Here is a 144,179-nt window from a genome sequence, read left to right as displayed (position 1 = left end):
TTGTTTTTTCAACGGCGAGAACATTCTGCAATACAAGCAATTCCAGAAGGAGAGGCTTGGTCTCAACATGATACCACATTGGGGGTTGCATTGTAGGTGGTGCTTTATCCCCAAGTTCAGTCTTCCTCTGTAGTGAGGTGATGGACCCTGGACTCTGGGGGATGGTGTGCTGCTAGTTGTATTATTGGTGGAGTAAATAGGTTTGGACCTTAGACATGGTTGGTGAGTGGGTTTCCTGAGAACACATGGGCAGGGTCCTTGAATGGGTGGGATGAAGAAAGGCTCTAGAGATCAGCACTTGAATCAGGCTGGATGGAGGGGCACTACCAAATGGCGGGCACAGCTGAGATTTGTAATGTCTGAGGATATGGACACTGTTGACCCCGACTGTTCCAGACTCTGAAAGTAGAGTCCCCTGGCCCTGGGAACTGGTGTCCTAATGAAGGACAGTGCACAAAGAATGGGCCGGGATAGCTAGGACAGGTGACAGGAGCTCAGGGGGAAGTTGAAGCTAAGGATGGTCACTGGGGGGGCCCCTGAGGAAATCTGGGCACGAGTGGCACTGACCAGGTGGGTGGCCTGCAAGGAGCATGCCCTGCCCATTTTGGAGCTGAAGGGGGGTCACTGTGGCTGGTTTGAACAACAAGGATCAGAAAGTGAGGTCATGGCTGGGCTGTTGACACTATGGGAGGACTTGACCTTCTCCTCAGGAGGCCTCACAGTTTACCTCGAGCTCCAAGCTGCCTTTAGAAGGGCTGCTGGGCTGTACCTTCAGCAAAATCAATGCCCAGAGGGAAATTAACAGTACTGACTGCAAATAAAAAGTCCAGTGGTTTTAATATTTTTGTTTATTTATGATTAAAAGTGTATCTGTAAGGTACTTTAGTATACTCACAAGGATAGTTCTCCAGAGAAAAATGACAAATAGAGCAACTTATTAGCAGACAGTAATGATGATAAACTTCCACAGAATTTGAAAAACAATCTGGCCACAGGTCACCATAATGGGGCAGGATATGCAATAGGTGAAATAATATTTGAGATAATGAGGAGCCTTAGACATTTACAATACATCTTTCTCAAGAAGGAATCTGTAGAAACTGGCCATCAGCCTCCATGTGTCCTCTAGGGGAATCTCTGCTTTACGAAACACTGAAAGTTGGCTGACTCCTGCTTTCTGTGGTGCTGGCAGTGTTTTTAGGCATCAGAAACTTGGATGCCTCTTTGTAAAGAACAGTTTCTAGTTCACCCTTGGCTGTACCCTCTTGCATATCTAAAGCTATGTTGTAATCCTTCAGAATAACCTTGTCCCATGGGTAAGTTAATTTTTATCACTCAAAGACTAAACTAAGTTTAAAAAATAAAGAGATGACTTTATTCAGATACCCATCGGATTTAATGCTTAAATGGAAGCAAGGTTGGGATCATGACAATGACACTAATAGTGTGGTATTTGTCTGAAATTCATGATATTATTTCTTTCAGTCTCTTAGGTGATAGAAGACAGACTTCCACTGAGTTCAGATGATTCTGTTACTGCTCTAGAAAGATTGTTCTAAATTGAATGATATGTTTTGAAAAGTCAACAATTTAATTATTTTTCAATTATTTTTTATCCTCAACCAATGATATGTTTATTGATATTAGAGAAAGAGAATGGAGAGAGGGGGGGGGAAAAAAGAAATATCGATGTGGGAGGAAATATCAGTCGGTTGCCTCCTGTACATGCCTTGAGCAGGGTTGGAATAATCCACAACCTAGGTATGTGCCCTTACCAGGAATCTAACCCACAATATATTTGGGGTGGAAGGGAGCTATCAGATCATGTTCCTATCAACTGAGCCACCGGCCTCGGGCAGCTCCTTAATTTTTTTTTCAACTTGTTGTTCTATTTATTTATGTATTCATTGGTTGATTTTTTTTATCTTTAATTTCTTTATTGGTTAAGGTATTACAAGTGTGTCCTCATCCCCCAGCTCCTTAATTTTTAACGTTTCCATCAAGACAGTGAATTAGAATGACTCAGCATTTGGGGGAGTCTTTTATTTGCATGTGTGTGTGTTGGTTGTATGTTTGAATTTGCTAATCCTTTGTATGTACCTAATTGTATCTGTGTCTGTCTGTGTCCTCTTTATGTCTGTGTTCTGTGTCCATACATGTCTGTTTGGTGAGGGCATGTGTGTGTTCATTGTGTGTGTGTGGATTTGCCCCGTGGTTCACACTGGGTGACCCTGTTTCCTTATTTGTGCTTCTGTGCATGTATGCATTTCCATCAAGGTGTTGCCCGCGTCTACGGTGTGGGTCTCTATGAGCCTGGCCATAAGGCCTGCACCTGAGTGCCCAACATAAGCTGTGAGTGCTCAGTACCTGAGTGTTTCCCTGCCTCTGTTGTCTGTATATTTCCCTGTGAGTTTGAGATCTCTGCATCCCGGCAACAGGCAGCTGCATTGGCAATCTCCCAAGTGGTGATGGGAGTAAAATATGTTCTTTTCCAACCCCCAAGGCTGGGCCTATTTTGGCCCTGCTCTTCTAAGCCTCTGGTGTTTCCCTGTGAGTCTCATCGAAAGCCCCAAGGATGGATGAAGATATGGGTGAGTTCATAGATCCCCAGGATGGTGGAAAGTAAAGAATTGGGAAGGCTCTGCTGTCAGAACAGACTTATAGAGTGTGGAGGGGCATGTTTGGGAAGGACTCTGGGACTTATGGGAGGAGCAGGAGGATCCTGGATTCCTAGAAATGAATGAGTGGATGGGTGCATATGGGGCAAAGCTGAAGGAGAAGATTCATAGACCCCTAATTCCCCACTAGGAATGAGGAACTGGATAACCTTGGAGAGGGCTGGGGAATTCCTATGAATTCCTGTTCCCTGGAGAGCAGATAACTGCCCTGTCCATGTGAAAGCAAAGCTGAAACCTAATATAGGAAGGTGCCTGGGGCTGCTCCGAGCATCTGCTCAGACCTCTGGGCTCTGGTCACGTATTGGCATGCATGTCCCCCCCCTGACCCCGAACACTGGGGTCAGGAGGGATAATTAGGCCCCGTTCTCTCCAATGGGGATAAGGAGAAATATGAGGGACCACATTTTGCACAGATTCATGCACAGAATGAATGGAAACCACAGGATCACCATTGATGTTAATGTCAGCATTTTTACCTTCAGCCCCACCTGATGGAGCCCTCACCTGAGCTATGCAAATGATATAGAGACTTGGAGACAGGATAGTGACTGATACTAGCTTAATATAGATGCTGGAATGCTTGCAGTCCTGTACCCTTTCCAATCAACTCCTTTAACATGTGCATTCCACAGTGGGAGAACCAAAACAGGAGGGATTTACCCAAGATTACACTCAGAAGTGGGTTCTGAGTTTGCTGACAATGACATCTAACCAAACTACATTTATTGAAGTTCACACCTTTAATTTTGCCAGTGATGGTTTGGGGCAGCTCAGGGACCAAGTCCACCTGGATGAGGAGAAAGAGAACCATCCTGACTGACTTCCACTGTCATTCCCTACCAAATGCCACTCCATCCCTTGGCCCCTGCACAGCCCCAAAAGAGGCTGACACCACATGGTCTCCTTACTGGGGCTCACCAAGTATGTCAGCTTCTGCTGCTGAACCCTGATGTTGGCTGCAGCCTGTGATATGCTTTGACCAATGCAATGTGGTGGGAGTGAAGCCTATTAAATGTAACAGAAGAGTCTGGAAACACTGAGACGGGCCATGATCTCTCTCCATCTTGGATAATACCTAGCAGGAACCTACACAGTGGCTGCTCCTTTATCCTGGTCCCAGGAGAACAAAGAGTGGACATGTGACATGAACAAGCAAGACACCTTCTTTAGTATAAGCCATTAAAGCTCTGGGCCTGATTGTTACCCATCATAACATCTAGCCCATTCTAATGGGTACTCATTAGCAATTTTATTGTCTAGGAGGCAGCAGAGCCTAACATTAGAAGTCACAGCACTGTAACTATAAACAGATAGATTTGCCTTCCAGCCCTGACTTTATTAACTCTACAATCGGGCAATTTATGTTGAGTCTCTTGAGCCTGAATTTTCTCTCCATAAAATGGATGGGGAAACCATCTCAGATCGAGGAGAAGATTAAATGAAATAATAATTCATGTAAAGCATTGAATCCAGGCCTAGCACGTGTTGTAAACATCCAGTAACTGTTAGCTCTATAGCTTCACAATGTGTACAGACCACAAACATTTAGACAAAGTAGGAAATGTCAACATTTTGGCATATGTATCCATTCAAATATTGCTTTTAAACGATTAGGGTAGGATTACATATATTCTCTCATAGCCTAATTTTTCTCTTAATAATGTGATATTTTTATATTAAAAGTAAAAAATATGACAGATGTAGTTGCTCAGTTGGTTGAGCGCCCTCCCATGCATGGAAGGGTTGCCAGTTTCATTCCTGGTGAGGCACAAACCAGGTTTTCTGTTTGGATGTCCGGTGCGGCAGTGGGCACGCAGGAGGCAGCTGATCAGTGTTTCTCTCTCTTCATCTCATTTCTTCTTTCTCTAAAATTCAAACAAAAATCTTAAATATATAAATATATATGGACATTTAGGTTTTTAGTCTTCAATAATCATTGAAATAATACTTTTCACCTCAGGGAGTTTTCTGAGCTTCACAGAATTTGAAATAATATTTCCAAACAAGATATCAGTAACAGACAACCTGTAACCAGCCACCATAACCTAAAGTTGTCATTTTATTTTTGGGGACCACTCAGGTCCCCAAAGCCAATATTGCAATGGTCAGTGAGTGACTGGGATCCTAATGCCACCTGTTGGGCCTGGAACAGTACATTACCCAAAGGGCAATGCACCTAATGATGGCTGGGTTTAGCCAATGAAAGCCCAGGAGAGGCAAATGATTCAGGTGCTCATTGGTTTGGGTGTGACTTCTGGCATTGTTCTCCTGGTGGTCATTCTGACCTCTTTATTCTGTTACCATAGTCAGAAGCTCCAGCATTCTGGGTTAAAACTACACCAAGTCATCAGAGAATGTGTCCCAGCTGTGCAGAGTGTGTCTGAAGCTTGTTGAGCAACAAGTGGTGAGATTGAAGTCTCCTTGCTTCCCAGAATCCTCTCTGCTTACAGAGTTCAACTCATACTCACCCAATTTTCTTTCCAGCCTAGGGTTCTGGTGCCTTTTAGGTACTGCATCCCAGGTCACAGCATCCAGAACAGTGAGTCTGTGGTGGGTAACACATGGTGTGACATGGTGAAAGAGAGTGACAGGTGGCAATGCCACCCAGCAAGGACATGGTGGTGTGACTGACCTTGGAGGATTCAGGAAACTCAGGTCTGTTTTATTTCTAAAGGCAACAAAAAAGATGAGGCAAAGTTTTGCATGAGAAGCTTTTCTTTCATTTTCAGGAAGCTGCTGCCAATGATTACTTGTGAACAAAAGAGAGACAGTGTCTGAGTTAGGGTTCTCACCTTTTCCCAAAACTCCCAAGAGGAAGAACGGACTAGAAGCGAGATGATAGCTGTTTGGGACAGGAAGGAGACGTCCTTTGAAAGATAAGTGGCAAGAGTGTGTACCCTGGTCTAAGGCCCTGAGGTAATGCAGTAATCGCAAGGTCACCTGGCCCTGGGGCTGGGCAAGGGTACAGAGCATCCTGAGTCCATGGGTCCTGGCAGTGGTTGCCAAACTCTCAACAGACCTTTGTATTTCCACATATACCTGCAAACACAGAATCACTCACACTTCAGGGCTTCACACTCTTGTGGCCTCTGAAAGTGTTGTCCTGGAACTGTCCAGCCACTCTTCCATCCATTGTACCTGGGGGACCTTGAAGAGATACCAATTTCAGAATTCTAAGTCCAGTTCTAGGGTAATATGAGTGATCCCTGTTTTTGGCAACCAGCGGAATGGATGTGAGAGGTCCTTCCAGGCATAGGTTACTATATGTGCAAAGGCTTGGAGTGAAGACTGAGCTCATTCAGGAACCATCAGGTGTCTATTTTTTAAAATTTGGAACTGGTAACAATGAGACAGGAGTGAAGTCTAGAGGAGCTTTGTGATAACTTGGGAGTCTGTTCTGCAAGTGATGGGAGTAGTGGGAGAGTTTGAGCAGCTGCAGCAGGTGATCTGACTGAGGTCTCATTATACTTCCTGTGGCTAAAGCAAAGTGAACAATATGGGACAATTGTGAGGGAGGTGGTAGAAAGACTAGGATGGAAGCTGCTGTGATAGTTTTGGTGAGTGTGACAGTAAGTGGCCCATGATGGTAGCTGTGGAGTTGAAATAAGCAGTTGGATTCTGGCTTAGTGTTTTAGGTGTGGTCACCAGAATTTTCTAATTTTGAGGTTGAGAGTCATTGGGCATGGGGGAGAGGGCCATAGGAAATGGGACTTGGGTACTGAAGGCTGTGACAGAAGAAGGTATATCAAGTGCAGCACTAGTAGAGATGCTGAGATCTGAGATCTGATGTGGTTCTCAATAAATGAGGCTGAAGGAAAGCAGTTTGGGAGGGAGGTCTTCATAGGACTGCACGCTGCTTCTATGAGTATAGACCAGTGATTCCCAAAGTGGGCGCTACCGCCCCCTGGTGGGCACTGCAGCGATCCAGGGGGGCGGTGATGGCCACAGGTGCATTTGTTTTAACTTTTTTTGTATTACCTTTCTATTCTGAGTTCAATAAATAGTTTCATAATTTCAAACTTCAATGTTTCTAATTTACACCTTTCTTTACTGTATTTTACAAAAAAGGTAGAAACATTAATACATATATCTTTCTGTTTAATTGCTATTAAAATTTTTAAAAAAAATTAATTTCCAGGGGGCGCTGAGTAATATTTTTTCTGGAAAGGGGGCGGTAGGCCAAATAAGTTTGGGAACCACTGGTATAGACTATCAGAGTCAGTTTAGTACGTCATCCAGTTTGAATTTCTCAGGCATTCTGTTGACCACAAATGCTGAGTAATAAGTAGGAGGCCAATAAGAGGAGTGTATAGGATGTGGCTGTGGGAGTGTAGGTTAAAGAGAGGTTTGGTAGAAGGAGTGATGTGCACTTGGAGAGGTCATGTTCATTCATGGCCACAGGGCCCTGATATTGACATAACAGTAAGTGAAGGGTGAGTACATTTATGGTGATGACTGGGTGATATGATATGGGGAATTTTAGGGTAATTGTATGAAAATAGGGATGTTGTGGTGCTATATGCCAGGTCCAGAGTTTAGGTGTCATATATGTGCGCATCTGCCAGTTGTTGTTGAGAGCTTATACAGTGATCAATAGGAATTAGATAGCAGACATCAGTGTTACCTGGGCTTGAAAATATCCACTGGCATGGGAAAGGGAGAAGGGTAAGTGAGATACACATCACAGAGATGGTGATTTAGAATTTTGAAAAGAAGGTAATTAAAAAACAACCCATCTTCTTAATGGCATAGTTTTGTTATCTTTGAGGTAGTGACTCTGGGAATGAAGCTGTATGAGAGAAGTGTGATACAAAAAATTATGTGCATCAGGCAGTGCCAAGTGATGGCCTCAGCACCCTCGGATTGGGTTTGGAATGGTGTAGGGTGATGCCATGCGTTTCTGGGTCTATGAGGGAGGATCTGTGGGACAACAATGATATTGCCTAACACACAAATCATCCGCACTCTCTTTATGGTCAACATGTATCCATATCCTATGATGGTGACACCGGCTGCATTAACAAGAGGTAGTATGGCCGATATGTGATGCCCAGAGCTCAGGTATAGGCAATCTGCACATTGCCATTATTGTTGTGGGAGATACAGTATAAGTAGGAATATAAGAAGAGAGTGACTTTGATGAGACCAGGCCCTGTTATCTTTTTTGACGTGGGAGTAGAGGGAGCAAATGGATGTGGAGGTTGGGGAGCATGACAAACATAAAATCCTAGGAGAGAAGCTGATAATAGGCTGAACTGTCTCAAATATGACAGAATATGAACTTTGAAGATGTGGCCATTGGCTTCTCTCAAGAGGAGTAGGGGATCCTTGATGAGTCTCAGAGATTTCTGTACTGCAATGTGATGCTGGATGTTTTTGCACTTGTATCATCTGTAGGTGAGACCTTCACATCTCTCCTAATTTCCTGAAGTGATGTCCTCTCTTCCTATGTTCTCCACCTGCAGCTTTCTCTTTCCCACATCCAGTCCATGGTCTCTGCTAATTTTCCCACTTTCTTGTCAAATGTGCTTGGGCTACCAGAGCTGAGCTGTGTGGAGAGCCCTGAGCAATGAAATCCCCAAGCATCCCTAACACCCATTGTCTCACAAAGTGCTGAAAGTGTCTGAAAGTCACGAGATTCATAGAAAACTTATGGGTCCCCTTTCTCTCCCTCTTCCTTGGAGGTTTACTAATTTCAAATCAATGGCTTGCACCTCTGCCTTTTTCCTCTAGGTAATATTTCTTTGTGCCTGCCTGTGCCAGGTTATGTTCTTTACTTACATGAACCATAGGCTGTTCTTGAAAGAAATTCCTTCAATTGCTATTTAGGATATTCTTTCACTGAATACTATTGCATGCCAAGTTGCTTTGGGCTACTGCCTGATGCTCACCTCTGTTGTCCTTCATAAATACTCAAAATATTTAGAGTTTAAGTATTTGTACAGTAGAAGGTAAAATGAGAACCCTGTTTTTCCACATGGTGAATATGCAGGATGGTCTCAGAGGAGTGGCAACTGAAGAAAGGTATGACATAAGTTCTGTGTTCAGATCAAACCATGAGTCTGCTCATCACCAACAGTGTTTAGGTGCAGCTGCTACTGGCCACAAGTCATTTGTACATTTTCTTTCCCATACTTAATACTTTGCTGACATGTGATTTGATCTGGCTGCTGGCTACCTTCACCTTTGTGGCCTTTTAACATCGCTCATTCCTCTCCACTACAATCTCTGCAGCATTCTCCAACAGCGTCCTGTTCATGTGTTATGAGGTGCACATACATGCATAAGTATTCCTTGAGCACAAGATATTCATTTGTTGAATTTTACTTGGAATAAGACCTAATGAACCTTCTGCACAGCTTGCCCACGTCACCAGCAGAGAAGCACTGCTGGACGCTCATAGCAGGAGAATGAGCTGGAGATCCTGCTTGTCATCCATGTGCTACTTGCCATCGTTTTGTCATATTCTGGTGAGGTCTTTTCTGGTTTCTTATCTTCAGAGGCCCTGAATTTGACAGCAACTTCATATTAATACTTCCTGCAGATCTCTTCTTTTCATACAATTGCATGGAAACAGTGTATTATGTGGAATACACTTTTGTATTAGATTTTCCACCTGATACCAGAGTCAACATCCATGTCCTTATGATTCTCTATTTTTAGGTTGTTTATAAAATGGAAGATAAGGTGGAAGCTACTGAGCAGAGTATATCTGTGGAAGGAGATTCACCAGTCAGAGCTTCTAAGACAGCTCCAGCAACCCAGAAGACCTTTCTGTGTAAGAGGTGTTTCTCAGTGTTAAAGGTATTTTGCACCTGAGTTACAAGAGGCATACTTTGTGGAGAAAGCATTCTTCAGTGATGCATGTGTGAGAGGCTTCTCTTTGAGTGAAAATACTCACCAGAAAAAGAGGGATCCTAGTGAAGAGAAACCATGGACAGAATATGTGTACAGGGCTTCGTTTGAGTCCAAGATTAGCTTCTACTTATATCTTGGTTGCCTTCAGCCAATAGAGAAGTTGGGGAAGACCTCCCAGCCATCTCATGTCATCGCCAGCACCAGGCAACTCTAAATAGTGAGATTCCACACAGTGGCAGTGTGATTTCAGAGAGATTTATTGGTGTAAAAAGTTTTCACCAGAGAGATGAATATGAAAATACTGCCAGACACAACCAGCAAGTTGTTTAACACCAGGGTGGCTGCTCTGGAGAAGTGAGTCATGAGTGTAACAAAAGTGGGAATGTTTTTAGATAAATTTTTAATCTCATTCGACATAAGAGAATTTGCACTGGAAAAAAGCCCTATGAGTGGACCAATTGTGGAAATTCCTTTAGTGAGAGTGCTGCTCTCATTAATCACCAGAGAATTCACACTGGAGAAAAGCCATTTGAATATAGTGATTGGGGGAAGGCCTTCAGTCAAAGTTCTACCTTCATTCAATACCACAGATTTTACACTGGAGAAACACCCTATGAGTTTATTGAATGTGGAAAGTCCTTCAGTCGAAGATATGACTTCAAAACTCTACCATGTTCACACTGGACAAAAATCATATGAGTATACAAATTGTAGGAAATCCTTCAGTCATAACTGTAACTGGATTCAACATCCGAAAGTTCACACTGGAGAAAAGCCAATTGAGTGTACAGATTGTGGGAAGCTTTCGGTCATAGCTCTAACCTAATTCAAAATCAGAGATATCACACTGGAGAAAAGCCATATGAGTATAAAGAATGTAGGATGTCCTTTCATCAAAGGTCTCACCTCACTAGACATCATAGAGTTCACACTGGAGAAAAGCCGAATGAGTGTAGTGAATGTGGGAAGTCCTTCAGTCAAAGATCTGACTTCAATAAACATCCCATGTTCACACTGGAGAAAAGCCATATGAGTGTACAGATTGTGTGAAGTCCTTCAGTCATAGCTCTAACCTGACTCAACATCAGAGAGTTTATAATGGAGAAAATTCGTATGAGTGTAGAGAATGTGGGATGTCCTTTTGGCAAAGGTCCCACCTCACTAAACACCTCAGAGTTCACACTGGAGAGAAACCATGAGTTCACACTGAAGTATGAGAGTACTTATGGTTGAAGTCCTTTAGACAAATATGTAGCCTCACTCAACACAGGAGACTAAACACTGGAGAGAAACCAGATGAGAGTGTACTAAATATGGGAAGTCATCCAGTCTTAGGTCTCAACTCACTCACCACCTGAGTTCACACTGGTGAAAAACCCTTTAAATAGTGTATGTGAGAAATCTTTTAGGTGCAATCACCCCCTTAACAAAAAGAGACTTCACAGTAGAGAAAACATGTGTGAGTGTCCTGATTGTGGGAAGTCCTTCAGCCCATAGAACACCATTGAGGTCACACTGGGAAAGATCTCATGAGAATAATGAATGTGGGAAATCTTTTAGTTGCAAATCTAGCCTGGTTACACACTAAGACAGTGGTTCTCAACCTTGGCTGCACATTAGAATCACCTGGGAATCTTTTTAAAATCCTGATTTCTGGGCCTCATCCTCCGGAAATTCTGTTTCTTTGTTACTAATGTTGTGGCCCCACCCCATAACAAAGAAACAGAATTTCCAGAGAATAAGGCCCAGAAACCAGGATTTTAAAAAGATTCCCAGGTGATTCTAATGTGCAGCCAAGGTTGAGAACCACTGCACTAAGAGTTCCACTGGAGAAAAGCCTTAGAGGTGAAGGGAAAGTTTTATTTTTCTCATAATAACACAGAAGGAGACTCTTTGGGACCCATTTACATGAATCTAAACCCCTTTTAATGGAACATACACTCTGCTAGATTCCTCGTAGGTGACAGGTACAAGTAAGACTTAAAGGAGTTGCATTGCACTTGCTAACATGTCCAGACCTATACCTGATTGATGGCACACTGAGTATTAGTGGCTGAAGAGTTTTCACCTCTAAGACCTGGATCACCTGAACACTGTTGCATGCCAAATTGAATTTGCCAGGGATTCAGCATCAGCCACAATCTCTGCATGCTCAGGGGAAATGTATTCTGTGTTCTCACTTGTACTTGAGAAAATTATGATCACTCCAAGCTCTTGATAGGATCTTCATTCCTTTATCTCTGACTAGGGAATGCACCTGACCTAGAGTTCCTGAAGAGCACCTATCCCCGGCTAGGAAGTGGCACCTCTTTCAGGAAAATTGTGGTTCTCACATTATGCTTTGATTATTTTAGGTTCTAATTCACCAACATGCAAACTGCTTGCTGTCCTCTGTTCTAGTTTATGATCTTTTAGTAAAGTTTTTTTTTCTTCTGTACCTTTAATTTTTTTTTTTGTTATAGTCACTGCCTGGGTTGATTTGAAAGAACGTTGTGATCTGACAGCATAGAGAGGTGAACAAATATTTTGGGGTCCCAAACTTTCTGTGGTTTGAAAGACACATAGTAATGGAAGAAAATCACTCTTTGTCCAATATTGACTTATTTAGTATTGCTGACCAAAGCCTTTAAAGAAATCCTGAATGACTTTGTGCATCTAATTTGCAGCCTGGTGGCTCTATTATTGGTGAGGTCATTGGTCACCCTGAAGAGGAGTCCTTTGTTGTGCTTCTGTGAACAATATGCATTATATTCAGTGTTCACACTAAGCATTACATAATCCTCAGCAATGTTTAGGGCAGCAGTTCTCAACCTGTGGGTCGCGACCCCTTTGGGGGTCGAACGACCCTTTCACAGGGGTCGCCTAAGACCTTCAGAAAACACATATATAATTACATATTGTTTTTGTGATTAATCACGATGCTTTAATTATGTTCAATTTGTAACAATGAAAATACATCCTGCATATCAGATATTTACATTACGATTCATAACAGTAGCAAAATTGCAGTTATGAAGTAGCAACGAAAATAATTTTATGGTTGGGGGTCACCACAACATGAGGAACTGTATTAAAGGGTCACAGCATTAGGAAGGTTGAGAACCACTGGTTTAGGGTATTCTTCCCCACATACTGTAAAGGAGCCATGTGCCATGATGTACGATATTTCATATGCAGGTACCATTTGTTGTAAGACTCTAAGGTTTAAATGGAACCACTATTAGGAAAGAAACACTGTATTCATAGTGAGTGGGAAAGACTACAGCTTATTACATGAAAATTGCCTCTTCTGAATGTTTTCCACAAACAAAGGTCTGCGGCTTATGTGATGTTTGTATACAGGCATTCTCAGGACCTCTCTGTTTCCTGTGGCTGACGTCATTTGCAGAAAAAATAATCTAACAGTTTTGGGGATTCCCCTGGCCTCTCTACAGTGTTCACCTCAAGGTTGCCTCAACACGCAAGACCACGTAGAGGAAGTATAATCCTGTAATCATTCCAAAATGTGTCTTTTGTAAGCAGTCAGCATTCCTATTGACTCTATTGGTAATAATCTTCACTGCTTGCCAATATTTGCTGCCACTGAGGCAATGCTGTTCCTCTCAAGAAATGAGAAATGATGCGCAAGAAATTGCACTTTTCTAATGAGTATTAACTGGTGTGCTTTGACATAGAGATAAAGCTGTGAAACTGTCACACATGAAATAATCCCATCTGTCACTCATATACAAAATGTGGCAAAAGTAGACTTTCAGTTCTGAGTGCACAAATCACAGAGTTTGTTCTTCTTAAAAAATATATTTTTAATTTTTTTTATTTTTAATTTAATTTTTTTTTGGAAGAGAGGAAGGCACATTAAACATCCATCAGCTCCCTCCTGCACACCCCCTACTGGGCAACCAGGTGTGACTGTGCATTGACCTGGAATTCAACCAGGGGCCTTTTAGTGCACTGGATGACACCCACCCAGCTGAGGCATATTAGTGGGAGCAGAGTTTATTCCTGTATTATTATTAATTATTATTATTTTTCATATCAACAACTCTAAACCTACATTTCCCACACTCTACATTTTCCTCCTGCCCTTTTATAATCCCTCTTTCTGGCTTTCCCAGTCTTCCATGCAATCATTCATTTTCCGTCCTTTACATTAGATTAGTTCATATTTTTCATAATTTTATAGGCACTATAAGGTGTGTACTTTTAAACAAATACTGGTTTCCTTAATGCTACAGATATTTTGAGATTCAATACAAATGCTTATGTGAATATTGAATTGTTTTTATTGCTGAGTAGTATTGTATTCTATGGATAATCACTTTATCTATTGATCTGTCCATAAAATTGATTATTTCCAGGTTTGGTGTATTATAAATAAACTAGAGGCCCAGTGCACAATTAAATCGTGCATGGTTAGGGTCCCTAGGCCTAGCTGCAATCAGGGCCATGTCCACCGCCCAGCGCCCCTCCTCCACCTCCGTGGCCCCTGTCCCGTGAACCTCCACGCTCACAGCCCCCGCCCCGTGGGGCTTCTCAGCCGCTGCTGCTCACGCCTGACAACACTCTTCCGCCTCATCAGACCCATAAAGCTCCATGCTCACCGTCCCCGCGACGCTCCACGCTCTCCACTCCGCCCCACCACGCTCCTCCACCTCAGCCACCCCGCAAAGCTCCACACTGACAGCCCCTGCCCCAGTCCTTCCGTTGTTTGGGCCCACAGCTCCCTCCTCCTGCCGCACGCTGCGGGCAGCCGGGGGCCGCAGCTCCCACTCCCTCGGCTCACTAGCCTGCTGTTTGGTCATCCATCCTATCGTTTAGGTCATGACGGCACCTGGATTTTTATATATTAGGATCTGTTTGGAATATTTGTGTTCAGTTTTCTTTGGTGCTATATCATTTACTAATCAGTATAGGTGAATGTTTCACATTTTAACATATGCAGAACTGTGATTTACAATGGTAATTCACTTTGCCTTCCCACACGTGCATAGTATATAAATTCTTGTTTTTTCTTCAACCCTGCCAGCACATGCAATGGTTAGTCTTTCTAAATAGTCGCCCTGGAATTGCATATAGTGTTAACTGGCTTTTATTTTCATTCCATTTCCCTAAGAATTTTTTATGGTGAACATTTTTTCATACTTTTATTTAAACTGTCTTTATCTCCTTTGTTAAAATGTTGGCTCAAAAATTTTCTATATTTAAATAAATTTATTATTTTAACCAATACGAGGACGATTCCAAATGTAAGACAGATATCTGAATTTCACTCATTTTGCAATAACTCAAGTGACTTCTTTGCTATAAGGAACTATGGGTTTAGAATACTGGAAGGAAAAATTTTTCTCAATTTTTATCCTATGTACACTTACAGATTTTATCTGCATTGTTAACATTCTCCACCACTCTTTTATGTCTAAGCATTCAATAATGGACTAAGTGAAGCCAGGTTTGTAATCTTTGTTAATTTCCCAGGAGGAAATACCTCACTGTGGTTAGTTTCAAACTGCCAAATGAAGGCACTGAATATGTATATAATAAGGTATTTCAGTAGCAAATCATTACATTTTACTTCCAACATACTGACACAGTAGCAATAAATATCCTCAATAACATACTGTTAAGATGGAACAACTGGTCAACCGGTTGCTATGACATGCACTGACCACCAAGGGGCAGACGCTCAATGCAGGAGCTGCCCCTTGGTGGTCAGTGCACTCCCACAGAGGGAGCACTGCTCGGCCAGAAGCTGGGCTCACGGCTGGCGAGCACAGCTGCGGAGGCTGGAGCGTCTCCCACCTCCTCAGCAACTCTTCTGGGTGGCAGCAGGCACAGCGGGGCCGGGATGAGCGGGATGAGCGGCAGTGAAGGTGTGCCCAGACCTAGCTGGGGCTCCTCCCAGCCGCCTGCTACTTCTACATTGCTACATCCCCCAGAGGGTCCCGGATTGTGAGAGGGTGCAGGCCTGGCTGAGGGACCCCACCCATGCATGAATCCATGCACCAGGCCTCTAGTTCATAATAAAATAGTAAAATAATTGGGAAATGGTTTTAAACATTTCTTTAAACTTTGGTTTACATATAAGTGATTTTTTAAAAATATATTTTATTGATTTTTTACAGAGAGGAAGGGAGAGGGATAGTCAGAAACATCGATGAGCGAGAAACATTGACCAGCCGCCTCCTGCACACCCCCTCCCCCCGCCGCCACACACCACACACACACACACACACACACACACACTGGGGATGTGCCCGCAGCCAAGGTACATGCCCTTGACCGGAATCGAACCTGGGATCCTTCAGTCCACAGGCTGACGCTCTATCCACTTAGCCAAACCGGCTAGGGCTACATATAATTGATTTTAAAAATACATTAAAAAATATTTTTTCTTGATTTCAGAGAGGTTAGGGAGAGGGAAAGATAGAAATATCAATGATGAGAGAGAATCATTGATAAGCTGCCTCTTGAATGCCCCCTACTGGGATTGAGCCCACAACCCAGGCATGTTCTTTGACCTGGAAGCTGAAGATAGTCATTCTAGCTGCTTTGGTCAACCAGGATCAGAAAGTGGGGTCAGACTGTGCTGTGGGTCCTGTGGACGGACTTGACCTTCTCCTCAGGAGGCCTCACAGTTTGCCTTGAGTCCCAGGCTGGCCCTTTATCAAAATCTGTGCCCAGAGGGAAATTTACAGTACAGAATGTAAATAAAAAGTCCAGTGGCTTACACTTTTGCTTAAAAGTGTATCTGTAAGGTTCTTTAGTATACTCACCACAGGATAGTTCTCCAGAGAAAAATGACAGAGAAATTTACATAGAATTTCAAAACAAACTGGCCAAAGTTCACAATAATGGGGAAGGATATGGAGTAGAAGAAATAATATTTAAGATAATGAGGAGCCTTAGACATTTACAATAAATGTCTCTCAATAAATCATCTTTAGAAACCCAAAGTCAGGGTCCAAGGGGTATACAGGGGATTCCTCTGTTTTAAGAAAGACTACAAGAACTGGCCAGTTAACTTAGTGGTTAGAGATTTGACTCCAGGAGCAAATAGTCTCTGGTTCCATTACGGTCAAGGGAACAGACCTCTGTTGGGGGTTTAATCCTAAACCCAGATTTGGGTACATGAGGGAGGCAACCACTTGATGTGTATCTCTCTTGTAGATGTTTCTCTCTCTCTCTCTCTCTTTCTCCACCTCCTCCCACCATTCCACTCTTTCTAGAAGGTGACAAAAAAAAAAAAGAAACCCACAAAAACATCATAGTGTGAGACAAAAAAAAGAAAGAAAGCCTGCTAGTTGCCGACTCATGCTTCCTGCTTAGTGGTTTTAGACATTAGAAACATGGGTGTCTCTAGGGAAAGCATAGTTTCTAGTTCACCCTGGGGTCTACTCACGCCAGTGTCCAAATCTATGTTGGAATCCCTCAGAATCACCTTCTCTCATGGGAAAGTTAATTTTTATTACTCAAAGACTAGCCAAAGTTAAAAAAAATAAACATTACTTTATTCAGAAAACATAGGTGATTTTTGTGCTTAATAAAAGCAATGAGGGGATCATGACTATGACACTAATTATGTGGGATTATTCTGAGATTTGTGGTGTTGATTCTATTAGCCTCTTATGTGAAAGAAGACAGACTTCCACTGAGATCAGATGGTTCTGATAACTGTTCTTTATATAGATGTATGTTTTACTTATAAAACTGTTGAAGTATAGGTGAATGTTTACTTTTTCATATATGCAGAACTGTGCTCAGAGGAAATATGCCCCATATGCTCCCAGCCTGGACCCTGACACCCCTTCCCAGAATTTCTCAGGGAGGCCCCAGTGACCACCCTGGCTTCACGTTTCTGGCTGAGCTCTTGTCACCTGTCATTGCCCATTTGTTTTGGGATGTCCTCCTTTAGAACGCCAGCTCCTAAGGACAGGGGACTTGATACTTCCAGGGTCTGGAACAGTCATCAGTGTCCATAATCTCAGTCCTTACAGGTCACATCTATACCTTCCCTTGACTAATGGCCTCCATCCAGCCTGACTCAAGTTTTTGAGTGTATGTGGGTGCATATGGAGCAACACTTAGGGGGACAATTCCTAGGCCTATAAGTCCCCTCTAGGGATAAGGAACTGGACATCCCTGGAGAGGGCTAGGAGAGTCCTGTGAGACTCTTGGTCCCTAGATAACAGGTCCCACCTTTGCCCATGTGAAATCTATGTTGACATCTAATAGAGGAAGGTGCCTGGGGCTGCTGGGAGCATCACTCCCAAACTCCTGTATCCTGGTAATCTCCTGGGTGTGCATGGCCATCCGGGAGCACTGAGGAAGAAGCAGACCCAGTGCTCTCTCCGATTGGGAGGGGGAGACCTATGGAGGGAACACATTAGCACAGGTTCATGCACGGAATTAATGAAGACCATAGAATAATCATTGATGTAAATGTCACCATTTTTCAGAGGAGTAATACAAATGATAGAGACTTGGATGGAGGGTATTGACTAATGTTAATGTAAAAGAACATGGATGCTGGAATGCTTGCAGTCCTGTACATCTGGGTCTTCACCTCCACTCTAGTGGGGGAATTGAGGCAGCCCAGGATTTACCCAGGGTCACCCTCAGAAGAAGGTTTGGAATTTGCTGCCAGTGACATCTGACCAAACTCTTTTTCTGAGTTTCACTACTTTGAAATTTGCCAATGACAGTTTTGGGCAGCTCAAGGACAAATTCCACGTGAATGAGGAGAAAAGGAATCATCCTGACAGACTACTACTGTTATTCCTACCAACCCCCACTCCTTTCCTCAGTCCCTGCACAGTCCCCTAAACAGGCTGACACCATGTGGTTGCCTTAATGTCAGGTTTTGCTGTTGAAACCCCAATGTTAGCTGAAGCCCAGTATGTGCTTTGACCAATGAAATGTGCTGGGAGTGAATCACCTCTAACACAGGAGTCTGGAATCACTGAGATGGGCCACCCTCCCTGTCCATCTCTGATAACACCTAGCAGGTACCCACATGGCGCTTCTGATTATCCTGGTCTCTGGAGCATCAGTGTGGACATGTGGCATTAATTAGAAATACATCTGCTTTAGTATACTAAAGCTTTGGAGCTATTTTGTTACTCAATATAACATCTAGCCTGTCCTAATGGGTATGTTTTAACAATTCTACTCTCAAGGAAGCAGCAGATCATAACATTAGAAGTCAGAGCTCTGTTATTACAAACACATGGGTTTGCCTTCCAGCCCTGCCTTTATTTAACTCTACAATCAGGCAATTTACTTTTTAGCCTCTGAGCCTTGATATCCTCTTCATAAAATAGATGGTCAAACCATCTCAGATTGTGGAGAAGATTAAAAGAAATAATAATTCTTGTAAGTCATTGAATCCAGAGTCTGATAGCTGTAGTAAACATTCAGTAACTCTTAGCTCCATAGCTTCACAATGTGCATTGACTGCAAACATTCTAGTAATGTACAGAATGTCAACTTTTTTTTTTTTTTACCTTTGTAGCCTTTCAAATTTTGTTTTTAAACAAATAAAATTGGATTATACATATTCTCTCATAGCCTGATTTGCCTCTTAATAATGTGACATTTTATATTTTAAAAAGACCTGACAGAGCTGCCTCAAACAGATTGTCAAACTGCAGCAGGAAGGACGGGGAGGGTTGGGGGGCAGGAGGTAGGGGGGTAAGAGATCAACTAAAGGACTTGTATGCATGCATATAAGCATAACCAGTGGACATAAGACATTGGGGGATAGGGGAGGCTAGGGGACTGTCTAGGGCGGGGGGATAAAATGGACACATATGTAATACCCTTTGTAATACTTTAAGCAATAAAAAAAAATAAAATAAAAAAAAAATAAAAAGACCTGACAGCTGGAATGGCTCAGATATTTGAGCATCCTCCCATGCACAGAAAGATTGCTGGTTCGATCCTGGTAAGGCACAAGCCAAGTATTCTGGCTGGATGCCCAGTGGGTAGGTGAGGGGTTGGCATGAGGCAGCCAATCTATGTTTCTCTCTTTCCTGTCCCATCCTCTCTCTCAAAAATAAAATAAAACACACACACACACACACACACACACACACACACACACACACACTAGTGGCCAAATGCACAAAATCGTGCACATTGAAAGAAAATTAATTAGAAAAAATATTTTAATATCACTATTCACCCTTTATAATAGAAGTGTCAACCAAATTCATGATTGACAATGACAGATGGAAACACACATGTGCGATTGGCACCAGAGAGAGCTTTATATGTATCACACATGTGCAAGTCAACTTAGCCTTTCATAGATATAGAATAAATTTTCTTAGTTAGACCTGCTTTCTGATTTAGTTAAACTTTTTCCAGCCCAGTGAAGCAACCCAACTTCTCTTTCAGGTAATTGTCAGCAACACAGCAGGAAATATCAACACAAAGCAGATTATTATTGTAGATCACCCAAGGAGAACAAAGGGTAAAACATTTAACTACAGCAGTGTTTGACTATATTCCTTGCAATGAGAAAACCTGAAGTCATTTTCAAGGTCCACCATTTCTTACTTCGTTTCAGTCGGGTTAAGTTTCTAAGCTTTCTAAATCTCTGTTTTCCAGCTAATGAAAAGAAAATAGGATCCCACCAAGTCTTCTATCTACCTACTCCAGGACTTACTTCTGTGAGGATCAAATGAGATGAGGCACAGGAAAATGCTTCACAGACATTTGGTTAAGGAGTAAAATGTTTCCACCTGTGTTCCTGGAATTCCAAGGAGGCTAGTCACTAGGGAGAGGAAGCCGGACGTTGCTACGTGACGTCATTACCCGGCGCCCACAGCAACTGTTTCGGGCTGGGCTGGGATATGGGCTGCATTTTGTGCCATGGGGTCTTGGCAGCATCAGCTGCAATGTGGTGGGCTGTTGCTCCGGGTTGGCGGCGGAGCCTGTGTCCCACTTGGGGGAAGCTGAGTGTTGCTTTCTGGGCACCAGGTCCGCGATGCTGTTTCTCTGTGTGTGTCACGGCATTAGTGTCTGCCCCGTGGTGGTCAGTGTGCGTCATAGCGACTGGTTGGAAGGTGGGAAGGACACTTAGCATATTAGCCTTTTATATAGATAGATATAGATAGACTTCAGGAATCATAGAAATAATATTTTCACCTCAAGGAGCATTCTGAGTTTCCTGGAATCTGAAATAATATCTCCAAACAAAAAATTAGTTGGAGACAACAATCCCCAGAAACTTGCCACCAGCCCCACAAACCTAATGTCATTTCCAAGCACCACTCAGGCTTCCAAACACCAATCTTTGCAATGGTCAGTGAGTGACTGGGATCCTAGTTACACCTGGGAGGCCTGGAAAAGTATATTACCCAGAGGGCAGTGCACCTAACAATGACTGGGTTCAGCCAATGAAAGCCCAGGACAGGCATATTATCCAGGTGTACGTGGGTGAGGGTGGGACTTCCTGCATTTAGATGATGCTCCTGTTGACCTCTTTGGTCTTTTCACAGAGTCTAAGGCTTCCCAGCGCCAGGTCTCCAGTAGGAAAATCGTCAGAGGCAGCATCCCCCTGTGCAGTGATGTGTCTGAGGTTTGTTGAGCCCCAACAGGCCAGAACTGGGGCGTTTGTGACTCCCAGACTCCTCACTGCTTACAGAGTTCAACTCAACCTCACTAGATTTAACCCTCCAGCCTCTCAGGTCCTACAGTCCAGGTCGCAGTGCCCAGCACAGTGAGTCGCTCCTGTGTGACAAAAGGTGTGATGGGGAAAAGAGGTTAACAGGCTGCAATACCTCCATGCGAGGACGTGACGGTGTGACCAAACCGGGAGAATTTGGGAAACCCAGTGCTTGTTTTGTGTCTAAAGGAACAAAGAAGATGAGGCAGAGTTTTGCACGAGGAGTTTTACTTTCATTCTCAGGAAACTGGGGACATGAATGGTCCTGACCAAAAGAGGGACATTGTCTGAGGTAGGGTTCTAAACTTTTCCCAAAGCATTTCAGAAGAACAGACTAGAAGAGAAAGGATAGTAGTTAGGGACAGGAAGTAGAAGTCCTATAAATGATAAGGTAACTGGCAAGAGTGTACACTGAGGACTTAGCCTTGAAGTAACGCAGTCATCTCCAAGACACGTGGCCCCATTGGCTGGGCAAAGATACTGAGCAGTCTAAGCCCATGGATCCTTGTGGTGGTGGCGGCCAGGGTCTCAACTGACCTTTCTCTTAACGCAGATTCCTTCAAATGCATAATTGCCTTGGAGTACTGATTTGTGGAGCTGATTTAAGTGCCTCACACTCTTATGACCTCTGAGATATGGTGTGCTTGGATGGTCCTACCACTCTTCTAGTCCTTGGACCTGGGACACTAAGCCTAGAACCCTAAGTCCAGGTCTAGGATCATGTGAGTGGTCCCTGTGTTTTGGAGGTTCTCTCAGGCATAGGATCCAGAATGTGCAAATGAAGACTGAATTGGTTCAGGGACCGGCAAGTATCTGTTATTTTTTACAATAGGGACCGTTAACTCTGGGACAGATCAGGTGTAGAGGCGCTTTGTGATAGCTCAAATGTGTGCTCTGCTCTGGCTGAAGCCTAATGAATAATATGGGTGTGCTGGAAGTGGTAGAAAGAATAGGAACAATATATATATATATATATATATATATATATATATATATATATATATATATATATATATATATATATATTGGATTTGAGAGAGAGGGAGAGGGAGAGAGAAACATCAATGATGAGAATCATTGATAGGCTGCCTCCTGCATATCCCATGCTGGGGATCAAGCCTGCAACCCAGGCATGTGCCCTGCAACCCAGGCATGTGCCCTTGACCGGAATCGAACCAGAGACTTGTCAGTCCAAAGGCCGGCACTCTATCCACTGTGCCAAACTGGCTAGGGCATCTGTGATAGTCTTGATGAGTGTGATGGTAAGTGGCCCATGAAGTTGGCTGTGGAAGTGCTACGTGCAGTTGGATTCTGCATGTTCTTTAATATTTGCCACCAGCATTTTCTAATTATAAGGTTTAGGGAGTGAAAGGGAGGTGAGAGTTAAAGATGATGTGAAGGTTTGGATTTAGCAGCTGAAGGTATAAAAGCACCATTTATTGCCATGGAGAAATTCATACTAAAAGAAGAATGTTCCTTGCAGATGCAAAGTCTTTTATATTAGGCCTGTTTGGGGTATGAGATAATTCATAGAGCAATTCAAGATTTGTCTGGAACTCTGAGGAAAGCTCAGGATTAAGACATTGAGAAAAGTTAGTTGAGAGTGTATGAACTTAGATAACCTTTAGTAGGGGCATGCATGATTCGGCTGATAGTGATTCTCTCTCATCATTGATCTTTCTAGCTCTCACCTCTCCCTTTCTCTCTGAAATCAATAAAAAATTTGTTTTTAAAAATATATATTTTATTGATTTTTTACAGAGAGGAAGGGAGAGGGATAGAGAGTTAGAAACATCGATGGGAGAGAAACATCGATCAGCTGCCTCCTGCACACTCCCCACTGGGGATGTGCCCGCAACCAAGGTACATGCCCTTGACCAGAATCGAACCCGGGACCCTTGAGTCCACAGGCCAATGCTCTATCCACTGAGCCAAACCGGTTAGGGCTATTTTTTTTTTAAGAGAGTAAATTAGTATGACAGCATTCATGGGGTCCCAAACTTTTTGGGTTTTAGAAGGCACATTAATAATGGCAGAAAATCACTCTTTGTCCAATATTGGGTTATTTTACATAGCTGACCAAGGCCTTGAAAGAAAGTCTGCATGATTTTGTGGTTCTAATTTGCAGCCTGGTGCCTCTATCATTGGTGAGTTCAATGGTCACCCAGAATAGGAGTCCATTGTTGTGCCTGTGTGAACAATATGAATTATACTCTCTGTTCACAATAAGTATTACATAATTCTCAGCAATTTTTAGGGGAACTCCTCCCCACACACTGTAAAGGTGCCATGTGCCATGATGTATGAAATGTCATAGGCTGGTGTAATTTGTTGTAAGACTCTGAGGCTTAAATGGAACCGCTATTAGGACAGAAACACTATTCATAGTGAGTGGGAAAGACTGCAGTCAATTGGAGGAAAAGTGCCTCTTCTGAACGTTTTCCACAAATAATCACAGGTCTGTGGCTGGTGTGATCTTTGTGTACAGACATTCTCAGGGCCGCCATAACTGTTTTCTGTGGCTGAAGTCATTGGCAGAGAAAATAAACACTCAGTTATTTGGATTCTCCTGGCCCATCCAGGGTGTTCACCTCAAGGTTTCCTCAACTGGCAACACCTCAGAGCTGAGGAAGGATAATCCTATAATCAGTCCCAGGTTGTATTTTTTGTAACCAGTCAGCATTCCTGTGGATTCCGATGGCAGTTTCCACTGCTGCCAATATTTGCTGAACCTGAGGCAAGGCTGGTCCTCCCAGGAAATTAGGAGAGAGATGGTAGAGCCCATATAGGGTTATCATTTTATTTTTCTAACAAGTCAGGGATATCTAGGTCTTTATTTGGAAGTGCTTCTTAAGGATTTATTAAGTGTATTTATAACTGAAATGCAACAAAATGCACTCTTCTACTATGTACTATGTGGTGAGCTTGGACATATGGATAAAGCTCTAAAAACATCACATGTGAAATAAACGTATCTCTCACCTATATACAGGTTAGAGCAAAGTAGGCTTACAGATATGAGTATGCAACACACAGAGTTTATTCTTTTTTATATGTCTTTTATATATTTAAAAATATTTTATTGACCTTTTAGGAAAACAGGAAGGGAGAGAGAGAGAAATGGTGATATGAGAAAGAAACATTGAGCTGCTGCCTCCTGCACGTCACCTACAGGGCATCCAGGCAGGCGTGTGCCCTGACCTGGGCTGGAACCAGTGACCTTTCAGGGTAAGGGATGGTGCCCAAACAACTGAAGTACAATGACCAGGGAAGAGATTGTACTAGTATTATTATTTATTAACTATTGTATTAACTTCCATACCAACAACCCTAAACCTACTTTACCACACCTTATATTTATCTCCTGCCCTTTTATACTCTCTCTGCCTTCCCCAGTTCTAAATGCAGTCATTGATTTTCCTTCCAAAATTAGTTCATATTTTTCATGTTATAAACATTGTAATGTGTGTATTATTTTAAAAATATGGGACTCTTTCAAGCTACAGAGTTATTTTCAGGTTCAACACTAATGCTTATGTGAAAAGTTAATTGTCTTTTTATTTCTGAGTAGTATTGTGTTCTGTAAATAAGCACTCTATTGATCAGTTTATGGTTTTGGCTATTTTTAGGTTTGTGATATTATAAATACATTTTCTGGGGATATTGGGTTCAGTTCTTTATATAAATGTGTTTTTCTTGTCTAACTGTTGCAGTATAGGTGAGTGTTTTATTTTTAAGATATGCAGAGCTGTGATCTAAAATGGTCCTTCCTTTGCCTTCCCAGGACATGTGCTGTTTAATATTTTTAAATTGTAGGCCTGAAACTCAGTAGTGTTAACTTGTTTTGTTTTAAAATCCATTCCCCTAAAAAAAATTTTTGGTGACCATTTCTTTATGCATTTATTTGCACTGTCTTTATATTTTTGTTGAAAAGTCTGGTCAGAAACTTTTGCCAATTTTTAAAAGGAATTTATGATTTAACCAATAGGAGGACAGTTCAGCATCTAAGACATCTGTATTCACTTCACTCATTCCTTAAAGACCCAACTGATTTCTTTGCCATTTGGAACTATATGTTTTGAATACTGAAAGAAAATTGTTTTTCTAAAATTGTATCCTATGTACAATTTAAAGGCCACTTGCATGATACACTTATAAGGTTAACCTACGTTGCTAACATTCTCCACCATTCAGTTTAAGTTGAAGTATTCAATAGTATATTAAGAGAAGTCAAGGTCTGTAGTATTTGTCATTTTTTCTGGTGTAAATACTATCATCACCATCACTTTCAAACTTCCAAAGTCATAGCACTGAACATGAGCCTGATAGGATACTTCAGTAGCAAATCATTATATTTTATTTCCAAGTTATTGATACAGTAGGTACAAACATGCTCAAGAACATTCATAATAAAATTGTAAAATAATTGGGAAGTGGCAAGTTTTAATCATTTTTCAAAAAATTTTGATGTTAAGTATAATTGATTTAAAACATACATTCAAAACTGTATTTTTATTGATTTCAGAGAGGAAGGGAGGATAGAAACATCAATGATGACAGAGAATCACTGATAGCCTGCCTCCTACATACCTCACAATGGGGATCCAGCCCACCCGAGTATGTGTCCTGACTGGGAATGCAACTGTGACCTCTATTTCATAGGTCAATCAATGCTCAACCATTGAACCACACTGGCCAGGCTCTCCTAAGCTTTTAAAGGATCCCAGTTAACCTGAAAGGGGGGCAGCAATGAGCAGGGACAGCTCAGCCCGGACTAACCCCCTGAACTGCGCTCAAGGCCTCCCTTTCTCTGATTCTCCGGTGAGCTCACAGCAGCCCTCCCTGGCTCATTTATTTCCCACAATGTTTCAAGGAGCCCCTCCTAGTCTCTCTGCTGTTCCTTGTTCTATCCTAAGCCCTAGTTTCTTTCTTTCTTTTTCTTTTTTCATTATCCCCAGCTTTAATAAATGTCCCCTCAAAATCTCTGAACTCATGCGACAGCTTTTCTGCATGAAGTCAAGAACGCAAACACTACAGGCCAAGCTGAGGAAGACCAGCTCCAGGCTGGGTCCTGTTCCCTAAAAGTTATGCCTGGGACATCCGCCTATATAATAAAAGACTAATATGCAAATCAGCCAAAGGGCTTAAGGACTGGTCACTACGATGCACACTGAACACCAGGGGGCAACGATCAATGCATCAGCCGCCCCCTAGGGGTCAGGGTCTCCCACAAGGGGAGCCTGCTCAGCCAGATGGGCTCAGGATGGCAAGCGCAGTGGCGTCCCTGGCAGGAGCCTCTCCCACCTCAGCGGCAGCGCTAGGAGGTGGGACTGCGGGCTCAGGCCTGTTCTTGGGGCCGTCAGTCAGACATCCCCCAGGGCTCCTGGTGTGGAAGAGGCAGGCGGGCTGGGGAACCCCCTCCCTCCCACTGCACCTTTTCCTGCACCGGGGCCTCCAGTCCTCTACAAAGACAGCAAGGCGGGCTCCGCTGCCTCCGCGCCAAATCTGTCGGCTCCCTGGAACCTGGGGCTGCCGAGGGAACCCGGGGCTCAGCAGCCGCCGCTGGGCCGCAGTGTGCGGGGCGCACGGTGTTCCCAGGGGCGCACGGTGTCCCTGAGGGGCCCACAGGTGTGTGGGGAGCACAGGTGACATTGGGGGGCGTAGCCTGAGCGGTCCCCTCGGCGGTCCCCCTTCCGGCCCCGCTCACCCGGCTGTGCGCGGCCTCCCTGCACTCGGCGCCGCGCTCCGGAGCGAACCCACAGCCGCGGGCGGCGAAGGCGCGGCCGAGAGGACGGAGCGGGCATTCCCAAGGACCCCCCGGGCTGCCAGCGCCACTGCCGGGCTCCCGCGGCGCACGGCAGAGTCGCGACGGCGCGTGGGGCTGCTTTACGGCAGGTCGCGGGTCACAGGTCTCGGGGCGCGCGGGCCCAACGTACGCTTTCCCCCCACGGGCCTGGCGGCAGCGGCGCGGCGGCCTTTTACGGCTGCTGCGCGCGGTGGCTGACGGCGGGCGGCGTGGGCCGCGGCGGGCACCGGAGGGCGTTCTCCCGGGGACCGCGGCGGGCGGCCGGGGCGGGGCTGCGGGACCTGACGCCGGCGGGAGCCGAGGAGTCGCTGGCGTTGGCGGCGGGGCGCGCGATGGCGCGGGCGGCACAGGTGAGCGCGGCGGGCCTCCCACCCCCAGGCGCGGACCCGGGCGGCCCTGCCCCGGCCCCCGGATCCAACGCGGCCGGGCGGGCCGGGCCGGCACCCCTCCGGCTCTCCCCGGCTCACTAACCCCCCGGCCCGGTCGAGGCGCCTCCTCCCCCCACGGCCGTGGCGAGGTCAGGCCGGCGGGCGCGTCGGGGGCCCGGCGACAAGCCCGGAGCGGTCGCTGCGGCCAGTAGCTGCCGCCGTCACCGCCGCCGCCGGAGCCTTCACCGGCCGCCCCGCTCGGACCCAGCCGGGAGGGTGCGAGGGATGCCGCCGGGGGCCCAGCTCCGGTGCCGCACCCCGTGAAGGGCTGACCTCCTACCTGGCCACTCACCTCCGGGAAGCCAAGCCCAACCCGCGTAGGCCTCCCCTGGGTACCGTGCCCGGAGGGAAGGGAGCCGGGGGACGAAGCCCCCGGTTACTGGCTCGGACCCACCGGGGATCAGTTCCTGTCGATGTTCCATCCGCCAGCGGAGCTGTTTGAGAGACCCGGGAGCTGAAAACGTGCCTTCAGCCGCTCTGGGGCCCAGCGGGAGGCTGGTGAATGGGGAGCTCATTGTTACCGCATTGGCGGGCGGGGATCGGCATGATGGGGCCCGGGCGCCACCGGCCTCCGGAGCCCGAGGTGTGCCCTTCGCATGGCCCGGCCGCTCTCCTTTCCTGTGGGGCTCCATTCCTCCAGGGAAGGGGTGCGGGTTCTGGGAGAGTGGAGGAAGGGAGCCCTCTGGGGTGCCTGGGGACGCCTGGGGGTGTTTGTTTCTCTTAGAGCCGTGGTCGGCAAACTGCGGCTCGCGAGCCACATGCGGCTCTTTGGCCCCTTGAGTGTGGCTTTTCCTAAGCCTTAGATGTAGGCAGGTCCATCACAGAGGGGTACCCTAATGAAGTTAACAACAATGTACCTACCTATATAGTTGAAGTTTAAAAAATTTGGCTCTCAAAAGAAATTTCCGTCGTCGTACTGTTGATATTTGGCTCTGCTGACGAATGAGGACCACTGTAAGAGGTAGTTTTTCCGGAAACTCAGCCTAGATCGCCTTGGGCCGCGGTGCTTAGGTAGTCCTGTTGCCCGGAGACCCAGCTGCTGGGCTGCATTCCTGCAAGGGCCGTCTGGTGCCAACAGCAGCTGCCAGTGTGAGGCCTGAGGAACCGGTGCCCTTTCCATGCCAGAGCTCAGACAGCTGCGTGCCACACTGACAGGACGCGTCTGCTCCCTGGACAGCCGGAGGAGCCTGCCATCCTGGCCCAGCGCCCAGGAGAGAGAGAGACATGGATTTGTTGTTCCCCTTATTTGTGCGCTCATTGGTTGATTCTTGCATGTGCCCTTGTTATATTGTAAATCGGCGAGCTAAAACAGAGGACGCCTTAATCAATACGCCAAATTAATTTGGAGTCTTATGCTAGTGGGCTCAGAGGAAATACTGCTTTTCAAATTCTGGGCCCAACATGGAGGAAGCCTTCCCTTTTAATACTTTTTCCAGCTCTTTGCCTTCCAAATTTGGAATGAGACTTCGGACCTTCTGAGAAAGAAGTCCTGTGTGCTGGGAAGGGGCCGTGAGACCATATCCCAAGGCCTGGCCTGGCGCCAGCACTGACAGACAGCTCTGTCTGGAGCATAGTTTCTGGCCTCTCTGGAATGGGAGTAGTCTTATTTTCCCTATTATTTAAGAAAGCAAATGTTTACAGAATCCAAAATAGCAGGGTTAAAATTTCAAACAGCAGTTTTTATATGAGATGGAGGTTACTATGCTTCACGCGGATCAGGAATCAAACCGGGACTTTCTGGTTCATAGGCCGCTCAACCACTGAACCATGCCAGCTAGATGACTTCTTTCTTTCATATACATATTGATTACAGAGAGGACGGGAAAGGGAGAGAGAGGAAAAAAAAAAGACAGAGCAAGGCATGAGTTTGCTTACAAGACTTGGAGGAAAACGTGACAGCCCACACTCACTTTATTATTGTTGAGTCAAATCAGTCTTAACATTGTTCATTTTTTAAATGTGTTCATTGATTTTTTAGAGAGAAAGGAAGAGGAAGAAACATCAATGATGAGAGAGAATCATTGACCAGCTGCCTCCTGCATTCCCCCTACTGGGATAGAGCCCCTAACCTAGGCATGTGCCTTGACCTGGAATCAAACCAGGGATATCTTGGTTCATGGGTACACACCCAACCACTGAGCCACGCCAGCTGTGCACACTATTCTTTTTTTCATTGCTGACTCTATTACAGATGTTCCCAATTTCCCCCCATACTCCTGCCCCTTTTTCTCCCTCTACCCTGCCCCCACTGCTTCTAGTCCTCACCACAATATTGTATATGTCCATGGCCTATGCATATATGTATGTACTTTGTTTAAAATGTTTTATATTGAATTTAGAGAGTAGAAGGGAGAGGGAGGGTAGAAACATCAATGATGAGAGAAAATCACTGATTAGCTGTCTCCTGCACCTCCCCACCCCCACTCTGGAATTTAAGCCTGCAACCCATGTATGTGCCCTCACCAGGAAAAGAGCCAGTATCACATGACCTCATCATTTGTGGAATATAATGAACAGCATAAATTGATGAACAAAAATAGATTCAGAGACATAGAAGCATTAAACAGACCATCAAACTTCAGAAGGAAGGTGGGGGTGGGGGTGTTAAGAGATCAACCAAAGGACTTGTATGCAAGCATATAAGCTTAACCAATGGACACAGACAGTAGGGGGTTGAGTGCATGTGCTGGGGGGTGAGGGTGGGAGTGGCCGGGGAAAGGTCAGTGGAGGAAAAAGGAGACATGTAATAATATATGTAATACTTTAAACAATAAAGAATTAAAAAGAATAAAAATAAATAAAAACCAAAGAAAAAAAGAACCATGACCTCCTGGTTCATAGGTCAAGGCTCAACAAATAAGCTGCACCAGCTGGGCTACATTATTTTAAAATTTAAAAAAACTCATGTATTTTTTATTGTTGACTCGAGGCCTGGTGCGCCAGTGGGGTCCCTCAGCATGGCCTGCAGGGATGGGGTCAAAACTGGCAGTCCAAAACCCCTTGCTGCTCCTGCCTGCCACTCCTGCTCATCCCGGCCCTGCTGCGCCTGCCAGTGCCACCGCCCCTGCTCAGTAGGTTTGCTGTCACTTTACTGCGGTCTTTGGGCTGCTGGGCTGTGACAGCCAGCTGCACCCGTAGGTCAGCTGAGTGGTGCTCCCACTGTGAGAATGAACACATTGAACAGGGGGCAGCTCCTGCATTGAGTGGCTGCTACCTGGTGGTCAGTGCACATCATAGCAACCAGTCGACTGGTCTTTTGGTTGCTTAGGCTTTTATATATATAGACTAGGCCCAGTGCACGAATTTGTGCACCTTGAAAGGAGCTGTGGGCCATGAGGCTGAGGTGGGCACGGGGTGGGTCTCAGTCAATCCTCCACACCCCTGCCCGGCCCCTCCCACCACAGCCCCACTCCTGCCACTGCCTTTCCCGTGCACTCATGGCGCTGCCCCGCTTGCATTCTTTGACAGCACAGAGCAATTGGGCCCAGCGCCATCAGGGGCAATTGGGGCCGGCAGCTGCCACTTGCACCCATTGAAGGCGCTGAGTGATTCGGAATGGCGTCGGGCACAGGCAGTGAGTGCCGGCTGCAGTTGTGAGCATGGCTGGAGCCAGCAGTGGCTGTGAGCGGTGGCTCCGGCTCTAGCAGCGGGTGCGACAGGCAACTGCTAGCCCCGATCACCCCTCAGGAGCAGGGGGAGGTGGAGAAGCCCTGAGGGGCAATCGGGGGGGCAGCCACTGCTCACATGCTGACGGCGCCGGGGATCAGGGCCGGTGCTGGGTGCTGGCAGCGGGTGCAAGCAGCAGCTCCAGTGCCGGGAGCAGGTGCGTGTGGGGCTGGCGCTGGCAGCAGGTGCAAGCACTAGGCAGGAGCAAAGAATTTTCAGTAACCACCAGAGACTCGTCCTGATGACAGCAACCGGTGCCCTGCCTTGGTCTGGTGCATCCGTTCACCTGCTCCACCATCCTGCCACATCAATGCCCGCCATGTTCCACACTCTGCTGCCCGCTGCCGACACCTACTGTGTTCCATGCGCGTACCTGGTGGTCAGCATCCGTCATAATGACAGGTTGTTTGATTGTCCCGCCCTTCGGTCTATTTGGATATTAGAGTTTTTATAGATAGACTATATAGATAGTATTACAGATGTCTCCCATTTCACCCCTGTGTATATATTTTGTGGATCTCTTGTATTTCTCCCCACCCTCTTCACCTTGGAGAAGTGTCAGTCTGTTCCAGTTAGCCAGGCCTCTAGTCTGATCTTGTCCCTCCCCAGGCGTCACTTGCTGTGCCACAACACCTTTATTCCCCAAGTCTTTGGCTGGGATGCAGGTAGTCCCCTGGGCTGTGGAGAAAACTACATTACCCAGAAGGAAATGCACCCAAGTGGACGGAGCAAAAGGGCATTTGGTGTCTGTGCATCCAGTTAGGGCAGGATTTCCACCTTCCTCTTGGTGGGCATTTTGACCTCTTTGGTCTTCACAGATTCACAGGCTTAAGTTAGTGCTCCTGAGTAGGAGGAGGTTTGAGAGGCACAGTCCCTGCTGTGCAGGGTGCGTCTGAGTCTGGTTGAGCCCTAACAGACGGAGATTGATGTCTCCGAGCCTTCCAGACTGTCCTCTGCTCACGCAGCCGGACCCCATTTCACCCTCCAGCCTTGGGGACTGGCACCTCCCAGGTCCTGCCGCCCAGGTCGCAGCGTTCAGAACGTTAAGTCCCTCGTGGGTGAGACATGGTGTGATGGGGGGAAGAGTAGGCTGCAGTGCCACCTTGTAAGGGCCTATGGTGGGACTGAACTGGGAGGATTCGGGATACCCGGGCCTGTGTGGGTGTAAAGGCAACAAAGAAGATGAGGGGTAGTTTTGCGTGAGGTTTTTACTTTCATTCTCAGAACACTGGGGCCATAGATGTTAGGGTCGCCGAAAGAGGAACACACGAGGCCAACAGGGGTGAAGAATTATGAATTTATTAGGCCATCTGGAAGGCTCTAAAACAGTCTTATTGGGGGACTTGGGAGGCAGAAGCTGGTCCCGAGGCTGCCACAGCATCACTTGTCTGGTTTTGCTGCTTTTCTGGGCCTGGAGCTGAAATACAACTGAGGCCTACATGTTATCTGTAGGGAGGAAAAGATCAGGGGTCTTAGTTGCCTGACTAGTTATTTGCTAGGGGAGGGTAGGTTACCCTGGGGAAGAGGGTCTTGTTTTCCAGTTTTGCCCCTTGCTAGCATCCAGAGCTTTCTTGTAGGTCTTGAGACAGGATTTCAAAATAGGATAGAGCAGTGGTTAGGCCCCCATGCCAGTTATGTCCTCTGCTGTGATGCCCAGGGTTATGAGAAGGATTATCTAAACTGCCCTTTTGTGTCAGATATGGTGGGTTACCGGGACAGGTAAAGACTGATTATTGGGGTCTACGTCTACATTAGGTGAGCAATACATGAGAGAAAGGCAGAATCTGACGGGTCTAATCTGGTGGCTGTAATAGGGGACTCCAGCTCATGTGATGGAGGTGTTCCGGGGATGGGTTTTAATCTGGAAAGGTGGAACCATGGGGTTTGCTCTGATAGTTTAGCTGCAGTGGGGTGGTTAGGAGTACCTGATAAGAGCTTTGCAATTTGGGCTGTAAATTATTTGATGGGTGGATTTCCTTTAGGAGGACACAGTCCCCTGGCTGTAGAGGAGTAGGAAGATGTCTCCCATAGAAGGTGGAGGCAGGACTTGGTCAGCATGTTCTCTCAGTAATAACTGGATAAGATTTAAAATGGGGACATAGTCTCTGAGGGGGGTCTCTGTGGAAGGGATGTTTCCTAATAAGATGGGTCTTCCATACATGAGTTCAGAGGGACTAAGACAGGAGGGTGCATGGGGGGGATGTGCATAGAGGTAGGAGAGTAGTTTAAGGTTCTTTAGTTTCAAGAGTTAATTTGGTTAGGTGGGACTTAATGAAGGAATTTGCCTTTTTTAAAAAATTAAATCTTTATTCAGATTATTATAGTTGTTCCTCTTTTTACTCCCCAAAGCTCCCCTCCACCTGGTTCCCACCCCACCCTCTGCCCTTACCACTCCCCAATGGCCTCATCCATTGGTGTACGATTTTTGTCCAGTCTCTTCAGGCACTCCCCTCACGCTTTTCCCCCCAGAGAATAGTCAGTCCATTCCCTTTCTATGCCCCTGATTCTATTATATTCACCAGATTATTCTGTTCATCAGATTATTTATGCACTTGATTTTTAGATTCACTTGTTGATAGATGGGTATTTGTTGTTCATAATTTGTATCTTTACCTTTTTCTTCTTCTTCCTCTTCTTAAAGGATACCTTTCAGCATTTCATATAATACTGGTTTGGTGGTGATGAACTCCTTTAGCTTCTTCTTATCTGTGAAGCTCTTTATCTGACCTTCAATTCTGAATGATAGCTTTGTTGGATAAAGTAAGCTTGGTTGTAGGTTCTTGGCATTCATCACTTTGAATATTTCTTGCCACTCCCTTCTGGCCTGCATAGTTTCTGTTGAGAAATGAGCTGACAGTCGTATGGGTACTCCCTTGTAGGTAACTGACTCTTTCTCTTGCTGCTTTTAGGATTCTCTCTTTGTCTTTTGCTCTTGGCATTTTAATTATGATGTATCTTGGTGTGGTCCTCTTTGGATTCCTTTTGTTTGGGGTTCTCTGCGCTTCCTGGACTTGTAAGTCTATTTCTTTCACCAGGTAGGGGAAGTTTTCTGTCATTATTTCTTCCAATAGGTTTTCAATATCTTGCCTGCTCTCTTCTGACACCCCCATAATTCGGATGTTGGTACGTTTGAAGTTGTCCCAGAGGCTCCTTACACTATCTTCATATTTTTGGATTCTTTTTTCTTTTTGTTTTTCCGGTTGGGTGTTTTTTGCTTCTTCCTATTTCAAATCTTTGACTTGATTCTTGCGATCCTCTAGTCTGCTGTTGGGAGTCTGTATAATATTCTTTATTTCAGTCAGTGTATGCTTAATTTCTAGTTGGTCCTTTTTCATATCCTCAAGGGTCTCACTAAATTTATCGGCGGTCTAACTAGATTTATTGAGGGTCTTACTAAATTTATCGGCAATTTCTAGAAAATTCTTGAAAAACCTTAATAGTGTGGTTTTGAACTCTATATCCAGTAGTTTGCTTTCCTCCATTTCTGTCATTTGTGACCTGTTTCTTTGTCTCCACATCTTTTATCTTTCCCTGTGTTGATAGAGTGGCTTTGTGTGCTAGGTGTCCTATAGGGCCCAGTGGCTCAGCCTCCCCAGTTACCTGAGGTGGACACTCCTGGTGCTCCCCTTTGTGGGCTCCCCAGTGGGGGCAAGTTCCACTGGATGTTCAGAGTGGAGGAGACCTGTTGAGTTGTTTGAGATAAGAAAGCAGGTCCATTATCTGATTGTAATGAGGTGGGGAGGCCGGATCTGGGAATGATATGCAGAATGGGAGCTTGTGTGATCTTGATGGAATTTTCAGACGCAGTGGGGAATGCTTTTACCCAGCCTGAGAAAATATCTACAAAGGTTAAGAGGTATTTGGCATGTTGTTTTTATTATTTTTATTATTATTATTATTATTATTTTTACTTTTTTGTGTGAAAATTTATGGTTTCCACATTAAAAGATTTTTTGGAGGGGAAGTACTTTCTCTTTTTTTTTTTTTTTAACCACATGATGATTCTACACAGTTGCCCAGAGTAGGACACCATCATAAATCATTAACATGCCATATGAGTTCTGAATAAATAAAAGCTACAAAACCCAAGTTATTTACAAATATCTTGGGCAATAATATTTACAAACCTATGTACAAAAAAACAAATGTAAACAGTAAATGCAGCGTGAGCGTAATCAAAGGATGCACAGGGACAACCACTTGTGGTCAGTCTACCCCCCAGTAGCTGGCACCAGCCGGCCCCCAGAATCAGGCCACTCAATCCTTCCTAACACAACTGGAGAGGCCCACAGAACAAACCAAAAAGCTGTGGGGAAAAAGACCAAGATGGCGGCATAGGTAAACACTGGAGATTGCTGCCTCGCACAACCACTTCAAAAATACAACTCCGCCCGCCTGTTGATCCCCTGGGACCCGACCCCGCCCAAGCCCTGCACTGAGACTTTTGCATATGAAAGGCCCGGCCCTTTGTAATCTGAAAATTACTTAAAAAACTGCAGCTGCCCAAGGTCCCAGGGCAACTTGCATTGCTTTTCAGCTGGCTGCTGCAGGGTAGCCTCAGGCAGAGGCTAGATTAGCACCTCCTTAGATCCAAGAGCCAGTGTACCCAGTGGTCAGAGTGGGACCATCCAATTATAACTCCACAGATCCAAGGGACACACTCAGGGGGCAGACTCAGTGAGCACCAAAGCCCCACTGAAGCAAGTCTTGCCCCATAAGGGTGTCTTCAGCACAGAAGTTCTCCCACCGTAGACACAGCTGATTCTCACAGCCAATTGGCCTGGAGGTCAAATCCTCCCAGTGTTATCTACAACGATCAAGGCTTAACTACAACAAGACTGTGCACAAAGCCCACAAGGGGTGCACCAAGAGTGTCTACCTCAGGTAATTGGGGAGGCTGAGCCACCAGGCCCTATAGGACACATAGCACAGAAAGCCACTCTATCGACACAGCAAAGCATAAAAAATGATGAGACAAAGAAACAGGACACAAATGACAGAAATGGAGGAAAACAAACTACTGGATATAGAGTTCAAAACCACACTTTTAAGGTTTTTCAAGAACTTTCTAGAAACCGCCGATAAATGTAGTGAGATCCTCTAGAAATCTAGTGAGACCCTCGTTGTTGTGATAAAGGACCAACTAGAAATTAAGCATACACTGACTGAAATAAAGAACATTATACAGACTCCCAACAGCAGACCAGAGGATCGCAAGAATCAAGTCAAAGATTTGAAATGCAAAGAAGCAAAAAACACCCAACCGGAAAAACAAAGAGAAAAAAGAATCCAAAAATATGAACGTAGTGTAAGGAGCCTCTGGGACAGCTTCAAGCGTACCAACATCCGAATTATAGGGGTGCCAGAAGATGAGAGAGAGCAAGATATTGAAAACCTATTTGAAGAAATAATGACAGAAAACTTCCCCTACCTGGTGAAAGAAATAGACTTACAAGTCCAGGAAGCGCAGAGAACCCCAAACAAAAGGAATCCAAAGAGGACCACACCAAGACACATAATTAAAATGCCAAGAGCAAAAGACAAAGAGAGAATCCTAAAAGCAGCAAGAGAAAGACAGTCAGTTACCTACAAGGGAGTACCCATATGACTGTCAGCTCATTTCTCAACAGAAACTTTGTAGGCCAGAAGGGAGTGGCAAGAAATATTCAAAGTGATGAATACCAAGAACCTACAACCAAGATTACTTTATCCAGCAAAGCTATCATTCAGAATTGAAGGTCAGATAAAGAGCTTCACAGATAAGGAAAAGCTAAAGGAGTTCATCACCACCAAACCAGTATTATATGAAATGCTGAAAGGTATCCTTTAAGAAGAGGAAGAAGAAGAAAAAGGTACAGATACAAATTATGAACATCAAATACACATCTATCAACAAGTGAATCTAAAAATCAAGTGAATAAATAATCTGATGAACCGAATGAACTGGTGATTATAATAGAATCAGGGACATAGAAAGGGAATGGACTGACTATTCTTGGGGGGGAAAGGGGTGTGGGGGATGCGGGAAGAAACTGGACAAAAATCGTGCACCTATGGATGAGGACAGTGGGTGGGGAGTGAGGACGGAGGGTTGGGTGGGAACTGGGAGGAGGGGAGTTATGGGGGGGAAAAAGATGAACAACTAATAATCTGAACAATAAAGATTTAATTTTTTTAAAAAAGTAGTTCTAGAAACAAACAAACAAGAAAAGAGCCAAAAAGCTGTGAAGCTGTCATTTAATTGAAGGACCAGAAAGCTGGTAGGAGGCTGCCACAATCTCCACCCCTCGTCTGAGGCACACGGAGGAGAAGACAGCACAGAGGCCCAGCTGTTTGTCCCAGGACTCACAGGCTCCTGCTCTGGGAGGCCAAGCTATGGAATGCTAACTGCTGAAGTAAAATCAGAAGGCGCAGTAATGAGACTGGAGAACTCAGTGGTCCTAGGGTGATGAGACTGTGTTCCCTAATTCAGTGACCTTCCTGACTGTCTGCCAGCAACAGGCCCAGGCTGTGTGGGGTGGAGTTGGAGACAAACACATGATCATGAGCACAAAGGTGCTTGGGTGGGAGCTCAGGAGGGCACACGTTGACCTGATTTGGAAGAGAACGTCTAAAAGATTTGCAATGTCCTAAATACAACTAAATCCTATCAGTACAGCAGGGTGGGACTATGAGACAGGTATGATGAATGGGTACTTCTGCATCCAGTGACCAAGTAATACATGTACGTTTCACTTTGTGACCCACAAAAGTGCAATCGTGAAACCAACGGCACTACGGCGAGAAGAGAAAATAGCCAGTATTGATATTGCGCAGTCCTGGGGCTGGGCAGGGCCCAGTAGCCACCACTACATGCAGCCTGCCCTCTCTCTGCCAGCCCTAGGGAGGCAGACAGAGACACGGGCTGGGCCCAGGCACCAAAGGGTGAGGTGTGGGTGTCCTGGGTTGTTGGAGGAGAGCAGGAGCCCCCATTTGGAAGCTGGGCACTCACACACTGAGAGGCAGCATACCTGGTGCCGACAAGGGGCGCGAGGAGCCCAGAACAGGAGGAGGAGGAGCTGGGTCAAAGCCGTTTACTCCCCCTTTGTCGAAAAAAGACGTATGCCCTGATCTAGAGAACTTTGTGCCGTTGCTATTCATCACCCCGCAGTTAACATTCCTTGAAATACAGGATTTTCATGATGCTTGGTCCTTTGCAAAATTCCTGCAAGCTGCTAATTTGGATTCTAAAGCCCCTACTTTCCGTAAGAGATCCCCCACAATGTTTAGTCCTGATATCCTAGCTGAAGGAGTCGGTGGACTGGTACCAAAACCATTTGGTATAACTTTTGGTGAAGGAAAACTGTTCTCTGTTCCTTTGCCAACAGGAGTTACTGGCAAAGAAAGTGACGCCTGGACAGCAGAGTCCATCTTTTCACAATCTAGAGTTAGAGAACTGGGAGCCGACTTTCTGGTTACTTCCTGTTGTCTTTCCCGAACTGCTTGTTCTTGTCTTAAATCTCTTGCTTTATCCTTTAACCTCGGAACAGAGACCAATAAAGATTTCATCAAGTTCACTTTCTAAAAATGCATTCCATTCAATGGCCTGATGTAGCCTTTATTCAAAGTCTTCCAGTGAAACTATTGTTGCCCTTTTTGCTCGCTAGGTCGTCATTGGCCTGCTCCAGCTCTCACATACTTATGCAACTGCTTCTTAATGGCTCGAGTCTGACTTAAATCATCTTCTAATACTGAGACCTGCTTGTAGCTCTGTGCATATTGATGTTCTAGTTTCTCCTTTAATGCTTCCACTTCATATTTCAGTCTTTGGTTATCAGCTTGCAAGTCTATTTCTTTGTTCAGCCTGTACTAATTGTGCCTCCAACTCTGCTTCTAATTCTCTGCTTCCTTCCTGAAATTCAACTAGTTCACTCCGAGCTTCCTGGAAGCTTTGTTTATACTTTAAGGACAGTTCCTTCCAATAAGCAATTTCCTCCTTTAAACTTGAAAAATCTGGTATGTCTTCACCATCCATGATCAAGAAAGCCTCCGACATATCAAAAGCGCATATTCGCCGCCACCCGACCAGCGTCTCCGCTCCGCTGGCCTCCCCAGGCCTGCCAGCCACTCAGCTCCACTCCCCTCCGCAGCCTGAGCTCCACTGCGTGAACCCCACCGCCCGGCTCCTCCCCACATGTCAGGAGCCGCCTGGGGCCTGAGGCCATTCTGTGACGCACCCATGTTGTTTTTAATAGGAGGCTTATGTGTGAAGTCAATTTGCCAGTCTTGTCCAGGGATTTGGCCCCTAGTCTGATGAGTGGGGAAAGAAGGAAGTCTAACCTGTCCTTGGGGAGATACTGAGTGACAAGTAGAACAGGTTTTGGTGACATCCTGCAGTAGGAAGGCTAGGCTAGGACATGTGCTGAGGGGTTTTAGGAGTTGTAAATGTATCCTATACGTAGGGAACTGTGAATAGCCTGTAAGATATCACAGGGCCTGTCCTTTGAGGAAGGATATATTTTCCCTGAAATTTTAACCATGGATCTTCCTGCATAGCCCCAAGAGCTACTAGGGACTGAAGTTCCTCTGGAGTGTATTAGGGTGTTATATGGGGTATAGCTAAGAGTTGGGGAGACATAGGCTTCCTTTGAGCCACATCTTGGTCTCCTGTCTACTCTTTTATTTCCCTATATTATGGGATCATTCCTGACTCAGTCCTTTGCAGTGTATGACTTTTAAGAAGGTTATAAAAGGGGAGAGACATTCCTAAATAACAAGCAGGAAGACCTGTGAGGCTTTCAATGATTGTGTCAAGAACTGTGAATGAGAGCTGGAAATAAAGAAAGGATGGACCAATTTAAGGATGTAAGTAATAGAAGAGAGTCTGGGCTGCTTTAGCTTACTACGAGAGAAGGGGTTCCTTTGGGACATCAGGGGTGATCAGGTCTTGACTCACCAGTCAACACAATCCTTCCACCCATTCACAAATAATCAGCTTAGCCAAAAAGTAAACAATGAGCATTTACATTTATGAACACACTTTAAACACAGTCTTACTTTCAAGAAAATATACAAGAGACCATGGGTAATAACTAAGAGCAGGCAAATTAAAACATGTCTAGCAATCAAAATTCAGTATTCTATCCTATATGATAAAAGAGAAACATGCAAATTAACTGTCCCTCTGCTACGCTCAACCCAGGCCCACAAGCCAATCACGAGTGCATATGCAAATTAACCCAACTAAGATGGCGGCAGCCACGGAGCTGGAGTGAGCAGGAGGCTTTGGTTGCCCCCAACGATGGAGGAAGCCAAGCTTCCCGCCTGCCCTGGCTGGCCCTGGGCTCCACTCAAGGCTACAAAGTTTTAATTATAGAAGATAAATCCCGGGAAAGAAAAGGAGAGGCTGGGAGTTTGGGTTACCGGGGGGCATGGCCAGCCTGAAAATGGCCATCAGCCCTCACCCAGGCTGGCCAGGCACCCCAGCAGGACTCCCCCACCTTGAAGGGGCTATGGACAGCCTGAAAATGGCCATCAGCCCCTCACCCAGGCTGGTCACACCCCCGTGGGGTGAGGGACCCCACTGGGGGGCTTGACCAGCCTGCAAACAGCCATCAGCCCCTCACCCAAGCTAGCCAGGCACCCCAGTGGTGACCCCTACCCTGAAGGGGGTGTGGCCAGCCTGAAAATGGCCTTAAGCCCCCCACCCAGGCTGGCCAGGCACCCCAGCGGGGACCTCCACCCTAAAGGATGTGTGGCCAGTTTGAAAACAGCCCTCAACCCCTCACCCAGTCTGGCCAGGCATCCCAGTGGGGAACCCCAACCTGAAGGGGGTGTGGCCAGCCTATAAACAGCCCTCAGCCCCTCACCCAGGCTGGCCAGGCACCCCAGCAGGACCCCCACCCTAATCCAGGACAACTTCAGGGCAGACCAGCCAGCCCCCACACATGTACCAGACCTCTATCCTATATAATAGAAGGGTAATACGCAAATTGACCCTTACAGCAGAAATACTGGGAATGACTGGTCACTATGACACACACTGACCACCAGGGGGCAGATGCTCAATGCAGGAGCTGCCCCCTGGTGGTCAGTGTGCTCTCACAGTGGGAGCTCTGCTCAGCCACAAGCCAGGCTGATGGCTGCCAGCACAGCGGTGGTGGCGGGAGCCTCTCCCGCCTCCTCAGCAGCACTAAGGATGTCCGACTGCAGCTTAGGCCTGCTCCCTACTGGCAAGTGGACATCCCCTGAGGGCTCCCGGGCTGCCAGAGGGATGTCTGACCGCCAGCTTAGGCCTGATCCCCCCAGGGAGTCAGCCTAAGCCAGCAGGTGGACATCCCCCAAGGGGTCCCAGACTGTGAGAGGGCACAGGCCGGGCTGAGGGCCCCCCCCCCCCCATGAGTGCACAAATTTTTGTGCACCGGGCCTCTAGTTTTAAAATATTTAGATGTTTATCATTTAACCCAGCAGTGGTACAAAGCCTTTAAGTTACCAAAGACTTTGCAAAATTATTTGTAGGCACATGAGGCTGGAGAAAAAGCAGGTGGAAGAGAGAACAGGCTCAGCAGCCTGTTTTCAGGCCTCTAGCCACTTGGATTTAAAACCATCACATTTTTCCTTAGAGACAACATGCTAACGTTTGGGTGATAATGAGTTCAGCTTCTGATAGTAGCCAGACTGTTAAGTAAGCATTCCTAGTTTTGCAGGAAAGAAAGTTGTGTTCTTTGGGAAGGCAGTGGGGGGAGGTGAGAAGACTCCCAGGTAGGAGTAGTTTTCAGAGCATTAAAGGATCTAAAGGCTCAATTTAGGCCATTGAGACTTATCATTGTCTTCATGTCATATCATAGAGAAGACAGAAGTTGGGAACTCAGAGGTGAGAGTACCCAGCGATTCTGAGAGCGTATTTCTTTTTCAGGGGAGGGGACAATCATGGAGGAGATAAGGCATTTACAGTCTAAGGAATGGCACATCTTTGTGGGGAGATAGTGAAACTGAGGTAGGTGACTGATGTTTGGGACACCTGGGTTTTATGAGGGTATGCGCTGTAGCCCAGATCAGGCACCGAGGTAGAATGAGAAAAGAGTTTAGGCGGGTATTTAGTAAGATGCAGTGTGGAGGTGAGGTGGCTAATGACTGTGAGAGTAATCTGTCAACCCCATAATAGAGAATGAGGAGGGGAGAAGGCTCTTAGCGAATTCAGGCACAGCAGAATAAGTGGTCCCAGTGTCAATTAAAAAGGAGATTGGCTTACCTACCACCAGATTGTTACCTGAGGCTCCGTCCTGGTGATGTAAGTCTGTGGGGCCTTGTCAGAGCCTGGGCAGCTTCAGTCTTTGGTGGCCAGTCCCAGGAAGTCTGGGATCCCCAAAGCAGATCCAGAGGGTGGTCTTGCTGGACTGGTTGAAGTCTGACATGGAGGGGCCAGACTGCAGTCTGATTTCTAGTGGCCTTCCCTTCTGCACCATGGGTAAGGTCCAGGCCAGGGTCTCGGGTTTGAGCAGGACTTGGTCCAGTGTCCTTCCTTGTTGCATTGGAAGCATGGGCCCAGAGAGGCTTACCCCCTGGCTCACCCTCGGTTGGAGGACCGGCACTTCATTTGGGGTTTGTGAGAGCGGTGGCTAGGGGCTAAAAGGCCTTCATGTGGGCCTCAGCCTTGGCCTGATCTCACCTTTGTTTTTGGATATTGGTCGCCTCATCTCTATTATTAAAGGCCTTAAGGGCCAGGTTAAGAAGGTCTTTTTGAGAGGTTTGTGGACCTGTGTCTACTTTTTGAAGTTTATGGTGTATGTTGGGAGATGATTGAAATATAAAATGGGTGTTCAGAAGAAGGGCTCCCTCTGGCAAGGTGGGTTCTAAGGTAATAAGTTTGTGTAAGGCCTCTGTGAAGCAGGAGGAGGAGAGCTGGGTTTTTGTCGGGGCCTTGAGTGATTTCATTAAGTTTGTCATAATTGACCGCCTTATGGGCAGCCTTTTTGAGGCCGACAATGAGACAGGCTACAGAGCCAGCGCCCTGGAGAACTGACTGCTAGTCCCATCCTGGGCCAGTTTGGGGGACCACATTAGCGCCACCTAGGTGGCCACCGAGTGCTATCTATGGAGGGCACAGCATGCTTCTGAGCTGCTCGTCAGACATGCTCCTTCTCTGGGGTTAGAGAGGATGACAGGATGACTTAGATGTCATGCCAGGTCAAGTCATAGGACTGGGTCAGGTACTTAAATTCCTTAGTAAAGGTGGTCGGGTCGGTGGAAAATATCTGATATGCCTCTCAATTTGTGTGAGGTCGGACATGGAAAATGGAATGTGTACCCAGATAATACCCTCAGTTCCTGCTCCCTCCCTCGGGTACAATGGGTGATGGAATAGAAGGAGCTGTTGAGGAAGGCAGTCATAGGGTAGCCTGAGAGCAAGTGTTAGGTGGGAAAAGGTTGTATTGGAGCTCGAGTTTTGGGATTTGGATTCTCAAGGGCTGGAGGAGAAGGTGGTTGCTAGTTAGGAGGGTCTGGGTTTTGGCAATCTACTGCACTTGAGGGAAGGGATGTGTAAGGGGATGGAGGTTGTTGGTCTGCTGGGTTGAAAGTAGATTCAGAATTAGAAGTATTAGGGGAATGATGTTTTGTGTGAAGGAGAACAGTCTGACGGGCAGAGTAGGCCTGGACATAGGGAACCTCTGATCATTTTCCATTGCAGTGACAGCAATTATCTATCAGTGGTTCTCAACCTTCCTAATGCCGTGACCCTTTAGTACAGTTCTTCATGTTGTGGTGACCCCCAACCATAAAATTATTTTCATTGCTACTTCATAACTGTAATTTTGCTACTGTTATGAATCATAATGTAAATATCTGATATGCAGGATGTATTTTCATTGTTCGCGACCCACAGGTTGAGAACCGCTGATTAATGCGTTAAAATTAAAAGTGCCATTTTTAGGCCATTGAGACTTCTCATCTAGTTTATATTGTGGCCAAACAGTGTTACAAAGGAAAATGATATAGTTGGGCATGATCTCTCCCGTGAGTGTGTAGAGGGAGCGTGACGTGGCCCACGAGAGAGGAAGAGTGAGTGACAGACCAGAAGCCCAAAGGTGACTGTTTAGGGCAGGCATCCCCGCAGCTAAACAAATACCATGGGAAGTGAGAGGTGACCCTCTGGACCCCAATCCAGAAGGGCCCAAAGCCAAATGGCTGAGGATTCTTCTGGCCTAGCGCTAGGACTTTTGAGGCGAGAGAACGCAATGAGAAAGAGTGGGCAGAAGACTGGAGATGAAGGAAATTGTGGAATGTCACTCACCTAGAGAAGATTGGCTGGTGTGGGATGGAGGGTCAGCAAAGGAGAAGTAGAGATTCCTGATCCATTGTCTTCCTTGGCTGGTTCGGGAGGGTCTATAAGGGAGGGAGGCCCAATCAAGGCCAGCAATGAAGTCACCCAAGTAGGATTCGGAGGTAAGCCCAGGATGAGCTGCTATTTTCTACTCTCCGTGTAGCAAACTCGGAGTGACCAAAGCTGGGGCGATGTCTCCCCATCCCCATGGAACCCTCTCAGGTTTCGGCACCAAATGTTAGGATTGCTGAAGGAGGAAAGCATGAGGCCAAAAAGGGTGAAGAATTATGAATTTATTAGGTCATCTTGATACCCAGATGAGCTGAGCCCCAAAATGGCACCACCCCCCAAAGACAGAAGTTTTTAAAGGACTCTAGGCAGGCTTTTTCTGGATGGAGAATTCTCTGTGCAGGTCTGAATTCTGGGAAACTCCAGAGGGTAGAGAGGATGGTCTTAGCAAGTGAAATGTGGTCTAAGCAAGTGGAATGTCCATTGTGAAGTAACCTAAAGGTCAGTTCCCATGGGAGGGGATATCGATTCAATTATTTGATCAGACCCAACAGTAAATGGTTGTAAAAAAGAGGGACATTTTCTGAGGTAGGCTTCTACCTTTTCCTAACATTACTCAGAGGAAGAACAGACTAGAAGACAGAGGACAGCAGGTGTGGACAGGAAGAAGTTCTGTGAATGACAAGGTAACCTGCAAGAGTGTACACTGAGGACTGAGCCCTGAGATAATACAGGCATTTCGAGGTCAATTGGCCTCTGTGCTGGGCAAGGATACTCAGCAGCCTGAGCCCATACCTGGCAGTGGTTGCCAGGATCTCAACAGACCATTTTCTTTCCACAAATTCCTGCCAATGCTGAATCGATTAGGTGTACAGTATTCTGGAGCTTATTTTAGGGCCTCACACACTTGTGGCCTCTGAGAGAGTGGTGTGCTGGGACTGTCTACTGCTGTTGTGACTTGGGTACTTTGAATGGACACAAAGCTTAGATTCCTAAGGCCAGGACTAGGGCTTCATGCAGTGGATCTTGTTTTTGGCAACCAGTGTAATGAGGGCGAGGTCCTCTAGGTTCCAGAATGTGCAAAGGCTTGGAGTGAAGAGCGAGCTGAGTCAGGAACCGGCAGGTGTATTTTTAAAATATATATATACATATATTTTTAGTTGTAGAAAGGAAGGGGGAGGAAGAGAGACAAAGAAACAGTGATGAGCAAGAAACAAGGATTGGTTGATGCCTGCACAACCCCTACTGTGGATCCAGCCCACAACCCAGACATGTGACCTCACCAGTAAATGGGTCAATGCTCAACCAACTGAGACACATCAGCCAGGACTGTGGATCACTTTAAATATTTTTTTAAAATATATTTTATTGATTTTTCACAGAGAGGAAGGGAGAGAGATAGAGAGTCAGAAACATTGATGAGAGAGAAACATCGATCAGCTGCCTCCTGCACACTCCCCACTGGGGATGTGCCTGCAACCCAGGCACATGCCCTTGACCGGAATCGAACCTGGGACCTTTCAGTCCACAGGCCGACGCTCTATCCACTGAGCCAAACCGGTTTTGGCGATCACTTTAATATAAGGAATCCTTGTCGGGATGGTAATGGTGGTAGTAGCTCAGAAGGGACAGTGTGAGCCTGAGGACTGGCTTTTTGCTGGGGCCACTGTTAGTGGGAGGTGGGTGTCACAACACAGCATAGGGACAAAAGTTGTCATGTAGAGTGTGGGGGAGAGGTAATCATTTTGCAGTGGCCAAGGCCTTTAAAAGATGAGAGGACCTGAAATTAATTGGAGGTCGAAGAGTAATTCAACAAGATGAGATTGGATTGGTACATATTAACTTCTCTAAACACTTAGCAGGATATTGGTGTGACCCTTGGTATGGCCTGGCTGTGGGGGTAACAGGCTTATGGGTTAGCTTAGAACAGCGGTTCTCAACCTGTGGGTCGCAGTCCCTTTGGGGGTCGAACGACCCTTTCACAGGGGTCGCCTAAGACCATCGGAAAACACATATGATTACATATTGTTTTTGTGATTAATCACTATGCTTTAATTATGTTTAATTTGTAACAATGAAAATACATCCTGCATATCAGATATTTACATGACGATTCATAACAGTAGCAAAATTACAGTTATTAAGTAGCAACAAAAATAATTTTATGGTTGGGGGTCACCACAACATGAGGAACTGTATTAAAGGGTCGCGGCATTAGGAAGGTTGAGAACCACTGGCTTAGAGGCTTGAGTGGTCATCTGTGAGACTCACTAAGCATGCTAGAGAGGGCCAGCGCGGCTGGGACTTGATTAACGGTTAAGAGGAGAGATGTTGGCTGTGACTTGGAATGGACATCAAATGCAGCAGCAGGGGAGGTGGGCTCTGGGTATCTGAGATCTGATTGTGGTTCTTCATAGGTTAGATTGAAGGAAAAAACAGCCATGGAGAGAAGCCCTCATAGAAGAACTCAAGGCTGCCTCTATGAGTGTGGACTATCAGAGTCTGGACAGTACTTGATCCTGATAGAATTTGGCAAGCATTCTCTAGAGCAGTGGTTCTCAACATTCTGGCCCTCATGTTGTGACCCAACCATAAAATTATTTTCGTTGCTACTTCATAACTGTAATGTTGCTACTATTATGAATCGTAATGTAAATATCTGATATGCAGGATGGTCTTAGGTGATCCCTGTGAAAGGGTCGTTCGACCACCAAAGGGGTCGCGACCCACAGGTTGAGAACCACTGCTCTAGACCATACATGCTGAGTAATAAGTAACAGGACAAGGATGTGATGACTACGGGGGCCAGAACTGTAGGAGTGCAGGTGAGAGAGGTATGGTAGAAAGAGTGATGTGCACTTGGAGAGAGAGTGTGAGTTCATGGCCAGAGCACCCTGACATTGACATAAGAGTGAATGAAGGGCAAGTCTACATCTGGAGGTGTCTCAATGATAAAATAAGGGGAATTTTAGGGTTATTGCCTGAAAAGAGGGGTGTTTTGGTGCTACCAGCCAGGTACAGAGCTTAGATGACATTTTTCAGCCCACCTGCCTGTTGTTGTTGGGGGCTGACACACTAATTGTTAGGAATACATCAGTGTTACCCAGGCTTGAAACTCTCCACTGGTATGGGTAAGGGAGAAGGGTGAGAGAGAAATGCATTATAGAGGTGGTAATCTATAATATTGGAAAATAAGATAATTAGGAAACAAACTGTCCTCACTAGGGCAGATTTGCATTACCTTTGAAGTTGTGCCTCTGGGAATGAAGCTGTGTGAGAGGAGTGTTGTTCAAAGAACTATGTGCAGCAAGTGGTACAAAGTGATGGCCTCAGCACCTTGGGATTAGAGTCAAGAGGGTGAAGTGTGATGCCATGTACTTGGTGTCTTTGAGGAACAATCTGAGGGACTACAAGAATATTGCCTGACAAGACCAGGATCAAATCACTCACACTCTCTTCATGGCCACCATCTCTTTCTATCCTATATTCTTGACACCCACTCTGTTAACAAGAGGCAGTGTGGCATTCATGGGAGGCCCAGAGCTCAGGTATCTTCTGTCTGCTCAGCTGCCTTTATTGTTGTGGGAAGAAAAATATCAGTCGGAATATTAGATGACAGTGGCTTTCATGGGATGAAGGCCTGGTATATTCTATGCTGTATGGAGTGCAGAGAGCTGATGGGTATGGAGGGTGGGGAGTATGATAGACTTGGAATGTTAGAGTGAATCTGATCATGGGCTGAACTGTCCCCATTATGACAGGATGTGAACTTTGAGGACGTGGCCATTGTCTTCTCTCAGGAGGAGTGGGGGCTCCTTGATGAGCCTCAGAGACTTCTCTACTGTGATGTGATGCTGGAAGTTTTTGCACTTATATCATCTGTAGGTAAGTTCTTCACATTCTCCCCGTGTCCTGAGATGATGTCCTCTCTTCCTTTATTCCTCAGATGTAGCTTTTTCTCTCCTACAGCAGACCATGAGCTCTGCTAATTTCCCCCACTGTCATGTCAAATGTGCTGTGGCTTCCGTGGGTGAGATCTGGTCAAGAGCCCTGAGTGATAGACTCCACAAACATCCCTAACACCAATTGCCTCAGAAAGGGCAGGATGTGTCTGGGAGTCAGGAGTTTTGCAGACAGCTTCCTGGGTCCCACCTGCTGTTCCTCTCTCTGAGAGGGTGAGTATGTCCAGATCCATGGCTTCCATTTCTACCTCCTTCCTCTTGCCTTGCTGACTGCCTGTGCCAGGTTATGGCCTTTACTTACATGTACCTTGAGCTGTTCTTACAATTTCCCACTTAAATTGTTGTTTGTACTATTATCTTCTATAAATACTATTGTAAGCCAAATTGCTCTAGGCCAGTGCTGGATGCCCATCTCTGTGGTCTTTCATTAATACTTGGAATTTTTAGGTTGTACATATTTGTAGAGAAAAACGTGCAGGGAGAACCCTGGTTTTTTCACAGGGTGAACATGCAGGATGGTTTCAGAAGAGGCCTGACCCTGTTGAGTTGCAACTGTGGGCTAGATATGATATAAGGGTGGTGTTTAGATGATACCAAGCCCCTGCTCATTTCCATCAGTGTTTAGGTGCAAGTACCATGGGCAATAGCACATTTCTACCTTTTCTTTCCCAAACTTGATACTGTGCTGACTTGTCATTTTACCTGTGACTTCCTGGGTTTTGTGTACCTTCAATTGTGTGGCCTTTTTGCCTCACTCTTCATCCGCATTGCTCCATCTACAGCATTCTACAACATTGGCATGCACATCTGCTATGAGATGCACATACTTGCTCAAGTAGACCTCAAGCGCTAGCTATTCATTTATTGAATTATACTTGGAATAAGATGTAACCATATTTCAGCACAGCTTTCCCCTGTCACCAGCAGACAAGCCATGCTGAACACTATTAGCAGAAGAATGAGCTGATGATCCTGCTTCTCTTCCACGTGGTGCTTACTGCCGTGTGTCATATTTTGTTTGAGGTCTTCCTTGTTTTGTGATCTTCAGTAGGCCAGACCTTCATGGCAGCATCTTATAAATCCTTCCTACAGATCTTTTATTGTCAGACAAGCTGCATGGAACCAACATGTTATGTGCAATACAGTTTTCTAAAAAGACTTCCATCTGTCACCACAGAATTCATTTCCTCACCATTTTACTATTTTCAGGTTGTTGGCATAAAAGAGATGATGAGGAGGCCAGTTGTGAGCAGAGTGTATATGTACAAGGAGAGTCACAGGTCGGGGCTTTTAAGACAGCTCCAGCAACCCAGAAGACCCATCTTTGTAAATGGTGTTTCTCAGATTTAAAAGATATTTTGCACCTGACTGAGTTACAAGCAGCATACTTTAATAAGAAAACCTTCTGCACTGACACATGTTTGAGCGACAACTGTTTCAGTGCAAACCCTCACCAGCAACAGAGAGATGCCAGTGGACAGAAGCCCTGGAAAGAAGATATGGACAGGGCCTCACTTGTGTCCCAGTGCAGCTTTTACTTAATATGGGTGCCTTCAACCACTAGGGAGATTGGGAAAGACTTTCCAGCCATCTCAGACATTCTCCAGCACCAGGATACTTTTAACACTGCGGAGCCACACAATGGTAATGAGATTCCACAGGAATTTCTCAGTGGAAGAAGTCATGACGAGTTGAGTGCATGTGAAAAAGCTGCCAGCCACAACCAGAAAGTTATTCAACATCAGGGTGTCTGCTCTAGAAAAGTGAATTATGAGTGTAACAAATGTGGGAAAGCTTTTAGAGAATTATTTAATCCCATTCATCATAGAAGAGTTTACACTGTAGAAAAGCCATACAGGTGTAGTGATTGTGGGAAGTCCATCATCCTGAGGTCCAAACTCATTCAACAACACAAAGTCCACACTGGAGAAAAGCTGTATGAGTGTCATGATTGCAGGAAGTCCTTCAATCAAAACAGTACCATCACTCAACACCAGAGAGGTCACACTGGTGAAAAACCTTATGAATATAATGAGTTTGGGAAATCTTTTACCCGCAACAATCACCTCCTTATCCACAAGAGAGTTCACACTGGAGAAAAGCCATATGAGTGTATTTACTGTGGGAAGTCGTTTACACACAGGTCTGCCCTCACTCAACACCACAGAGTTCACAGTGGAGAAAAGCCGTATGAGTGTAGTGACTGTGGGAAGTCATTTTCACACAGTTCTACCCTCACTCAACACCAGAGAGTTCACAGTGGAGAAAAGCCATATGAGTGTAGTGACTGTGGGAAGTCATTTACACACAGTTATACTCTCATTCAACACCAGAGAGTTCATAGTGGAGAAAAGCCATATGAGTGTAGTGACTGTGGGAAGTCATTTACACACAGTTATACCCTCATTCAACACCACAGAGTTCACAGTGGAGAAAAGCCTTATGATTGTAGTGATTGTGGGAAGTCCTTCCGCAAAAGGTCTACCCTCAATGAACACAACAGAGTCCATACTGGAGAAAAGCCATATGTGTGTAGTGATTGTGGGAAGTCCTTTAGGCAACGCAGTAACTTCACTCAACACTGGAGAGTTCACACTGGTGCAAAACCTTATGAGAGAAGTGAATATGGGAAATCTTTTACCTGCAATAATCACCTCCTTATCCACAAGAGAGTTCACACTGGAGAAAAGCCATATTAGTGTAGTGACTGGGAAGTCATTTATGCACAAGTATACTCTCATTCAACATCACAGAGTTCACAGTGGAGAAAAGCCATATTAGTGTAGTGATTATGGGAAATCATTTTGCAAATCTCTACCCTAGTTCAACATCAGAGAGTTCACCCAGGACCGTGGTCAGCAAACTGAGGCTCGTGAGCCACATGTGGCCCTTTGGCCCCTTGAGTGTGGCTCTTCCTAAGCCTTAGGAGTACCCTAATTAAGTTAATAACAGTGTACCTACCTATATAGTTTAAGTTTAAAAAACTTGGCTCTCAAAAGAAATTTCAATCATTATACTGTTGATATTTGGCTCTGTTGACTAATTAGTTTGCCAACCACTGACCCAGGAGGAAAGCCCTATGAGTGTTCTGATTGTGGGAAGTCCTTCAGTAATAGCAGTAACCTCAGTCGACACGGGAGAGTTCACAGTGGTATAAAACCTTATGAGTGTAGTGACTATGAGAAATGTTTTAGTCGGAAACATAGCTAAACACTTAATACTTCACATTACAGAAAAGCTTTAAATATACAGGGAATTTTTTTTCCCCACTCAGAATTATAACACTGAAGGAGACTCCTACAGACCCATTTTGCTGATTTTAAACCCTTTTTATCAGAACATACACTGTGCTAGATTCCTCATAAGTTTCAGGAATAAGTGAGCCTTTAAAGTGTTACATTGCACTTGCTGTCATGCACAGGCCTCCTACCCCATGGATGTCACAGTGAGTATATGTGGCTGCAGTGAATCCACCTCTACCACCTGGTTCACCTGAACTGTGTGCCTCTGGGGGTAAGTCATTTATGCAGTTCTCAATCCTCATTCAACATCAGAGTTTAGACTGGGGAAAAGCTATATGTATGTAATGACTGTGGGAAGTCTTGCATGCTCAGAAAAAATGAAATCTGCGTTCTTCTGTTTGAGGAAATGATGAGTACTCCGAGCTCTTAGGATCTTCACTCCTATGTCTCTGACTAAGGAATGGACCTAACCATTGTTTCCCCCAGACCACAATCGTAAGATGTGCTACACCTTTCAGGGACATTGTGCTTCTCACATTGTGCTGTGATGAATTTTTTCAGGTAGTTATTCACCAACATGCAAAGCACTTGCTGTGTATGGCAATGGTTTATGATCTTTTTGTAAAGGTGTTTTGGTTTTTTTTGCAATTTGTACCTTTAATTTATTGGTTCTATTCTCTGCCTGGGATGAATTGAAAGCACAATTGTGATCTGTCAGCAGGTAGAGGTGAAGAGATATTGTGGGGATCCCAAACTTTCAGTGCTTCTGAAGGGACATCATGATGGCAGAAAATCACTCTTTGGCCATTATTTGCTTATTTTGCATTTCTGCCAAAAGCCTTGAAAGCAAGTCTGCAGGACTTTATGGTTCTAATTTGCAGCCTGGTACCTCTATTATTGGTGAAGTCAAAGGTCACCCTGAAGAGGAGGTCTTTGTTGTGCTTCTGTGAACACTATGAATCATACTCTCTGTTCACAGGGTGTATGACAGAAGTCTCAGCTAATAACCGATATGCTGCGATGCACTCAATTTCATAGGCTGGTGTCGTTTGTTGGAATCTGAGGACTAGGTACAACCTCAGTTAGGACAGAAGCACTGTTTCCATAGTGAGTGGGAGAGACTGCAGTAAATTTGAAAAATGTCCCAGGGCCTTGCATGATGTTTGTGTACAGATGTTCTCAGGACCTCCATACCTGTTTACTATGACTGAAGTCATTGGCAGAGAAAATAATCTTATAATTTTGCTATTCTGCTGGCCCCCCTAGGGTGTTCACCTCAAGGTTGATGCTCAACATACAAGAATTCAAAGGTAGAGGAAGAATAATCCTGTAATCAATCCCTGGATGTGTTTTGTAACTGGTCAACATTTCTGTTTATTCTGATGGCAATAGTGTGAATTGCTTACTAACATTACCTGCCACTGAGGCAAGGCTGTTCCTCCCAGGATATAAGAACTGACATGCTGCCGGGCCAGTGTGGCTTAGTGGTTGACCTATGAACCAAGAGATCAAGGTTCGATTCTCATTCAGGCACATGTCCAGGTTGCAGATTCTATCCCCAGTGTGGGGTGTGCAGGAGGCAACCAATCAATGATTTTCTCTCATAACTGATTTTTCTGTCTCTCCCTCTCCCTTCCTCTCAGATCAATAACAATATTTTCTGAAAAAGAAGAACTGACATACAACAAACTGCACTTTTCTAATGTGTACTATTTGGTGAGCTTTGATGTACATTTAAAGTTATGAAAGTGTCATATATGAAACAAACATGTGTTTCAATATATATGGTGGAGCAAAAATAGGTTTACAGTTGTGAGCACCCAAAACACAGTTTATTCTTTTTAAAAAATACTTAATACATTACTTTCATTATTTTAGGGAAATGGAAGGGAGGGTAATTGAGAGAGAAACGTCTATATGAGAGACATACATTAATCAGCAGGCCCCCTACTGTGGTTTAAGGAGGACATGTCTCCCTACCAGATCTGGTGATCTTTAAGTGTAGGGGATGATGCCCAACCAATTGAACAACACTGGCCAGGGCAGAGTAAATTATTTTTATTTGTTAAATATCGTACTAATTTCCATACCAAAAAGTTGAAACTTTCTTTTGGCACACCCTATATTTACCTCCTGCCCTTTTATAATCTCTCCCTCTGCCTTCCCCAGTCCTCTTACAGGCATTGATTTTCCTTCCATTACAACACATTAGTTCATAAATTTAATTTTATAGGCACTATAATGTCTGTACTCTAACAAATATTGGTTTCCTTCATGCTGCAGTTATTTTCAGATTCCACACAAACGCTTATGTGAATAGTTTTTTACTGCTGAGTAGTATTGTGATCTGTGAATTAACACTTTATCTATTGATCTGTCTAAGATTCTGGTCATTTACAGGGTTGGGGTATTATAAATAAATCTGCTGGGAATATTTGCATTAACTTCTCTATGGAGATATATGTTTTACTGATCAAAATGTTATTGTGTGGGTGAATGTTTTACATTTTAAGATATGTGGAACTGTGATCTAAAATGGTATTCCCTTTGCCCTCCCACCCCACCGACAGTAATGAATATTCCAATTTTTCTGCAACCCTACCAGCACATGCAATGGTTAATCTTTTTAAATACTAACATGATAAATGAGTCTAGTATTAACTCACTTCCTTTTTAATTCTATGTACTTAAGAATTTTTGATGGTGAGCATTTTTTCATACATTTATTTACACTGTATTTATCACATTTGTTTTAAAATGAATTTATTACCTGGAGAGGATTATGTTGAGCAAAATAAAGCAGTAAGAGAATGATAAGTATCACATGATCTTACTCATTTGTGGAATGTAATAAACAACATAAATTCATGAACAGAAGTAGATCAGGAAACATAGAGTCATCAAAGAGACCTTCATATCTCAGAGTGAAGGTAGGAGAGGGTGGGCGGGGGAGAAAGGGACTAGCTTAAGAACTTGTATGCATATAAGCATAATCATTGAACACAGACAAGAGGGGGTGAAGGCCTGGACTGAAGAGGCCAATGGGGGGAAAAAACCACGACATATGCAATGCTTTCAACAATAAAGAATTTTAAAAAGTGAAATGAATGTATTAATTTAACCAATAGGAGGACAGTGCACAATTTAAGACATGTTTGAAGTTCACTCATTTCTCAGTGACTACAATTACTTCTTTGCTATATGGAACCAGAGGTTTAAATATCGGAACGGAAATTTTTTTTCTCAATTTTTAACCTATGTAGAATTTAAATGCACTTGTACCATACACTTTTAGATGTGCTTTGCATTGGTAACATTCTCCACCAAACTTAATAAGTCTAAGCATTCAATAATGCATTAAGTCAGCAGTTCTCAACCTGTGGGTTGCGACCCCTTTGGCAGTCGAACGACCCTTTCACAGGGATTGCCTAAGACCATCCTCCATATCAGATATTTACATTATGATTCATAACAGTAGCAACATCACAGTTATGAAGTAGCAACGAAAATAATTTTATGGTTGAATCACAACATGAGGAACTGTATTTAAAGGGCCAGAAGGTTGAGAACCACTGCATTAAGTGCAGTCTACATTTGTAATCTTTGTTAATATCCCTGATGTAAATACTCTCATTGTTGTGCACTTCAAACTACCAAAATGATGTCACTGAACATGGACATGGTAAGATATTTCAGTAGCACATCATTATACTTTATTGCCAACATGCTGATACAGCAATACCAAATATGCTCAAGAACTTTCATAAGCCCTGACCGGTGTGGCTCAGTGGATAGAGCGTCGGCCTGCGGACTGAGGGGTCCCAGGTTCGATTCCGGTCAGGGGCGTGTGCCTTGGTTGCGGGCACATCCCTGGTGGGGGGTGTGCAAGAAGCAGCTGATCGATGTTTCTTTCTCATCGATGTTTCTGACTCTCTGTCCCTCTCCCTTCCTCTCTGTAAAAAATCAATAAAATATATTTAAAAAGATGGAATTTGCGTTTTTTAAAAAAAATTTCATAAAACAGTAAAATTATTGTGAAGCATCAAGTTTAAATCTTTTTTAAAGTTTGATTGAAGTAGAATTGATTTAAAATGAACATTAAGAAAAAAACATATGCTTTTGATGTTTTCATACTTCCCTGCATCGCTGAAACCAAGTTCCTCTGGCCCTTATCCGTGCTTCATTCTTGGTATATAAAATAACTGATGCAATAATACAACCTGCCTTTGAAACAGCTTATTTGAAATATCCTATTCTAGCCTTCCACCACTATGTCTTCATGATGGTTTTTTTGTATCTATATATTATCAGGTACATTATTGGATTATTTTATTTAAAATTACACATATGTGTGATCTCACAGTGGTTCAGAGAATCATCTCAATAATGCCAAGATTGCAAGTTTTATCCCCAGTCAATTAAAAAAATGTATAAAAATAGTCGAACAAAAAATGGGTCTTTTCTCTATCCCTCTCTCTCTCATATTTGTTTGAATCACCCAGTCACTACACACACACACACACACACACACACACACACACACACACACACAAAGCAGCACAGCCCATGGACGCTGTGGTTACAAGTAGCCCTGAGGGCAGAGCATGCAATGACCCAGAGAACAGTATGGGATGTGCCGTTGCTGTCATTGTATCAGGTGGGGAACCTGAGCGGAGCTGCACAATCACAGGGAATGATGACAGTGTGATCCCTGAGACTAAAATCAAAGCAACCAGGAGATGCCCTTGATGTTGACACTGGGCTTTTTAGTATTCAGGTGGTTGAGAAATCCAGATTCCTCTCAGGTGTCAAGGCTGGGAGCAGCAGTGGCAGCTAGACAGGTGGGTGTGGGCAGGAAAAACCCAGGGCTGTTACCAGGAAGAGTTGGTGCTGGGCCATGTGTGTGGCTCTGAGGCCCTCTCTACTCCCAGTCCAGGCTAGTGGCTCTGTTCTCTGGGGCCATGGTTAGTGGAAATGGAGCAACCTCTGCTACAGGAGTTCCTGGGGGGTCATGACCTGGGAGCCAGCTTGTGCTCCAAGAAAACATGTGTCCCAGGCAGGGCCAGCCTCGTCCACTGTAATGAGGTGCTCCAGCCATTGCCCTGCCCAGGGAGGGAGAGGAGCTGTCTCTGCAGGGGCTGATTCCCTATCTGCCCAGCAGGAGGGGTTATAGGTTGCTGAGCCAGGTGATCCTGTCCTGGGTTACCAGTGTCTTGAAGTTTAGCCACTAAAGGAGGTTCTAGATATTTATCAATCTAGAGAGAGAGAGTGTCCCTGCTCTTTCCTTCATGAGTAAGCACCCACCCTGACACTGAGACTGGTCTACTGCCTGCAGAGCCCACCCTCTACACTCTTTCCTGGCTGTGCCTGGGATGTTCCCACTGAAGGTGAGACATGCTCCCAAGTGAGTTGATGAACCCTGACCTCTGGGCATAGTGTGTTGCTAGGGTGTGTGGTTGAAGGAGCAGAGAGATTGGGGTCTGGGACAGGGCTGGGTAGAGGGCAGGGTCCTTGAGAGGGTGGGCTAAGGGAAGGCTCTAGGAATGAGAATTGGAATCTGACTGCATGTAGAGGCAGCAGCCAAGGGCAGGCACAGCTGAGACTTGTAAGGACCCAGGGCATGGACACTGTTGTCCCAACTGTCCCAGACTCCGGAGATAAAGAGTCCCCTTCCCTTAGGAGCTGGAGTCCTAGTGGAGGACAGCCCACAGTCAGTGAACTGGACAGCTGTGACAGGTGACAGGAGCTCAGGCACAAGGTGAAGCCAGTGGTGGTCAGTGGGGGCCTCCCTGAGAAAATATGTGAAGGAGTGGCAGAATCCAGTTGGAAGGCCTGCTGGGAGTGTGGATTTCCCCCCCTTCCCCATTTGGGAGATGAAAGGAGGGCACTATAGCTGCTTTGGACAACTGAAATTAGAAAGGGGGTCCTGGCTGGCGTGTGGGCGCTGTGGCAGGACTTGACCTTCTCCTCAGGAGGCCTCACAGTTTGCCTCCAGCCCCAGGCTGCCTTCAGAAGGGCTGATGGGCAGCCCCTTCAGAAAAATCATTGCCAGAGGGGAATTCACAGTCCTGAATGCAAATGAAGAATCCAGGGGCTTAATCATGTTTGCTTATTTATGAGTAAAAGTGTATCTATAAAGTACTTTAGTTTACTCACCACAAGGGTAGTTCTTTAGAGGAAAATGACAAATACAGAAATTTATAAGGGGACAGTAATGATGGTATGTTTCCACAGAATTTCAAAAAATTGGCTGGAGGACACAATAATGGATGAGGATATGCAATAAATAAAATACTATTTGAGATCATGAGGAGCCTTAGACATTTACAATACATCTGTCTCAAGAAATCATCTTTAGAATCCCAACACCAGTCTCCATGTGATCTCCAGAGGATTCTCTGCTTTACGAAAGATTGCAGGTGCCCTAGCTTGTTTGCTCAGTGGATAGAACATTGGCCTGCAGATTGAAGGATCCAGAGTTCGATTTCTATCCAGGGCACATGCTTAGGTTGCAGGATCGGTCCCCAGTAGGGGCTGTGCAGGAGGCAGCCAATCAGTGATTATCTCTCATCATTGATTTTTCTATCTCCCTCTCCCTTCCTCTCTGAAATCAATAAAAATAAATCTTTTTTTAAAAAAATATATCTTATTGATTTTTTACAGAGAGGAAGGGAGAGAGATAGAGAGTTAGAAACATCGACGAGAGAGAAACATCGATCAGCTGCCTCCTGCATATCTCCCACTGGGGATGTGCCCGCAACCAAGGTACATGCCCCTGACCGGAATCGAACCCGGGACCTTCCAGTCCGCAGGCTGACGCTCTATCCACTGAGCCAAACCGGTTTCGGCAAATCTTTTTTTAAAAAGTCTGCAGGTGACATCACAGGAATGGTGGTGTAAGGGCGTGTCTATCCTCTCCCCCTAACTTTTCAAAAAAAAAAGAACCACCTATAACAACTAAGAAGTTCCTGCTCAACACAGATACACGCCCAAGAGACCTGCACACTGGGACAACTAAAGTGGGCTCCTTGGAATAAGTGGGGAGACAAAAAGGGAGGGAAGCCGAACGAGGCTATTGTGCAGAAACCAGAATGTAGCAAACAGAACCAAGAAGCAAACAGAACACCTCGTTACCTCAATCCAAAGAGGCCCTCTCCAAGGCAATTGGTAATGAAGCTGTCAGAAATTAGTGACAAAGAAAAAATCCTCAAAGCATCCAGGGAATAGAAGGAAGTGACCTACAAAGGAAAACTCATCAGAATTTCACCTAACTTCTCAGCAGAAACTCTACAAGCCAGAAGAGAGTGGAACCAAATATTCAAATGTCTGAAAGAGAGAAATTTCCAGCCACACACATTATATCCAGGAAAATTACCCTTCAAATATGAAGGGGAAATAACATTCCCAGACACACAGAAGCTGAGGGATTTTATCACTAGAAAATCTCCATTGCAGGAAATACTCAGAGAGCTATTCTACCTAAAATGAAGAACATAAGGGCATAACACTACCAGTAAACTTGCAGCATAAATAGGAATAATTTGTGACAATAAAAACATTCAAAAGGAAGAGAGACAGGTATGAAAAGGCAAAGAAAGATGAAGATCAGATGCACACAAAAGGGGAAAAAACTATACTAATAAAAGAGTAATATGTTAATTAGACCAAATGTCTTCCGGACATCCATCTGGATGTCAATCCGGATAAAGCCACAGTGGCTGCTAGGGCCTAGGGCCTGTGGCATGGGAGAGGCTCCACTGCGGGAGCCGGAGCGGAGGCAGTGCCAGCTTCGTGGCCACAAGAGAGGCAGCGGTGCGGGCCCTTCTGCAGAGGTAGCGCAGGAGAGAGGGCTGCATGGTCCCGGTCCCAGTGCTGCCCCTTCCACAGAGGCAGCCACAGAGGCAGTGGCATGGGCCCTGTCCCAGTGCCATGCCTCCACAGAGGCTGGACAGGGTGCAACCTGCTGTGCCTCAACCTCCCCCAGCCCGTCCCCCAGCCAGCCTGGCCTCAGATCGCCTGCCACCCACTTAGCCAGTGCGAAGAAGTGAGACCTGAGGGCCAGCATCCACAGCAGCCAGCAGTGGCAGCAGCAGCGGGATGATAGGGTCGGCGCCTTCCCATGATCGGCCCATTTGCCTCCCACAGAGGGAGGCCAGACTGCGGCTCCCTACAGGGAGCGGGCCTACACTGTCCATAGGACATCCCCTGAGGGCTCCCAGACTGTAAGAGGGGTCAGGCACTCTGAGGTGCTGAGGGACACCCCTTCCCCTTCCCCAGTGCACAAATTTTCATGCGCTGGGCCTCTAGTACAGTGGTTCTCAACCTTCCTAATGCCACAACCCTTTTATACAGTTCCTCATGTTGTGGTGACCCCCAACCATAAAATTATTTTTGTTGCTACTTCATAACTGTAATTTTGCTATTGTTATGAATCATAATGTAAATATCTGATATGCAGGATGTATTTTCATTGTTACAAATTGAACATAATTAAAGCATAGTGATTAATCACAAAAACAATATGTAATTATACATGTGTTTTCCGATGGTCTTAGGCAACCCCTGTGAAAGGGTCGTTCGACCCCCAAAGGGATCATGACCCACAGGTTGAGAACTGTAGCTCTAGTAGTATATATGCAACTTCACTTTTTATAAAATGAATGGCAACCACACACAGAAATTCCCCAAACAAGACATATAGCTTAAAAAAAAAAAAGAGGAAAGATGTATGGAATATCACCAAACAAAAACAACAGACAGAAGTGTAAAGGAAAAGAACCAATGGAGTCACAGAGTTACCAGAAAACAAAAGATAAATGGCTATAAGAAATCCTCATACATCAATGGTAACCTTAAATGTAAATGGTCTAAATTCACCATTAAAGAGGTACAGAGTAGCAGAGTGTATCAAAAAAACAAACACCAACTATATGCCGCCTACAAGAGACACATCTAAACAGCAGAGACAAAGGTGGATTCAAAGTAAAAGGGTGGAAAGTGGTTCTCCAAGCAAATAACATCCCCAAAAAAACAGGTGTAGCCATACTTATATCTGACAAAATATATTTCAAGATAACAAGAGACAAAGATGGACACTTTATAATGATAAAAGAAATACTACATCAAGAAAACATTACACTTCTTTATATATATGCGCCCAACCAGGGATCACCAAAATATATTAAACAGCTACCCACAGAACTAAAGGGAGAAACGGATAAAAACACAATTACAGTTGGAGACCTTAATACTCCATTGACAGCTCTAGATAGATCAACCAAACAAAATAAAAATCAATAAAGAAATATTAGCCTTAAATGAAACACTAGACCAAATGCATATAATCGACATTTACAGAACATTTCATCCCAGAACATCAGACTACATTCCTCTCCAGGGCACAAGGAACATTTTCAAGGATAGATCATATGTTGGGTCATAGAACAAGCATCAACAAATTCAAAAAGATTAAAATATTCCAAGTATATTTTCTGACCACGATGCCATGAAATTAGAAATCAACTGCAAAAAGGAGGTAAATAAAAACTACAAATATGTGGAGATTAAACAACATACTACTGAAAAATGACTGGGTCAAAGAAGAAATAAAAGATGAGATCAAAAGATATATATAGATCACCATAGCTAAGATTTGAAAACAGCCTAAGTGCCCATCAATAGATGAGTGGATTAAAAACTGTGGTACATCTACACAATGGAATACTACGCGGCGGTAAAAAAGAAGGAGTTCTTACCATTTGCAACAGCATGGATAGAACTGGAGAGCATTATGCTAAGTGAAATAAGCCAGTCAGAAAAAGATAAATATCACATAATCTCACTCATTTGTGGACTATAATGAACAACATAAACTGATGAACAAAAACAGATCCAGAGACAGAGAAGCATCAATCAGACCGTCAAACCTCAGAGGGAAGGTAGGGGAGGGTGGGGGTAAGAGAGAGAGATCAACCAAAGGACTTATATGCAAGCATATAGGCCTAACCAATGGACACAGAAAACGGGGGTGAGGGCATGAGTGGGGGGAACAGGGGGGGGGGATGTGGGGATAAGGACACATATGTAATAACTTAATCCATAAAAAATTTTTAAAAAGATATATAGAGACAAACGAGAATGATAACAACATATCTAAACCTCTGGGATGCAGCGAAAGCTGTCTGTCCTAAGAGGGAAGTTTATATCACTACAGACCTATCTCAAGAAACAAGAGAAATTCCAAGTAAACAACCTAACATCACACCTTAAAAGACTAGAAAAAGAAGACCAAAATCAACCCAAAGTTAGCAAAATAAATGAAATAAAAATCAGAGCAAAATTAAATGAAATAAAGAACAAAAAGACTATACAAAAAAATCAATAAAACAAAGAGCTGGTTCTTTTTTTAAAATATATTTTTATTGATTTCAGAGAGGAAGAAAGAAGGAGAGATAGAAACATCAATGATGAGAGAGAATCATTGACTGGCTGCCTCCTGCACGCCCTCTACTGGGGATTGAGCCCGCAACACAGGCATGTGCCCTTGACGGGTATCCTACTCTTAAAATGGATACAAGAGAGCATTTGGGGTTTTTCTTTTTAATGCCTGCTTTTAAAAAATAAAAAAGGGGGAATTTGCCGGGAGCCGGTCCATCCTAGCTGTTTCAAGGGACCTGGCATATAAGGCATACTGTTCTTAATATGTTTGCTCACCTTCTTGGCACTATGTGTTTTAACCAAGATCACCTCTCTGAGAAAGGTTGTTTCCCCAGGTAGGGATTTCCCCCTGAAGTTAGGAAGGGAATAAAACCCCTTAACTAAGTGCCAGGTGGGTAATTAATCACTTTACGAACAATGATGCTTAAGCTACATAGTCTTTACTCCCTGGAATGGAGATAAGAAACGTCCTAACCTTTGGAATAGAGATTGATAGGATCGGAATCAACTGGTATAAATACAGATGTAACAAGACAACAGGACACAGAACCTAGAGACAGAACATGGCAAAAGATCCTGGACAGAAACTGGCAACAGAACCTAGAGACAGAACCTAGAGAGAACATGGCTGGCAAAAGATCCTGGACAGAACCTGGCTACAGAACTTGGCTGGAGAAACTAGACAGAACCTGGCTGAAGAACCTGGCCACAGAACCTGGATAGAAATTGGCAAGAGAACCTGACTAGAACCTGGTGACTGAACCTGGCTGGAGAACCTGGACAGAACCTGGCTGGAGAACCTAGCGAGGGAACATGGCTACAGAACCTGGCTGGAGAACCTGGAGAACCTGGCTGGAGAACCTAGCAAGAGAACATGGACACAGAACCTGGCTGGAGATCCTAACCAGAACTTCGCTGGAGATCCTGACCAGAACTTGGCTGGAGATCCTGGCTAGAGATTCTGGCTAGGCTGCTGATCAACTGAACGCTGTCTCCGTGTCATTCCTTCTTCGCCGACTCCGTCCACACCTTTGGGGACCCCTGGACCTGCTGGGGTTGGACCCCAGCAGCCTCCGGCACGCCCTCTACTGGGGATTGAGCCCACAACACAGGCATGTGCCCTTGAGGGGTATCGAACTCGGGACCCTTCAGTCCGCAGGCCGCTGCTCTATCCACGGAGCCAAACCGGCTAGGGCAAGAGCTGGTTCTTTGAAAAGATTAATAAAATTGACAAACCCCTGGCTAGACTCACTAAGGAAAAAAGTAAAAAGACTCATATAAACAAAATCATAAATGAGAGGAGAAATCACAGACATCACAGATATACAAAGGCTTTCATAATACTAAAATATTATGAAAGCCTTTATGCCACCAAATTCAATAACCTGGAAGAAATGGATAAGTTCCTAGAAATATATAACCTTCCTAGACTAAATCATGAAGAACTGGAAAATCTAAATAGACTGATCAGCAGTGAGGACATTGAAACAATCTCAAAAACCTACCAAAAAACAAAAGCCCAGGACCAGATGTCTTCACCAGTGAATTCTACCAAACATTCAAGGAAGAATTAAAATCTATTCTTTGCAAACAGTTCCAAAAAATTAAGGAAGAGGCAATATTTCATAATACATTCTATGAGGCCGATATAACCCTGATACCAAAATCTGGTATCTTTATAACACAAAAAAAGAAAACTACAAACCAATATCCCTGATGAAGACAGATGCAGAAATCCTAAATAAAATACTAGATAATTGAATAGAACAGTACCCCCAAAATAATACATGATCAAATGGGATTCATTCCAGGGGCACAGGACGGTTCATTCACAAATCAATCAATGTAATACACCATATTAACAAAAGAAAGGATAAAAATCATATGATCTTATCAATAGATACAGAAAAAGCATTTGACAAGATACAATATCCAATTCAATGAAATAGTAATAGAAGGAAAGTACCTCAACATTACAAAGGCCATCTATATATATAAAGAGCCAGGGTCTGTAACATCCGCAATGACCAAAGGCTCGACCAAACACCAGGGAGTGCCTGGAGCACCTCTAGGTCCCTACCCCCCCTCACCCCCAGGCTCCCATCGCTGGGTGGCCAATGGGGAACCAAGAGGAACTGGGCTGGGTGACAGCGGATTGGGACTGGGGACTGGCGAGCAGGCACAAAGCAGACCTCCTGGTCCCTCCCCCCAGCTGGCAGGCTCCAGTCGATCCTCAGTTTCTTCTGAAAGGAACCTAGCAGCCCTGACCAGTGTGGTTCAGTGGATAGAGCGTCAGCCTGCGGACTGAAGGGCCCCAGGTTCAATTCCGGTCAAGGGCATGTACCTTAGCTGCGTCCCCAGTAGGGGGCGTGCAGGAGCCAGCTGATCGATGTTTCTAACTCCCTATCCCTCCCCCTTCCTCTCTGTAAAAAAAATCAATAAAACATATTTTTTAAAAAAATGAAAGGAACCTGGCATCTCCACTGCACAGCCTCCTGGGGTGCAGACTCACCGCTGAGAGGCTCTGGAGGGGAGACTTCAACAAGGACTTCAGCACCTGGCCTGCAGCGGCCCTCAGCTTTCACTGCTGGGAGGTGGACGGAGAGCATCAGCTTTAAAGCACAAACGCCCTCAAAGGTGGGGGGGGGGGGGGGACTGCGACCTCCTTACTCCACAGCTGCTTCCGTGTCTGCAAGAAACTGCGCATGCTCCTCCCTGCAGGATGGGTGGGGCCAAAGCCTGAGTTGAGTGGCTCCATGATGGGGCAGGGGCCGATCCAGGCTGCTGGGCCAGTGCCGGGATGGAGGGAGGGAGGGCGGGGCAGGAGAAAGGGGGCAGCCCTGCTTCCCTGCACCTCCCACTGGTATAGCCATTCCTGGTGTAATGATCAAAGGAGTTGTGTTTTTCTAACGGTGTCCGGGTAAAGGAAACGAGTGTCTGTTGACTTTCGATCTTACTCTCAGAGCTGCCAGTTAATCCCGCTGGATGCGTCATATCCAACCTCCAAAGGATCAGAGGAGCAGGTTCAACCTTCCTTCCGTAGTTGAGGAAACTGACCAATAAACACGTGTCTCATGCCTCAGGGTCAACTCTCGCGGAAATCTCCGGTAATAACTCAGACTGTATATTTAAGGGTATATTTTCTTCTGTTTTTTGTGTTTAATTCAGCTCCAGGAATCAAATAATACAATAAAGAATACAGTGAGTTCAGAGTGCTCAGCATTGTATTCCCAGGGCCCTTGATCCCACACAAACTGCAGAGCTCAGTTATCCTGAGATGAAAGAAAAGGAAAGAGAAATGTGAAAGGTTTCCCAGCTCAGTCACAGAGACATCTCATAGCCACATACTAAGGACACAACATTAACTTAGGGGTGGAACGGACACAAAAGGAATAGAAGATGGAGTCACTTCCATTCAGATTCAAACCAAGTTAATGAGGCAAGAGAAATACTGGACATCATGGAAGAATAAGATGAAACGGTGTGGTAGGGAGTGTCACACACCTCGCAGGGACAGCACCTGGGGCTCTGGACAGGACGGGAAGAGGGATGGGGCTGGGTGAGAGGAAGTGCATGGAAAGGCCTGGAAGTAGGAACAAGAGGGTGATATGCGAAACGTGGACCCCACCAGGTGATGACAGGGGGCAAGCCTGCGGGAGGTGGCCAGGTGCCCCCACCTCTGCTAAACGGCGCATGCGTCTGTCCTGGGAGCTGCAGCTGATGGAGAGGGAGGCTATGGCTCTATGTGGATGAGTTGCCAATGAGAACCTCCCTGCAGCCACAGTACTCGGTGTTCTCAACAGGACGGGAGCACAGGATCATGTACACAACGTCACGAAAGAAAAAGCATCCTATTCCCAACTTATTCACACACTTCTATTTCTGGTATCTGTATTCCCAATGTGTCCACAAGTACATTTGGAAAAAGAAAAACGATCTGTACGTGACATGACTGCATCTTATAAAACCAAGTGATCGCAATTAGAGCACTTTTAACACCTAATGAGGCAAATTCACTGATGAACAAAAATAGAGCCAGAGACACAGAGCCATGAACAGACTGTGGAACCTCAGTGAAAGATGGGGGAGGGTGGGTGGGTGGGAAGAGATCAACCAATGGCCTTATGTGCATATATGCATCACCCCTGGACACAGACAATGGGATGGTGAGGGCCTGGGGGGGGGGGGGGTAATTGGCTGGAAAAGGTTAATGGGGGGAAAGGGGACCTATGTAAACCTTTCAACAAGAAATATGTAAGAAGAGTAAAAAATAAAATAAAAAAGTAAAACAAAATAAAATAAAAGCCAAGAATAACTGCTCTGGCTGGGTGGCTTGCTTGGTTGGAGCTTCGTCCTGTACATTGAAAGGTTGCGGGTTTGAACCCGGGTTGGGGTGTGTGCGGGAGGACACTGAGCAAGTGGTGCCTGGAGGAGGGAGGCTCCTCAGACCTAAACATAGTCCAGGCCTCGCCCATGATCCAAGGCCCATCCTCTGCTGAGTGAGACCAGACCTCCCAGCTTCCTGTGGATTCCCTGGTCTCTGAGTCATAGGGCCACTTCCCCATGTTCCCCAGAACGCACTGCTCAGTAAGCATCTATACCAGTGGTCGGCAAACTGCAGCTCGGCAAACTGCGGCTCGCGAGCCACATGCGGCTCTTTGGCCCCTTGAGTGTGGCTCTTCCACAAAATACTGACTTCTATGCATGGGCCATGAAGTTTTAATCGCACTGTACATGCACGCCTGCACGTGGTATTTTGTGGAAGAGCCACACTCAAGGGACCAAAGAGCCTCATGTGGCTAATGAGCTGCAGTTTGCCGACCACGGATCTATACTAATAAAAGGGTAATATGCTAATTAGACCGGACGTCCCTCCAGACAAAGCCATGGTGGTGAGGGCTGAGGCAGTGGTGGTTAGGGGTGACCAGGCCGGCAGGTGAGGGTGGTTAGGGGCGATCAAGCAGACAGGCAGAGGTGGCTAGGGGCTATCAGGCTGGCAGGCAAAGGCAGTTAGGGGTGATCAGGCAGGCAGGCAGGTGAGCAGTTAGGAGTCAGCAGTCCCGGATTGCAAGAGGGATATCTGGCAGTCGGACATCCCCTGAGGGGTTCCAGATTGGAGAAGGTGCAGGCTGGGCTGAGGGACCCCCTCCCCCCCACACACACACAAATTTTGTGCATGGGGCTTCTAGTATATGATAAACCCACAGCCAATATCATACTCAATGGTGAAAAACCAAAAGCCTTTCCCCTAAGATCAGGAACAAGACAAGGATGTCCATTCTCACCAATCTTATTTAACATAGTGCCAGAAATACTAGCCAGAGCAATAAGGCAAGATAAAGAAATAAACAGTATCCAAATAGGAAAGGAAGAAGTCAAACTGTCACTTTTTGTGGATGACATGATGCTGTATATAGACTACTGTATATAGAAGCTATATATAAAGACTACCAGAAATACTACCGGAAACAATAAACAAGTATAGTCAAGTTTCAGGATACAAAATCAATGTGCAAAAATCCATTACCTTCCTGTATTTCAACAACAAAACTTCAGAAAAAGAAATGGAGAAAACGATTTCTTTTGCAATTGCAACCAAAAGAATAAAATACCTAAGAGGGAAACCAAGATGGCGGCATAGGTAAACACCAGAGTTTGCTGCCTCGAACAACCACTTCAAAAATACAACTAAAAGACGGAACGGACCTCATCCAGAACCACAGGAAGGCTGGCTGAGTGGAAATTCTACAACTAGAAGGAAAGAGAAAAGCATTTCGAGACTCAGAGGAGGCGCAGTACGGAAGTAAAATACTAAGGTGCGGAGGTGCATGCGGAGCAGGCTGGCGGCTGAGGGCTCGGTTGTCGTTTTCAATCGGGAGGGAGTCTCAGGCTCTGAGCTCCAGATACAGGCGAGTCTCTAGGGACCCAGACTCATCTGGGAGAAACGGGACTGTCTGGCAGCGGTTGGAACTCGAGGGCAGCTTTCTCTCGGGGGTGCTTGCAGCGATTACCAGGACACTGAGAAGCAGAGCCTCTGAGGGCAGGACTGAGAGCAGCCATAACTGCTAGCCCCGCCCCGTTGTCCCGTGAGACCCGCCCTGCCTAAGCCCTGCAGGGAGGCTTTTGCTGGATAGCCTCGGGGCAAAGGCTAGATTAGCACCTCCCTAGAGATCCAGGAGCCAGGAAACCCAGAGGTCAGAGAGGGACCATCCAGTTTGCAGCTCCGTGGAACCATAAAGGACACACTCATGGGGCAGACTCAGTGAGCACCAAAGCCCCATTGAAGCAAGTCTTGCCCCAGAGGGGTGTCTCCAGGACAGAAGTTCTCCCACTGCAGACACAGCTGATTCTCACACCCAACTGGCCTGGAGGTCAATTCCTCCTGGTGATAAGTACAACAATCAAGGCTTAACTACAACAAGCTTTGCTGGATAAAGTAATCTTGGTTGTAGGTTCTTGGTATTCATCACTTTGACTATTTCTTGCCACTCCCTTCTGGCCTGCATAGTTTCTGTTGAGAAATCAGCTGGCAGTGGTATGGGTACTCCCTTGTGGGTAACTTACTGTCTTTCTCTTGCTGCTGTTAGGATTCTCTCTTTGTCTTTTGCTCTTGGCATTTTAATTATGATGTGTCTTGGTGTGGTCCTCTTTGGATTCCTTTTGTTTGGGGTTCCCTGCGCTTCCTGGACTTGTAAGTCTATTTCTTTCACCAGGTAGGGGACGTTTTTTGTCATTATTTCTTCAAATAGGTTTTCAATATCTTGCTCTCTCTCTTCTTCTGGCACCCCTATAATTCGGATGTTGGTATGCTTGAAGCTGTCCCAGAGGCTCCTTACACTATCTTTGTATTTTTGGATTCTTTTTTCATTTGGCTTTTCTGGTTGGGTGTTTTTTGCTTCTTTGTATTTCAAATCATTGACTTGATTCTAGCAATCCTCTAGTCTGCTGTTGGAACTCTGTATAATATCCTACATTTCAGTCAGTGTATGTTTAATTTCTAGTTGGTCCTTTTTCATAACCTCGAGGGTCTTACTAAATTTCTTGAGGGTCTTACTACATTTATTGGCAGTCTCACCAGTCTTTTTGAGGGTCTTACTAAATTTATCGGTGGTTTCTAGAAAGTTCTTGAAAAACCTTAAAAGTGTGGTTTTGAACTCTACTCTATATCCAGTCATTTGCTTTCCTCCATTTCTGTCATTTGTGTCCTATTTCTTTGTCTTCACATTTTTTATGCTTCCCTGTGTTGGTAGAGTGGCTTTCTGTGCTATGTGTCCTATAGGGCCCAGTGGCTCAGCCTCCCCAATTACCTGAGATGGACACTCTTGGTGAACCCCCTTTGTGAGCTTTGTGCACAGTCATGTTGTAGTTAAGCCTTGATTGTTGTAGGTATCACTGGGAGGAATTGACCTCCAGGCCAATTGGGTGTGAGAATCAGCTTTGTCTAAGGTGGGAGAACTTCTGTGCTGAAGACACTCTTTTGGGGCAAGACTTGCTTCAGTGGGGTTTTGGTGCTCACTGAGTCTGCCCCCTGAGTTGTCCCTTATGGATCTGAGGAGTTGTAATCTGGATGGTTCCACTCTGACCACTGGGTACACTGGCTCTTGGATCTAAGGAGGTGCTAATTTAGCCTCTCCCTGAGGCTACCCAGCAGGAGCTACGAAGAGATCTGCAGATTCCTCTTCCTTGTTTGGGGTTTGGAGTTGCCCAAATGAGGCCCAGCTGTGAAGCAGTGCAAGCTGCTGTGGGGCCTTGGGCCTTCTCTTGGAAGTTCTCGGTCTGTCTGGCCCAGCTGCAGTTTATTAGGTAATTTTCAGATTGCAAAGGGTCAGGGCATTCATAGGCAAAAGCCTCTGCCGCAACTTGGGTGGGGCTGGGTCTCAGGAGATCAACAGGGCGGAGCAAGCAGCTATGGATGATCCTCAGCCCTGCCCTAAGGGGCCCCCGTGTCTCAGTGTCCTGGTAATTGCTGCAAGCACCTCCTAGAGAAAGCTGCCCTCAAGTTCCAAGTTCTGCCCGCTGCCAGACCATCCAGTCTCTCCCTGCACAAGTCCAGGTCCCCAGAGTCTTCCCGGAACCGGAGTTCAGAGCAGTCGGGGGCTTGTGACTCCCTCCCGACTCAAAAAGACAGTCGAGTCCTCAGTCGCCAGCCCTTTCCGCGTGTGGATCCAAAGCTCTACACTTTACTTCCACACCTCCTCTGAGTCCCAGTTTGCTTTTCTCTTTCCTTCTAGTTGTAGAATTTCCACTCAGCCAGCCTTCCTGTAGTTCTGAATGATGTCTGTTTTGTCTTTTAGTTGTATTTTTGAATTTGTTGTGGGAGGCAGCAATTTCCGGTGTTTATCTATGCTGCCATCTAGGTTTCTTCTAATACATGTATTTTTTATTGTTGATAGTATTATCAATGTCTCCCGTCCCCGCCCCCCCCCCCCCGGGTATATATTCTTTGGTGGATCTCTTTGCATTCTTTTCCACCCTCTTCACCTTGGAGGTTGTTATGGGTTGGCTCAGCGAGATAGACCACCGACTCAGAATTTAAATTTAAGAGCCTTTATTAAGCTGGCCAGCTGACCACAGCGCCTATCTCCCCCTCTGGGAGCTTCGGAGCATGTGGCAGAGATCAAGGTGCAGTATGATCCTTTATAGCACAACAGTGTTACCTTAGAAGTTCATAGAAAGTTCATAAGCACAAAGGGGGGGTAAACAGAGTCACACCTGACTGGAGCGTATCATAACACATTGTTTTTCTAAGACAATCTAGCAATTTTTCTTCCATGGTTCCTAACCCTGACACAGTCCACCATACGTCAGTCCCCCCTCCCAGCACATTCAATTTCTCATGTCCCATTTCCTCCCCTTAGCACATTCTGTAACATTCTGTAACCCTTCCATGCCGCAGTCCCTCACCCTAGCACAGAGGTGTCAGTCTTTTCGAGTTAGCCAGGCGTTTGGTCTCATCTTGTCCCTCCCCAGGCGTCACTTGCTGTGCTACAACACTTTTATTTTTATTTTTTTGGTGCTACAACACTTTTATTCACCAAGTCATTGGCTCGGATGCTAGTATTCACCTGCGGAGTGCAGTGGAGAAAACTACATTACCCAGAAGGAAATGCGCTCAAGTGGGCGGAGCTAAAGGGCATTTGGTGTTTGTGCATCCAGTTAGGGCGGGACTTCCTGCTTCCTCCTAGTAGTCACTTTGACATCTTAGGTCTTTGTTCACAGATTCACAGGCTTCAGGGCGCTGGTTGTGAGGAGGAGGAGGAGTCCTGGGAGGCAGCGCGCCTGCCGTGCGGGGTGTGTCTGAGGGTCCTTGAGCCCCAACAGCCCGAGATTGGGGTCCCCGTGCCCCCCGGACTCCTCTCTGCTCACAGCGTCCCCGCAGCCGGACCCCATTTCACCCTCCAGCCTTGGGGACCGGCCTCTCAGGTCCCGCCGCCCAGGTCCCAGCGCTCAGAATGGTGAGTCCCTCGTGGGTGACACAGGGCTGATGGGGGAAGAGGGTGAAAGGCTGCAGGGCCGCCTTGTAAGGACGTGATGGTGCGACTGCGCAGGAGAATTCGGAAACCCGGGCTGTTTTGGGTCTAAACGCAACAGAGAGACGAGGTGAGGTTTTGCGAGAGGATTTTTACTTTCACTCTCAGGACGCTGGGGCCATAGATGTTAGGGTCGCGAAAGGAGGAACACGCGGGGCCAAAAGGGAGAAGAATCATGGATTTATTAGGCCACCTGGAAGGCTCGAAAACGGTCCTGTTGGGGGACTTGGGAGGCAGAAGCTGGTCCCGAGGCTGCCACAGCGTCACTTGTCTGCTTTTGCTGCTTTTCTGGGCCTGGAGCTGAAATGTAACTGAGGCCTAGATGCGATCCTTAGGGAGGAAAAGGTCAGGGGTCTTAGTTGCCTGACTAGTTATTTGCTAGGGGAGGGGAGGGATCCTGGGGGCGAGGTTCTTGTTTTCCCAGTTTTTGCCGTTGCTGGCATCTGGAGCTTTCTTGTAGGTCCTGAGACAGGATTTCCAAATAGGACACAGCACTGCTGAGGTCCCCTATATGATGCAAAGGGTCATTAGGAGAGGGATTATCTGAACTGCCCTTTTGTGTCGGATATGGTCGGTAAAGACTGATTTTGGGGGCTACATCTACATTGGGTGAGCAATAGATGAGGGTAAGGCGGAGTCTGGTGGCTGTAATAGGGGACTCCAGCTCACGTGATGGAGGTGTTCCGGGGATGGGTTTTAATCTGGAAAGGTGGAACCATGGGGTTTGCTCTGATAGTTTAGCTGCAGTGGGGTGGTTAGGAGTACCTGATAAGGGCCTTGCATTGAGGCCGTAAATTATTTGATGGGTGGATTTCCTTTAGGAGGACTCAGTCCCCTGGCTATAGAGGAGTAGGGGGATGTCTCCCCTAGAAGATGGAGGCAGGACTTGATCAGCATGTTCTCTCAGTTATTGTTGGGTGAGATTTTCAAATGGGGACATAGTCTCTGAGAGGGGTCTCTGTGGAAGGGAAGTTTTCTAATAAGAAGGGTCTTCCATACATGAAGTCAAAGGGACTAAGAAAGGAGTGTGCATGGGGGAGGGGGATTGCCCTGATGTGCATAAAGGGTAGTGGTAGGAGAGTAGTTTAAGGATCTTTAGTTTCGAGAGTTAATTTAGTTAGGTAGGACTTCATTAAGGAATTTGCCTTTTCTACCTAGCCTGAAGATTGGGGCTGGTGCGGGGGGGAGGGTGTATATTCCATAGGATGTTCAGAGTGGCGGAGACCTGTTGAGTTATTTGAGATATGAAAGCAGGTCCAGTATCTCATTGTAATGAAGTGGGTGGGCCGAATTTGGAATGATGTGCTGAATGGGAGCTTGTGTGACCTTGAGGACTTTTCAGATGCAGTGGGGAATGCTTCTACCCAGCCTGAGAAGGTATCCATGAGGTTAAGAGCCATATAAATATATATGTATATATATATTTCCCAAAATTCACGTGAGAAGTAATTTTGATAGAAAACACGGGGTTATAATTAAAAATTGTAAATTTTTTATTGATTCATAAAGTATACAGTATAGGGTTATGTATGGAATAGCACATCAGGTAAATGGTCTCCACGGCTTTGCTGGCATATACGCAAAGCCATGGTCTTCATTCATCTTAATTGTCCCTGCTCCTGGGTCATAATTGGCACTTGGTAATGCTTATCAAATTGAAGGGATTGAAATCAAAGGGCAACAGGTATTAGAATCTGATTCAATAAACCAAGTAAAATTAGGCTTTTATTTTTTGTTGTTGCTGTTGTTAATGCTCACGCAAAATTTAAATCTTGCATGAATTTTGCAACACCTTTTACATATATGTGTGTGTGTGTGTGTGTGTATTAGTGGCCTGGTGCACGAAATTTGTGCATGGGATGGGGAGGGGTGTCCCTCAGCCCGGCCTGCACCCTCTCCAATCTGGGACCCCTCAAAGGATGTCTTACTGCCAGTTTACAAGGATCGGGCCTAAACCAGCAGTCAGACATCTCTCTCACAATCCGAGACTGCTGGCTCCTAACCACTCACCTGCCTGCCTGCCGGCCTGCTCGCCCCCAACTGCCCCCCCCTGCTAGCCTGCTCACCCCCACTTTCCCTCGCCACTGGCCTGCTTCCCCCTAACTGCCCCCCTGCTGGCCTGCTCACTCCAAATTGACCCCCCCTGCTGTCCTGATCACTTCCAACTGACCCCCACTGATGGCCTGCTTGCCCCCAACTGGCCCCCCTGCTGGTCTACTTACCCCCAATGGCCCCACCCCCCACCAGGCTGATCACCCACAACTGCCCTCCCCTCTTGGCCTCTAACCGCCTCTACCTCGGCCCCGCCACCATGGCTTTGTCCAGAAGGACGTCTGGAAGGTCTCCTGGAAGGTCTCCCAGTCTACTTAGCATATTATCCTTTTATTAGTATAGATAGAGGCCTGGTGCACGGGTGGGGGCCAGCTGATTTGCCCTGAAGGGTGTCCAGAATCAGGGTGGGGGTCCCGCTGGGGTGCCTGGCCAGCTTGGATAAGGGGCTGAGGGCCGTTTTCAGGCTGGCCACACCCCCTTCAGGCTAGGGGTCCCCGCTGGGGTGCCTGGCCAGCCTGGGTGAGGGGCTGATGGCTGTTTGCAGGCTGGCCAAGCCCCCCAGCGGGAACCCTCACCCCATGTGGGTGTGGCCAGCCTGGGTGAGGGGCTTCGGGCCATTTTCAGGCTGGCCACATCCCCTGGCGACCCAAGCTCCCAGCCTCTCCTTTTTTTCTTTTTTTAAAAGTGCCTCCTTGAGCAGAGGCCAGGGCAGGCTGGAAGCAGGTATCTGGGATTTATTTATCTTCTGTAATTGAAACTTTGTAGCCTTGAGTGGAGCCTATGGTCAGCTAAGGTAGGTGGGAAGCTTGGATTCCTCCATCGCCGGGGGCAACCCAAGCCTCCTGCTCGCTCCAGCTCCGTGGCCACCATCTTAGTTGGGTTAATTTGCATACTCGCTCCTGACTGACTGGTGGATGTGGCTTGTGGGTGTAGCAGAGTGGTGGAGTGATGGTTAATTTGCATGTTTCTCTTTTATTAGTGTAGAGATATATTTAAAATATATCTAAAATATATTTTAAGCCAAAACCGGTTTAGCTCGGTGGATAGAGTGTCAGCCTGCGGACTGAAGGGCCCCAGGTTCGATTCCGGTCAAGGGCATGTACCTTGGTTGCGGGCACATCCCCAGTAGGGGGTGTGCAGGAGGCAGCTGATCGATGTTTCTAACTCTCTATCTCTCTCCCTTCCTCTCTGTAAAAAATCAATAAAAATATATTAAAAAAATTTTTTTTTTTAAAAAAAAAATAAATAAATAAAATAAAATATATTTTAAATAGGAAACATGTGAGTGAAGTCAATTTGCCAGTCTTGTCCAGGGATTTGGCCCTTGCCTGATGAGTGGGCAAAGAAGGAGGTCTAATCTAACCTGGCCTTGGGGAGATACTGAGTGACAAGTAGAACAGGTTCTGGAGATGTCTTGCAGTAGGAAGGCTAGGCTAGGACATGTGATGAGGGGTTGTAGGAGTTGTAAATGTATCCTATACGCAGGGAATTATGAATAGTCCGTAAGATATCATAATCATGGGCCTGTCCCTGGGGAAGGATATATTTTCCCTGAAATTTTAACCATGGATCTTCCTGCATAGCCCCAAGAGCTACTAGGGACTGAAGTTCCTCTGGGGTATATTTGGGTGTTATATGGGGTGTAGCTAAGAGTTGGGGAGAAGGAGGCTCCCTCTGAGCTGCTGCTTGGCCTCCTGGTCTACTTTGTTATTTCCTTTTATTGTGGGATCATTCCTGACTCAGTGCCTTTTGCAGTGTATGACTTTTAAGAAGACTAGAAACGGGGAGAGGCTCCTAAATACCAAGCAGGAAGACCTGTTGAGGCTTTCAATGATAGTGTCAAGGACTGGGAGTGAGCAGTGAAAATGAAGAAAGTCTAGGCTCTGCCCTGACTGGTTTGGCTCAGTGGATAGAGCATTGGCCTGCAGACTGAAGGGTCCCAGGTTTGATTCCAGTCAAGGGCATGTACCTTGGTTGTGGGCACATCCCCAGTAGGGGGTGTGCAGGAAGCAGCAGATGGTGTTTCTAACTCTCTATCTCTCTCTCTTTTTCTCTATAAAAAAATCAATAAAATATATTTTAAAAAAATAAAGTCTAGGCTCAAATATAAGGACTTAAGCCACAGGAGAGCCTGGGTGGGCCCACTTTAGCTTACTAGGAGAGAAGGGGTCCATTTGGACGTCAGGGGTGATCAGGTCCTGACTCACTGGACAAGACAAACCTTTTACCCCTTCACAAATAACACATTTTAAACACACTCTTACTTTCAAGAAAATATACATTCAACAAAGTACAAGAGACCTTCTGTAATAAAAACTAAGAGCAAGTGAATTAAAATGTGTCAAGCAGTCAGTGTTTCAGTATTTTATGCTACTTTAAAATATTTAGTATTTATCATTTAACCAAACAATGCTCTAAAGCCTTTAAGTTACCAAAGACTTTGGAAAATTATGTGTAGGCGCATGAGGCTGGAGAAAAGGCGGGGGGGGGGGGGGGGGGAGGATGGAGGGAACACTGCAGCCTGTTCCCAGGCTTGCAGCTACTTGGATTTGAAACTGCCACATTTTGCCCTAATCAGTTTGGCTGAGTGGGTATAGCTTTGGCCTGCGGACAGAATGGTCCCTGGTTTGATTCTGGCCAAGGACAAATGCCCGGGTTGCAGTCTCGACTCCCAGTAGGGGATGTGCAGGAGACAGATGGTCAATGATTGTCTCTCATCATTGATGTTTCTATCTCTCTTCCTCTCCCTTCCTCTCTGAAATCAATAACGGAATATGTGTGTGTGTGTGTGTGTGTGTGTGTGTGTTTAATTTAAGAACTCTTAAAGACAAAAACAAACAAACAAAATGCCACATTTTTCCTTAGAGATAACATGTAAGGTTTGGGTTATAATGAGTTCAATTTCTGATAGTAGCTGGACTGTGAAGTAGGGTTCCTAGTTTTGCAGTAAAGAAAGTTGTTCTTTGGGAATGGTGGGATGGGGTGGATGAAAAGGCACTGAGGTGAGAGCAGTTTTCAGAGCATTAAAGGGATGAGAATGCTGGCCTTGGGATCTAAAGGCTCAGTCAGGGGATCTCTTCACCACTTTATGTCATAGAGGAGTTTTGTGAGAAGACTGAAATTGGCAACTCAGAGGTGAGAATACCCAGCAAGTCTGTGAAAGGAGAATATTTCTTGTTCAGAGGAAGGAACAGTCATGGAGGAGATAAGGCATTTACAGTCTAAGGAATGTCATGGCTTTGTGGGCTGACAGGGAAACTGAGGTAGGTTGACTGTCATTTGGGACAACTGGGTTTTATGAGGGGATGCGCTGTAGCCCTGGTTGGGCACCGAGGTAGAATGAGAAAAGAGTTGATGGGGGTATTTAGTAAGATGCATTGTAGAGGTGAGGTGGCTAATGGCTGTGAGGCTAATCCGCCAATCCCCATAATAGAGACTGAGGAGGAGACAGGGTCCCCAGAAATTCCGGGAAGGCAGAATAAGCGGCCCCATTGTCAGTTAAAATGGAGATGGGCTTACCTGCCACCACATCATTACCCGAGACTCTGTCCTGGTGATGTAAGTCCATGGAGCCCTGTTAGGGCCTGGGCAGCTTCAGCCTTTGGTGGCCAGTCCAGAGGAGGTATGGGAGATCCAAAGTGGATCCAGACGGTGGACTTGCTGGGCTGGCTGATGTCCGACCTGGAGGGGCCAGACTACAGTCTGAATTCCATTGGCCTTCCCTTCCACACTGTGGGCAGGGCCCAGGTGGGGGTCTCAGGTTTGAGCAGGACTTGGTCCAGTGTCCTTCCTTGTTGCATTGGAAGCATGGGCGCAGAGGAGGCTTTGCCCCTGGCTCACCCTCGGTTGGAGGACCGGCACTTCGTTTGGGGTTTGTGAGAGCGGTGGCTGGGAGCTGGAAGGCCTTCATGTGGGCCTCAGCCTTGGCCTGATCTCACCTAGTTTTTGGATTTGGGTCTCCTTGTCTCTATTGTTAAAGACCTTCATGATCAGGTTAGTGAGGTCTTTTGAGGGGTTTGTGGACCTGTGTCTGCTTTTTGAAGGCTACGGTGTATGTTGGGGGCTGATCTTATCTAATAAAAGAGTAATATTCACATTGACCATCACTCCAGCACACAAGATGGCTGCCCGCATGTGGACACAAGATGACCTGCAGGGGTGGGCAGTTGGGGGGACCCAGCCCTGCAGGGGAGGGCAGTTGGGGGGACCCAGCCCTGCAGGGGAGGGCAGTTGGGGATGACCCAGGTCTGCAGGGGAGGGCAGTTGGGGGGACCCAGCCCTGCAGGTGAGGGCAGTTGGGGATGACCAGGCCTGCAGGGGAGGACAGTTGGGGGCACCCAGGCCTGCAGGGGAGGGCAGTTGGGGGGACCCAGCCCTGCAGGGGAGGGCAGTTGGGGATGACCCAGGTCTGCAGGGGAGGGCAGTTGGGGGGACCCAGGCCTGCAGGGGAGGATAGTTATGGGGACCCAGGTCTGCAGGGGAGGGCAGTTGGGGGGACCCAGGCCTGCAGGGGAGGATAGTTATGGGGACCCAGGTCTGCAGGGGAGGGCAGTTGGGAGGGACCCAGGCCTACAGGAGAGGGCAGTTGGGGGGACCTAGGGCTGCAAGGGAGGGCAGTTAGGGGCAATCAGGCCGGCAGGGGAGAGTTAGGTGTCGATCAGGCTGGCAGGTGAGTGGTTAGGGGGTGCTCAGGCTGGCAGGCAGAAGCAGAAGCAGTTAGGAGCAATCAGGCAGGCAGGCAGGCAGGCAAGCAGTTGGGAGCTAGCAGCCCTGGATTGTGAGAAGGATGTCTGACTGCCCGTTTAGGCCTGATCCCTAGTAATAGGATCTGACTTAAAAAGGCAGTTGGACATTCCTCGAGGGGTCCCAGATTGGAGAGGGTGAAGGCTGGGCTGAGGGACACACACCCCCGTGCACGAATTTCGTGCACCGGGTCCCTAGTTGGGATATAAAATGGGTGTTCAGAAGAAGGGCTCCCCCTGGGGAGGTGGGCTCTAAGGTGGTAAATTTGTGTAAGGCTTCCGTGAGGCAGGAGAAGAGGAGAGCTGGGTTTTCATCAGGGCCCTGAGTGATTTCAATAAGTTCGTCATCATTGACTGCTTTATGGGCAGCCTTTTTGAGTCTGACAGTGAGACAGGCTACATAGCTTGCACCCTGGAGAATTGACCTGCTAGTCCCATCTTGGGTCAGTTTGGAGGATTGCATTAGTGCCAACCTGGTTTGCCACCTAGTCCTGTATATGGAGGGCACACCATGGTCCTGAGCTACTAGTCAGATGTGCTCCTTCTCCTCTGGGGTTAGAGAGGACGACAGGATGACTTAGATCTCATGCCAGGTCAGGTCATAGGACTGGGCCATGTACTTAAATTCCTTAGTACAGGTGGTCAGGTCAGTGGGAAAAGACCTGAGGTGCCTCTCAATCTGTGCGAGGTCGGACATGGAAAATGGGATGTGTACCCAGACAATACTCTCAGTTCCTGCTCCCTCCCTCAGGAGTAGAATGGGTGTAGGAATAGAAGCAGCTGTTGAGAAAGGCAGTCTTAGGGTGGCCTGAGAGCAAATGTTAGGTGGGAAAAGGCTGTATTGGAGCTTGAGTTCTTGGGATTTGGGCTCTCAGGGGCTGGGGGAGAAGGTGGTTGCTAGTTAGGAGGGTCTGGGTTTTAGGAATCTACTCAGGTGAGGGGAGTGATGTGTAAGGAGATGGAGGTCAGTGGTTTGCTGGTTCAAAAGTAGCTTCAGAATCAAGTGTTAGGGGTATGATGTTTTGTGTGAAGGAGAAAGGTCTGATGGGTAGAGCAGAACTGAGAGAGGATTGGGACTGGACGTAGGGAATTTCTGACCATTTTCCATTGCAGTGACAGCAATTATCTGAATTGTGCAATGCGTTAAAATTAAGTGTCGTTTTTAGGCCATTGAGACTTCTCATCTAGTTTATATTGTGGGCAAACAGTGTTACAAAATAAAATGAGCTAGTTGGGCATGGTCTCCCCCGTGAGTGTGCAAAGGGAGTGTGGCGTGGCCCACAAGAGAAAAGATGAGTGACACCACAAATCCAAAGGTGATTGTTTAGGGCAGGCGCCGCCTTGGTTAAACCATGAATCATGAGAGGTGATCCTCTGGACTAGGCGCCCCCAATCTGAAAGGACCCAAAGCGAAATGGCTGAGGAGTCTTCTGGCCTAGCTCTAGGACTTTTGAGACTAGAGACTTTCAAGAAGTTAGTGAGAGAGAGTGGGCAGAAGACTCCAGATGAGGGAAATTGTGGGTTGTCACGCACCTAGAGAAGATTGGCTGGTGTGGAATGGAGGGTCAGCAGTGGAGAAGAAGAGGGTTTGATTCTTTGTCCTCCTTGGCTGGCTCGGGAGGGTCCATAAGGGAGAGAGGACTAATCGAGGCAAGCAATCGAGTCATCTGAATAGTATTTGGAGGTAAGCCCAGGTTGAGCTGCCACTGCCTGTTGCTTTCCGAATAGCAAACTTAGGGTGACCGAAGCTGGGGCAATGGCTCCCCATCCCCATAGAGCTCTCTTGCATTTTGGCACCAGATGTTAGGGTCTCCGAAGGAGGAATGTATGAGGCCAAAAAGCGTGAAGAATTATGAATTTACTAGATTTGCGATGCATGAAATTCGTGCAAAAGTAGGCCTCCCTACCCCTGGCTGCCAGCATTCGGGCTTCCCTCTTAATGGCCGCCGGCAGGCACCCTGCACCCAAGCTTCCCTCACAAACCTGGCTTCGTCCAGAAGGACGTCCGGTCTAATTAGCATGTTACACTTTTATTATTATAGATTAGGTCATCTGTATAACCAGAAAGGCTGAACCCCAAAATGGCACCAGCATCCAAAGACGGGGAGTCAGAGATTTTTAAAGGACTCTAGGCAGGCTTTTTCTGGGTGGAGAATTCTCTGTGCAGGTCTGGATTCTGGGAATCTCCAGAGGGGAGAGAGAATGGTCTTAGCAAGTAGAATGTGGTCTAAGCAAGTGGAATGTCCATTGTGAAGTGGCCAAAGGGTCAGTTCCCAGGGGAGAGGGTATCAATTCAATTATTTGATCAGACCTAACAATAGATGGTTGTGAAAAAAGGAGGGACATTTTCTGAGGTAGGGTTCTAACTTTTCCTAACATTGCTCAGAGGAAGGACAGACTAGAAGACAGAGGACAGCAGTTGCCACCAGGAAGAGTGAGCACTGAGGACTGAGCCCTGAGATAATATAGGCATCTCGAGGTCACCTGGCCTCAGGGCTGGGCAAGGGCATTCAACAGTCTGAGCCCATAGATCCTGGTGCCGGTTGCCAGGCTCTCAACAGACCATTTTCTTTCCACAAATTCCTGCAAATGCATAATCAATTAGGTGTATCGGTTTGTGGAGTTTATTTCAGGGCTTCACACACTGTGGCCTCTGAGAGAGTGGTGTCCTAGAACTGTCTAGCCGCTCTTGTAGCCCTTTGACTTGGGAGCTTTGAACAGACACTAAGCCCAGATTCCTAAGGCCACGGCTAGGGGTTCATGGAGTGGACGTTGATTTTGGCAACCAGTGTAATGAGTGGGAGGTCCTCCAGAGCATAGGTTCCAGAATGTGCAAAGGCTTGGAGTGAAGAGTGTGCTAATTCACGAACCGGCAGGTATGATATGTGTGTGTGTGTGTGTATGTGTGTGTGTGTGTGTGTGTATGTTGATTTTAGATGTAGAAAGGAAGGGAGAGGAAAAGAGATAGAGAAACAGTGACGTGCAAGAAACAAGGATCAGTTGATGCCTACACAACTCCTACTCTGGATCCAGCCCTCAACCAAACATTGACCTCACCAGTGAGTGCATGGGTCTATACTCAACCAACTGAGACACATCAGCCAGGACTGTAGATCACTTTAATATAGGAAATCATGGTCAGGTTGGTAACAGTAGTAGTAGCTCAGAAGGGACAGTGTGAGCCTGAGGTCTAGCTTTCCTGCTGGGGCCACTGTGGAAGGTGGGTATCACAACACAGCAGAGAGATAGAAGTTGTCATGTAGAGTGTCAGGGAGAGGTAATCATTTTGCAGTGGCCAAGGCCTTTAAAAGATGAGTGGACCTGATATCATTTAGAGGCTGAAGAGTTATTCCAACAAAGTGAGACTAGGGCTGGTACATATTAACTTCTCTAAATATTCACCAGGATTTTGATGTGACCCGTGGTGTGGCCTATACGTGGGAAGTTACAGTCAATCTTGTGGATTAGTTTAGAGGCTTGAGTGGTTACTTGTGAGACTCACTGGGTTGGTGCAGAGGGCCACTGGGGTTGGGAATTGGGTGATGGTTAAGTGAGAGATGTTGGCAAGCATTCTCTGGACAACACATGCTGAGTAATAAGTAAGAGGCCAAAGAGAGGACTGGGGGCTGGGGCTGTGGGAGTGCAGTGTGAGAGAGGTGTGGTGAAGAGTGATGTGCACTTGGAGAGGGAGTGTGAATTCATGGCCACGGCACCCTGACATAGACATAGGAGTGAATGACAGCAGAATCCATCTCTGGTGGAGTCTGGATGATCCATGAGGTGACTTTTATAATTGCCGATAAAGAGGGGTGTTTTGGTGCTACATTCTAGGTACAGAGCTTCGTTGCCATTTAAATAACCACCTGCCTTTTGTTGTTGGGGTGACACACAGATTGATAGGAATGAGATAGCCTACACCAGTATTACCCAGGCTTCAAAATCTCCACTGGAATGGGTAAGGGAGAAGGGTAAGGAGTAAGAGATTATGGATGTGGTGAACTATAATTTTGGTAAAAAAGATGATTAGGAAACAATTTGTCCTCGCCACAGCAAATTTGCATTACATTTGAAGTTGTGCCTCTGGGAATGAAGCTGTGTGAGAGGAGTGTTGTTCAAGAAACTATGTACAGCAGGTAGTGCAAAGCGATGGCCTCAGCACCTTGGGATTGGGGTCAAGAGAGTGAAGTGTGATGCCATGTGTTTGGTGTCTTTAAGAAACAATCTGAGGGACTAAGAGGGTATTGCCTGACAAGACCAGCATCAAATCACTTACTCGCTCTTTATGGCCAGCATCTCTCTAACCTATGATTTTGACACCCACTCTATTGATAAGAGTCAGTGTGGCGTACATGGGAGCCTCCCGAGCTCTGGTGTGCTCTACCTCCTCAGCTGCCTTTATTTTTGTGGGAAGACAAAATGTCAGTAGGAATATAAGAAGACAGTGGCTTTCATGGGATCGAGGCCTGGTATTTTCTCTGATGTGTAGTGGAGAGAGCAGATGGGTGTGGAGGGTGGGGAGTATGACAGACTTACAATCGTAGGAGTGAATCTGATCATGGGCTGTACTGTCCCCATTTTGACAGGATATGAACTTTGAGGATGTGGCCATTGCCTTTTCTCAGGAGGAATGGGACCTACTTGATGAGGCTCAGAGACTTCTGTACTGCGATGCGATGCTGGAAGTGTTTGCACTTGTGACATCTGTGGGTAAGACCTTCACGTTCTCCCAATGTCCTGAGGTGATGACCTCTCTTCCTTTATTCCTCAGCCGTAGCTTGCTCTCTCCCACAGCCAGAACATGGCCTCTGCTCACTTCCCACACTGCCCTGTCAAATGTGCTGTGGCTGCCAGAGATGAGCTGGATGGAGAGTCCAGAGCAAAGGACTCCATGAACATCCCTAACACCCATTACCTCAAAAAGTACAGGAAGGCCAAACTGGTTTGGCTCGGTGGATAGAGCGTCGGCCTGTGGACTGGGAGGTCCTGGGTTCGATTCTGGTCAGGAGCATGTGCCTTGGTTGTGGGCGCATCCCCAGTGGGGGGGGGGGGGGTGCAGGAGGCAGCTGGTCGATGTTTCTGGCTTTCTGTTCTTCTCCCTTCCTCTCTCTGTAAAAAATCAATAAAATATATTTAAAAAAAAAAAGTACAGGAAGTGTCACAGAATCAGGAGTCTTGCAGTGAGCTTAATGGGTCCCAGCTTGCACTTTCTCCTCATGGGAGGCTGACAGTGTCCACATGCATGGCTTTAACTTCTGCACTCTTTCTCTGGGTAACGGTTCTTTGTGGCAACCTGGGTCATGTTATGGTCTTCACTTACATGAACTATGGGCTGTTCTTTTAAGGCTTTCATTCAATTGTTTGTAATATTCTCTTCCCTGAATACTATAGCAAGCTGTGTAGCTCTGGCCCAGTGATGACTGCTCACCTCTTCATCACCTGTTCCTCTGCACTGGTGCCTCTGCAATCATCTGCAACATTGACATGCACGTGTTATGTGGTGCACATACGTACTTAGCAGTCCTCGAAACCAGCTATTCCTTTATTGAATTTTACTTGCAGTAAGACCTAACCAACCTCTTAGACAGCTCGCCCCCATATCCAGCAGACAAACCATGCTGAACGCTATTAGTTGAAGGATTTGCTGGAGATCCATATTCTAATCCATTTGGTGCTTGCGGTGTTTGTGTCATATTTCTGTTGTTGCTCCCTATTTTGTGATCCTCCTTACCTCAGAAAGTCAAGAGAGCCTCTTATTAACCCTTCCTGCACATCTCTTATTTTCAGACAATTGCAGTGAGCCAATGTGTGATATGTTACACACTTTTGCAATGGGATTTCCCCTTGTCAGCACATTCAACCTTCATTTCCTCACCATTTCTCACTTTTCAGGTTGTTGGCATAAAATGGATGATGAGGAGTGTATTTGTACAAAAAGAATCACAGGTTAGGTCTTCTAGGAGAGCTCCAGCCACCTAGAGACACTTCTGTGTAACCTGTGTTTCTCTGTGTTAAAAGATATTTTGCATCTGACTGAGTCACATGCAGCATACTTTGAACAGAAAGCCTCCTATAGTGATGCATGTGTTGGAGACTTCTGTTTCAGTGCAAACCATCACCAGCAACAGAGGTGTGAATGCGGAGAGAAGTCCTGGAAACAAGCTATTTACAGGGTCTCCTTTGTGAGTAGGTACAGCTTTTACGCATCTTTGGTGCCTTCAACCACCAGGGAGGTTGGGGAAGACTGGCAATACAACTCAGAGCTTCTCCAGCACCAGGCCACTCTCAACATTAAAGAATTACACCGTGCCAATGATATTTCACAAGAATTTTTTTTTTTAAGAAATACAGTTTTTAAAATTGATTTTGGAGAGGAAGGGAGAGGGAGATAGAAACATAAATGATGAGAGGGAATCATTGATTGGCCGCCTCCTGCAAGCTCCGTACTGGGGTTCGAGCCCACAACCCAGGCATGTGCCCTTGACTGGAATCGAACCTGGGATTCTTCAGTCTGCAGACTGACGATCTATCCACTGAGCCAAATCAGCTAGGGCTCACAGGAATTTCTTGATGGAAAAAGTCATCACCAGTGGGTGAATGTGAAAATGCTTCCAGCCACAACCTGAAAGTTGTTCAGTGTCAGGGTGTCTGTTCTGGAGAACTGATTTATGCGTGCAACCAATTTAGTATAGTTTTTAAATGGATCTTTAACCTCATTTGACAGAAGAGAGTTCACACGGGAGAAAAGCTCTATGAGTGTAGAAAATGTGGGATGTCCTTTTGTTGAAGGGCTTACCTCACTAGACATCATATAGTTCACAGTGGAGAAAAGCCGTATGAGTGTACTGAATGTGGGAAGTTCTTCAGAGAAAGAGCTATATTCATTGACAACTACAGAGTTCACATTGGAGAAAAGCCGTATTTGTGTAGAGAATGTGGGATGTTCTTTCATTGAAGGTTTCACCTCACCACCTCAGAGTTCACACTGGAGAGAAGCCCTATGAGTGTATTGAATGTGGGAAGTTTTCAGTATAAGAACTATACTCATTAAACACCACAGAGTTCACACTGGGGAAAAGCCCTATGAATGTACCGATTGTGGAAAGTTCTTCAGCGCAAAAACTAAACTCGTTAAACACCAGAGAGTTTATACTGGAGAAAAGCCCTCTAAGTGTACCGATTATGGGAAGTTCTTCAATGAAAAAACTAAACTCATTGAACACCATAGAGTTCACACTGGAGAAAAGCCATCTGAGTGTACACAATGTGGGATGTCCTTTTGTCGAAGTAATCACCTCACTTTCCACCTCAAGAGGTCACAGTGGAGAGAAGCCATATGAGTGCAGTGATTGTGGGAAGTCCTTCAGTTATAAGTCTTATCTCAAACAAGACCACTAAGTTCACACTGGAGAAAAGCCATATGAATGTAGACATTGTGAGATGTCCATTCTTCAAAGTGCTCACCTCAAGTGCACAGCTTAGAGTTCACACTGGAGAGAAGTGTTAAATGTGCAGGGAAAGTTTTATTTTTTCTCACTTAGAATAACAACACTGAAGGAGACTCTTTAGGACCTATTTTCCTGAATTTTAACCCTTTTTAATGGAACATATACTCTACTAGATTCCTCATAAGTTTCCGGTACAACTGAGGTTTGAAAGAGCTGCATTGCATTTGGTAACACGCCCAGATCTACTATCCGATTGATTTGTGGCTGAAGAGATTTCACCTCTACCACCTGGCTCACGTGAAGAGTATGTCATTCCCAACCCCTGTGGACTCAGGGAAAATGTATTCTGTGTTCTCACTTGTGCTTGAGAACATTATGATTACTCCAGCTCTTGGCAGTATCTTCATTCCTTTCTCTCTGACGAGGTAATGCACCTGATTCAGGCTTCATCCAGGGCACTCATCCTCAGCTAAAAAGTGCTGCCTGTTTCAGGGACATTGTTGTTCTCCCATTATGCTGTAGAATTGTTCAGGTTCTAATTCACCAATCTGCAAACTGTTTTCTGTCCTTCGTTCCGGTTTATTATATTCTAATAAAGGTGATTTTTCTTTTGTTCCTTTAATTTTGTGGATATATTCACTTCCAGGAATGATTTTCAAGCACAATTGTGATCTATCGCAGTGGTTCTCAACCTTCCTAATGCCGCGACCCTTTAATACAGTTCCTCATGTTGTGGTGACCCCCAACCATAAATTTATTTTCGTTGCTACTTCATAACTGTAATTTTGTTATGAATCATAATGTAAATATCTGATATGCAGGATGTATTTTCAGGGGTCCCGACCCACGGTTTGAGAATCGCTGGAAGGAGAGCATAATGCTAGAAAATCACTCTTTGATTAATATTGGCTTGTAGTGTATTGCTGCCCAAGGCCTTGAAAGAGAGACTGCATGACTTTGTGGTTTTAATTTGCAGGTTTGATCCCAGCTCCTATGGGGCAATATGTGAGGCATCTGATTTTTTGTCTCTCTCATATTGATGTCTCTCTCAATCTCTATCTTCCTCTTCCCCTTCCCTTGCACACTCTAAAAATCAATGGAAAAATATCCTCAGATGAGGATTACCAAAAAAACCCAAACATTCACCCTGGTGCCCTGAGATGGGCCCTCTGCCTGCAAAACCCACCTTTCCTCACTCTTTCCTGCCTTTACCTGGGATGTTCCCACTGCAGATGGGCACGCTGTGTCCTTCCCAGGGTTTGGCAGAGAGGAGCCCCAGGCAAGGCACTGGGAGGGATTTGGCTTCAGTGTTTGCCTGAGAGGTGCTGGCCAGGGCTCTTCAGTCTCTTATCAAAAGGTGTCTCCAGCCTGCTCTTCCACATCCCCCAGGTACCTGGCCTGCTGCAAATGAACCTACTTCTGTATTTGGGAGAAGCCCCTTGCTGCTGTGGGCCCCCAAATCAGTTCACCTTTGGAAATCTTGCCTTGGGCCAGTCCACTCACACCCCTGAGATCCTTTTGAGTTTCTGTTTTTGCATTTTTGGGATTATTTTCCACTTTGATTTTATTAAAAATAAAGCACACCTCTCCCCCACCCCTCACCCAGCCAGTCCTGGAAGTAGCATGGATTCTGCAGGATATGGTGGTGTGTATTTTCAATGGTGAGAGCATTCTGCAATGCAAGCGTTTTCAGGAGAGGCTTGGTCTCAATATAATTCCACATTTGGAAGATGGGTTATGGTTGGTATGTCCCCTTCCCTAAGTTTTGCCTGTGCATAGAAGACCCTTGCTCCTGAAATGAGCTGATAGTTCCTGGATTCTGGGGAATAGTGTGCTGCTGTGGTGTGTGGTTGAGGGGGCAGAGAGACTGGGTGCCTTGGACAGGGTGTTTGAACGTGTTTCTGCCAGCTCATGGGCCAGGTTCCTTGAGTGGATGGGCTGAGGGAAGGCTGTAGGAATGAGAACTTAAATCAGGCTGGATGGAGGGTCAGCAGCCATGGGAGGGCATAGCTGAGACAAATCAAAACAGAGGCTATGGATACTATTGAGGTCAACTGTTTCAGACACCCCAAATACAGAGTCCCCTGTTCTTGGGGACTGGCATTCTAGTGGAGGACAGCCCACAAAGAATGGACCTGGATGGCTGTGACAGGTGACAGCAGCTAATGGGGAAGGTGAAAACTGGGTTGGTCAGTGGGGTCTTCCCTGAGGATGTCTGAGAACGTATGGCATGCTCCAGGTGGGGGCCAGCAGGGAGCATGCCCTGTCCATTTGGGAGCTACAGGGAGGTCACTGGCTGGTTTCAATAGCAAAGATCAGAAAGTGGTAAACAAACAAACAAACAAAAAGACAGTCAAATAGGCAGAAGTGGCATGCAACTCATCCCAGTGCCAGACTGGAAAAAAACTAAATTGAAGAATATCCTCCTTGAATTAACAAATAAGATGCAGCTGAGGAGGCAGTGTACAGCAAGGAAGGTCAGAGGATGCTGGGAGAATGGCAAGAACTGTTAAGTGGGCTTGAGAGGGACAGCCAGCCAGTGAACCAAGAGGGTGAGGAGAAAGCATCATTACACCAAAGACGCGGACAGGCATAACATCCAACTGTGAAAATAAAAAGCCATAAGGTGGCTGGCTGCCAGGGAATCTGGACGCAAGACCACAGCAGCAAAAGCCTGCTCCAGGAAAGGCGGCTGGAACAGTGCAGTGCTGGGAGACAAACCCGCAGTTCTTTGTAATTTTTCCTTGTCTTTGTTTTATTCTCTAAACCCAGAACACAGGACTTTTCAATTGCAAACACTCAACCGAGGTTTTGGAGCAGGAAGAGAGGCACAGACTTTAGGTGCCTGAGGAGAGGCTGAGGAGGGAAGCAGGGCAGGGAGACATGGCCAGGAGTATTGGGACATTCTAAAGGTTCCAAACCTGAATGGCTATTTCTTCCCAGAAGAGCTATCCCCTCCCAGTAGCCTCAAGGCAGGTAACACAGCCTCCTACACCCTGCCTGCATTTTTAGCTTTACAGAGCAAACAAAGGCAGTGGCCAGCCTCCCAGATCTGAAGAGTTCTAAAGAGTCCTCAGTGACTTGATTGGAAGAGGGGCCAGTCTGCCTGCTATTCTGGGAGTCAGACTGATAAAAACTCCAGGTTGCCAGCTAACCCCATTGGTTTTAATACAAGGATCTCTGACCAACCTAGGCCAGAGTAATATTTTGGGACACTCGTAGAGAAGTAGCTCTGGGTCTGGAAAAACAACATACATCTTATTCCCTGAAATCAAAAAGCACCAACACCACCTAAACCCTGTCAGAAACAAATGATTGAGTGATAAGACTGATAGCGGGGAGGCAGGCAAAGAGGGCAGATTGGCCCTGCCTGCTTGCAGCCAAGGCCTGTGGAGACAGACACAAGCAGAGGACCTGTGGATTGCTTTGAGCTTCAAGCAGGGAGCTAAAAGCCCAAAGACAGTGAGTGACAGTGGCCAGCACCTCAATGCCTAACAGGAAGCCCAGAATTAATAGACAGAACAGAAGAGTGGGGCCCTAAATCAGCAGCCATTGGGCATTAAAACTCAAATGAAGTGAACATTTCACTTTTTTATTTTTGTATTTTTATTATTATTATTATTATTTTAAAATATATTTTATTGATTTTTTACAGAGAGGAAGGGAGAGAGATAGAGAGTTAGAAACATCGATGAGAGAGAAACATCGATCAGCTGCCTCCTGCACATCTCCCACTGGGGATATGCGTGCAACCCAGGTACATGCCCTTGATCAGAATCGAACCTGGGACCTTTCAGTCCGCAGGCCGACGCTCTATCCACTGAGCCAAACCGATCTCGGCTATTATTTTAAAATTTTTATTATTTTTTTATCTTATTTTTTGCACCTTTTTCTTCCTTGTTTTTTTTCCTCCCATTTTTCTTCTCCTTTACCCGTTTTAGTTTTTCTATGTCCTTTCTTTGTCCCGCTTTTTAAAAGTGGGTCTTCTTTATCTGCTTCATTAATGTGTTATTCTAATCTCTGTTTATTCATATATCTAATTTCCTCTTCCTGCTCCTACTTCATTTCCCCTTTTCTTTTTCTTCATTACACTTTTTTTCTTCCTTCTCTTGCTATTTCTTCCCCTAATCTTTTAAAACTTATTTCACTTCCTAAATTTAGGCCTATCTGCTCTGTCCTTTAATCTCCTTTTCAGAAAAATTTATTTCATTTAAAAATTTTTTCTGCTTGTCTTCTCATTTATTTTCTCTATCCTTTATTCTAAACAGTGTTTTTTACCCTATTTATCCAATTCCTTAACGTTTTATTCCTCTAATTATGCTTTGCATCTACAGATTCTGCCATCTCCATTTTTTTTTCTGGGTATTTCTTGATAAGCCCTTTGGTTTATTTGATTTTTTTGTTGTGTTTTCTTCTTTCTTTCTCTTCTCTTTCTTTCTCGCCTCTCTATAATTCTTGCCCTCTTTTCTCTTTGCTAATTCTCTTTCGTCTAGTGGTCACTTTTATTGGGATTATAGGTGTCTTGTGTACATTCATGTTCTGTTCCTTCTGTTTTGTTTCTTGTCCTGTTTTATCCTGTCTGAATGGCTCTGTGACTCCACAGCAGTTGGCACAATATGGTAGGGAGCAAGACACATAATCAGACACCCTGAGTGGAGACTCCATTTACAAAATGGACAATAACATTGAAGACCCAATTACATCAGAAGAACCTAAATATTTCAAGTAGGTTGCCTTCCTAGAATATCCAGCCCTGGAGACCTGAGAAAGTGCACCACTGGATCCTACAAAACATCTACTACATGAGACCAATTCAAAAAATCTGTGACATACCAGTTTGATCTAATACATAGAATCAATTACAAAGGAACAGCAAAAATGGGGATACAAAGCAACAGCCCCCAAATTAAAGAATAAAGGAAGCACCAGAAAAGGAGCTAAATTAAATGGAGTCAAGCAATTTGTCAGAGAATGAATTCACAGTGATGGTTATAAGGCTCCTCAAATGTCTGAATTAGAAATTAAATAACATTTGTAAGAATCCAGAGGAAATGAAGAATGACATAGATACAGTAGGAACAAAAAGTAGGTTTCAACGGTAAATTGGAAGAAGCTGAGGACCCAATCAGCAAGTCAGAAGGCAAGGTAGAAAGAAAAACAACAACATGCAAGCAGTGCAACAACTAGAAAAAAAATAAAAAAGAAGAGAGTCTAAGGCAACTCAGGGACAACACGAAATGAACCAATAACAACAACAACAACAACAACAAATCCACATGATAGGATTGCCAGAAGGAGAGGAAGCTGAGCAAGGAGTAGAAAACCGGTAAAATATCATGACAGAAAATTTCTCTAACGTTCAGTGGAAAACAAGTCACACAAACCCAAGAAGCACAGAGTGTCCCAAAGAAGATGAACTCAAAAAAGATTGCCACCAAGACAAATCATACTTAAATTGGCAAACATCAACAAAAAAGTAGGAATCTTATGGGCTGCCATGGAGAGACAGTTACTTATAAGGGATCTCCCATTAGACTATGAACTGATTTCTCTACAGAAACACATCAGGCCTGAAGGGAATGCAATAAAATGTACAAAGTGATGCAAAGCAAGAAACTGAATCCAAGAGTACTCTATACAGCCAGGCTATAATTAACACATTGTATGCTGGAAACGTATTTATACGTTTTACGTATTTATACGTTCTACCAGTGTAGTAGAGCACGGGACACATATTAATATGTTTTTTATAGACTAGCGGTAGAATGCGGGTAACATATAAATACGTAAACTAAAGTTATCATAATTTTACTGAACGTTGCCATTTGCACAAAAAATTAGCAAAAATGGCCCGCGCCACCTGTTAGTGCGCGATAAAAACTACCCACAAACAATGTGTTAAAAATTGCAGGTGAAATCAGATTCACAGACACACACAAGAAAAAAGGCTAATAGAGTTTATTACCACCAAGCCAGCAATGCAAGAAATGCTAAAGGCACTGCTGTAGAAAGAAGAAATAGAAAGGGAAGAAGGAACACAGGCATAAAGAATAAAAACTGCAACAAACAAATACCTGTCAATAATAATCTTAAACATACATGGATTAAATGCTCTAAACAAAAGACATTGGTTAGCTTAATGGATAAGGAAACATGACACATATATGCTGTCTACAAGTGACCTATCTCAGAACAAAGAACTCACACAGACTAAAAGTGAAGGGATAGAAAAATATATTTTTCAGGGAAATGGAAATGAAAGGAAAAAAACTGGGGTAGCAATATTTATATCTGACAAAATAGACCTCAAAGTGGAGGCCATAACAAGAGCTAAAGAAGGACATATTATGACCAAGTGGGATTCTAGGGATGCAAAGCTGGTACAATATTTGCAAATCAATAAATATATTACAGCTCAAATAGATTGCATAACAAAAAAACCTCATGATCATATCAATAGATGAAGAAAAGGCATTAGACAGAAATCCAACACCCAATTTTGATAAAAACTCTCAGCAAAGTGAGACTAGAGCAGCCGTGGGCAAACTACGGCCCACAGGCCGGATCCAGCCCGTTTGAAATGAATAAAACTAAAACAAAACAAACAAAAAAAAGACCGTACCCTTTTATGTAATGATGTTTACTTTGAATTTATATTAGTTCACACAAACACTCCATACATGCTCTTGTTCTGGCCCTCCGGTCCAGTTTAAGAACCCATTGTGGCCCTCGAGTCAAAAAGTTTGCCCACCCCTGGACTAGAGGGAACATACCTCAATATAATGAAGGCCATATATGACAAACAGCTGTCATCATACTCAGTGGGCAAAAAGTAAAACCATTTCCCCTACGGCTAGGAACAAGACAGAATATCCGCTTTCACCATTCTTGTTCAACATGGTTCTGGAAGTCCTGGCCATAGCAATCAGACATCCAAATTGGAAAGGAGGAAGTAAAACTCTCATTTGCAGAAGACATGATATTGTACATAAAAAACTCTTAAGACTCAATGAAAAATCTAGATTTAATAAGTAAACTCATAAATGTAGCAGGATACAAACTTAGCACCCAGAAATCCATGGCATTTTTATACACTCATAGTGAACTCTCAGAAAGAGAAACTAAAAAAAAAAAAAAAAAAAAAAAAAAAAATCTCATTTACCATTGCAACAACAACACAAAAATCAAGATACTTAAGAATAAACCCAACTAAAGAGGTAAAAGACCTATGCTCTGAAAACTAGAGGACATTGAAAATAGAGGTAGAGGGAGATATAAACAAGTGGAAAAATATACTGTATTCATGGATTTGTAGAATCAACATCATTAAAATGTCCCTATTACCCCAAGCAATCTACAGATTCAGTGCCATCCCTATTAAAATACCAAAGGTATATTTCACAGACCTAGAACAAAAACTCTAAAAATTTACATTGAACCAAAATAGACCCCAAATAGCTGCATAATTTTTTTTTAATATATTTTATTGATTTTTCACAGAGAGGAAAGGAGAGGGATAGAGAGCTAGAAACATCAATGAGAGAGGAACACCGATCAGCCGCCTCCTGCACACCTCCCACTGGGGATGTGCCCACAACCAAGGTACATGCCCTTGGCCGGAATCGAACCTGGGACCCTTCAGTCCGCAGGCTGACGCTCTATCCACCGAGCCAAACCAGTTAGGGCAAGCTGCATAATTCTTGAGAGAGAAGAACAAAGTTGAAGGAATCACAATATCAGTTATCAAGGTATACTACAAAGCCACTGTAATCAAAACAGCCTGGTAGTGGCACGGGAATACACATATAGTTCAATGGAACAAAATAGAGAACATAGAAATTGAACCAAGCCACTACACTCAATATTTGACAAGGGAGGCAAGAGCATACAATGGAGTTAAGATAGTCTCTTCAATAAACGTTGGGGAAATTGGACAGGTACATGTAAAAAAAGAAAGTACCATACACAATAATAAACTCAAAATGATTAAAAGACTTAAATGTAAAATGTGAAACCATAAAAGTCCTAGAAGAAATTATAGGTTCTAAAATCTCAGACGTCTCTGATAGCAATATATTTACCAATATATCTCTTAGGACAATAGAAACTCAGTGAAAATAAACAAATGGGAATACATGAAAATAAAACGCTTCTGCACAACAAAAGAAACCATCAGCACAACAAGAGAGCGCATTACATGGGAGAACATATTTGTCAACGATACATCTGATAAGGGGTTAATCTCCAAAATAAATAGGAAACTCATACAAGTTAACAAAAGGACCACAAACAACCCAATTAAAAAATGGGCATATGACCTAAATAGACACTTCTCCAAATGGATATACAGAAAGCCAAGAGATATATGAAAAAAAATGGTGAAAGTCACTAGTCATGAGTGAGATGCAAATCAAAATGACAGTGAGGTATCATCTCACACCTGTCAGAATGGCTACCATCAACAAGGGAAAGTTCTATATGTATCGCACATGCATGAGTCAATGTTTATTTTTAAATTGCCAGTGCAATCATATGTACCAGCTGATTGGACGGACAGTTAGTCAGTCACTTAGCCTTTCATATAGAGAGGAAATGACAAGTGTTGTCAAGGAAGTGGAGAAAATGGAACTCTGGTACACTACTGGTGGGAATGCAGACTGGTGTAGCCACTGTGGAAAACAGTATGGAGTTTCCTCAAAAAACAAAAAATGGAACTCCTGTTTGATCCAGTAATCCCACTTCTAGGAATATATCCCAAGAAATCAGAATCACAATCAGGAAGAATATATACAGCACAATTTACAATAGCTAAGATTTGGAAACAGCCCAATTGCCTATCAGCAGATGAGTGGGTTAAAAAACAGTGGTACATCTACACAATGGAATACTATGCTGCTGTAAAAAAGAAAGAACTCTTACCACTGGCAACAGCATGGATGGATCTGGAGAGCATTATGCTAACCAATGTAAGCCAGTCAGAGAAAGATAAGTATCACATGATCTCACTCATATGTGGACTCTAATGAACAACATAAACTGATGAACAAAAATAGACCCAGAGACATAGAAGCATCGAACAGACTATCAAACCTCAGAGGGAAGGCAGGGGTGTGGGTGGGGGAAAGAGATCAATCAATGAGCTCATAGGTGTATATTCATAACCCATGGACACAGACAACAGGGTGGTGAGGGCCTGGTTGGGGGATGGGGTGGCAGGAGCAGGCTGGAATAAGTTAATGGGGGGAAAGGAGGACCTATGCTATACTTTCAACAATAAAGATTTAAAAAATAATAAAGAGATTTGTATTAAGAATGTCATTTCAAAAATTAAGAACTCAACACAAAACTTTTAGGGCACTCTGGGTGTGGTGTGTGGTGTGGGGATGGGAAGGGGATCAGGGTCTGGGGGGGATGCCTTTGAACTTGAGGGGTTAGAGGGTGTTAATGTACTGGTTTTTTCTCCAAGGTAGTAAAGGTGATCTTCCTATTTAAGAAAAAGAAATTTCAACAGGTGATTTTACAATTAGTGACCCAGTGCACAGATTCATACACATTTAAGTAATATTAATTAGAAGAAAGATTCGTGTAGTAATAACATTACTGCAAAGAATTGCATGCCAAAATAGTATATATAGCCGAAACCAGTTTGGCTCAGTGGATAGAGCGTCGGCCTGCGGACTGAAGGGTCCCAGGTTCGATTCCGGTCAAGGGCATGTGCCTGGGTTGCGGGCACATCCCCAGTGGGGGATGTGCAGGAGGCAGCTGATTGATGTTTCTCTCTCATCGATGTTTCTGGCTCTCTATCTCTCTCCCTTCCTCTCTGCAAAAAATCAATAAAATATATTTTAAAAAAATAGTATATATAATATAGTATTATAACATTAAAACACACATGCAATATATAAAGTGAGAACTTTATATGTATTGTGCATGCACAAGTCAACGTTTATTTCTAAATTGCCAGTACACGTCATATGTACCTGCTGGTTGGTCCGTCGGTCGGACGGCTGTATGGTCAGTCACTTAGCCTTATATATATAGATAGTACCGCAAGTCTAGAGTTTAATATACAATGAATAGACATAATCAAACTACTAAAAAATCTTTTTAAAGTATTGTCCCTTGTCCAGCCAGCACTGCTCAGTGGTTGAGCGTCAACCTATGAACTGGGAGGTCACGGTTCAATTCCTGGATAGGGCACATGCCTGGGTTGCGAGCTTGAACCCCAGTGTGGGGTGTGAAGGAAGCAACCAATGCATGATTCTCTCATTTATGTTTCTATCTCTCCCTTCCTCTCTGAAATCAATAAATATATATATTTTATAAAAAGAATTGTCCTAAATAACATTTGGATCAAAAAGGAAATGGAAACGGCAATGATGTTTATTACTAAAACTAGAGTCTTGGTACACAATATCCGTGCATGAGTAGGGTTCCTCAGCCTGGCCAGCGATCAGGGCCTATCGAGGCTTTTCTTCCCCTGGCTGCTGGCAGCTGGCCCCAACCCCCACTGCTGCCACTGCTTGCCATCTGTGTGGCGCTACCCCATCTCCCCCACCACTGGTCCCCTCCCTCTGTGGGCAACAGGCATGGGGTGCAGTCGCTTTGCTGTCCTGGGCCTCCCTCTGTGGCGCAGTCGATCATGGCCCCCCCAGATCGATTGCCTCTCAGAGGGAGGCCCCACCCACCCACCGCATCACCACTAGCTGGGTGGCCTGGGCCTCCCTCTTTGGGGAACTGCAACTGATGGCCCAGCAGAGGGAGGCTCTGCTCACCCGCCACAATGCTGCTGGCCGGGTAGCCTGGGCCTCTCTCTTTGAGGTGATTGATCGCAGAGCCCCCCATCGATTGTCCCACAGAGGGTGGCCTGGGCCTCCCTCTGTGGGGCAATTGTGGTGCGATGGCAGGGCCCCCAAGCAATCACATCACACCCGCCTTGGCTGGCCTGGTGCCAGTGTTTGTCATAGTGTGATTGTCGGGAAGGTTGTCCAGATGGTTGTTCTGCTGTTTGGTCATTAGGTCAGTTTGCATATTATGCTTTTATTATTATAGATATTTACAATTATTACTGAAAAGCTTTATCATAAATCCTTCATTTTAGTTACATCTATTTATTATATCTTAACAACTTCAAGATTTTAAAGTGAATTATTACCTAAAACATTTTCTTGACCAATTTTGTAAGAGTGATAACTCAATGTGAAACTACTATTTTATATTTCTCTATAAGAACAGGAGTGCCCCCGCTTCTCTGCTAGAGGGTACTTCTACAGATCTGTTCTTCCCAGTGTTTTGGGGAAAAACAGAACATTGGGAACTAGTTATAGTTATGGGAAATATTAATTATGCTGTTAACCATGATTGCCCTTTCTGTTCCAAGAAAGGACATATCAACCTGGCTGGGAGTCATATGCCCCCAGGATCTGGAAGTCACCCTTGGAATGCTGTTCATTCTCATTCAAGAACTGCCCAATATCATGGAATCATTAACCTTGTTGCCCAACCTAGCCTGCATAGCTCATTTTCTTATGTAATTTTTTTTTTTTAATGGTAAGAAAGAAAAGGTCCAACAACATTTTATTTTTAGTTACTGGTTGTTTCTCAAAGGTCACACAAATCAGTGAGCTAATCATTAAAGAAAAAGTACACTATCTCATCCTTTTTTAGAGTTTGAAAGGACCTTTGAAACCATCTAGTTCAATTTCTTCATTTCTTCGTAATTGACATAATTGATTAGAGATTCTACAGTCTATAAGTACCTCTTTTTAGAAGAGTTCATCTTTCTATGAAATGCCTCTACTTTGTAAGAAAATCATGACCACTTATTTTTCATGTTATATGCTATGGTATGACAAGTACATTTTGAAAACTTCTTCACTTCTTTTTTTTTTTTCTTTTTTTCTTTTTTTTTTAAAATATATTCTATTGATTTTTTACAGAGAGGAAGGGAGAGAGAGATAGAGAGTTAGAAACATCGATGAGAGAGAAACATCGATCAGCTGCCTCTTCTAAATCCCAAACATGCGTTCTCCTGTAGGTACATGTGTGTACAGCACCTCTGGCTTGCATGATTTCCCTTAACCAGTCTTCCAGTTACAAAATACATGAATGAGTAAATCTTGGAAAAGGGATGACATCTTTTATATTGTCAATTCCCAAGATGCATTGTAGATAGCATTCAAATCCCATCCCAAAACCTCCATGTGGCGCAGATCCAAATCGACGGCGGTCCAGATACCATTGATAGGCTTCTGTCAGTCCTGATCTGGCCAGCCGCTGCTCTAAGAAATGGTATCGCTCCTCTCGGAGGCTTCCTCCAAAGAGCTCTCCAACTCCAGGAACCAGAAGGTCAACAGCAGCAACTGTGTGCAGAGGCCCATCTTCATTGTCCCTCATATAGAAAGGCTTCAGTGCTAATGGATAATTAATGACAAAGACTGGTATGTTGCCACAGTGCTTCACCAGGTACTTTTCATGTTCAGTATGTAGATCAACACCCCACTCTGGGGTGAAGGTTAAGTTCTGGGACGCCTGCTTTAAGATCTCCACGGCTTCCGTGTAAGAAATGGTTAAAAAGTTGTTTTTTAGCATATGTTCTAATCTGTCCTTTTGGCCCGGAGCAATGAACCTGTGGCAGAGCGCAACATCCTCGGGACAGCTGGCAAGAACCATCGCTGTTGCGGACTTGAAGAGCCCCTCCATGACCTGCATGAGATCTTGAAGACTCTCAACAAAAGAAATCTCGGCTTCTACCATATAAAACTCTGCCAGGTGTCTCCGGCTCTGAGAATTCTCAGCTCGAAATGTTGGACCAAAGGTAAACACTTGAGTAAAAGCTCCTGACATCACTTCTAGGTGAAGTTGTCCCGAGACAGTTAAGAAAGCAGGAACATCAAAGAAATTCTCTTCAGGTACCTTTGCTTTGCTTGAAGGTTCAACTTGAAAGAGTTCTCCAGCCCCCTCACAGTCATTGGATGTGATTATTGGAGTATGAATATGCACAAAGCCACTGTCCTTAAAGAAAGAATGAATAGCAGCTGTGGCCTCACTGCGAACCCTCAGTATAGAACACAGGGCATTAGTTCTACATCGAAGATGAGGAAATTGTCTCAGATACTCTAGAGGAGGTCTGTCTTTATATTTTAAAGGGAAATCCTTGGGAACACAATTTCCAACAACTTCAATTTTTTCTGCCTTCAGTTCCACATTTTGCCTTTTGGATGGACTTTTTACCAGCTGCCCTTGAACTTCCACAGAACACCCAAAATCTAGTTCTCTACTATCTAAGTTTGAATCTGCTACAACCTGAAGGCTTTCCAAAGATGACCCATCATTTACATGCAGGAACAAGACTTCCTTCTGGGATGGGACTGAACGAACCCATCCGTCACTACGCCAACGCTAGCGTCATCACGCTACGAGGAGGCTGGGAGAGAGCATGCGTACTCGCGACTCCAGCTTAAAGAAGAGCTCTTATGTAATTTTTGTCCCTATATTCATAAACCAGGGAAGAGCAAACTAAAGTCCCTAAAAGATAGAAAGCCAACATTACATTACAGACACACAGACAGAAATCTCACTAGCTAAAGAGTTTCTGGTGGCTAACATTCTGAGAGGGAGAGCAGGAAGAGTCCCCAAGATAAAAAATTCTTGGCAGCAGGGAGAAACCAAGATGGCGGCATAGGTTAATGCCGGAGATTGCTGCCTCGAACAACCACTTCAGAGATATAACTAAAGGACAGAACAGACATCATCCAGAACCACAGGAAGGCTGGCTGAGTGGAAATTCTACAACTAGGAGGAAAGAGAATATCATACCCAGACTCAGAGGAGGCGCAGTGCTGAAGTGAAATACTCAGGTGCGGAGTGCGCGCGCGGAGCGGGCTGGCGGCGGAGGGCGCGGTTGTTGTTTTCAATCGGGAGGGAGTTTCAGACTCTGAGCTCCAGATCCGGGCGAGTCTCTAGGGACCCAGACTCAAACGGGAGAAGTGGGACTGTCTGGCTTCGGTCAGAACTCAAAGGCAGCTTTCTCTCCGAGGTTTGCAGCGGTTGCTGGAACTCTGAGAGGCAGAGCCCCTAGGGACGGAACTGAGAGCAGCCATAACTGCTCGCTCCGGCCCTCCCCGGGGACCCGCCCCGCCCAAGCCCTGCGCAGCGCCATTTGCCGGATAGCCTCAGGCAAAGGCTAGATTAGCACTGCCCTAGAGTTCCAGCACAGAAGCTCTCCCACTGCAGACACAGCTGACTCTCATAGCCAGTTAGCCTGGAGGTCAAATCAACCCTGGTATTACCGACAACAATCAAGGCTTAACTACAAGACTGCGCACAAAGACCACTAGGGGGTGCACCAAGAAAAGATAAAAAAAATGCGGAGACAAAGAAACAGGACGCAAATGTCAGAAATGGAAGATATAGAGCTCAAAACCACACTTTTAAGGTCTCTCAAGAACTGTCTAGAAGCTGCCGATAAACTTAGTAAGGCCCTTGAAAAGACTGGTGAGACCGCCGATAAATGTAGTGAGATCCTCAAGAAATCTAATGAGACCCTCGATGTTATGATAAAGAACCAACTAGAAATTAAGCATACACTGACTGAAATAAAGAATATTATACAGACACCCAACAGCAGACCAGAGGAGCGCAAGAATCAAGTCAAAGATTCAAAACACAAAGAAGCAAAAAACACCCAACTGGAAAAGCAAAATGAAAAAAGAACCCGAAAATACGAAGATAGTGTAAGGAGCCTCTGGGACAGCTTCAAGCGTACCAACATCAGAATTATAGGGGTGCCAGAAGATGAGAGAGACCAAGATATCGAAAACCTATTTGAAGAAATAATGACAGAAAACTTCCCCCACCTGGTGAAAGAAATAGACTTACAGGTCCAAGAAGCGCAGAGAACCCCAAACAAAAGGAATCCAAAGAGGACCACACCAAGACACATCATAATTAAAATGCCAAGAGCAAAAGACAAAGAGAGAATCTTAAAAGCAGCAAGAGAAAGAAACCCAGTTACCTACAAGGGAATACCCATATGACTGTCAGCTGATTTCTCAACAGAAACTTTGCAGGCCAGAAGGGAGTGGCAAGAAATATTCAAAGTGATGCCGAAACCGGTTTGGCTCAGTGGATAGAGCGTTGGCCTGTGGACTGAAGGGTCCCAGGTTCGATTCCGGTCAAGGGCATGTACCTGGGTTGCGGGCATATCCCCAGTGGGAGATGTGCAGGAGGCAGCTGATTGATGTTTCTCTCTCATCGATGTTTCTAACTCTCTATCTCTCTCCCTTCCTCTCTGTAAAAAATCAATAAAATATATTTAAAAAAAAAAAAGAAATATTCAAAGTGATGAATGCCAAGAACCTACAACCAAGATTACTTTATCCAGCAAAGCTATCATTCAGAACGGAAAGTCAGATAAAGAGCTTCACAGATAAGGAAAAGCTAAAGGAGTTCATCACCACCAAACCAGGATTATATGAATTATGATAAAGAACCAACTAGAAATTAAGCATACACTGACTGAAATAAAGAAATAATTCTGATGTTGGTACGCTTGAAGCTTTCCCAGAGGCTCCTTACACTATCTTCGTATTTTCGGGTTCTTTTTTCATTTTGCTTTTCCAGTTGGGTGTTTTTTGCTTCTTTGTGTTTTGCTGAAAGGTATCCTTTAAGAAGAGGAAGAAGAAGAAAAAGGTAAAGATACAAATTATGAACAACAAATATGCATCTATCAACAAGTGAATCTAAGAATCAAGTGAATAAATAATCTGGTGATCATAACAGAATCAGGGACATAGAAAGGGAATGGACTGACTATTCCTGGGGGGGAAAGGGGTGTGGGAGATGCGGGAAGAGACTGGACAAATATCGTGCACCTATGGATGAGGACAGTGGGTGGGCAGTGAGGGCGGAGGGTGGGGCGGGAACTGGGAGGAGGGGAGTTATGGGGGGGGAAAAGAGGAACAAATGTAATAATCTGAACAATAAAGATTTAATTAAAAAAAAAAAATTCTTGGCAGCTGCTGGGACTTTCCTGCAGTCTCTGTCATGTATTCAGCCTCACCACACATAACTGGGTTTCCCCAAAGCAGGACTTGCCCCATCTTTAAACAAATTAAACAAACAACAAAGAGACACAAAACATCAACAAACACTCTTATACAGGTGCACACAATAACTAAAAGTTTATACCACAGAATCACCTGCATTAAGAACCACTAAAGCAGAACAATGTCTTCTGTCCCTGGTTCAGGAACTGCCAGCACTGTCTTCTGTCCCCTCCCTAGAATCTCAGCATTCTCTCCAATGCTCTATTTTGGGGGAATGTATTCCCTAGGCCTAGAATTTCTGTTTCCCATCCTCCACAGGCCCTTTGTGACTATGTACTCAGGAGGTTTCTTGTACTCCCCGAGATCTGTTTCGTCCCTCTCTGGCAGCTTCCCTTGCAGGAGAACAGAACCACAGATCAGAATTCCACACTCGCTTTATGTCCAAGACACATACCAATCATGCATATCCGAGCTCCGAGAATACCCAATCACTAAAGTAGTACTCAGTCCAATTTCCCACCTTGGTTTATGTATGAGGTTACCTGATTGCCACGGGTCTTGCTTGAGGCCTTCATGCGTTGCTGGCGGACTCTCAATCCCGAGCTCATAGTCAGCCCAGGGGTAATGGCTGTCCCTTCTCACCGATGCCGCCACAACTCCTCGGGAGAGGGATCCAATTTCCCCCTTTAACAACAAACAGTATTCAGTACATGCCCCCAAATTGTAAGAAATAAGGCGAGCCCCAAAATTCAGGGGTCCTGGTAGAACACAAAGCACACTGGGAGCCAACTTCTAAATAAAAGAGTGCGCATGCACATGGTCTGGAAGCACGTGCACACTGCGCAGGCGGTCTACTTGGCTTTTTAATTCTTATGCACGTGACCTGTCCCTCTTGATTGGAGCTCAGGCACATAGTCTTTTGCCATTAGTTAATTCAAAGTGAGGGATTGGCCTTTGCCATTTCAAGATGGGGCCTCCAGGGGAGCTGCAAGTCACGTGGCCAACATGGTGGCTGCCAAGTTACACAGTCCCAAATGGCAGCTGTCTAAACTGTCCTTTGACAGAAAAGATGACTTGTTTATTCTCACAGCTGATTATATAGACACAAAGGAGAAGATAGTTATGTGCAGCTGGGAGCTGCAAGTGTAACATGGGGAAGGGAGGGTAGGGTCTGCAGTCTGGCCTTCAGAGTCCAATAACAAAGTGGCTACTCTTCTATGATGTTACAAACAGCTCAGGCCGTGCCTGGGACTGGAGAATGGTCAACGTTCCTGAGAAAAACTCCCGGAAGGGGTCAGGGTCCGGGCACAGCAACCAAGTCAAAGCGTGTCCTGTCCTAGGTCTGTTCTCAAAATGTATTCCTTTTCTGAGTCATGGACCCATCAAGGCATCTTATCTTTTTACAGCCTTGTTTCATCCTCTGGCTTCCCAGGGTCTGCAAGAAAACTTCTTGTCTGTAGTTAGTGATGTGAATAATTATTAGACAACTGTGGCTCTATTTTCATTACATGTTCTTCCCCACTCTCAAAATCAATTAAAAAAAATGATCTTTTTACCATGCTTTGCTAATTATTTAGAAATATGAATAACTCATGGACGTCACCCTAGAATACTTAGAAAATAGCCTGTTGTTTCTTGAAGTAGTTTGCAATTCCTTTGGAGAGATCCTTCACTCCTGGAAACAAATCAACCAAAACCAGCACCCAAAATATTTGCTGTGGTTCCATGTTTATTGCCTGGGGTCCTTCCACTTTGACTGCCACATTCTCCCCATCCCCAGGGACCTGCCCAGTGCTGGGCCCAGTAAATGCACTAATGTATGAGGTTTGGCCACCAAGGCCTGGTGACAAGGGAGACACAGACGAGAGTGTCATAGAAGGTTGAAGGGTTGTTTTTTGTTGTAGTTTTTCTTATTTGGTAATCAAAGTGCTACTTGTTATGAATGCACAAGCAGCCATCAGATAACTTCACCCAGAATACAAAGCAGTTCTGGAAGAGGGCTCTGCCTGGTGTGAAATACCTCTCTTTTTTAATCCTCATCCGAGGATATTTTTCCATTGATTTTTAGAGAGAGTGGAAGAGAGATAGAAAGAAACATGGATGTGAGAGAGACACATTGACTGGTTGCCTCCTGCACAGGGCCCGGGCCTGGGCGGAGCCTGCAACCGAGGTATGTTCCCTTGACCGGAATCGAACCCAGGACCCTTTAGTCAGCAGGCTGACATTCTATCCACTGAGCCAAACCAGCTAGGGCCATGGTGCCTTCTCACCTCTGTCATTTGCTTCCTTGGATCAGGGTTCTGATGGTAAATTCTGCCTCCCTCTTGGCAAAAATACCTCACTTTGTATAAAAATGCAGAATTGTTTCATGTGGCTAGGATACAGGGAATCTGCTTCATTCACATGATTAAAACATCCTTGTTCATGTCAAAGTAAAGTGCCTCTTATTGTGTGGAAGCTGTATGAATTGTAAATTAGGGTTATATCTTTGCGGAGGAGGGGGAATAAGCTTTGTTGACGCAGTAATCCACCCTTAAAAAAGAATGAATCCAGTCCTGACCGGTTTAGCTCATTGTATCGAGCCTTGGCCTGTGGACTGAAGGGTCCTGGGTTCGATTCCGGTCAAGGGCACATGCCTGGGTTATGGGCTTGATCCCCAATAGGGGGCCTGCAGGAGGCACCCAATCCATAATTCTTCCATCATTGATGTTTCTATCTCTCTCTCCCTTCCTCTCTCTGAAATCAACAAAAACATTTTTTTTTTTTAATTGCTTGGAATCCTTGAAGGTGTCAGAGAGCAAACAAAGCTGTTATCAGAACCTGAGAAGGTTGGGGAGAAGGGAGACACTACTCCATAGGCCTTTTTTACTTGTACATTTACATGGAAACACTCCCACAGACCTCTCTAAGCCTGGACTTAACTCTGATCAGGATTCATTCGTTTTTTTAAATTCTCACCTAAGGCTATTTTCCCATTGATTTTTAGAGAGGGGGAAAGACAGAGAGAACATCGATGTGAGAGAGACACATAGATTGGTAGCCTCCTGCACGAGCCCCTACCAGGGCCTGGGCCGGGGAGGAGCCTGCAACGGAGATACGTGGCCCTTGATCAGAATTGAACCCAGGACCCTTCAGTATGCCAACGTTCTACCCACTGAGCCAAACCAGCTAGGGCCGGGGTGCCTTCTCACCCCCGTCATTTGCTTCCTTGGATCAGGGTTCTGATGGCAAATTCTGCCTCCCCTGTGGGAAAGTGCCTGTCTCATCGCCATGTTAGGGCCTCTGCCTCCACCTCTGCAGCTCAGGGAGCCACCTAGAAACTGTCAGGTGGAGGCTTTGACCTTTGACCTTTGTGTCTGCTTAGTGGCGCAGGTGGCAGACTGTCAGGTGTTTGTGTCACTTGAGTTGAAATGTTGGATTTTTTTTTAAATGAGTTTAGGGTCATATGTTGATTTCTAAATATTGCCTTTGCTGCATTCCCCATAGGTTATGATGTATCGTATTCCTATTGTTAAATTTTTTAAAAATAATTTCTGTTCTGGCCAGGTAGCTCAGTTGGTTAGTGTCATCCAATGTACCAAGGTTTCTGGTTCGATTCCCTGTCAGAACCCAAATCAACTAATGAAAGCATAAATAAGTGGAACAACAAATCAATGTTTCTCTCGTTCTCTCCCTTCCACTTTCTCCCTCAAATCAATAAAATTAAAAAAGAATTTCTAATAATTTATATTAGGGCATTCGTTTTTCTTTAATCCTCACCCAAGGATATTTTTTCCATTGATTTTAGAGAGTGGAAGTGAAGAAGGAAGGGAGGGAGGGAAAGAGGGAGAGAGAGAGAGAAACATTGATTGCCTCCCATATACTCCCCAATCAGGGCAGGGGATCGAACCTGAACCTACAACCTAGGTGATACGAGATTTTTGGACTGGAATAAACAGTGTTCCACTGGCAGGATGGCTCCCCCAGATTCTTTATCCATCAGAGTCAAAGACTGAACCCATGGATGGAAGATGGTATAGCAAAGGTGGAAATTTATTGAAGAACAAGTACAGACTCCTACATGGGGAAGGGAAAGATTCTTACAGCGCAGACTCCTACGTGGCGAGGGGGAAAGAGTCCCACTGAGTTCCTGTTTCCACAGTTTATTTATAAAGGCTTCAAGTCCCTGTGTCCTGATATCCCCTCTGATTGGTCAGTATTCCCTTTTGAATTGGTTACTATAGTAACTCCTGAGCTCAAAGGTCAAATCTCACATGGGACATGTGAGGCCCCCCTTATTGTCATATTCCCTCTGGGTTTTCTTCCTCCTTTATTTTTATTTTTTTTTAAATTGATCATTTTTTGTATTTTATCTTATAGTGGGATTTCTCTGTTAAACATAATATCACAAATATGACTATCCTATATAATAAAAGCCCTGCGACTGTTACCGTGTAATGACCAGAACAACCAATGACCAGACCACCAGCCAGTAGCTATGATGAGCACTGACCCAGACCTTGCTGTCGACATCCTGACAGTCCCCAATCCTGTTCACCTGCACCCCGGACCTTGACAGCAGGGAGGCGGGAGCCCCATTCCTCCCAGAATTGGCCTTGGTCAGCTTGCTGTTCGCATCCTGACAGTCCCAAATCCTGTTCACCTGCACCCTAAACCCTGACAGTTGGAAGCAGGAGCCCCATTCCTCACAGAATTGGCCTTGGTCAGCAGATCAGAGGATTCTGCTTATAGTGAATGGTTAGTAAAACTTGGAGATGGCAAACTTGATAGCAGTTTTCATTTAGGAATGGATATTATTGAAATCCACTGTGAAATGATTTGTAATGGATCTATTATGGAAGCTACCTTTGGAAATAGTATATCTATAGATAATATTAAAAATATATATAAACGTAAAATTCTTTATCCTAAAACTGAGCATGTTCATAAATTAAAAGAAGAAATTTTGGATATACTCTATGGAGATTTTCACACTTATTTTAGTGATTATTTCATTGATTCAACAGATGATGCTGAAAAGGAAAATTTTCCTATCAAATTTCTCAATAGTATTACACCTTCAGGAATGCCATGTCATAAATTAAAATTGAAAGTAGGTGCAATCATCATGCTACTGAGAAATCTTAATAGTAAATGGGGTCTTTGTGCTGGGGTCCAACCCCAGCAGGTCCAGGGGTCCCCAAAGGTGTGGATGGAGACGGCGAAGAAGGAATGACACAGAGACAACGTTCAGTTGATCAGCAGCCTAGCCAGGATCTCTAGCCAGGATCTCCAGCCAAGTTCTGGTCTGGATCTCCAGCGAAGTTCTGCTTAGGATCTCCAGCCAGGTTCTGTGTCCATGTTCTCTTGCTAGGTTCTCCAGGTTCTCCAGCCAGGTTCTGTAGCCATGTTCCCTCGCTAGGTTCTCCAGCCAGGTTCAGTCACCAGGTTCTAGTCAGGTTCTCTTGCCAATTTCTGTAGTCAGGTCCAGTCCAGGATCTTTTGCCATGTTCTCTCCAGCGAAGTTCTTCTGTCTCTAGGTTCTGAGTAGGTTCTGTGTTCTTAGTTCTGTGTTCTAAGCTCTGTATTCTAAGTTCTGAGTCCCGCTGTCCCGTTACATCTGTATCTATACCAGTTGATTCAATCCTATCAATCTCCACCACAAAGGCTAGGGCGTTTCCCATCTCCATTCCAGGGAGTAAAGATTATGCAGCTCAAGCATGATTGTTCGTAGTCAAAGTGATCAATTACCCGCCTGGCACTTAGTTGAGGGGTTTTATTCCCTCCCTAACATCAGGGGAAAATCCCTACCTGGGGAAACAACCTTTCCCAGAGACCTTGGTCAAAACACACAGTGCCAAGAAGATGAGCAAACACACCAAGAACAGTATGCCATATATGCCAGGTCCCCTGAAACAGCAAGCATGGACCAGCTCCTGGCAAATTCCCCCTTTTTTATTTTTTAAAAGCAGGCATTAAAAAGAAAAACCTGAAATGCTCTCTTGTATCCATTTTAAGAGTAGGATTGGCGCTTTCCGCTATCACCTGAGTCCTGATCTATCACCCCAGGGAGAGCCCGCCAATCCTGCACCTTCCCGGGGTGGAAAGGCTGCAGTGGGGCTAAGGATAAGGCTCCCTGGGCCCACCTCCTCCCATGCCTTTACATTTACCTTTCCTTCCTCAGAAAAGCATGGACATACTTCTTGTATAAAACGTTCTGTCTGACTGGGAGTAACCTTAATTCCTCTGCTAGCAAGCATATGTGTTAAAAGATCAATACAGAGTCTTATTTCTTTAGACTCAGTATGGCACATCTTCTTAATCTAAAGATCAATACAGAGTCTTCTTTCTTTGGACTCAGTATGGCACATCTTCTCAATCTAAGTTCTGTACTATCCACCTTCTTACCCTACGTATCCTCTATAGGGGGGTTTGCAGCACCCTGGTGGAGTCCTGTCCATCCCGAATGTGGGAGTTCTCAATGGGGGGGGGGGGGGCTTACCTAGGGGAATCCTGTTCCAGGGGTTCCCAAAGGTGTGGACGGAGTAGGCGAAGACTATCCACCCTCCCCCCACAGTGGAGTCCCATCCATCCCGAGAGTGGGGCTCACCCAGGGGTCCCTGTTCGGGCGCCAGATGCCAGGGTCCAACCTCAGCAGGTCCAGGGGTCCCCAAAGGCGTGGATGGAGTCGGCGAAGAAGCAATGACACAGAGACAGCGCTCAGTTGATCAGCAGCCTAGCCAGGATCTCTAGCCAGGATCTCCAGCCAAGTTCTGGTCTGGATCTCCAGCGAAGTTCTGCTTAGGATCTCCAGCCAGGTTCTGTGTCCATGTTCTCTTGCTAGGTTCTCCAGGCTCTCCAGCCAGGTTCTGTAGCCATGCTCCCTCGCTAGGTTCTCCAGTCAGGTTCAGTCACCAGGTTCCAGTCAGGCTCTCTTGCCAATCTCTGCAGTCAGGTTCAGTCCAGGATCCCTTGCCATGTTCTCTCCAGCGAAGCTCCTCCGTCTCTAGGCTCTGAGTAGGCTCTGTGTTCCCAGTTCTGTGTTCCAAGCTCTGCATTCTAAGTTCTCTCCTTTATTTTTTAAAGACCTTTTGTTACTCTCCCAGTTCCCTTATCTTATGTAAAAGTAACTGTTGCCTTCTCCCTTGTCTTATGGAAATGTAACTTCTCCCAGTCTGTAGCCCTGGTTTTTTTTCCCATGGACCCCCAATTCTAAAAATTCCCTAAGCCTATTTCACCCCTAAAATATCTATTTCAATCCCTCCTCTGACTAGGAAATCCCAAATGCCGTAGGAGACAGGACACTCCAGTCTGTCTGGCTGATTCCTGCTGGCAAAGGGGTCCCATCGGAAGTGGGTGCTGTAAGGGTCCACGGAAGATGGATGTGGCTGTCTCCATTTGCAGTTCCATGTGGAGGACCATTCATAGCTTTAGGGCTTCTAAATGGGAGGATATGAAACAAACAGGCAATGGTTAAAGATGAGTAATAATAATTTTTTTTATAAAAACAATATAAACCAAGGTCTGAGAAGGGGAGCTAGCCAGTAGGGATGGCATTATAGCTTTAATTGGTGCCCAGACTTCTGGGGCAAGAGGCTACGAGGCCTTCCTTTTAGCTGAGCTGCTTGAGCAAGAAGTGATATTCATGGCACAGACTTTGCCCTGCTCAGTCGAGGGCTTCTCTGTGAATAAAAATCTGTAGAGGCTTGAGAAGTGGTTCTGGTCTTGTTCGTGGTAGTGGTCGCATAAGGTGTCTTATAGACTGATTTCGCACATTTTACTCTGAAAGGGATGTGGGAGATATATGTCCAATTTGAGATTATCTGACCCTGAATTGGGCTGCTTATAATATATTCAGGAGTTAGGGATTTGGGGAGCCAGTATGGGTGAGAAAGTTGCTACACCAGAGATACAGAAAAAGGGCTCTAAGTAGGAGCATCTTATGGTGTTTCTGGGTCCCAGCAAGGGCAGAGAAGTCTTCTTCCAAGTACCAGCCCAGGGTTCAGGTGACACTTATGAAAAGACAGAATAAGAATTATTAAAAAGATGAAAATGTGAGGACCCCGCAGGGGGACCCTCGCTCTGTCCCACCGACCGACGGCGACCCCAATCAACCGCAGGAGACGTCACTTGATGCAAACGGCATGAGGCTTTATTCCACCGCTTGCTGGGGGCCCAACTCCTCTACTCCTGCGTGAGTGAGTACCAGTTGAGCCCCAGCGCGCGCTGGGGCTCAACTGGTACTCACTCACGCAGGAGTAGAGGAGTTGGGCCCCCAGCAAGCGGTCTTTCAGCTATTTATATGCAAAAATCACACATCAGGGAGGGGGGTGGCATGCAGGAGGGGGAGAGGAGAACAAAGAGATTTCAAAGGGGTCTGGTTCGTGTCTTGATAGGGCATTCTTGCCTGGTGTTTTCACAACCTGTTTATCTCAAGGTTGATTGAAGCCGGGTTTACTCAGCCTGCCCTTTGTTGGGGCTATCTCCTGAAACAGCCTTAGGGAGGGCGTCATTCTCTCTGTTCCTATCTCTAGTGGGGGAAGCCTAGGGAGTTGAGATAAAACAGGCAGCTAGGCCTGGCAGCTGGGCCTGTGCAGTTTGTAACATTCTTTTATTCTTTCAAAAACACTGATTATCTAGAAATACCAGAGTGTGTTACTTATCTGGCACTCATTAACTCTTCAGGACCCCTTCAAAAGAGAAGCTCCAGGTACTGTATACAGTCGTCACCAACCTTTCGGACATCATGGACCACCGTGGGTTGGCGACCGCTGCTCTAGAGGCTCACACAAATGGGAATTTGGTGATTCAGTTGATGGTAATGCAGCTTCATCCTTCTCTCCTGTATTCGCGTTCAAGGCTTACTTGAAACAGATGAATCTAGGAGTCGATGCTGCTGACCTGTTGGGAGACATAAAGCTGGTGCCTGTGAAAGGACTTTTTGAGCTGTTCAAAGGCCTGCCCAAATAAATGAGGGCTATTCCCCAAAATCCTGGGCCAGCATTGTCCATGTTAGCTGACTGCTTTGATTATTGGGATCTTCAAAGGCCAAAAGGGATTGTGAGTTAGGAGACAGGGGTATACAGAAAAAGGCATCCTTGAGATCTAGTACTATAAACCAGTTTGTGTCCTCTGGAATCTAAGCATGTGAAGCATAAGGATTAGGGACAATTGAATGCACTGCCCTATTTACTAGTTATAAGTCCTGAACTAGTCCTCCTCCTCTGTTAGGCTCTTGTACCCCTAAGATGGGGGTATTGTAAAGAGTATTGTTATATTGTAAATCGGCGAGCCGACATGAGACACCTTAATAAGTCAAATTAATTTGGAGTCTTTTATTACGCTAGCGGGCTGAGAGCAGAATATCTCTGTCAAATTCTGGGCCCCACATGGAGGAAGTCTTTCCTATTTATACTTTTTCCAGTTCTTTGTCTTCCAAATTTGGAATGAGACTTCTGACCTTCTGAGAAAAAGTCCTGTGTGCTGGGAAGGGGCCGTGAGACCATATCTCGAGGCCTGGCCTGGCGCCAGCACTGACAGCTCTGTCTGGGACATAGTTTCTGGCCTCTCTGGAATGGGAGTAGTCTTATTTTCCCTATTATTTAAGCAAGCGTTTATAGAATCCAAAATAGCAGGGTTAAAATTTCAAACAGCAGTTTTTAGATGAGATGGAGGTTACTATTCTTCAGTATAACAACGTTTCAATAAACCTTGGGCTTCTGAAATAGATGGCCTGTTAGACTATTGAGTCCTTCTTGAGCCCCGGGGTTGAGAAGATACAGTCTGTGATGTGGATATGAGGCTTTCTGCAGGGTCAGGAAGGCATATGAAAGGAACAACTTACAATGGCTGAGAAAAATATATCTTTGTTGGCTTCCCAGACATGCCTGTAATGGCTCCAGCTCTGAGGATGACTTACCAGGGTTTGGGAGGAGTACAGAGAAGGTGGCTGAAGCATCGGGAGGAAGTTAATTTCCTTGCCCCCCACTATCAGGCTAAGCCGGGGCCCCTGGGTGGAGGTGGCAGTCTGAGGAGCCAGGTTGGGAGACCCCGGGCCCCGTCAGTCCTGTTGGGCCAGCTGGGTCACTAGCCCTGCTCCAAGGGACCTCTGTCTCCTGAGACAGTCCAACTTCCAGTGATTTCCTTGATAGGAAAGGCAGGGCTTCAGGGGTCTACCATACCCCTTGGGGCAGCTCCAGTGTATAAGTCCAACCTGTCTACAGTCGTAGCAGATGACCAGAACTGACCATTCACCTCTGGGCTCTGACTGGGGCTCCTACCCCCGAAGCATGGCACAAAGAGCCGTGGTTTTGGCCTGGCTTCTCCTTTGCTGTGTTGTGACACCTTTTTTCCCCTTCTGGTCTCTATTATGGAACACAGAAGTGGCACCTTGCAGGAGATTCTTTAAAGTGCTCTTGGGCCAAAACCGGTTTGGCTCAGGGGATGGAGCGTCGGCCTGCTGACTGGAGGGTCCCAGGTTCGATTCTGGTCGGGGGCATGTGCCTGGGTTGCGGGCACATCCCCAGTGGGGGCTGTGCAGGAGGCGGCTGATCGATGTTTCTCTCTCATCGATGTTTCTGACTATGTCTCTCCCTTCCTCTCTGTGGAAAATCAATAAAATATATTAAAAAAAAAATGTGCTCTTGGGACTAATAGCCAATTCTTGTAACCTCCTGATGTCTGGGATAGCCTGAGTGATAAATTTGTCCTTTAAAATTAGTTGTCCCAATTCTGAATCTGGGGTAATGTTGGTACGCTTAACCAAAGCCCCACTGAGCCTTCCAAAAAGGCCAAGGGGTTTTCGTTAGCCCCTTGATTAGCCGTGGTTAATTTAGAGTAATTAACAAGCTTTGTTTTAGTATGTCTGAGGCCTTCAATAATACAGAACTGGCAGTGTTTTCTTTTCCACCTCTCAGTTTCAGGACCTTGCTTTTCAGCAGCTGAGAGGGTCAGGTTTAGTATGAGCATGATGTCTCTAGATGGGAGGTCAAATGCTTGAATGAGGTTTTGGGAGACCTCAATATATTTGTCATGGTCTTCTGAGAATTTCACTAAATTATTCTTAATTTGTCCTATGTCTCAGGGTAAGAAGGGGATCTGGGTTAAAGTATGACCAGACCCTTCATCTATCTTGGGGCAAATTAAGGTTGGCTCAGCTCTGGGCGGGGATGCAGCCTCTGCCTTTTCCCTCAGTGGACTTTGGGTTGTTATTGCCAGAAGCAAAGGACTAAGTTTACTGTTTCCCGCCTGCCTCTAGCTTGTCCTTAGAGTAAAGAAAGTCTGGACAGCCCTAGCCAGTTTGGCTCAGTGGATAGAGCATCAGCCTGCGGACTGAAGGGTCCTGGGTTCGATTCTGATCAAGGGCATGTACCTTGGTTGCGGGCACATCCCTAGTGGGTGTGCAGGAAGCAGCTGATCAATGTTTCTAACTCTCTATCCCTCTCCCTTCCTCTCTGTAAAAAAATCAATAAAATATATTTTAAAAAAAAGAAAGTCTGGACATATGGGACTTTTAACTATTTCCCATTTTTCTATTGAAAAGATTGAAACTTCCCTCTGGGGCTAGCTTTTACTATTCTCTGGTTGATACTGAGTCTAAACCTGAGGGCAGAGAGAAATCAGGGTCTATTTCTTTAAGGTCTGTGAGTCAAACTTATCCCAGTTTTGGAGGATGCATTCTAGGGGGCTGTCTTCATGCAGTGTGGATAACTCGCTTCCTCAGGCGCAGGGGCTCTCAGGTCCTGCCGTCCAGGTTGCAGCGTTCAGAAGAGTGAGTCCCTCATGGGTGACACAGGGTGTGATGGGGAAGGAGGGCAAAGGGTTGATTGAGCAGGGAGGATTCTGGGAACCAGGCTGTTTTGTGCCTAACGGCAACAAAGATGATGTTGCAAAGGTTTGTGTTTGGAGTTATACTTTCAATCTCAGGACACTGGGGCCATCAATGGTTGTGAACAAAAGAGGGAAATTCTCTGAGATAGGGTTCTCATCTTTTCCTAAAACTGTTCAGAGGGAGAACAGATAAGGAAGAGGACAGCAGTTAAAGGACAGGAAGAAGTACTATACATGATAAGGTAACTGGAAAGTGTGTGCACTGAGGATTGAGCCCTGAGGTAATGTAGGCATCACCTGGCCCTGTCGCTGGGCCAGGGTACTGAGCATCCTGAGCCCAAGGGTCCTGCTGGTGGTTGACAGACTCTCAACAGACCTTTAGTTTTCACAGATTCCTGCAAAAGCAGAATCACTTAGGGGTACTGGATTGTGGAGGCTATTTCAAGGCCTCACACTCTTGTGGCCTCTGACATAGTGATGTCCTGGGACTGTGCAGCCACTCTTCCAGCCCTTGGACCTGGGGACTTCGGACAGACAGTCAGCCCAGAATCCTAAGGCCATGATTAGGGCTTTATGAAGTGGACCTGTTTTTGGCAACCAGTGGACGAGATATGGGGGGGCGGAGGGGGTCCTTTCAGGTTTAGGTACCAGGAAGTGCAAAGGCTTGTTGTGAAGACTGAGCTGGTTCAGAATCGGTATGTATCATTTTTTTGTTTTTTTAAATACTTTATTTTAGATATAGAAAGGAAGGGGGAGGAGAGAGACAGAGAAACATCAATTTGCAAGAAACAAGGATCAGTAGCCTCCTGCACAACACCTGGTGGGGTCCGGCCTTCAGCCCAGCCATCTGACCTAACCAGGACTATTACCCGGAACCTCTCAGTGCATGTAGATGCTCAACCAACTGAGCCACATCATTCAGGGCAGTAGATCACTTTAATGTAGGGAATCATGGTCAGGATGATGATGGTGGGAGCTGCTCACATCGGGCAGTGTGAGCCTGAGGTCTGGCTTTCCTGCTGGGGCCCCTGTTTGTAGGAGGTGGGTGTCACAACACAGCAAAGGGACAGAAGTGGTCATGTAGAGTGTTGGAGAGAGATATTGATTTCCCAGTGGCCAAGACTTTTAAAAGATGAGTGGACATGAGATGAATTGGAGGCTGAAGAGTAATTCAAACAAATGAAACTAGGGTTGGTACATATTTACTTATCTAAACACTCATGGGGATATTATTGTGGCCCTTTGTGTGGCCTGGGGTGTTGCAGTCAGTCTTGTGGATTAGCTTAGAGGCATGAGTGGTTATCTGTGAGACTCACTAAGCATGGTGCTAGGGCCATCGGGGCTGGGATTTGAGTGACGGTTAAGTGGAGAGATGTTGGCTGTGACTGGTGAAGGGACATCAAGTGTGGCACCAGGGGAGATGGGCTCTGGGTATTTGAGACATGATTGTGGTTATCAATAGGTGAGGTTAAAGGAATAAACAGTCATGGAGAGAGGCCTTCATAGCAGAAAAGCCTTGAGTCCTGATAACTTGTGGACTATCAGAGTCTAGGAATTACTTGATTCTGTTTGAATCTGGCAAGCATTCTCTGGACCACATATGCTGATAATAGGAAGAGGCCAAGGAGATGACTATGGGGGCTGGGGCTTTGGGAGTGCAGGTGTGAGAGGTGTGTACTAGAGAGTTATGTGCACTTGGAGAGGGAGTGCTAATTCATGGCCATTGGGTCCTGCCATTGACATAAGAGCAAATGAAAGGTGAGTTCATTTCTGGTGGTGTCTGGGTCATACAGTAAGGTGAATTTTAGGGTAATTGCCTGAAAAGAGAGGTGTTGTGGTACTACATGCCAGGTCCAGAGCTTAGATGCCTTTTTCTACCCAATGCCTTTTTTTGTTGAGGGATGACCCACTGATCAATAGGAACGAGATAGCATAAATTAGTGTTACCCAGGTTTGAAAAATCTCCACTGGCATGGTAAGGGAGAAGATAAGAGAAAAATAGATTACGGAGGTGGTGAACTATAATTTTGGAAAAGAAGGTGATTAGGAAACAACTTGTCCTCACCATGGCAAATCTGTGTTACCTTTGAAGCTGTGTGAGAGAAGTGTTGTAAAAAGGTCCATTTTTTTTTTTGGCGACCAGATGATATGCTTTGGGAAATTTTAGGTTAATTCCTGAAAAGAGGGTGTGTTGTGGTGCTACATGCCAGGTCCAGAGCTTGGGTGTCAGAGTTGTGTACACCTGCCTGTTGTTGAGGGCTGATACAGTGATCAGTAGGAATACAATAGTGTGCATTAGTGTGACTTGGTCTTGAAAATTTCCACTGGCCTGGGGAAGAAAGAGTGTAAGAGAGAAATATATTACAGAGGCGGTAAATTAGAATTTGGAAAAGAAGCTGATTATTATGCTCATCACAGCACATTTGTGTTATCTTTGAATGAAGCTGTGTGGGAGACATGTGCTTCAAAGAATTATGTTCAGCAGGAGTGCAAAGTGATGGTCTCCGCACCTTGGGATAATAGTCAGAAGGACAAGGTGTGATGCCGTGTTTTTCATGGTTTGAGAGGGAGAATCTGGGAGACCAGAGGTTATTGCCTGACAATACCAGTGTCAAATAACTCACACTCTTGGGAGAACCAAGATGGCGGCGTAAGGTACAGACCTGTGCGTGCTGCCTCCCACAACAATATCGAGACTACCAACTATAATACAAACAGTTATCATTCAGAACCATGGGAAAGCTGGCCCAGTGGAAGCTCTACAACTGGAAGGAAAGAAAGAAAGAGAGGAGAACCAAGATGGCGGCATAGGTTAACGCCGGAGTTTGCTGCTTTGAACAACTACTTCAAAAGTGAAACCAAAAAACGGAAGGGACAGCACCCAGAACCACAGGAACGCCGGCTGAGTGGAAGTCCTACAACTAGGAGGAAAGAGAAACGCATACGGACACTCAGAGGAGGCGCAGAGCTGAAGTCAAATTCTGAGGTGCGGAGTTTGCGGAGCGGGCTGGCGGCGGAGGGCGCGGTTGGCGTTTTCAATCGGGAGGGAGTCGCAGACTCTGAGCTCCAGATCCGGGCGAGTCTTTAGGGACCCAGACTCAAACGGGAGAAGCGGGACTGTCTGGCTTCGGTCAGAGCGAGTGCAGCTTTCTCTCTGAGCTTTGCAGCGGGTGCTGGGACTCAGAGAGGCAGAGCCCTTGGGGACAGTACTGAGAGCCGCCATAACTGCTCTCTCCGGCCCACCCTGTTGATCCTGTGCGACCCGCCCCGCCCAAGCCCTGCACAGAGGCATTTGCCGGATAGCCTCAGGCAAAGGCTAGATTAGCACCTCCCTAGAGGACAGAAGTTCTCTCACTGCTGACACAGCTGATTCTCATAGCCACTTGGCCTGGAGGTCAAACCCTCCCTGGAATTAGCTACAACAATCAAGATTTAACTATAAGACTGCGAACAAAGACCACTAGGGGGTGCACCAAGGAAGCATAACAAAATGCGGAGACAAAGAAACAGGACAAAATTGTCAATGGAAGATATAGAGTTCAGAACCACACTTTTAAGGTCTCTCAAGAACTGTTTAGAAGCCGCCGATAAACTTAATGAGATCTACAAGAAAACTAATGAGACCCTCGATCTTATATTGGGGAACCAACTAGAAATTAAGCATACACGGACTGAAATAACAAATATTATACAGACTCCTGACAGCAGACCAGAGGAGCGCAAGAATCAAGTCAATGATTTGAAATTCGAGGAAGCAAAAAACACCCAACCGGAAAAGCAAAATGAAAAAAGAATCCAAAAATGCGAGGATAGTGTAAGGAGCCTCTGGGACAGCTTCAAGCGTACCAACATCAGAATTATAGGGGTGCCAGAAGATGAGAGAGAGCAAGATATTGAAAACCTATTTGAAGAAATAATGACAGAAAACTTCCCCCACCTGGTGAAAGAAATGGACTTACAGGTCCAAGAAGCGCGGAGAACCCCAAACAAAAGGAATCCAAAGAGGACCACACCAAGACACATCATAATTAAAATGCCAAGAGCAAAAGATAAAGAGAGAATCTTAAAAACAGCAAGAGAAAGAAACTCAGTTACCTACAAGGGAATACCCATACGACTGTCAGCTGATTTCTCAACAGAAACTTTGCAGGCCAGAAGGGAGTGGCAAGAAATATTCAAAGTGATGAATACCAAGAACCTACAACCAAGATTACTTTATCCAGCAAAGCTATCATTCAGAATTGAAGGTCAGATAAAGAGCTTCACAGATAAGGAAAAGCTAAAGGAGTTCATCACCACCAAACCAGGATTATATGAAATGCTGAAAGGTATCCTTTAAGAAGAGGAAGAGGAAGAAAAAGGTAAAGATACAAATTATGAACAACAAATATGCATCTATCAACAAGTGAATCTAAGAATCAAGTGAATAAATAATCTGATGAACAGAATGAACTGTTGATTATAATAGAATCAGGGACATAGAAAGGGAATGGACTGACTATTCCTGTGGGGGAAAGGGGTGTGGGATATTCGGGAAGAGACTGGACAAAAATTGTGCACCTATGGATGAGGACAGTGGGTGGGGAGTGAGGGCGGAGGGTGGGGCGGGAACTGGGAGGAGGGGAGTTATGGGGGGGAAAAAAAGAGGAACAAATGTAATAATCTGAACAATAAAGATTTAATTAAAAAAAAAAAAAAAGAGCACTGAGACTGAGTAGGTTGTGCAGAGGCTCCAAGAACGGAGGTACGGAGTTGCGTGCCAGGCAGACTGCAACTGGATGCTTGGTTTTTTTCAGTCGGAAGGGGTTGCAGACTCTCGAGTCCACTGAGCTGGTTTGGGGTGGAATTCTGAGATCCCAGACCCCTACAGGGAGAGGAGGGACAGCCTTGCAGTGGGCCGGAGAGCAAGAGTGGCTGTCTCACGGAGCTGCTCGCCAGCACTCGGGGACACGAGACACTGAGAAGCAGAGAGGCGAGGAGTTGCAGAGATGCCATTGCCCCTTGCTCCGCCCTGGTGATTCCTGGGGACCCTGCCCTACTCAATTTACATCCCCACCCAAGCTGTGCTAGTGGCACAAAGAGAACCACCGGCGCTTTTGCAGCCCAGCCCAGCAGAATGCCGATTTCAACTCTTCGCATACATAGGGGACACACTCAAGAAGCAGAATCAGGTTCGGAGGAAGCCGGAGCCGGACCCGGCTGGGCCGGCGACATGGAACTGCTATACCAGCAAATGCACAGGCAGGTCCACCAGATCCAGTCTCACATGGGACGCTGGGAGACGGCAGACAGGCAGTCTGTGCACTTGGTAGAAAACAAAATCCAAGCAAGCATACCAGATATTCAGCCACCAGGAACACCTGGAGATTTTGTCCAGCGGGGAGCTGCCCAACAAAGGACAAGGTGCCAGACTTGTTGCTGGGATGGCTCCCATGGGGCTGAGACGGCCCCCATGAGGCTGAGATGGCCCCGGTGAGGTTGAAACGGCCCCTGTGAGGTTGAGGCGGCCCTTGTGAGGCTGAGACGGCCCTTGTGAGGCTGGGACGGCCCCTGTGAGGCTAAGATGGCACCTGTGAGACTGAGACGGCCCCTGTGAGACTGAGACGGCCCCTGGGAAGCTGAGAAAAATTCCACATGAACTCACTCATTTGTGGATAATAAGGACCATTATAGACTGATGAACAAAAATGGATACAGAGGCAGAGCAGCATTGAGTGGAATGTCAAACTACAGTGGGAACCCCTGGGGAGGATTGGGGGCGGGTAGGAGATCAACCAAAGGACTTATATGCATGCATATGAAAATAACCAATGGACACAAGACACTGGGGGGTGGTGGAAGCCAGGGGAATGTCAAGGGGGAGGAGGGAAGGAGACATGGGTAATACTCTTTGTAATACTTTAAGAAAAAAAAATAACTCACACTCTCTTTATGGCCCACATCTCTCCCTCCCTATGTTCATGACAACCACTTACTGACAACAGGCAGTGTGGTCTACATGTGAGGCCTAGAGTTCAGGTATCTTTTATATGCTCATTGGCCTTTAGTATTCTGGGAAAATACAGTATCAGTAGGAATATAAGCAGAGAGTAACTTTGATCGGACCATGGCCTGGTATCTTTGATGAAGAGGGAGCAGATGAATATGGAGTGTGGGGAGTGTGACAAATGTAAAATCCTAGGAGAGAATCTGATGATGGAATGAATTGTCTCCAACTTTGAGGACCTGGCCATTGCCTTCTCTCAGGAGGAATGGGGGCTCCTTGATGAGGCTCAGAGACTTGAGTACTGTGATGTGATGCTGGAAGTTTTTGCACTTGTATCATCTGTAGGTAAGACCTTCACATCTATATTAGTGTCCTGAGTTGTTCTCTCTCCCATTATTCTGCAGATGTAGCTCTCAGGGCCAGATGATGGGTTCTGCTAATTTCTCCCTCTGTCCTGTCAAATGTGCTATTGCTGCCAGTGCTGAGCTGTATGGAGAGCCCTGAGCAATAGACTCACTAAACATCCCTAACATCCATTGCTTCGGAAAGTGTAGGGAGTGTGTGGAAGTTTTACGTCTTGCATACAGCTTAATGGGACCCACATTAACTTCCTCTTCCTAGGAAGGTGACTGTGTCCAAATCCATGACTTCCACTTCTGTGCCCTTTCTCCAGTTAAAGCTTCTTTATGAAAGCCTGTGCCATGTTATGGGATTTACTTACATGAACCATGTGCAGTTCTTGTTAGACCCTCCTTTCATTGTTTGAAATATTCTCTTCCCTGAATACTATTGCATGCTGAGTTGCTCTGGGCCAGTGCTGGCTACTTACCTCTGCTGTCCTTCACTTATACTTGAAATATTTAGGTTTTTGCGTACTTATACAGAGAAGGTTCAGGGAGAACCATTGTGTATTTCAAAAGGTGAACATGCAGGATGATCTTAGAGGAGGCTTGGTCCTGTTGAGTTGCAACTGGGAGAAGCATGACTTAAGTGCTGTGTTTAGATCATACTGAGAACCTGCACATTTCCAACAGTGTTTAGGTGCAAGTGCCACTTCTACTTTTTCTTTTCCATACTGGACACTTTGCTGAATCATTATTTTATCTGTGACTTCCTGGCTTTTGGCTACCTTCACCTTTGTGGCCTTTTTGCATCATTTGTCCCCCTGCAAGGTTTTCTCTGCAGTGTTCTCCAACACAGACCTGCTGATGTGTTATGAGGTGCACATGCATGCTTAAGTAGACCTCGAATACCAGCTATTCATTTATTGAATTTTAATTGGACTAAGATGTAACCAATTTTCTGCACAGCTTACCCAAGTCACAAGCAGACAAGCCCTGCTGAATGCTGTTAGCAGAAGAATGAGCAGATGATCCTCTGCTGTTCTATGTGGTGCTTGTCATGCTTGTATTATATTTTGTTTGAGGTCACCCTTGTTTTTGACCTTCAGTAGCCAGAACTTCATAGCAACATCTTTTAAATCCTTCCTGCAAATATTTTATTTTCAGCCAGTTGCATGAAGCCAAGGTACTATGTGGAACACACTTTTGCAATGGGACTTCCTCTTGTCACCAGTCAACATTCATTTCCTCACCATTTTTCTGTTTTCAGGTTGTTGGCGTAAAACAGAAGATGAGTCCTGTCCTGACCACAGTGTATCTATACAAGGAGAGTCACAGGTCAGGGCTTCTAAGACAGCACCAGCAACCCAGAGGACCCATCTCTGTAAGCAGTGTGTCTCAATGTTAAAAGATATTCTGCACCTGACTGAGTCACAAGCAACATACTTTGAGCAGAAAGCCTCTTGTAGTGACACATGTGGGAGAGATTTCTGTTTCAGTGCAAACCCTCACCAGCAACAGCGGGATTCTTGTGGAGAGAAGCCCTGGCAAGAAGCTATGAACAGGGCCTCGTTTATGACCAGATTAAACTTCTGCTTATCAGGGCTGCCTTCAACCAATAGAGAGGTTGGGTTTGACTTCCAAGCTCTCTCAAGGATTCTCCAGCACCAGACCCCTCTTAACACTGAGGAGCCACACAGTGGAACTCAGATTTCACAGACATTTCTCAAGGGAAAAAGTCATCATGAATGGAGTGAACATGAAAAAGCTGCCAGCCACAAGCAGAAAGTTTTTCAGTGTTACAGTGTGTGCTCTGGAGAAGTGAACTATGAGAGTAACAAATGTGGGAAAGTTTTTAGATGTACTGTTAACTTCAATAGACCCTGGAGAGTTCACACTAGAGAAAAGTCTTATGAGTGTATTGATTGTGGGAAGCCCTTCCATCAAAAGTCTTCTCTCACTAAACAAGACAAAGTTCACACTAGACAAAAATCTGTCGAGTGTAGTGAATGTGGGAAATTGTTTAGGTGCAATAGTCTCCTCCTTAAACACAAGAGAGTTCACACTGGAGAAAAGCCGTATCAATGTAGGGATTGTGGGAAGTCCTTCAGTCAAACCTCTCACCTCATTCAACACAAGAGAGTTCACACTGGAGAAAAGCCATATGAGTGTACTGATTGTGGGAAGTCCTTCAGTCATAGGTCTACCCTCACTGAACACCAGAGACTTCACACTGGTGAAAAACCTTATGAGTGTAGTGAATGTGGGAAGTCTTTTAGGTCCAATAGTCATTTTCGTTACCACAAGAGAGTTCACACAGGAGAAAAGCCATATGAGTGTAATGATTGTGGGAAGTCATTCAGACAAAACTCTGCTCTTACAGAGCATCAGAGAGTTCACACTGGAGAAAAGCCATATGAGTGTAGTGATTGTGGGAAGTACTTCAGTAATAGCTCTAACCTCCTTAAACACCACAGAGTTCACACTGGAGATAGGCCTCATGAGTGTATTGAATGTGGGAAATCTTTTTGCTACAAATCTGCCCTCGTTCGACACCTGAGAGTTCACACTGGAGAAAAGCTTTAAATGTGAAGGCAACGTTTTATCTTTCTCACTCAGAATAAAAACACAAAAGGAGAATCTTTTAGACCCATTTAACTCAATATAAACCCCTTTTATTGGACCATAGACTCTGCTAGATTCCTCATAAGTTTCATGTACAAGTGAGGCTTTAAAGAGCTTCATTGCATTTGCTAATCTGCTCAGGCCTACAACCTGATTTATTCATAGTAATGTTTATCGCTAGCTACACATTTCCCCATCTTTCAGGTAATTTGTAGATACCATCCCAATAGAATGTTTCTTGTTTTGAGGCAAACCATTCAGAGACCCAATTTTTCACTTCTTTGTACATTTTGAAGTGCTGCTCAGAAAGTGCATGTGCCATCTATTGGAACAAATAGTAATCTGAAGAAGCAAGGGCTGGTGAATACGGTGGGTGGGTTAATACTTCTCAGGCAAGTTCTTTCAATGTGTCTTTAACTGGTTTTGAAGTGTGTGATAGTGCGTTATCATGAAGCAAAATTACTTTGCAGCGTCTTCTGCCACATTCTGGTCGTTTCACGATCAAAGCTTCGTTCAAATTGATTATTTGTTGTTGGTAATGATCAGTATTAACGGTTTCACCTTGTCTTAGAAGCTCATAATACACCACACCTTCCTGACCCCACCAAACGCAGAGCATTGTCTTCTTTCCGAAGCAATTTGGCCTTGCAGTCGATGTTGATGATAGACCTCGATCAACCCATGATTTTGTGTGTTTGGGATTCTCAAAATAAATCCACTTTTCATCACCAGTCACAATTCGATGCGAAAAAGACTTTCTTTCATGCCATTGAAGCAACATTTTGCTGATGATTTTTCGGTTTTCCATTTGTTTTTCGTTCAGTTGATGTGGCACCCATTTTCCTTCCTTTAAAATCTTTCCCATTGCTTGTAAATGATCGGAAATTGTTTGTTGAGCAAAGTTTAATCTTTTTGCAAGTTGTTTTTGAGTTTGACACACATCTTCATCCAATAATGCTTGTAATTGTTGGTCTTCAACATTTTTTGGTTGACCTAGCTGTTCTTTGTCTATTCAGCAGAGCCAAATATCAACAGTACAACGATTGAAATTTCTTTTGAGAGCCAAATTTTTTAAACTTAAACTACATAGGTAAGTACATTGTTATTAACTTAATTAGGGTACTCCTAAGGCTTAGGAAGAGCCACACTCAAGGGGCCAAAGAGCCACATGTGGCTCTCAAGACGCAGTTTGCCAACCACGGGTCTAGGTCAGTGATGGCGAACCTATGACACGGTGTCAGAGGTGACACGTGAACTCATTTTTTTGGTTGATTTCTCTTTGTTAAATGGCATTTAAATATATAAAATAAATATCAAAAATATAAATCTTTGTTTTACTATGGTTACAAATACCAAAAAATTTCTATATGTGACACGGCACCAGAGTTAAGTTAGGGTTTTCAAAATGCTGACACGCCAAGCTCAAAAGGTTTGCCATCACTGGTCTAGGTCATCGAAATCATCACTTTTAAAGCATTTAAACCAGCGTTCACAAGTACCTTGAGATGGAGCATGTTTACCATAGCTTCCAGAAGTATGTGATAACTTTCAGCAGAACTATTCTTCAAAATAAAGTAATGAATTAAAACTTCCTGCAAACTTCTTTTTTTGACATGAAATTTGACATTTTAAGCATAAAAATATATATGATGTTAACACCTTCAGAAAATTTGACATATTAAGTTTTGAAGCTTGTTGTCAATACAACAAAATAGCATACATATCAAATCGCATATACTAGTATATCAGCATATGTGTAACTCCACCTATTGAAAAATATCTGCATTATTAACTGGTACCCCTGGTAAATGCAAGTATTTGTGTGGAAGCTGTTTCCCATCTTACACCTGCCTCACCTGAAGAGTATGTACCAGTCACAACCTCTGCATGCTCAGGGGTTTTGCTTGAAAAAATTATGAATACTTTGAGCTCCTGGCGGATCTTCATTCCTTTCTCTCTAATTGGAGAAATTGACCTGACCCAGGTTTCATCCAGGGCACTCATCCTCAGCTAAAAAGTGCTACCTCTGTCAGGGACATTGTGGTTTGCACATTATGCTGTGATGAATTGTTTCAGGTTCTAATTCACCAACCTGCAAACTTGCTGTCCTTTGCTCTCATTCATGATCTTTTTATAAAGGTGATTTTCTTTTATACCTTTAATTTTGTTGGTTCTATTTACTCCCTATGATGAAAGGAAAGTTGTGATCTGTCAGCATGGAGAAGTAAACAGTTATGTTGGGGTCCCAAACTTTCTGTGCTTTGGAAGGTACAACATGATGGTAGAAAACCACTCTTTGTCCAATATTGGCTTATTTTGTATTGCTGACCAAGGCCTTGAAAGAAAGACTGCATGATGCATGACTCTGTGGTTCTAATTTGCATTCTGTTGCCTCTTTTATTGGTGAAGTCAATGGTCTTCGTGAAGAGGAGGCCTTTGCTATTTTTCTGTGAACAATATGAATTATACTCTTTGCTCACAGTGTTTTACATAATTCTCAGCAATGGTTAGGGGAAATTCTCCGCATATACTGTAAAGGAGCCATGGGCCATGATGTCTGAGGTTTCATTGGCTGGTGTCATTTGTTTGTAGAACTCTGATGTTTAGATGGAATCACAGGACAGAAACACTGTATTCATGGTGAATGGGACAGACTGCAGTAAATCAGATGAAAAGTGCCTCTTCTGAATGTTATCCACAAATGATCCAGGACCTGTGGCTTTTGTGATCTTTGTGTACAAACACTCTCAGGACCTCCATAATTGTTTCCTGGGGCTGAAGTCATTGGCAAAAAAAATAATCTAACGGGTTTTTTTTATTCCCTTGGCTGCTCTAGGTTCACCTCAAGGTTTGCTCAATAGGCAAGACAGCAAACCTAGAGGAAGGATAATCCTGTAATCAGTCTCAGGATGTGTCTTTTGTAACCAGTGAGAATTGCTGTTGATTCTGATGGTAATAGTCTTCACTGCTTGCCAGTATTTGCTGACACTGAGGCAAGGCTGTTCCTCCCAGCAAATGAGAATTGACATACAAGGAAGTGTACTTTTTGCCCTGGCGGGTTTGGCTCAGTGGATGGAGCGTCGACCTGCGGACTAACGGGTCCCAGGTTCGATTCTGGTCAAGGGCATGTACCTTGGTTGAGGGCACATCCCCAGTAGGGGGTGTGCAGGAGGCAGCTGATCGATGTTTCTCTCTCATCGATGTTTCTGACTCTCTATCCCTCTCCCTTCCTCTCTGTAAAAAATCAATAAAATATATTTAAAAAAAAAGAAAGTGTACTTTTCTAATGTGTACTATTTGGTGAGCCTTGACATAATGATAAAACTATGAAATTGTCATCATCTGAAATACGCTTATCTGTCACCGATATAATTGTCATCATCTGACATACGCTTATCTGTCACCGATATAGAGTGGGACAAAAGTTGACTTACAGTTGTGAGTACACTAAACACAGAACTTATTCTTTTTAAAAAATATTTTTAAATTACTTTGATTTTCTTAGGGTGAGAGAAGGGAAAGGGAGACAGAGAGATGCATAGTTCTCTTGCCTCCTCCCTGCCCTCTACTGGGATGGAGATGGGCATGTGCCCTGACCTGGAATGAATGCAACGACCTTCCCATGAATGGGACAATACCCAATCAACTGAGCCATCGCTGTGAGGGCAGAGTATATTCTTGTATTATTATTTTTTATTAATTATTATATTTTCCCCATACCAACAAATCTAAACCTACTTTTGGTACACCCTACTTTTACCTCCTACACTTTTATAATCTTTCTGTTTTCCCCAACCCTCAATGCAGTCATTGATTTTCCTTCCTTTACAATAGATTAGTTCATATTTTTCATAATTTTATAGGCACTGTAAGGTATGTTCTTTAACAAATACTGGTTTTCTTCATGCTACACAGTTATTTTGAGATTCAACACTTATGCTTATATGAATATTTAATTTATTATTGGTGAGTAGTATTGTGTTAAAGTCTGGATAATGACTTTATTTATTGCTTTGTCTATGACTGTGGTTATTTCCAGGTTTGTAGTATCATAAATCTGGCATGAATATTTGTGTTCAGTTTTCTCTCTCTACATATATGTTTTACTTATCAAACTGTTGTGTAGCTGAATGTTTTACACTTTAAGATGTGACCCAAAATGGTCATTGTTTTAGCCTTCCAACAAACCCACAGTATTTTTAAAAATCCAGTTTTTCTGCAGCCCTGCCAGCACATGCAATTGTTAATCTTTTTAATGAGTACCTTGAAAATGAGTATAGGTTAACTCGCTTTTGTTTTAATTCTATTTACCTAAGAATTTTTGATGGTGAACATTTTTTCATACATTTATTTACACTGTCTTTATCTCTTTTGTTAAAATGTCTTCTCAGAATCTTTTGCCAATTTTTAAATTGAATTTATTATTTTACTGAGTAGCAGGACAGTGCAGCATTTAAGACGTATGTTTCAATTTCATTCACTCCTCAATGACTCCATGCCAGAGACCACTGCATAGCTGTATTAGCATGAAAGTGCAAAAGAGACAGTGGAAGGCAGATGGACCTTGATCTCAGCAGGGCTGAATCAGCATAGAGTGCTCCGCTGTGATTGTGATGGCTCAAGGCGATTTCCTGACCTGATCGTCTTTACATTGATAACTAAACTTTACTGAGCTTTACTGACCTTTGATTCTATCTGCTCTGCCTGCATGCATTGCTAAAGGGCAAATGTGTAACCAAACTGAATAAAAGAGGCAGGACTCAGACTCGTGTGTTCCTCTTCTTGCAAGAGGCTCCACCTGGCCTCCCATGCCTTAAAAATTCGTATTTCTTGTGTAGTATCTTCATTGTGCGTCGGTTCTCCTACAGGTTGTTATAAGGAGAAATTACCCGCGAGACAGGAAACCACGGCAAACCAAGAATTTGGTGAAACAGATCCTCTCCCTTGCCAATCTGGAGAGGGAGTTTCTTTATTAGCAGATTTGAATCCAGGCTGCCGCTGCGGCAGGGCGCGCGCAGGAAGCAGCCCTGAGCGGTTACAGTTACAGCTTTTTATACACGACTCAAAATAGGGGTGGGGTGTAACAAGGACAAAGAGGATTCATGCAGGAGGGAGTAAAAGGGAACAAAGAAATTCCAAAGGGGTCAGTGCTGTGTCCTAACGGCATGGGAGTTTATCACTCCTGTCTGGTATTCTCGCATCCAGCTTATCTTAACAATTAATCAGGGCCTAACTCCCTCAGCCGGTTCTCAGCGTCCGGGGCTATTTATCTCCGGGGACAGCTTCAAGGTCTGCACTTCCCCGTGCAGGGCTGGTAATTTTCCACTGCCCTACATTCCCCACTGCTTCTAGTGACCTTCTCTGGTCAAATCCTTGACTAGCCGATCTGCAAGCAAGCAAGCAAGCGCAATTTCCAAAAGCCAAAGGTCAGCGGTTAGCAAATGCTCCTATACTGGGGATTCCCCTACCTGGGGAAGTCTTCTATATGGGGTAGCCAAAGCTAGGAGCTTAATAGTTTGAACTCTTTCACTAACAAAAGCTAGGATCCGATTTATGAGTATTGGTCCACAAGTTAGCCCTATCAGGAGTAGTAAGAGGGGTCCTGCCAGAGCCGACAGGAGGGTGGTCACCCAGGGGGACCAATTATACAGTCCTTCAAACCAACCCTGGGCATTTTCTCGCTCTATTTCCCTATCCTTGAGCCTTTTACGTAATACCTGAATGCTTTCTCGAATTATTCCAGAATGGTTGGCATAGAAACAGCAGGCCTCTCCCAGGGCAGCACAGAGGCCTCCCTGCTGGAGAAACAGAAGGTCCAGCCCTCGACGATTCTGGAGAACTACTTCAGCCAGGGAATCAAGGGCCTTTTCTAAGTGACTCACTTGGTCCTGTATTATTTTGATGTCTTCAGAAAACTGGACAGATAGCTTCTGGATGTTAACTTGACTGGTGGTTAGGGCAGCGGCTCTAACCGCTGCTGACCCAGCAATTCCTAATCCAGCTAGTAAAGGCACAAGCAAGGGAGTTCGTTTCTGCAACCTTAGGTGTGGGTCCGGAGCTAAGAAGTGCTCCATCCCTGCCGACCCAGAATATATAAAGACTTGAGGTATTACGTATGTCAAAATGCATAGCTCAGTCCTCCCAGAAGGGGATAGGCAGCGGTGGAGACCAGAAGTACAGGCGAACCAGGTTCCCTCTGGGGCTAACAAAAGACTTGCAGTGCCCGAGCTCAGGAGGAACTGAAAACTACAGCTAGATCGATAGGGGGACTGGCTCATAGAATAACTTCCATCTACAAAACAAGTCCCTTCGCCCTGTATGTCTCCCAGGGTGAGATGGCTGGAAACCTGGAAACACTGCTGGATCTGGGAATTCTCACCCTCCCCTTCGTCTGAGAGGGTCAAATTTCTGATCAGAGCTGTGGAATTGCCTACTGAGATGTTGGCCGCGATGCCGACATAATAGGGTGGGGCTGGATCCAGACAGAGCCAGCATTCAGTAGTGCTCTCTGGGTTCGAACCATTTAGGAGGGAGAAGACAGAGTCGAGAGTCCTCAAAAGTGAGTGTTGGGGGAGACCGGGAGGGGTGCCTGCAGGCTCTCTCTGGTCTGGTCCGAGAGTGGAGGTCGCCGCAGGGGCAGTGGGCTTAGGCTGGTGAATGGGTCTAGGTCCGGGGTTGAGTACCTTATTTGGACCGATGGGGTTAGGTGTGCGTCGGACTTGCAGCCTCTGTACTGTGAACAGGGCCCCTAGATCCTGGCCCGATAGGTACAAGCGGACCCCCCATGTCTTCCCAGTGGACCAGGAGGCCTGACTCCCCCGCTTGACAAGTATGGAGGTTGGGTTACACTGATCTGACTGTGAGCAACTCTCCGGCCTGGGGGTGGTATGCCTCAGGAGTTGGATGTCCGAGTCTGTCTGCCCCTTCCAAGGGGCGAAGGTCTCACATCCCCAGTGATGGCAGTAATAATCCTCAATACCTCCACAAGTTCTCTTCGTAGTGGACCCCGGACATCCATAAAGGGAGGTGCGCCACAATTGTCTAGCAACGTAAAGGGGATCGCACTCCCTTCCTGCTACTCCCAGGCCAGATAAATATAAACCCCCCCTATTCCAGAGACCTAATTCTCTACATAGGTCGCCAAACACCTTACTAAGGTCAAAGGTCAAGGTAGGGGTGGAGGAGTAGGTGATGTTCTCAGTAATTGCGCTCCCATCCGAAGTCCTGAGGAGTACCCATCGGGGTTTGACAAGGGATTGGTTTACACCCAAACACAAGGGGGAAAACAGAATTAGGACTAGAATTGTCCATCCGACCGGGTTAGCTTGACCTTCAGTGGGTCGGGGATGATCCGCCATGTTCCTTGGTCGTCCTGAGTCGGTGCCTTCTTTAACCGGGAATGGTGGATCCACGCAGTCTTTCCCGCAAGCCGGGCCGCCGTGGGTGTGCTGATGATGACTTGGAAGGGCCCGTCCCACCGAGGAGCCAGTTGCGGCGGGCTGATCTTCTTAACGTAGACCAGGTCACCCGGAGCGAAAAGCGGTTTCCCTGGAACCTCAGGACTGGGGTTCGGGCGGGCGTCTGCGAGGGCGGCGCGAGCCTGGGTACGAGCCGTCTGCAGGGCCTGTAGAGACTTAAGCAAAGTCTGTTGCTTGATGTTAGTTAGGTCCTACCCGGGGGACCTACCCGGGGGACCACGGGAGGTTTAAGTCCATACAGGACCTCGAAGGGGGTGAGACCTTCTTTCCCTGGGGTACACCTTACCCGGAGGAGGGCCTGAGGAAGCAAACCCACCCAGTCGCCGCCAGTCTCTAGTTTCATTTTAGTTATTGTTTTCTTTAGGGTCCTATTGAGTCTCTCTACCTGCCCTGAGCTCTGTGGGCGATAGGCACAGTGGAGCTTCCAGGTAATTTGGAGGGTCGAGGCCAGCAGTTGGGTGAGCTTGGCTATAAATGCTGGGCCATTGTCCGACCCCAGCTGGACGGGTAGGCCGAATCGGGGGATGATATTATTAACTAAGTGCTTCACTACTACCTGAGCCGTCTCTCCCTTGGTCGGGAAGGCCTCGGCCCAACCCGAGAAGGTATCAATGAATGCCAGCAGATAACGGTAGCCCCCTCTTGCCGGGGTCATTTCAGTGAAGTCTACTTCCCAGTGTTCTCCGGGGTGGTCCCCGCGTCTTCTTGTTCCTGCCTCTCGAACCAGGGGGCTCGGGCTGGCGTTTACCCGAGCACAGGCAACACATCGTCCTACAATGTCCCTTGCAATCTTGTAGACACCACAAAGTAGGTAATATTTCCTAATCAGTTCAATGAGTCTGCTCTCCCCTAGGTGAGTGGCGCGGTGAGTTTGCTCCACTACCCGCCTCCCCACTGCTTTTGGGAGGAGGATTCGCCCACCTGGCAATAGATACCAGCCGCCTGGGGTGGGCGTTCCCCTTAACTTCTTGCCTAGTGCTATCTCCTCTTTGGAGTAATGGGGTGTTTCTTCAAACAGTTCCTCCGGGGGCTGGGGTTTGAAGACCATGATGCTTGCCCCTTCCCTCTTGGCTGCAGCCTTCGTGGTTTGGTCAGCGTGCTGGTTTCCCCTAGCTACGAAGGAGTCATCCTTTTGATGACCGCGGCAGTGGATAACAGCCACCTTTTTAGGCCTCCAGACTGCTGTCAGGAGGTCTACTATTTCGGCTGCGTGCTTAATGGCTTTTCCCCCTGCCGTGAGCAGTCCCCGCTCTTTGTATAGGGCCCCATGCACGTGGAGAGTAGCAAAGGCATACCTGCTGTCAGTATAGATGTTCACCTTCTTACCTTCCGCCCACTGGAGTGCCTCTGTAAGGGCAATCAGTTCAGCCCTTTGAGCCGAGGTACCTCTGGGTAATGCTTGTGCCCAAATTACTGAGTCTATGGTGACGACTGCTGCTCCGGCACGTCGCTCCCCATTCTCTACAAAACTGCTTCCATCTGTAAAGAGAGTTACCTCGGCATCGGGATGTGGCTGGTCCTTTAGATCCGGTCGAGCTGAGGTCAGCGTGTCCAACAGGTCTCCGCAGTGGTGCAGGGGCAGAGAGTCATCAGTCTCAGGCAACAAGGTGGCAGGATTGAGGGCAGAGGTCAGTCGAAAACTCACGCGCGGAGGATCTAGTAAAAGTACTTGGTACTGGGTTATTCGTGCGTTAGTCATCCACCGGTCAGGGGGAGACCGAAGTAGCCCCTCTAAGTTGTGGGACGATGTTACCTCTAGATTCTGGCCAAAGGTGAGCTTCGTGGCCTCCTTCACCAGGAGAGCAGCTGCGGCTATGGCTCGCAGGCACCCAGGCCAACCCGCCGCCACGGGGTCTAATCTTTTGGACAAATAGGCAACAGGCCTCTTCCAAGGTCCCAACGTCTGTGTCAGCACCCCCTTTGCAACACCTTGATTCTCTGCCACAAAGAGCTGGAAGGGCTTTTCTAGATTGGGCAAGCAAAGGGCCGGGGCCTGGAGAAGAGCTTCCTTGAGGGTCTGAAAGGCCCTTTCTTCTTCTTCAGCCCACTCCAGTGGACCGGCCCCTCCCGCAGTGGCTGAGTGCAGGGGCTTGGCGATCTCTGCAAAGCCGGGGATCCAAAGCCGGCAGTACCCCACCGTGCCTAAGAACTCCCGTACCTGCTTTTTGGTCTTCGGGGTAGGTATCTGGAGAACTGCCTGGACCCGGCTCTCAGCTAGGGTCCGGGTCCCTCCTTCTATCTGGAACCCAAGGTACACTACCTTCTTCACACAGAGCTGAGCCTTCCTCACTGAGACCCGATACCCCCATTGGTCTAAGGCCTGTAGGAGGTCGCGGGTGGCTTGGACACAGTCATCCTCCGTATTGGCGGCCACCAGGAGGTCATCAACGTACTGAAGGAGAGTGACCTCCGGGTGTTCAACCCGGTAGCCCTGGAGATCCCGGCTTAAGGCCTCGTCAAACAGGGTAGGGGAATTCTTGAACCCCTGCGGGAGCCTAGTCCAGGTCAGCTGTCCGGACTCCCCTTCTTCTGGGTCGTTCCACTCGAAGGCAAACAGCAACTGACTCTTGGGGGCCAAAGGGAGGCAAAAGAAGGCATCCTTTAAATCCAGGACGCTATACCAAATTCGGTCGGGAGGCAGGAGACTCAGGAGGGTGTAGGGATTCGGCACCGTGGGGTGTATAGTCTCTACCCTCTTATTTATTTCTCTGAGGTCCTGGACCATGCGGTACTCCCCCGTCTCTTGCTTCTTTACAGGCAGCAGAGGTGTATTCCATGGGGACTGAACTGGGACTAGGATCCCGGCTGCCTTTAGCTTACGAATGTTCTCACGGACCCCTCTCCTTGCCTCGATAGTCATAGGGTACTGTCGCACCCTCACGGGCTGGGCCGTGCTGGTCAGCTGGACATGGATTGGGGCCTGTTCCTTTGCGAGGCCCGGGGGGTTCGTCTCAGCCCAAACTCCTGGGATTTCCCTCTTCCATTTTTCTAACAACTCTCCACCGGTAGGGGGATCCTTTTCATAGAGGAGGTATTCTTCATCTATAGGCACTGTGACGAGTAATTTCCCCCTACCTCAATCCGGGGCTCTTCCCCGCCGTCAAAAGTGATAGTGGCACGTAACTTGTGGAGGAGATCCCTACCCAAGAGTGGGTCTGGACACTCGGGGATTACTAAGAAGGGATGACTAGCCCCCGGCCTAAGTCTGTGATCCTCCCTTCCGAGGTGGGGTAGCTCTTGGCCACCCCGGTTGCCCCTACCACTCTGATCTTCCGAGCGGTAGTGGGGCCCACTGGCGCTAGCACTACCGAATGAGTGGCCCCAGTATCCACTAAAAAGTCAATGAGCTGCCCCCCTACCGAGAGTTTTAGCCTGGGTTCCCGGAGGGCCGTGGGACCCTGAAACTTCTAGTCTACCTCTTCTACCAAGATTGGTGCCGGCTCTTTACGTGCTCCGGCTAGCCGGGGACAGTCTCTCTTCCAATGTCCTTCCTCCTTACAGTATGCACACTGGTTCGGGCCTAGCGCCCCAGCTCTCCGGCTTTTCTTGGAGCCGCCCTTGGCCCCTTTTCGGGGCTGCTCTTCCCGGGCCAAGAGAACTTTGGCCATTTTCTGTGTGAGCTCCTGGGTAGTTTTAGCAGGATCTTCCCGCTGGTCAAACACCTTCTGGGCTACAGCCACCAGCTCAGAGAGAGACTTTCCCTGAAACCCATCCAGCTTCTGTAATTTCTTTCTAATGTCGGGGGCTGCCTGAGACACAAACTGGAGGACAACTGCGGCTTGATTCTCTGGAGCCCTGGGGTCTATTGGCGTCCAGGTCCGATAAGCCTGGAGCAGCCGCTCGAGATATGCCGTAGGGCTCTCAGATGGGCCCTGCTTGACCTCTGTTACCTTGGAGAGGTTAGTGGGCTTCCTCGCGGCAGCCCTGAGTCCCCTAAGCAAGACCTGGCGGTACTGGGTAAGTGCTTCCTCCCCTCGGTGGGTATTAGGGTCCCAATTCGGGCGGGCGGAGGGGAATTGCTCCTCAATCTCTCTCTCGTTGGTGTTTATCTCCCCCTGAGGATCCCGCACCTGCTTCCTCCCCTCTGCCTTAATCCTCTCTCTCTCTTCGGTGGTGAAGAGAATCCGGAGGAGTTGCTGACAATCATCCCAGGTGGGCTGGTGAGTATAGAACACTGATTCCAATAGGGTAATCACTTCCTCCGGAGCCTCAGAAAACGGGGGATTTTGGTTCTTCCAATTATAGAGGTCAGAGGTAGTGAAAGGCACATAAGTGCGGAGCTGACGACCTGCACCGTCTCTCTCTCCCGTCTCTCTCAGGGGATACAGTCCAGCCGCCTGAGCCTCCCCCGGCACCCTGAACTCAGCCCCACTCCGGGTGTGGTGCGGACTCGAGACCGTGGAGTCTGGCTGGGGTTTTTCGGGTGCAGTGGCCCCCGGCCCGGAGGCTCCCGCTGGCACAGGGTACGGGGGTGGTGCTCCCCGTCTACGTCCCTGCCCTGGACTTTCTGGGGCCGTCGGGAGTACTGGGGGTCCTCTGGGGCCTTTTGGGGCCTGTTTAGCCAAGAAAACCTTGGCCCGTTCCCCTTTCTCTCCCTTTCTCCGGGGGCAACCGCAGTCCTTTAAATAGGAGGGCTTATCAACTAAAATATCAATCCAAGTGTCAATATAGGGGATTTGGTCCGGGTGGCCAGGGCTGCCGTAGCACACGGCCTGCACCGCCCCGGCTGGACCCACATCTAGGGTGCCCACGCCTGGCCAGCCTACCCCAAAAGTGGGCCACTCATGTTCACAAAACTTTCTCAGATCATAAGTATTCACAGTTGCCCCATATTCCCTTGCCCTCTCCTGGAAGTCAGTGAAGTTCTTAATTAAACACTCAAGGGGGCTCAAAGGGCCCTTAGATCCACCCTGTCCCATCTTGGCCGAGAGGGAGAGGATGGTCAGTAAACAGATTGCAAAAACCGCAAAACCCTACGTAGGCGCGATCGCGGGCGCAATAAAAGCTAGAGAGAAAAGACTTCACTGCCACTCGGGGTCCCAGCAGGGGCAGAGTAAATGCCCCCCCCGGCACCAGCCGAGCGTTCTGATAAAGTTCACAGAGAGCCGTTAAGACAACAATTAACAACAATCCTAGAAGCAACAAAAAGACAAACCAATCCATTCTTGCAGTTTCACACACACCAAAACGAAACCAGGACTACAGTCGGGGCGTCCCCCTCCTGAGTCGGGTCTGGAACTCTAGGCAGCGTCCCGCCGTTCCTGGACCTCCAGATGCTCGCGAGCAAACAAAGACGTGGAACAGAATCCTGACTTACCGGCGCCGTGCAGGTCCCTAGGAAGGGCAATGCTGGGTACCGTCTACTCGGGGGACTCTAACCCCCTCAGCGGGCAACATCTCGCTGGGGCCTCCAAATGTTATAAGGAGAAATTACCCGCAAGACAGGAAACCACGGCAAACCAAGAATTTGGTGAAACAGATGCTCTCCCTTGCCAATCTGGAGAGGGAGTTTCTTTATTAGCAGATTTGAATCTGGGCTGCTGCCGCGGCAGGGCGCGCGCAGGAAGCAGCCCCGAGTGGTTACAGTTACAGCTTTTTATACACGACTCAAAATAGGGGTGGGGTGTAATGAGGACAAAGAGGATTCATGCAGGAGGGAGTAAAAGGGAACAAAGAAATTCCAAAGGGGTCTGTGCTGTGTCCTAACGGCATGGGAGTGTATCACTCCTGCCTGGTATTCTCGCATCCAGCTTATCTTAACAATTAATCAGGGCCTAACTTCCTCAGCCGGTTCTCAGTGTCCGGGGCTATTTATCTCCGGGGACAGCTTCAAGGTCTGCACTTCCCCGTGCAGGGCTGGTAATTTTCCACTGCCCTACACAGGTCATGCTGAAATCCACCGTGCAGGTTGCGGCAACTCCATGACTTCTTTGCCATATGGAACCAAGGTTTTGAATACTGAAAGGAACACTGTTTTTCTCAATTTTTATCCTGTGTTCAATTTAAGCCAATTTGTACTGCATATTTAAACACTTAGTCTACATTGTTTACATTCTCCAGCACTACTTTTTAAGTCTACGCATTCAATAATACATTAAGTGATGTCTAGGTTTGTAATATTTTTAATATCCCTGGTGTAAACATGCTCATCATCAGGGGGTTCAAACTTCCTAAAAGATGGCAATGACTTCCCAAACTTCCTAAATCATGGCAATGTTCCTGTCCCTGTTTCATTGCCATCATTTAGGAAGTTTAAACCCCCTGGATGTGATAAGACATCTCAGTAGTCCATCATTTCCAACATTTGGATAATTTCCAACATACTGATACAGTGGCAACAAATTTGCTCAAGAACATTTTTTTTAGTATATATTTTATTGATTTTCAGAGAGGAAGGGAGAAAGAGAGTCAGAAACATCGATGAGAGAGAAACATCGATCAGCTGCCTCCTGCACATCTCCCACTGGGGATGTGCCCGCAACCCAGGTACACGCCCCTGACCGGAATCGAACCTGGGACCCTTCAGTCCGCAGGATGACGCTCTATCCACTGAGCCAAACCGGTTCCGGCTCAAGAACATTCTTAATAAAACAGTAAAATAATGAGAAGTGATAAGTTTTAAACATTTTTTCAAAGTTTAAGTATATTTGATTTTAAATGTACTTATTTTGTTGTTAATCATCACCTAAAGGTATTTTTCCATTGATTTTGTTTAAAGAAAGAGTGGAAGGGAGGAGGAGAGGCAAATATAGATGTGATGAGATACATTGATTGGTTGTCTCCTGAATGTACTCTAACAGGCAGCCAGATTGAGCCTGCAGCTGAGGTGCATGCCCTTGACTAGAATCAACCTCCCCAACCCCCCGACCCTTCATCCTTCAACTAATGCTCTATCCACTGAGCCAAACCAGCTAGGGCTAAAATGATCAGGGCAGGTATGCCTCCAGTAGAGGGAGGCCAGTCTGTGGCTTAGGCCCGCTCCCCATCAGTCAGACATCCCCCGAGGGCTCCTGGTCTGCAAGAGGGCGCAGGCCAGGCTGAGGGACCCACCCCCTGAGTGCACAAATTTTCATGCACCAGGCCTCTAGTAATACATAAAAATAGTGGAAGAACAAATTGATGTTTCTATCTCCCTCCCTATTTTTTTTCTCCCTCTAAAATCAATGTATTTGTTTTATTGCCCCAGTTAGTTAACACACATGTAAACACCAGTACACTCTGAGGGTTCGTGGTGAACCAGCAGCCAGGGTTCTCATGAGGGCAGAGCAGGCAATGATGGCGAGAACAGTAGGAGAAGTGCTGGTACTGTCAGTGAGGAACTGGTACTGTCAGGAGGGTGAGGAACCGGGGCTGAACTGCACAATCACCCACAGGGGATGATGACATCTGTGCTCCCTGAGACTAAAACCTATGGAAAAGTTCTGGACCAGTACCTGCCCCTGTGGTCACTGCACCTTCCAGCCAGAGGTAGACACTGGGCTATTTTTGATTCAGGGGGTTGAGGAGCCCAGATTCCTCTCAGATGTCAAGGCTGGGAGCAGCAGTGGCAGCTGGGCAGGTAGGTGTGGGCAGGAAAAAGCCCAGAGCAGTTGCCAGGGAGAGTTGGTGCTGGGCCATGTGTGTGGCTCTGAGACCCTCTCTAGTTCCAGTCCAGGCTGGTGGCCACTCTGTTCTTTGGGGCCATAGTTAGTGGGACCTGGAGCAAGCTCTGCTGCAGGAGGGAGGACCTGGGAGTCCGCATGTGCTCTAAGAAAACTAGTGACTCAGGCAGGCCCAACCTAGTCCACTGTAATGAAGTAGTTTAGCCACTGACCTGCTTGGGGAGGGAGAGGAGTTGTCTCTGCAGAGGCTGAATCTTTTTTTGTCAAGCATGATGGGTCACTGGGTGCTGAACCACATGGTCCTATTGTGGATTGCTACTCTGGTGAAGTTTAGTGACTAAAGAAGGTTGTAGATATTTATCAATCTAGTGAGAGAAAATGGAGGATAATCTAAGCCCCAGGAATGGATGAACTGAAGGAACAGTTCATAGAACCCCAGTTTGAGCAAAGGTGGGGAGTTTGGGAAGACTCTGATGGCAGGAAGGAGGTATGGAGTGTAGAGGTGCTGTTTAGGGAGGACCCTAAACCTTTAAGGAGGCGCTGGAAGATCCTGAATCCCTGGAAAGGAATGAGAGGATGGGTGCATATAGAAGAAAGCTGAGGGTGAAGTATGCCACCTAGGAATGAGGAAATGGATACCCCTGGAGAGGGCTGGGGGTCCTGTGGGACTCCTGGTCCCTGGAGAGCAGGTAACGCCCCTGGCCATGTGAAAGCAAGGCTGACACCTAATAGAGGAAGGTGCCTGGGGCTGCTCAGAGCATCATTCCAGGATCTGGGCTTGCATGGCCACCTGGGAACCCTGGGTCAGGAAGGAGAATTACACCCAGTTCCCTCTCCAAGGACACTGAGCAAATATATGGAGAGACCACATTTATCACAGGTTCATACACAATATGAATGGAAACCACAGGATCACCACTGATGTTCGTGGCATCAAGTTAACCATCAGCCCCGCCTAATGGAGCACTCACCTCGCCAATGCAAAAGGTAAAGGTACTTGGAGGCAAGGTAGTGACTGATGTTAATGTAAAAGAACATGGATGCTGGAATGCTTGCAGTCCTGTACCCTCCCCAATCAACATACTTAACATGTGGATCTTCACTTCAACCGTAGTGAGGGGGGCGGGGGGGGGGGGACTGAGGCAGCCAGGGATTTACCCAGGGTCATACTCACTGCCGGGAGCCGGTCCATGCTTGCTGTTTCAAGGGACCTGGCATATATGGCATACTGTTCTTAATATGTTTGCTCACCTTCTTGGCACTATGTTTTAACCAAGGTCTCCTCTCTGAGAAAGGTTGTTTCCCCAGGTAGGGATTTTCCCCTGAAGTTAGGGAGGGAATAAAACCCCTCAACTAAGTGCAAGGTGGGTAATTAATCACTTTAACTATGAACAATCATGCTTAAGCTACATAATCTTTACTCCCTAGAATGGAGATAAGAAACGCCCTAACTTTTGTAATAGAGATTGATAGGATTGAATCAACTGGTATAAATACAGTTGTAACAAGACAGCAAGAGACAGAACTTAGAATACAGAGCTTAGAACACAGAACTAAGAGGCACAGAACCTACACAGAACGTTCTCTAGAGACAGAAGAACTTCGCTGGGGAGAACATGGCAAATGATCCTGGATTGAACCTGACTACAGAAATTGGCAAGAGAACCTGACTAGAACCTGGACACAGAACCTGGCTGGAGAACCCGGACAGAACCTGGCTGGGGAACCTAGTGAGAGAACACGGACACAGAACCTGGCTAGAGAACCTAGCAAGAGAACATGGACACAGACCTTGGCAGGAGATCCTAAGCAGAACCTCTCTGGAGATCCAGACCAGAACTTGGCTGGAGATCCTGGCTGGAGATCCTGGCTAGGCTGCTGATCAACTGAACACTGTCTCAGTGTCCTTCCTTCTTCGCCGACTCCGTCTACGCCTTTGGGAACCCCTGGACCTGCTGGGGTTGGACCCCGGCAACTCACAAGTGGGTTCTGAGTTTGCTGCCAATCACATCTGACCAAACTCCATTGTTGGAAGTTCACTTCTTTGAATCTTGCCAGTGACAGTTTAGGGAAGCTCAGGGACAATGTCTACCTGGATGAGGAGAGAGGGACCCATCCAGACTGACTTCCACTGTCATTTCCTACCAATCCCCACTCCTCTTTTTGTCCCCTGCACAGCCCCCAGAAGAGTGTGGCACCATGTGGTGGCCTTAATGGAGCCCATCAAGTATGTCAGGTTCTTCTGCTGACCCCATGAAGTTGGCTGCAGCGCTTTGATGTGATTTGACCAATGAAATGTGGTGGGGATGCAGCCTGTCCCTTCTAATAGATGCGTTTGGAAGCACTGAAACTGGCCACTCTATCTGTCCTTCTCTGATAACACCTAGGAGGTACCTATTGTTCGGTTTGATCGAATCATTGAATCAATAGCCCCTCCCCTAGGAACTGACCTTTAGACCACTTCACAATGGACATTCCACTTGTCTAGACCACAATCCACTTGCTACGACCATTATCTCTCCCCTCTGGACTTCCCAGGATCTGGACCTGCACAGACAAAATTCTCCCCAGAAAAAGCCTTTAAAAACCACTGATGCCCATCACTGGGGGCTATAGCCATCTGGGGCTCAGCCACCTGGTGTGCGGATGATGGAATAAATTCGTAATCCCTCACCATTCTGGCCTCGTGTGTTCCTCCTTGGACAACCTAACATTTGGTTCCGGAAAACCGGGAGGGTTCTATGGGGATGGGGAGCCATCGTCCCAGCTTCAGTCACCCCAAGTTTGCTATTCGATGAGCAGTAGGCATCAGCAGCTCGTCCAGGGCTTGTCTCTGAATCCTACTCGAGTGACTTGATTGCCGGCCTTGATCAGGCCTCTCTCACTGATTTCTTGAAAGTCTCTCGTCTCAAAAGTCCTAGCGCTAGGCCAGAAGATTCCTCAGTCATTTGGCTTTGGGTCCTTCTGGATTGAGGACACCCAGTCCAGAGGGTCACCTCTCATTTCTTATGGTGAATTGTTTAGCAGCAGGAACGCCTGCCCTAAACAGTCACCTTCGGATTTGTGGACTGTCACTCACCCTTCCTCTCTGTGGGCCACGCCACACTTCCTCTGGACACTCACCAAGGAGAGCATGCCCAATCTCCTCACTTTATTTTGTAACACTGTTTGGCCACAACATAAACTAGATAATAAGTCTCAATGGCCTGAAAACAGTTCTTTCAATTTAATACACTGAGCAATTTAGATAATTGCTGCCCTCAATGGAAAATGGTCAGAGATTCCCTACATCCAGACCTTTTTTCACCCTTCAGTCCCAATACTCTCTCTCTCAGTCCTGCTCTACCCATCAGACCTTTAGCCTTCACACAAAACATTTTACCCCTAACACTTCTGATTCTGAATCTACTTTTGACCCAGCAGACCACCGCCCTCCATCCCCTCCCCTCCCTCACCTGCTGTAGATTCCCAAAACCCAGACCCTCCTAACCAGCAACCACCTTCTCCCCCAGTCCCTGAGAGCCCAAACCCTGAGAACTTGTTCTCAGACCACCCAAAGACTGCCTTCCTCAACAGCTTCTTCTATTCCTGTGCCCATTCTACCCTAAGGGAGGTAGCAGGAACTGAGGGCATAGTCTTTGTCCATGTCCCATTCTCTATGTCCAGCCTCACACAGATTGAAAGGCATCTCAGGTCTTTTCCACTGACACGACTGCCTTTCCTAAGGAATTTGAGTGTCTGACCCCGTCCTATGACCTGACCTGTCATGACATCTATGTACTCCTGTCCTCCTCTACAGAAATTTACCACCTTAGACTCCATCTCCCCAGAGGGAGCCCTTCTTCTAAACACCCATTTTATATTCCAATCAGCCCCCAACACACACCATAAACTTTGAAAAATAGATGCAGGTCCACAAACCCCTCAAATAGACCTCATTAACCTGGCCTTTAAGGCCTTTAATAATAGAGACAAGGAGACCCAAATCCAAAAACAAAGGTGAGATCAGGCCAAGGTTGAGGTCCACGTGAAGGCCTTCCAGCTCCTAGCCACCACTCTCAAGAACCTCAAACGAAGTGCTGGTCCTCCAACCGAGGGTAAGTCAGGGGCAAAGCCTCCTCTGGGCCCATGCTTCAAATGCAACAAGGAAGGACACTGGACCAAGTCCTGCTCAAACCTGAGACCCCCGGCTGGGCCCTGCCCACAGTGGCCTTTCCTTCTTAGGAAAGGCCAATGGAAATCAGACTGCAGTCTGGCCCCTCTGGGTTGGACCTCAGCCAGTCCAACAAGGCCATCCTCTGGAGCTCCCAGACCTCCTGGGACTGGCCACCGAAGAAGCTGCCTAGGCCCTGACAGGGCCCCACAGACTTACACCACCAGGACAGAGCCTCGGGTAACAAATGTGGCGACAGGTAAGCCCATCTCCCTTTTAATTAACACTGGGCCACTTATCCTGCCCTCTCCAAACTCGCTGGGACCCTTGTCCACTCCTCAGCCTCCATTATGGGGTTACAGATTAGTCTCACAGCCATTAGCCACCTCACCTCCACACCGCATCTTACTAAATACCCCCATTCACTCCTTTCTCACTCACCTCTGTGCCTGGCCAAGGCTACTATGCATCCCCTTCTAAAGCCCAGTTTTCCCAAACCAGTCACCTACCTCAGTTTCACTCTCACCCCACAAATCGGAGCCATTCCTTGGACTGTAAATGCCTTATCTCCTTATCTCCTCCATGACTGTCCCCTCCTCTGAACAAGAAATGGTCTCCTTTGTTGGGCTCTCTGGATACTTTCACCTCTGGGTTCCCAGCTTTAGTCTTCTCCCACTGAACAGAGGGACCACTCATCGATCCTTTAGATCCCAAGGCTAGCATTCTCACCCCCTTAATGCCCTGAAAACTGATCTGACCTCAGTGCCTTCTCACCCCCACCCCCCACCCCGCTCCACCCTTCCCGAAGAACAACTTTCTTTACTGCAAAACTACAAATGCTTACTTAATAGTCCGGCTATTATCAGAAGATGAGCTCATTATCACCCAAACCTTAGCATGTTATCTCTAAGGAAAAATATGGCAGTTTTGAGTCCAAGTGTCTAGAGGCCTGGGATCAGGCTGCGAGGCCTGCTCCCTCCTCCCCCTGCCTTTTCTCCAGCCTCATATGGCTATACATAATTTTTCAAAGTCTTTGGTAATTTAAAGGCTTTGGAGCATTGCTAGGCTAAAGGATAAACATCTAAATATTTTAAAGTACCATAAAATACTGAAACACTAACTGCTAGACACATTTTAATTCACCTGCTCTTAGTTTTTATTACAGAAGGTCTCGTGTACTTTGTTGAATGTATATTTTCTTGAAAGTAAGAGTGTGTTTAAAGAGTGTTGATACATGTAAATCTAAGAAATGTTGGCTGTTTACTTTTTAGTTATTGAAAAATGAAGATTTCTAAGAGTGAAGAATTCTAATACATTTTAAAGGAAAAAAAGAAAAGAAAAGCTCTGTGCAAGGTATGACAAAAAGAAAGAATATTAGAGTAGAAATACTTCATGGAAGGTCAGAGGCATGGTTATGCATTTTTGAAGAACATAGAAAGAAGGTAATTTGAAAGTGTGAAATTTGTGAAGGTTGCATATGTACTGAGAAGGAAAAGAGAAATGTTGAAAGAAAGAAATAAGTTCTAAAGTTAACTATTTAAAATTTAAACAAAGGCCAGACCCACTAGCTAATTTATAGCCTGTCTATAACTAAAAAGCCCTTATCTCCCCCCTCACAAGGACAGAAGGGAGGCATAGAGGGGGAAAGAAAAAATAAGGAGGTGGGGAGCCAAGGGCCATCTTACTATGAGCAAGAAAGCCTGAGGTTTCAGCCTCCAAACCTGGCAGGACAAGGTTGCTGGATACTTCTTACGTGAAACCAAATATTCAGCAGCAGAATTTTAAGAGAGGGGTGTACATAATGCCTCAGACCCCCACCCAGCCAGCTCTTCAGATTGGCTGGGGGTGGGGGGTGGCATCTGTACTTCACAGGTCAAATGTATAGTTTGCTTACTTTCCTTTTTAAGAGAAGCCAATATTTTATGAGCAACTGGTTCTAGTAAAGTCCAAAGTAAAATTTGCATAGATACAAATGAGCACTAGCCAAAAAGAATGCTGTTTAGAAGTAAATTTAAGCTTAAAAAGAAGAAATTTAAAAATCTCTTGCACTACTATTTACAGAGTAAAGTAAAAGTTATTATTCAAGCATTAAATCTTACCATTAGTGAGATACCATAAGTAAAAAGAAAGTTATTTTTACTTGAAATGTATGCATTGCCATATTGGCCAACATGTCTCTCCACCTGTTTTTCCTTGAAGGCAACCAAGTTGGTTGCTCTGTTTGAAAGAAAGTAAAAGTCTTTAATGTAGCAATTTAAGGTTTAAAAGTAAAATCAGCCCTAGCTGGTTTGGCTCAGTCGATTGAGTGTCAG

At 45.8% G+C, this 144,179-nt stretch overlaps 2 protein-coding genes and 1 pseudogene across 9 annotated transcripts; 1 reads left to right on the top strand and 2 right to left on the bottom strand.

Moving 5' to 3' along the window:
* The first annotated feature begins 27,115 nt into the window (after positions 1–27,115).
* Positions 27,116–123,109, top strand: LOC118654961 (zinc finger protein 501-like). 8 transcript variants are annotated; one of them, XM_036306257.1, is made up of 4 exons: positions 41,577–42,082; positions 48,178–48,301; positions 82,965–83,088; positions 121,281–123,109. In XM_036306257.1, exons 3-4 carry the CDS (start codon positions 82,968–82,970, stop codon positions 122,594–122,596), a joined length of 1,437 nt encoding a protein of 478 aa, XP_036162150.1. In that variant the 5' UTR covers positions 41,577–42,082; positions 48,178–48,301; positions 82,965–82,967; the 3' UTR covers positions 122,597–123,109. The 8 variants fall into 8 exon arrangements, with proteins under 8 accessions (XP_036162148.1, XP_036162153.1, XP_036162152.1 ...); XM_036306255.1 differs by lacking the exons at positions 41,577–42,082; positions 48,178–48,301 and adding an exon at positions 27,116–27,363; XM_036306260.1 differs by lacking the exons at positions 41,577–42,082; positions 48,178–48,301; positions 121,281–123,109 and adding exons at positions 27,116–27,363; positions 83,156–83,433.
* Positions 38,120–39,202, bottom strand: LOC118654965 (annotated as a pseudogene).
* Positions 97,783–98,816, bottom strand: LOC118654967 (probable asparagine--tRNA ligase, mitochondrial). Its single transcript, XM_036306270.1, has one exon. It carries the CDS (start codon positions 98,670–98,672, stop codon positions 97,920–97,922), a length of 753 nt encoding a protein of 250 aa, XP_036162163.1. The 5' UTR covers positions 98,673–98,816; the 3' UTR covers positions 97,783–97,919.
* Positions 123,110–144,179: the final 21,070 nt, after the last annotated feature.

The sequence above is a fragment of the Myotis myotis genome, unplaced genomic scaffold (genome assembly GCF_014108235.1).
Source record: "Myotis myotis isolate mMyoMyo1 unplaced genomic scaffold, mMyoMyo1.p scaffold_m19_p_40, whole genome shotgun sequence".
Classification (NCBI taxonomy): domain Eukaryota; kingdom Metazoa; phylum Chordata; class Mammalia; order Chiroptera; family Vespertilionidae; genus Myotis; species Myotis myotis.
Note: the sequence above shows the minus strand (reverse complement) of the source record. Positions and strands in the feature narration are given on the sequence as shown.

Excerpts from the sequence above, each read along its gene's own strand:
- LOC118654967 (XM_036306270.1), bottom strand. The coding sequence starts at position 98,672 with ATGTCAGGAGCTTTTACTCAAGTGTTTACCTTTGGTCCAACATTTCGA.
- LOC118654961 (XM_036306252.1), top strand. Across the intron at positions 48,302-49,587 it reads TGCACTTATATCATCTGTAG|GTTGTTGGCATAAAAGAGAT; the intron begins GTAAGTTCTTCA and ends TACTATTTTCAG.